Genomic DNA, 144,179 nt, shown 5'->3' with positions numbered 1-144,179 from the left:
ATACTTTATAACGCAATTCGATACGGAATTTTCTACAGAGTATACAATCTGAAAAAGGTTTAATGATATAGGATTGTAAGGATGCTATTTTTATTTCACTATCTGTTGAAAAATTAAAAAAAAACAAATTATGTAACACATGATATACTTTAAAATGAGTTGAATCTAATAGCGATTCAGTCAGTAAAGAGATCATCAAAATCTTATAAATCACAATTAAAGAAGGTGGGAATACAGAATATCAAAATGTATTCGATTGCTGGTTGATAACCGAACGTGCTTCTAATTATCTTCTTTCAACTCTTCATTGTTTCTTCCAACAATCAAACAAATTTAAATGTTTCCCATACCAGGCTTCTTCATTTTTGATTTGTCAAATTTCGATAGCTATTTTTTTATTTACTATAAAAATTTGTTATCCCAATGTTTCTCTTCATTTTTGATAAGATTTCTAAAAATATCAGTTAGGTTTGGTCTTTAAGAAACGCTCTAAATAAAAATCATTTTCACTTACATCCATTTATTCTACGTAATACTCAACAAATCTTCCTATATCAATCTTCATACAAGAGTAGAGTTGTACAGTTGTTAATATTTACGCAATCAAATGTTGCCTCCAGTTTTTTTTTACCTTTACGGCCAGCAGCGGAAGATGACATTTCTGGCATGGGTTTATATGCAATTTCAATCTGGATGATGTGCCCCAACTCTCCTGTAATTTTTCGTAACATTTACTCAATATCTTGTTACATATACCAGCTTTAAACTGTATTATAGTACATCTATTTCATCAAAAAAGTACTATATATGTCTTTAAAAAATTTAGCTTTAGGAGTAAAACTGAATTCAGATTTAAAATTCTCGTTCTCGAGCTAGGCAAGATCAAGTATTTGTATAAATGCAAACAAAAAATTGCTTCCTACAATATTATCTTTCTAAATAGTTACATACAAACGCAACGAAATTATTTACAAAAGTGAAAGATGTATATCAACACATATCTAAATTCTTTTCAATTTTTTTTAAAGTATTATATTTTGCAGCTATTTTTTTTTACAAATGTATTATGTTTTGCCTACATTCTATTATAATGAAATCACGATTTTTGTCGTCCATCCCATCAAAATAATGATAAACAGTATCCAATATTATTTTTCATTATGCGATTGCTCGAGGACAACTCATGATAGATAAAATTTATCACAATCCAACAATTTTCTTCGGTATTTATTGGGGCGCTCTAAAAACATTTTTCTTTTTGACTATATAAAAACTGCCCTGTATTGGATCAGTTTTAATACGCATCAAATACACTAACATATAATACTTTTTATTTATACAAGTATATAATACTGATTAAAACTACGCCGATTGCAGGTAAACAGTAGTGCCTATTACTAAAATTAATTATGCATCAGAGTATGGCAATAAGAGTATGACTATTTTTTACGCTTCTCCAAAACGAATTACTGGCATTTTTCCTTTAATTTTATCCTTTTAATAAATAGCTTTTTATTTTAATTTTCATCTACTATTAAAAAAAATCGAGTATCATTGGCGTCAATGACAATATTGCTATTTGAATATAATAGTTCCTCTAAACTTTCTTTATATTTTAACAGTTAATTTTACTCTTCCGGGCTTAACTTTTTTTTATTTCTACTAAAATTGGTTTTAAATTATTTAATTTTATCGAAACAATAAAAACATGAAATCTTTAACTACTGGTTTAAAGATATACTAAGATATACTAATTTGTATATACTAATTTGGCATTGCAGTCTGCCTATGCCACCAATTTCAAGCTAATCATTGATACATATCGAGAAAAAAAATCATTTTATGTTAAAGCTCATGCAACAAGCACCTTTTTCGATTATTGAAAGCGACTCGCTGAAGTTTTGTTTAAAATATTTTGTAAGACAGAATCAGTTTATAGTTTAACTGAAGAATCAGTTATAAAAATAAAGCAATGTCTATTTTTAAACCAATGACAAAATCCCCTTTTTCAATCTTCTCTCAAGAATGAATCAATATAAATTTTTGAACGAATTTTAGGATTGAGGGTTAGAATTGCATCCGTTAGCTGCTGTCCAAATTTCAAGACGGTTCACACAGGTTCAGGCATGACATGTCACAGACGGTTCTGGATTTATAAGAGATACACTAAAAAGCTAAACTCAGCGGCGCGACAGCCCATAGAGGGCCAAGGCCTACTGTGCCGATCTCAGTTTTCTTGACCATTGGGCTCTGAGGTGCAGGAGCAGATGTTCCGGTTAGGTGGTCATCTACTCGCGAAACCCCCAGTGTTTAGTTCCCAAGCATGCTTGGTACTCATTTATCGATCCACTGAAAGGATGAAAGGCTGAGTCAACCTTGCTCGGCCCGAGGATCGAACCCAGGACCTGTGGCACGGGAGCGATAAGAGATACACACAGACGCATAAAAAAATCTTTTCATTTTATTATTATAAGATATAGCATAGATTGTTTATCATTCATGAAGATTATTATTGCAAATTTCTATAAATATATTTAAAGTCAAAAACAGCAATCACTTTATAACAAATGAAGAAATTTAAATTTGTCAGAAAATAAATAAACCACTAAAATGCTAAAATATAGTTGCAAGTGCATCTGTTACTTCTTTTGTGCTCTTTGATCAATCGATATACATTATGGAAATGAAACAATACGTTTTCTGAAAGAAAAAGAAGAAAAAAGAAAAGTACTTGCATGCAAGTTCATGAACAAAGCGCAGATCCTCCCCTGCTACATTAAGAGAAGACCACACCCAAAAGAATAGAAACGATAGGACTTTCATACTTGTTTCAAAAATAAATATCAAGAATAATTTCCTTTAAAACTTTTGTCACGTGTAGATCATTAGACTTTAATTAACATTCAGTCAGTTTTAATATTTCCGATTGAAAAAAAGGAGGATGTAATGTTGTATTAAATATTTTTGTCAGAATATTTTAACTTATTGTAAAATTACTTTATAGTAAATTAAAGGATATTAAAAAAAGGGTTACATGCTTTATATCAAAAAATTATATGCTCTTAATGTTGAAAATGTGCTTTTTTCCTTCAGAATAAATTATTGTTTTTCTAGGAATAAGTAAAAGCAAAATTTTTATTTCAATACAAGTTAAAACACTGATTAAAGATACTATGGCAGAGATTGTTTCTCCGTCATTAGCCGCCAATATTCGTATAGTGGATTTTTACTTAGCCGTACAGAAATACATTTTTGATTATAAAAATAGTAAAAATGGATAATGTCCAGGAAACAACATATAACTCGTTAAAATGAAAATTTACTTTATTAAGCATAATAGGTGATAGAGAATGGCCATTTCTTCATCCAAAATAGAAATCCCTTAAAGGGATGAAATCAGAATACCCTCCTATTGAGAGATCATACAGCCAGAATATCATTTCTGACCGTTAGAAATTGAAACTGGGGAGGCCCCTAAGGGCTCTCCCAGTCTCCACAAATTTGAAATTAAAAGTGAATATAATTATTCCCAATGGACATAGAAAGTATGGGTAGGAGATCCAAAATTGGTGATTTATCAAAATATACCATAGCCAAAACAAAGCGAACCAGCATATCAATATTGGGTTTAAAAGAACACCTTGCCGATCACGAGTTGCCAACAAATTTATGAGAATTATTACAACCATGCAACCGAAACATTTAGCTGTTGGAAATTTAGAATAAAAAGTTATAATTAGATTTTTGTTTTCGATTAGAGGCGACAGTGAATTATTAAGTCTGCATAGTAATGAAATAAAAAGTGTCCGTTACATTGATCTAGAAGAGAAGAAATAAATATTTTATGTTTGTTTTAAAAGATTAAGTTTTTGATTTATTTTAAATGTAATTCTATTAATAGAAAAAAAACTTAAGTAATGAAAGATATTTTAAAAGGATAGAAAATAAATATGCAATGCCAATTGTGTCATCACAGATACTTTTGTTGTAATATTTTACATATTTATTAAAATTATTTAAAGGGCAAAATTATTAATGCATTTTTATTAAAATTAATGTAAAATATAGCATGACGCACATTTTTATACGCATATTGTGTACTTTAATGCTCATTTTCAGCTCTATAAGAAAACAGGAAAGTAATAAGTTGCTAATGTGACTAATTCCTAGAACTGACATGTCTTGCTACAAACATGGAAATAAAAAATTTAGAAACTCTCTCTCGATTATCTGGATCACGTTTCATTAACTTTCTCAACAGCAAATATTAGCAGATGCTGAGTTTCGTTTCTTCAAAACATATATAACGATAGAATGAAGCTTAGTTAGTTGGTCTAGAGGAGATATCTATCGTGAAATATGGATATTACATAAATTTGCCACCAAGACAGTCAGATGAGCAGATCTGTTGTATATGTTTTTGAAAATTGTTTAATGCAGATTTTAGGAATGAAGATAGTGCATGGTGGCAGCGTTGAAAGACGAATACTCAATCAATAAGGTCGTAAAATTGCTGCCTTTATCTCTAGGATAAAGAATGAACTCAGAATCATGGAGCTTGTCTTCAGAGGTCAGCGGATTGTTTAGTCTTTTAGAAATGTAACTATGAGCGATGTTAGGAATTTCACGAAGGAAGTTAACAAATTATAAATAATGCTAGCATTGAGTTCACATTTAAACGCCATATTTTTCTGATTTGTTATCAAAGATATATTTACATTTTAAGTACAACTTACATTTTTAATTAAAGAAATTATGTTATTAAAATTGTTCTTCTTTAAAAAAAAGAAAGCTTTTTAACCATGGATAGAAAATACTGTTCAATACACTATACGCTTTTAACTTAAAACTTCACGAGGATCATCATTTGGATTTAAAATTTTGCATTTGAACCTGCAGCTTTCTTAATCTCATTCTGAACCGTCGATCTATTCCTCAACTGCATTTCGTAAGAATAGGAGGAATTTTATTGCTTGAGAAAATTGCTTTGTTTACTTTTCCCCTCACTTTTGACACTTTTGTTAAAAGAGTTTTGAACGTAATTAAGTTAATTTTTTCTCTTTTGTCAAATGGCTCAAAAGTATCGGATAACTTAATAATTCTTTTCATTAATTTATAAGTCAAATATAACTATCTTATTTGATTAGGAAATTTGCTTCACTCAAATAAGCTGTGCTAAATTAGCAGATAATGAACCTGATTACGTACACAAAGGGCATCACTTACTTCAAATTTTTAAATAATGTATGAGAATTATGATATTTAATTTCAAATGCGAATATGATATTTTAAACTAATTTTCATAACATGTGCAGTGAGCCAAAAAGTAACGGATCATTCTGAATAACTATTGATCTAATGATCGGATCTTCAAGTTCTGGGACTTATTTTTAATGGTTTAAGATGGAAACCTCAAGTGTGCAAATTAGTGCAGAATATATTTTAAGTTACGAATTCAGACGAATGAAACGTACTTTCTCTGAATAAACATACCTTTTTTTCAACGTATTCGAATTTTTCACCCCCAAAATATAGAGGGTAGCCTCAATCTTGGAAATATAGTCCCAATAGTTTGGTCAGAAGAACGATCGAAAGCTTGGACCTCTTAATGTTAATTTTAATTCGTATATATTTCCCCATATCTCGAGAACGTTTAAAGCGAATTAGAAAACTTTTGAACACAATCAAAAATTTCGTTTATCTAAAGATAACCCTTTGCAAAAAATAAATTTTAACCAAAATTTTTTAAAATATTTTATTTAGTGATAGATAGAAAAAAAATTGAATTTTAATAACGTATAAAATTTTTTATGTCATTTTAAAGTAAGTAATTTTGATCAAAATTCAAAATTTGAGTGAATTTTGTTGAATAGTTCCTAAGAAATCAAGTTTTAAATACACAAATTCTTTAAAATTCGATTCCTTAGTAACCTTTCAACTGATTTCGTTTGAAATTTTGTATTTCGCCATGTAAAACCACATACTTTAAAACTGCATAAAAATTGTATAGCTTACAATTTAAATTATTTAATAAAATAATAAAAAATAATAAATATTTACTCAAATTAAATTTTTTGAATAGAATTATTTTAGAATAAACGAATTTTATTGTTGTGTTCAAAAAATTTTCAATTTTGTTTAAAAGCTCTCTAGATATGGCGAAAAGTGCGCAAAAATTAACATTAACATTAAGGGGTCAAAACTTTGGATCACTCTCCTGACCAAACTATTGGAACCCTATTCCCATGATTGTGGCTACCCTCAATATTTTGGATGTCAAAAATCTTACTCCGTTGAAGAAAAAAAAATTATGTTTATTCAGAAAAGTACGTTTTTGTGTTTGTGTCTCATTTCGTCGCTTAAAATATCGTCAGCACTAATTAATTAGCATATTTGAGGCCACCCCCTCGATCCGGTCATTAGATCAAAGGCCATTCAGAGTGGTATTTTTATTTGGCTCACTGTATATATTTACATAACTTTCTTTCTAGGGCGAGTCTATCATCAAAATTGAGTATGGTTGTAAAAGTGTATTATAACAAAAATTCATGTAATTAAATATATTTATATATTATGTATATTTAAAATGGAACAAAGTTTATTATATACTTATTATGGATTTTTATGTTATTTTTATGTTATTATTACTATATACTAAATTTATTATATATAATGAAGCAAAAATATTTAAAATATTATTATTTTTTTACAATATAGGATGCAAAATTTTCTGATTTTTGGAGAAGATCTAAGAAAGAAAGATATAGACATAGTGCAATAAATTTACTGTGTCACTCAATATGCTAACCAGTTAGTTTTAAAGTCATTTAATTCTTTGCTACAGATGAGGCCTTGGGCCCATTTTTTTAATTTTTTATGACTCTCTAATTAAAAGTAAAAATATATATTATGATATTCTTTAATTATAAAAAACAGTCTAATAGTTCCGAAACAAAACTGTTAGGATCTTAGAATTGTATTTGTTCCAAAATATAAAATACAAAAAAGGAGCATGAACTTTTTGTTATTCGTATTCAAAAATTTATCAATTATTAATTTTGTAAAGAAAAGAAATTTTAATTATGAATTACTGTTTCTAGATTTAAATAACTGTAAATAAATAAAAATTCAAAAAATTAGTGTTGGGAAGAGATCCATGTATGGAAAAGTTTACCTTTAACGCAGAATGGGCACTGATGGTCATTGTTACATTTCATAACAATTAATTATTAAAATGGCAAATATGATAGTTTTCACTTATTTTGACTTAAATTAATACAAATAGTGAAACAATTATGAAAAATATATTTAATGGAAATTCTCTGTCGAAGGGTTGATACAAAGAATAGCAAGAATAAATGTAAAAATACAGAGAATAAATGAATTTGATTTAAAAAGAGAGAGCGAAATATAATCTGCTCTTCAAGATTTAAGCTTCTCTAAAAAAATGAGAAATATTTAAGGGGATTGAATTTGTTCAATTCTGCAAACATTGTCAAATATGAAAATTTTTTATTCTTCATGCATTTAAGTAGTTTCGAGATTGTTTTCCAACATATTTGTTTTCCATTTTTCTAAGACGATAGATGCAAAAAAAGCAGGAGGAAATAAAAGAAAATTTCTATTTTTTAGAAAAAATGTATAAGAACAAAACTCTAGTATTTTTAGAGCAAGGAAAAATATTTTTTTAAAGATATCCTTTTACAGCTTTTTTATTTCTAAGCGATCAATGTTTTCTGTTTGTTTAAAAAGAAGTTGACGCTGGTCTTCAGAAAAAACTTCGAAACTTGCACGAAGAGTATTTCTTTTAAAATTTTTGATAGTGTTATTTTAAATCAATACGCTTATAAAGGGAAAAATACAAAAAGTCAATAGAATTTAATATTTAATTAATAGGTTTATTGGTATCAAAAATAGGGGATGTTCCTAGGAGATACTTGTTAATTTTATTTTTGATTTAAAGATACTAACAATTTCTACATATATGAAGTGTAAATCACATAGATTAAAATTGATTGCATGGAAGTTGATTAATAGATATATTGATTTATTGTTCACCTACATCTTCAACGTTTGAGGGAGGAATTGTATTAGAGGACAAAGTTTCAATAGAGAAACTCCATAGTGGGAAATTTATAAAAATATTTTTTTTATTTTTAATTTTGGCATGTTTAGACAGTGAAAGGATTTTAAAAAGTATCGCTGTTTTAAAAGTATGAGTTTAAATAAGCATAAAGGAGTAAAACATGCAAATCTTCGTGCTTTGCAGCAATGAAAATAGCCTCTAAAATCTGAATAGAGAATTAACTAGAATAGAGAGTTATTAACCCTTTGGTTCAGAAATTTTATTAAGCATATTTTCATACTTTCCTCTTTATTTTGTATTTAGGTCAAAATAATTGAAAAATATTATATTTGGCATTTTAATTATTTATGGTTACGAAATACAGCATTGAACAACGGTGTTTAATGCATGAAAGATAAAATCTTACAAACACAGCTCACTTTAAAACATAACTTTTAAAATTTACGCTTATTTGCAGCTATTTAGTTCTAAGAGAAACAGTTATTCCTTACTGATTTTTTTTTTTAGTTTTTCAATTGAATTTGAATGTAAAAAAAAATCATTCATACTTTTTTTAATATTGTATTTTAGCATAAATATATTTCCGAAAATCTATCAGAATTGGTTAAGTAACTATTAAACTGTATTTTATAAATAAAAAAATACAAAAATATACCTGTGCTCGCAATAGTTAGAGTGCCAGAAAAAAAATACAATGGTTTATCCCCCCCCCCATCTGCGTCAACTGATAATCGAATTACAACTCTTAGTAATAACATCAACTATTATTAATAATATCCAGCTGGTCTTATGAAGTTATTTTACAAAGAAAAATTGAACTTAATTGTTTTCTTTAACTGTTTAACTTTTATAAACAGATTTCATTAAACTAATTTGTTGATTCTGCTATGCAAAGATTTCAAAACAATACTTGGGGCTCTTTTGTTTAGTTTGACTCTTTTTAAGAGTAAAGTGGAATAATTATCTAAGCTTGAGTAAATTGATTAAGACGTTTCATTCAAATACATTGACAGCGTAAAATAAATATTTTCTCAAAATGGGGTACGGGATTTAATAATATTAGCATTTAATTATTTCCTTTCAATCATTTGCATTTATTTTATGAGCTTCCATAAAGTAGATAATTTTATGCGAATGAGTAGAAGGATAATAATATGGAAAGAATGATAATACAAGAGGTTGTTTTGTCTGTAAACAGATTAAATTAAATGTAATCAACAAAAATATATTTTAGAATTTGTTCTTATTGGTTCAACTAATCGAGTAAAGAAAAATAAATATATAATTAGTACTGAGGGACTTACTTATATTTCTCTTCTAAGTACGCTTTATTACTTTATTTATTTATTTGCGCATAAATTTTTAATCGTAAATATGCCTGGGCCTTCATATTTATTCGGAAGGCTACTCTGGAATATTTTTTCTCTTTGCAAATTGCTTTTAAATAGTATCTAGTTTTTTTTGTCATGACATCAGCGAAGCAAATTTATTTTGAGAATCTTGTAGAGGCAAAGAAATTGAAGACTTCTAATTTAGGGGAATTAGCCGACCGGCCTGTGTAGGGGGCAGGGAACTGTCCTTGCATCAGAAAGGTTCTGGGTTCGAATCCCGGGCAAGGCATGGACGTTTCTTTATTTCTATCTTCGTTCTATGTCCTTTCTCTTTTGTGTGTGAAAGTGTGAAGGTGACCCGCCCAATAAACGGGTTGTGGTAGTGTGACGTGGGCGACGCTGCTCCACCGCCGTAGCTCCGCCACAGGTGCCCACTGGGTAACGAAAAGAGAGTTAGCAGTTCTGGCACTTTCTGTGGCCAATGAACAATAGTTCCAAGTGCCCACCATTAAAAAAAAATTAGGGGAATTACACATTTCTCTTTACTGGTGCTATTATTTCCTATAGTCTGTAAACTTGAAACTAGCTGCATTTTCTTGCAGAACAAAAAAAAATGGAAAATGCACTATATATTTTTAATTTGAATATTTTACGTGACAATGCGCATTTTTGCTGTGAGAATGATTTTTTTCTTTACTTTGTAATTTTTTTTAAAAATCTTGTTTTTACTATATTATTGTCGGAAATAGCTTAGGCTACGATATTCAACTATTTCTCTAATTTCTCTAAAGACCTCTGTAAATTGATATCCATCATAAATAAAAGATAAATTCTTATAAATTAAATAATGTAGATCTAAGAAAAGCGAACTAACATTATTTCTTCAATTACATTATTTCTTTTCACTAATTTCTCTAACCATTGTTTAAATTTGACTTACTCATTATTTAAGACTTATTTCAAGCCAAAAACCTTTTTTAAGTCTGAATCAATTATTTAAAATAAGGTTGGAATAAAAGGAGAATATATTTGTTATTGACATTATTTCAAATTAGCTTAATTTTACACTCGATTAATGTTGTATTTATAAATCTTATAATATTTTATGAATTATTTTTTTTTTTTTAAAACTTATTGAAAAATTTTCAAAAAATAAAAGATTATTGCTCAATATAACTCATTAGTCCTAATTTATAAATTTAAATTCATTATATTGCCAGTTGATTTCTTCAGCATCATCATTGCACATAAACTAATATTCTTTTTGTATTTTCTTTGAAGAAATAATTTTTATTAAAAAAAGAAATTCTAATTGATAATATTTTTTATTCCTTTTCAATTTTTGAAATGGGGAAAAATTTACTGTAGAAGAAAAAATAGTTGGAGAATAATAATTTCTCCGATTATAATTTACTGGCATTTACTGCCATTTATTACGATTGATTAATTTAATGACATTTTTGAATTATTTAAAGATATATTTCTCTAGATCTTGTTAAATTGGGGAAATTTACATCGGAAACATAGAATGCGACATTCATCATAAAAGTTCCAAATTATCTTATTAATTTATACCATTTTGGATACATTATATAATAGTTGTAGTGATTATAAGGAAAAAAACATAAATTCATTGAATTCATTTCTTTGGTTTTATTTTGCAAGTGACCTCTAAATATCTTAAAACTTGATTTTGCATTCATTAAGAAAATAAATATTTATCATTAATAAAGCACTGCTAAACATATATTTTTTAATCACTACGAGGAGCTGTTTTGCTGATTGGTCCAATGAAGAATGGTTCTATGAATAATAAGGCAATATTTAATGACAAACAAGTTCAAAAACGAAAAGAATAAAAAACAAACAAGTATGATGCCGTGATATTTGTTAGTCTTCCCAATAGGCTTTTTATTTCAATATATTTCCAGCCACAACAGTGATGAATAATCATAATTATTAAGCATCATTCCAGATCCCTCTGTTGGTGAGGCAAAAATTCATAACAAAACTAACAGAATTGAAAAAGTACTAATTATGAACTGAGAATTCTATGTTACATACTAGAATTTTATATTCTATTTCTTTTTCGATGTTATATACTAGGATTTTATGTTTTTAGATTCGTGTTTTCCAAATAATTTTGAGCTTAGCCCTGCAAAAAGATTTAGAAACTACAAATTCTGTTAGTAAAAATTCTGTTAGATATGACTTGAATTGAATTTCATTCAAATTTAAGTAAAATCTAGCTATGCTAGTTATACGCTATTCTACTTCTTTCTCATTTTACTTTACTTTTCTCTCATTTTTTAGATCGCATTTTAAAATTTCTTTAATGATAATTTCTTTTGAACAACTTTTTTATACGAGTTAGCTATTTTAATTATTAATGTCATGTCAAATATGAAAGAAAGCTCAGAAAAACATAACGATGCAAGTCATCTAAGTCTTTGCTTAAGACTGGCTCAAGTAAAAAATATTGGATATTTTTCAAGAATTTAATTTTTGTAACATAATTTCTTTAAGCAAGAAAAAAGTCGAATAAATAACTAAACAATAAGGTCTTCTCTAACGCTCGAAAAGACATCCGCAAAGAAATTCTAATCTGCAATTAATTTTGAAAACCAAATTAGTAAGACATTTTTCTATTTAAATTTATTTTCATTCCTAGACAAACAATAACTAATAATTTAACTTTTTTTTTCTCGTAATTAATGCATTTAATTTTTTATCCTTTTTTAAGCAACGGATTTGTTTTTTTTTCAAATAATAAAATAAAAGTCATGGTATCAAAAACAGAAATGAATTATTTTATGATTATTAATATCCATAACACAAGAATTACTCTTCAATTACTGGAGCTACAAAACTGCCAATTTAATATGTCCATATGTCAAGCTTTGTTAAAAAACGGAGGCGTTAAGCAATTACAAGTTTTACAAAATTGCTATCATTTGTCATTCTTAACATAGCTGGAACGTTATATTTTCAATCCCCTTTATTTGCAATTAATTTAAAAACACTAAAAGTGAAAGCATACATAATTCTTTTTCATTGCATATTTCCATGATTATATGTTTACTAAGACAGTTACCATTTTTTGCCAAATAGCAAGATCATTTTTCAAAGGAAATGACAAATTGCAATCGTTTTTCTTCAAATGTGAGTTGGATGTTACTAAATATTTTAAATGTTTTCTGAACGTAAAAATTGTGAATGTGAATTGAATGTGAATTGAAAATCTTTATAGTTGATAGAACAAAGATTATCAAAAATGCATTACTAAAATTTTATATTTTTCATATTTATATATTTTTGCATTATTAATTATGTCTATGGCTCCTCTATAGTGTGAGCTGAACTGTCCGCCATTATGGAGCAAACAAGTTCACTATTTACGTAGTGTTGAGAATTTGAATCCCATTTAGATAATTAAAACTATTGATATGGGTAATTGTGCAGTGATGCAATGGACAAACAGTTAAAAAATAAGGTTTCTTAATGTTTAGATATGTGAAAGATATCTCCAAAGAAAGAAGATATCGGTTGTAAATTGAAAAAGATATAACTAGCAGTATGGAAGCTAATCTCGCTTATGTGAAGTAAATACTCATTTATTTATAATGTATTTACTATGTATATAGTATATAAATGTCAGAAATTGTTTCTACATGCATGGTTTTGTCTGTATTTTTAAATAAATAATCGAATGATTTTCAGGTTAACTTGAATTGTACAGTTCTAACTGCGTATCAATTATAAAAATTTTCTTTGAAAACTGCATTTATTAAGTAAATATTTATTTAACATATGACCTTCAAACAATATTTAATAGTTTATTTAAAGATTTTGAGTGTTTGCGTAGTTTAAAACCAGTAAATTAAAGTAAGAGAACGGCTGAATAAGTAATCACTAAACTTATCTTAGAATCGCCAGGTTTTGCACTCACTTTGAAGTATTTCCTTTTGTTTTGTTAAAAATAAATATTTACCTGATTCTTATTGTATTCCATTTTGATTCACTAATATGTCAGATAATTAGTTTTTAAATCCTGGCTCATTTAAGTCTTTTTAGTTACTCATGGTAATTGCTTAAAGTTCAAACGGTTTGTTTACATTTATGACAAGAAATCTATTTAATATTCAAACTATCTATTTAATATTCATACGTTTATTGGGTCCATCAATATTATTTTTTTCTTTAAAATACTTGTGTTAAATTGCTGAAATAATTAGTTTCTGTTGTAAAAAAATTAATGGGAGTGTGTTTACAAGATTCAAACTTTGAATCTGTTAATTGGTTTTAATGGATAATGGATTTAAATTACGTATGAAGATATAAAAAAAGTGCTTCAAATTTTCTTTGTGGCTCATTTTGAAGAATCCCAACTCAAGGTATATAGGAAAGATGGTAACAAAAAATTAAGGGCTGATGCTATTCAAAATCTCTTAAATATTCTTCCAAAAAGACTGAAAGGAAAATGTTGTGAAAAACCAGTATTAACTTTAGATAAGCTTAAATTTAACGCAATTTCAAATTTACTGATTATTTTCCTTTTTCTTGATTTTTATATTTTATTATTATTAAAGTACTAAAAAATGTGTATAAACTGTTTCTACCTAATAATGAATAATATTTTTATTTTAAATAACAATAATGTAATGCATTTGCGCAGGTATTAAAGAAACGTTGCGCAAAACAATGTAAATTAATGTACGGAACCATGCTTTTCTTTACGGATTATCCTATTTGAGGATATTGTCGTTAGCATTTATAACTTGCCAAACCTTGTATCTCTTCCACATCGGAGAAAAGGATATGCTCCGAAATGGCAGACGAGTCGGGCTCTCTTATTCAAGGGCTCAAATTTTGCCTAGTATAACACAAATTTCGTGTGTTAGAAAAAAATTATAGATTTAAATCATGAAACTTTTATTAATTCATACGTTAAAAGTTAAATCAAATTTCTAAACATTATGGTATCAAAACAACGTCATAATTAGTTCGAAAAAGTTTGTTTAACAAAATTTGGTTAGCTTATTAATTGGTTAGCTTATTAACAAAATTATTTTTGTGACAATCTGGGTCGAGTAAATTTCGTTTATAAACTCGAGACTTAAATTTTTTTTTAGAAAAAAATTAAACTGTTTTTACATTTAAATATATTATAAATATGAGTATAAAAATTGCTTCAGAGAGTTACTTTTGGTGTGAAAAGTAAGAAACATATTTTTAAATTTTAAAACTTATGACCGAAACCTTGTTTTTTTTGCTGTATATTTATCGTTGCTATGAAGCATATTTAAGAATATTTTATTTAAATTTTATCATTAAAATGTATCATTTGTTGTTACGTTTCAGTAAAATGACTGCGTTCAGGAATTTTTTTGAATGTACTCGTAATTAAAATATATCGTACATAAATATTACGCAATATTAAAAAAATTTATAAATTTTAAAGGGAGTCAGTAGGGCATATACCAATAATGCTAAAACCGACCTTTTTCGATGTATCTTTTCTCAGAATCTAAACAAGATATTGCTTCGGTTTTTTTTTCACAGAAGATTCACATATAAGCGTTTGCACTGTGATAAATGTTAATACATTTCGCTGGCAGGATTTTTTTAAGAAATTATGAACTAAAAACTTTAATTTTTTTAAAATGCTTCATCAATAATTTTGCATAACTCAAAATATATTCCTGTAAACGCTAAAACGTTATCGCAGCATTTAACTGATATAATCTCAATCATTCCCTAAAACTTTCAAAGCGATATCATAGGTAGTTTCCTTAAGAAGGTAAATCAAAAAAGGTCAGTTTTACCATTATTGATATATGCCCTACCGACTACTATAAATGCATTCAGAGATAATTATTTCAATTATATGAATCCTAGGCTTCTGTTTTTATGCAAAATTTGATGTTGTTGGAAAATTTCTTTTTTATCAAACATCATACATCAATATTTTTTCAAACTGTGAAGTATAATATAAAAGAATAAAAAAGAAGATAGAAAAGAAGAATAAAAAATAATAAAAATAAAAAGAATGTGAGGAATAAGGAAGAAGATATATAAGAAAAATAAGCTCTATATTTTTAATAAAAAATATCATTATTTACTATAAAACAGTGTTTCCCAAAGTGTGGTACGCGTACACCTAGGGGTTCGGGAACAGTTCAGAGGGGGTACGCGTTCTTATGCGAATATCTTACAACAAAAGAACATTTCAAGAAAAAATTGTTTAAAAACGAAACTCTTCATGAAAATTTACAATTAAGTATTTTTCTATGGGTTATTTTTTGCTGAGTTAACAGTTAATAAAGTTAATAATTAGTATTGTCGAAAGCCAGTTATAATTTTTAACTCTTGTGCAATTTTTTTGCTAGTAAAAAATATATAAATTTTTTTATTAGGGTACGCAGCATTACGAAAAATTTAGAAAAGGTGCAGAAAAGTCATAAGTTTGGGAAACACTGCTATAAAACTCTAAATTAAACTTTAGCCCTAAAATATCGAACAAGATCATATTGTACAAATAGTAATTGTAATTGTAAATCCTAAAAACTCATACACCTGTTCAAAATTGCTGTGAGATAATGCTTTTATTTTCACTTTGTACATTATTTTATTTATTTTTTCGTATCGATTCATTATGAAAAATTATCTTGGAAAGAAAGATTTCTTTCTTGAAAGAAAACGTGTCTTTGTTAAGAAACCGTTATAATTTCGTTTGCCTGTCATCATCACTGCATAGCGTGATTTGTTGACAGAAACAAATTAACCCATTAATCTTAATCCATGTAAATCATTTTCTCAATTATGAACGGATACAATACATGATTAGGTAACGCCTTTCTCAAAACGGTCGTATTAATAGAAAATTTTGTTAAAGATTGTCAAAAGTTTCTTACGTAAGCTGGTTGTATGATTCTTTAATATGGCAAATGAATGTTTCCTTTCCAAAAAATTGCTTCCTTAAAAGCTTATTTTTGCCTTTACATTATCAATAGAATCACAGCTTTTCGCTTTTTTCATATTGAATAACATTTATTGTATTTAGAATAGTCCTAAATTTTAGTTATTTATTTAATTCGTAAACACTTTCAGAATTCAGTGTAATGCTTTCCTGGGACTTTTCTTTGCCTTTTGACATTCCGAAGTAATAAATTATGGACATTAAAACTAATCACCTTTTCCTCTAAGTTGGAAAATAAAGTTTTGTTTGATCATTCTAAATAGAATTTCTCAATTAGAGAAAGTTTTTCCCGAAAAAAAATTTCCAATCTTTGAGCAAGCTCTTCTGTGGGATAAACTTTGAATATTCCTTGTCAACGCTTCAATTTCTTTTCAATTAAAGAAACAAGGAATAGTAAATTATAGTCACTTTTCTTTTTTAGTTTGGTATTTGAAGGTTTTTTTGGAACATAATAAACGTAATTTCGTTGCAAAGTGATTAATACGTTGGCACCTCATTTTGTTTGCTATTTTATTAAATTAAAATGTTTTACTAGAAACGTACTAATTCATTATATTATTATTATTTTTTTCGTTGAAAGACGCAATCCTACTTAGCAATTGTAATTCATTTTATTCACTATTTTATTACATTAAAATATTTTACTCCAAATAAACTGTTTCAGTTAATTGTTATTTTACTTTTCTTTGAGATAAATAACCCGAATCAGCAATTGCAGTTCGTTTAATTTAATATTTTATAAAATTAAAATGTTGCACTCCAAATGACCTGTTTCAGTTAATTATTATTTTATTTTTTCTTAGAAATACACAGCCCATTTTAGTAATTGTAATTTACTGTAGCGAAGTCCATTCTAAGTCATTATAGTGAACAAAGCATTTAATGGTTTTTGTTCAGAACCGGAAAAAGACATTCAGTAAAGGAAATCAATTAAATAACTCGACTTAACGTTTTCGATTTATTGATTCCGGATAACCGAAAACATAAGTGGAAAAAGAAAGAAACATATTTTTTCAATGTATTTTGTAATCTTGAGGAATGACGGATATGACCGCAGCATTTTGCTTCTTATTATATTGATATTTTAAGAATTGTTTTCAATCAGATGTAAATATTTTCTGCCTTGAGCAAATCGCGTGCATTATTTATGCCTTATTTACTTTGTTATTAAAATAGCGTTTTTTTTGTAAAATGGAAACATTATAAAAATATGTATAATGTATTCGTGTTAAGCAATATTGTGTATGACGGCAATTCATTTAATGGTGGAAATGTTTGAGATATTTTTTGATTAAAAATGCTTATTTATTGTAAAAATAAACAACAATTATTAGCATTCTCTTAAATATCACCACACAACGTAATTTCGGGGAAACAATTCTGTCAAAGTTACCGTACTGTATGGTAATGACACTTCTTAATTAATTTCTATATCTATATCTATCTATCTTTCTACATATATATACTTTTATATATAAGAAGAGAGTAGAATGATAAGACATAGCCAATCACAGAAGACTTCTGTTCAGTAACGCACAAAACAGTCAATCAAAATTGAGAACGCATGTGTGTGTAAAAGTAATAATTTTTAATAATGCTGTCTACAGAAATGTTACAACTAAACTTACCAGCTAAATCTTGTTGCTATTTTTATTTTGTATTGAATGTGTGAAATATATTGAACAGAGTTTGCTTTGAAATACTTATATCTTTTATAAAAAATGGATCGCCGTGAATATCTTAGGCATTATCAACATCGACATAATTTTTTAATTAATTTGAGCATAATTTAGCAGTACAAGATAATCACAGTACTATCAATAAGCGACAGCGAAATGCTCAGCGAAGAAGCGTTGAAGAGTTAAGACGTTTAGATGAAAACGAAAAATATGGAAAAGAAATTGATAAAAAAATGTTGTATATAAGGAGGTTTTGTAAATAATTTTTAATTTTGTCGTTGTTTTTTCTTATTTGTAATTGTTTTTTAGTTACTTTCAAAAATTCGTGCAGCCAGAAATATTAATTAACAGTTCATATTAGTTTGAGATATTTCTTAAATAACGCATAAAAGCGCAAATCATTGATACACAAAAAGATGTGAAAAGAAAAATCAATGAAAAATGTTCATAGCTAGGTTTTGTGAATATTCAGAGATCTATTGTAAATAATTTTTAATTTTATTGTTTCACCTTATTTTTTTAAAATAATTCATCAAAAATGTTTATTGATCATTGATAACATAATTATTTCATTTTACATTTGTTTTTTATTAGTATTCAATATGACAAAAAAATTAAATTGCTTAATTTAATTTGTCGAATTTCAGTTACATATGTTTTTATTATATAATTTGCTTTTTGTCTGATTGAAACTAAAATATTTTGTCAGTTGACAGTATTGTAGTTAATTGGGCAATTATTTGCAATAGGTTTTGGTTTTGAAATATTACTCAGCATCAACTTATTAATATTACATGTTTTAATTTGTTTGCCATATATTAAAGTTTTTTTTTCATTAGGTTTTAATTGTTTATCAGTTTAAAATTTAAATTACTGGGAGGGGATGAAGCATCATTTAGGGAGCGTCCGGCATCCTATAAGATCAACAATGGCTTGAGTTAGTAGGGGTAAAAATGTACTTGAGGGTGCCCCTTGGCGAAATTGGTGACTTATGTTTGGCGCCATTCCTGTTAGCGTGGAACACCGTGGTAACAGGAATGGCTGCCAAATATAATGATGTTTCAATAAAACATTAGAAAATTTCAACGAAACATCAGACAAAACTTTACAAAATTGCAATGAACCCGATATGAGCAAAATTAATAAACCCAAGAAAATGCATTTTGAATCGAAACAAAAATTAATGGAGTAAGCACAGAAAGAAAAGGAAAAAAAGAACTCACATCTTCTTCAGGCTTGAATAACCTCAGATTTAGGTGAACCGAATTCTCTAATAGCAGTTAGATGCTTTCTAAATTTATCATGAATAATATCTGTGTACCTCCATCGCCACATAAATTCGGTGAAATACGAATCGAAAATGTCGTCTGTGGTACCGGACTGGCGATGACATTTTTTTCTAAAGTCCCTTTTTATGACTGCCCACATACCTTCGATTTTATTGACCAGAAGAAAAAGTAACCTTACCAGCCGGTATCCAACTTAGAACTAACTGACCTCTGAAATCACATATACCGTTGAAATAACGCTAAAAATAACGTTAAAATCTAAACCAATCAGAATCACGATTGGGTTTCAACATCGCCCAGCTTGGTGATTAACCGGCACCCTCAAATATAGTCAGCCCGAATTAGGCTCTGCCACGTGTGCTTCGAATACGGAGATTAATCTCCGGCTAATACCCTATTGTAATTTGTTAAATAATATTGCTTCCTCGCTTTATAAAAGTTTATATTATTGCTTGTGTTAAAATTGTTTTATATAAGTTCATAATGCTGATAACAAGGACCTCTCACATATTACAATCCTATCATATTCTCTCTACGTGATGTTGGTGCAGAAAAATGGCCAGCTAATCTCCTGGAAAACGATTTCAATTATGTAATTGCGTAGCAGTTATCAAGAGTTAGTTAACTGTAGCGAGCAGGGGCGGAGCCCTCCAGTACATATATATATATATATCTATATATATAAAAATCTCTTGTCACAGTTTTAGTGGTTAAACTCCTACTAAACGGCTCGACCGATTTTGGCGAAATTTTATATGTATATTCAGTAGGTCTGAGAATAGGTTTATAACTAATTTTTTTTTCATTTTTTGGACAAATTTAACGTATATTTTAAATATATCTTTATTCAATCTTATTCGGATCCAAAAGAGACATAGAGACATGATAAATCAAAAGTAATATTCACGCACTTTGCAACAAGTCATATTAAACTTTAATACTTATGCTCGCCCTTAAAAGAAGAGCATCAAGCATATTTGCAAGTATGTGAATGAAGGCAGTGATATGGCAGTATTTCGAGTCGAAAATACTGCTCTTCCAGTGAATAACAACGACGAAATAACGCTGTACCAAATTGGCCGGTACATCAGCTCCAATGAAGCTGTTTGGCGTAACTTTGGATTCCCAATTCATGATCCAACCGTAAGTCATTTAGCCGCCCATCTTGAAAACGGTCAGAGCGTATATTTCACGAACGGGACTGCGATTGACCGAGCTAGAAATCCACCAAAAACTACACTAACCGAATTTTTTTGAATTGTGTAATCGTGCGGATGCTTTTGGTGCCTTTGCACGAACATTACTCTACTCAGAAATACCACACTATTTCACATGGGCTCAAACGAAAAAATGGACACCCTGCAAGCAAGGCACACCCGTTGATGCATGTCCAGGTTTATTCAAATCAAACACCGTAGGGGAGAGTATTTACAGTCAATCCAAGGCAGACTGAGTGCTTTTATTTTCGACTGTTGTTGGCTAATGTCACCGGCTCATTGTCATTTCAAGATATACGTAAAGTCGATGGACATCAGCATCCAAAGTATAAAGATACATGCCTTGCACTCGGCTTGATGGAAGACGACAACCCGTGGAAATGTATGCTTGCTGAAGCAGCACTGAACTGTACTGCAAAGCAAATTCGTCTACTATTTGCTATAGTATTAACTACATGTTTCCCGGCCCGTATAGGAACGTTATGGGATAATCACAAAGATTCGATGACTGATGACATACGGTATCAACATCGCACACGTTGCAACGATCTAACGATAGCATTCAGTGATGCTATGTGCAATGAAGCACTGATTGCTATTGAGGATCTCTGCATTATTATTGCGAACTTGCAACTCAGTCACTTCGGTATGCCTTCGCCAAATCGAAGTGCATCTGATTTATTAACCACTGACATGAATCGTGAACTTCAATACAATACGATAGAAATGGCAGCGATTGTTACTCGCAATGCTCCACTAATGAATGAGGAACAAAGGAACATTTATGACCGCATTATGCTCGCAGTTTTGGCAGGACAAGGTGGATTTCTTTTTGGATGCACTAGGTGGAACTGGCAAAACATTTATTATTTCGTTAATTCTCGCTGAAATGCGATCAAATAATGGCCTCACGTTGGTCGTTGCATCATCTGGCATTGCGGCAACTTTATTGGATGGAGGCAGAACAGCTCAGTCAGTATTTAAGCTGCCACTAAATATTCAAAACAACCTAGATGCAGTGTGCAACATAAAAAAAGCAATCGTCTATGGCCACAGTATTGAAACACTGTAAAATTATCACCTGGGATGAATGCACTATGGCGCACAAACATTCGCTTTAAGCGTTGAACAGAACATTGAAAGATATAAAAAACAATGACAAATTATTTGGCGGCACTCTGTTAGTCCTTTCAGGTGATTTCAGACAAACACTTCCATTAGATTGGCATTTGCAATGACAAGGCCAAACAATGTCTGTTTTTGTCTTAGATTTGAGCACACCATGTTTTTCATACGGTGTGCTCAAATCTAAGCATTCATACGTGGATAATAAGCATTCATACGTGGCATGCTCTCGAGTGGGCAAACCATCCAATTTATTTGTGTTAGCTTAAGATGGAAAGACAATAAATATTGTACACTCCATTGCACTAAGAGATTAATATTGTTGACTAATACTTTCAGAATTCGTTGTATATATAATTTATAAAAAAAAAAGTTACAATAAATTAAAAAAACTATTATTTGGTGTGCTGTTATTTTCACATTTTGTCACCGTTCACAGCGCTCCATGCCTCTTCCACTCATATACCACATACGCACACACTTACTATAAATAAGATGTATATTCATACTCTAGAAATAATTCATATGGCAAAACAACGTTTGCCGGGTCAGCTAGTATATATATATATATATATATATATGTAGCTGGTTATATAAGCATATATAACCATATATAGCTTTTTTGTGTTCACGATAAATTTTGACTAAACTTTTTTTCACGGTGCATTAACCATTGAGTATATGTACCAAAGGAATAATTTGGGGGTATTTTAGTGCCTTGCTAAAGCGTTTGGAGTGTTATAACCCTTAATAACGTCTAATTTTGCTGCAATCTTTATATGATGAAGGTTAACCAAAATTATCAAACAAATTAAATCGGCATTTTAAAGTTAGTTTGACTCAACCGAATAGTAAAATGTTCAATTTAACATATTATTAAGCACTATATGTGCAACAGCAAGTTCTTAATTTTACAACTATTTCCCAAACTTAACCAGAATGACTTGTCTTGCTACCTAAGTAGAATAAACCATATCGTGAATTTTTGCCTCTTTACTTTTTTTTCTTTAATTATTTCTTCAAATATTTATTATTTATGTCACCTATCAGCTTCAGGACACTTGTTATTTTTAAATTTGAAAACATTTGGTTATTTTTAATTCTACTTTAACTATTTTTCACTTTATGCATCATTAATTTTCCATCTATCATTTTCCTCGTTTTTTAAATTTCCTTCAAATGATTTTTCCAGTTGAAGTCAAAGTCGTTATTTTTGGACTTTCTAGATCAATACTGAAAACTTTAACTGGAAGAATAAAGTTTCCCGCACTTTTTGTCAATGAGAAATATCATTAGACAACACTTTTCTTATAAAAAAATAATCCAATAAGTCTTAAAGCAAATAATGTTTTGCAGATTTAAAGATTCCTTCCCATCAAAAAAGGAAACAATTTATTTATATTTTAAAAGAAATACGGTTGTTACATTTAAATAAGAAAAACGATTGTGATGTGTTTAGATAGTTTGTCCGTGAGCGTTTTGTAATACTTAGAAATCTTAAATACTTAGCGAGTATGTAAGTAATAAAATATAGTAAACTTTAAACAAATAATAACAAAACATAGTGTTTTAGTTGTACAATATATTTCTTTAACCTTGTCTATTTCTCGTACGGTTTCTTCTTTACTTCTACAACGTTTTCTTTTCTTTTTGTCTTTTTTTTTTTAATTTTTTATGAATGATCACCGCATTTATGAAAGTTTGCATACGTACATACGTTGATAATAAAAAATTTCGAGATGTCACAGAATTAAAATTTCGTTGATTATATATATATATATATATATACATATATATATATATATATATATATATATATATATATATATATATATATATATATATATATATATATATATATATATATATATATATATATATATATATATATATATATATATATATATATATACATATATATATATATATATTATAAATATATATATATATATATATATATATATTAAATAGTTATAAATTGCTATAAATTGATTTTTGCATTATAATTTATAATACATTATATTAAAATATCAAAACAATTAGCATATATAATTTTTCGAAAATGAGTGTTCGCCTTTTTGTTCCAGATATAAAAACAATCCCAAAAGTAAAGCTACCAATTTTTCCCGATATAAGTTGTATCTGTTTTTTAATATTTGCAATATTTTTAAATCTTTATCTTTGTCTTCTTATTCATCTGCAGCAATGACTATGAACACCTAAATATACTACGAGAAATAGAGCTTTATTTTAAGAGTAAAATATCTACCTAAATGAAACATATCACTTTAATAAAAAAAGAAAATAGTGTAAAAAAGTCGTTAATTATTGAAAGTTCAAGCAAGATAAAAATTAAGTTATAAATATTCAGATATAAATTAGTTTCGATGTTTTTTCTTGGATAAAATATTTATCTATTTAAACAATGAAGAGAAATATTCCCTTGACTCACACGATTATGTCCTGGAAAAGGGATTGGAATGCCTATCAAGAAACACCCTTTACGAGCATCAAAATCTCAATAAACCAGCAATATCCAGGTTAGAATGGTCATTATTTCCTGTCCATGATTGGTTCGTCCCTCATGAACCGAACTTCATCTCCTGTTGCCACCATCTAACAACTTTGATGGATGCCATTTGTTACATAAGTCTTTGATTGATTCCACATATTCAGTTTATAGATCTTTTTTACTGTACTTTTACGATATCGCAATTTGCAGTTATATCGAAGAGTTCTAGTTAATAGTTTTACTTTAAATACATGTAAAATACGTCGAGACACGATTCATTGTTATTCTCAAAATTATATTTAATATAATTATGCGTGATGTCAAGAAATTATTGTTTGAATTTATTGGAAAATTAAACACTTGCATTATTTTCGAAAAAACCTCTTCTTAATTCGTTGATGGATCTCCCGATGAGTGAGTAGTAATGCACCCTATGTAAAACCTTTAGTTGTTCAGTTTTAAATTAAATTAAAACCCAACTGTGTTTGTTTAAAGAAAGAAGTACTTTTTTTCTATGAAAATTTGGATTTAATAAGTTTCATTAAATAAAAAACCTATATTTATTTAAACAAGAACATTGACATATTCATTACTAATTTGGTTAGGCAATTAAAATTTCAAACATTAGGAAACTACCTGATTAAGTATTAAGTTATATGTACTTTCTGTGATAATTTACAATAAATAAGCCTTTTATATTGTGATGAGTAGAGAAGCATTCATTTCATTCAAAACATTCATTCAAACAGGAGAGTTATTGAATTATTTCCATTACTTGGATTAGCAAGCATTTTTATTGAAGTGTTTCTATCTTTCAGACCACGTGAGTGATGCGAAGCTAACTATGAATTATACATGTGGTTTGGAAATCGAAAATCTCAGTTGTACCACAAAAGAGCATGACAAAGCAAACTCATGCAATATTTAAAATGTAACAAGACAAACTTTGTTACATTTTATAGATTGCATTTTTATACTACATAGACTAAACAAAAATATGGAGGAGACAGAACTGAAATTGAGTTTATTTAAAAAAATCTACATATTTTTGGTACAATATAATTAATAAATTCAAAATAATGCATAATTTTACGGAATACATTTTTCTCATATCTATGTTTGTGCTAGAACAAATACATGGTGCTAATAAGGTTTATACAATGTATTTATACAATATCATTCAAATCTAACTATACTCCATAGATAAAGCAAGGGTACAATACATATTTAGGTTATATGCCACGATGGTATTCCATTTGAAAAAACAAATTTCAAATTGAGGCTTTTTCTAAGTCTGAAATACGATCTAATATTTCCCAAAAAGTAATTTAAATTTATGCTAGTCTAAAGAATACGGAGCCCCATATGTTTCTATAGCTAGGCTAACGCTTATTTTATACTTACTTAGCCTGCAATATAAACTTTTTTTTACATATTCTTTTCTAACATAAGCTCAGATTGCTTTTTATTTATACAAATTATGCATTTATGTATATTTATAAGTATCAACAACAACAGACAGAAAAAAACAAATATATTTTATTGGAATGTGCAACAATATGTGTTCGTTATTGAGTTAGTAGATTTTATTGTTAATTGTTTTTTTTCTGTATAAACCATGTTTCTGAGAATAAAAATGCATTGATATATTTTATTTATTTAAATGGGTATTGAATTCATCAAAGAAATATCAATACTTTAAAGCATCATGTTACTTCTAAACTAAGTTTAATGATGCCAAAATTAATCAACACACTTAAAGTCATATTTATATTAGGCCGGGTGCACACAATGAGCGATGATTTAAAAACAATCAGTTTGCTTAAAGTAAAAGAAAATAAGAAACCAGAAGCAGTAATCATACAGGTTTTGTTGTGCTAAACTGAGAAAACTAGATTTTGATTGTCACCAAACTTAAAAACTAATTACTAAGATCATCCATAGAGGGCGCTACTGATTAAGATAAACTATAAAACAATGCTTTTAAAATAATCTCCAATTTGCATTCCCAATATTACTCATTAATTCCAATTGAATTAGTTCATTTTATATAATTGTGATGGCATATCTTAGGATCATCCTCAGGGATGTTTCCCAGACCATCGCCAATAGCCCATCGTGCAGCTCTAGTGCGACGTAAATGAACTACAACAACAACAACATTTTATATAATTCAGTGGAATGTTATTTAATTCAGTTGAATTTTGTTCATTTTATCATTTCAGTTAAAAGGATCTGAAATGCAGCAGAAATGCCAAAATTAATCAACACACTTAAAGTCATATTTATATTAGGCCGGGTGCACACAATGAGCGATGATTTAAAAACAATCAGTTTGCTTAAAGTAAAAGAAAATAAGAAAACAGAAGCAGTAATCATACAGGTTTTGTTGTGCTAAACTGAGAAAACTAGATTTTGATTGTCACCAAACTTAAAAATTAATTACTAAGATCATCCATAGAGGGCGCTACTGATTAAGATAAACTATAAAACAATGCTTTTAAAATAATCTCCAATTTGCATTCCCAATATTACTCATTAATTCCAATTGAATTAGTTCATTTTATATAATTGTGATGGCATATCTTAGGATCATCCTCAGGGATGTTTCCCAGACCATCGCCAATAGCCCATCGTGCAGCTCTAGTGCGACGTAAATGAACTACAACAACAACAACATTTTATATAATTCAGTGGAATGTTATTTAATTCAGTTGAATTTTGTTCATTTTATCATTTCAGTTAAAAGGATCTGAAATGCAGCAGAAAATTTGTTTTATAGTTTTTCCAATCTTAAACGCCATCTGCAGCGAAAATATGTAATTAGTTTAAAAATTTATGCAGGATTTGGAGAGAGTTCTAAGCAAAAGGCAGAAAACCGCATGCTTCGCTTAAATTCTGTTTTTAATTTATTTTAAACACAATCAGTCATTTATAGAATACCTGGTTTGTAAAGATTCCAACTAGGCCATTTAAATAGTGAATGTTATTTTAAAACATTTTCTCCAAGAAAACTAAGTTAATTGTTTCAAAATAGTAAAATTTCAATTTTATAATAAAATAATAAAAATTTAAATATTTCAAAATATTAAAAAATCGAAATATTTTTATCTTCAGTAAAAGTATAATTTTTTCTCTTAGTCATGTAACAATAGCTCTATAGAAATGAAGAAACATGCATTACAAAAACATTCAACATATATTTTCTTCATTAAAGTTATGTACACACAAACAATTATAATTACATTTACTTCATTACACGTGGTTTCAAGAATCGATGAGGGTATAACAAATTTTAAATAAATTCATTGAAGGAAAAAAAAAACGAATTCACTTTGAAAATCGTAAATTTGTGAGATGAAAAGGAAATAAAATAATAATAATAATATTGCGTAAGTAATATTGTAACATAATATTAAGTCTTTTTTAGGTTCAGTTACAAAAATTCAAATAAATGAGCTAAATTTCATAAAATTGAAAAGGTCCATATTTGTTTTATCAGTTTAATCTATGAATGAAGTGCTTTTGCTTTATTTTTAATGACTAATAAATTAAATTAAAAGCACCTGAATGATGCTTCTGATAATTTTTTAATTTCCTATTCAGCAAAAAAAAGAAGAAAAAAAATATGGTAACTTCTTTCTCTAAGTGAGATCAGATTTTTAGATTCAAAATTTATTTATTTTGCCTTTTACAGAAAAAAACCCTTATTATGAAAAAGTTAAAGTTCGTATCCAATCATTCTTTCCAGAGCTTACGTGATAGACATATATGAAGTAAAATAATTTTGGTAATATAAATAATGTCGTAGTTAGTGAAGATAGTAAATAAAAAGATTTTATCATAAATTTCAATAATATAAAAAAAACAGACTTTTATTTCATTTTAAAAATAAGTACTAACTATAATTAGTATTACTTGATTAAAGACTTCAATCACTTCAAAAACATATAGATTGAAAACAACCGTCAACATGTTCCAAGCACTCACAAAAATAGACGTCCATTTTCAACACTTACGAGACAAGAATGAGAAAAAACAAAGTGACCTGGAACACCGAAAAGCCATTACATTACTACCACCCTGCTACTAAGATGTAGGACCATCTTTAGCCCTCAAAACTGCTAGCACCCGCCGTGGCGTTGATTCCACAAGGCACTGATAGGTAGTCTGAGATATCTGGTACCAAGCGCTCACCAACTGGTCCTGCAATTCCCTCACATTGCGCGGAGGTAGCGTGGCAGCACGAATTTGGTTTTCCAAGTAGGGCCACAAATGCTCTATTGGATTAAGGTCAGGTGAATTTGGGGGTCAAGACATGACTTGAAAGTCACTGGATTGTTCCTTGAACCAATCCATGACGATTCGACCCTTATGACATGGTGCATTATCCTGTTGGTAAACACCATCCTCCGCTGGAAAAACTGTTGCCATGAATAGGTGAACCTAGTCTACAACTATGTTCAAGTAACTTACAAACGTCAGGGATTGTTCTATGAGGATTATGGGTCCCAATGTGTCCCATGAAAACATTGTTCCTGGGCGAGAAACCATAAAAACCTGGGCGAGCCCATTGTTATAGATGGAGGGTGGTCATAATGTAATGGCTCTTCGGTGTAAAACGTTAAGTGGATATCGAAGAATGGAAAATAAAGGTGAGAAAAACTAGGAAAATATCAGATGGTAAGGAACTAATGTCGTTAACAAGGGAATTAGCATTCCTATGAATGAAGCTAGATTTCAGGACATCAAGATAAGCTGATGTATGTGCTCGCTTGAAACATGTCAATTGTTATATCCAATACAATATTCATTTCTCCAATATGTATATTTTTGAAGCTGATGAAGTTTTTCTTTAAAGCAAATCATATAATATCGTACCGTTTCAGTTCCATGAGATTTATTCATTTAAAACTAATTAGTGTCTCTAAAACTAGCAATTACATATTTTATGTTAAAGTAATTTAGTGAGTATTAATTAAAGTATAAAGATGATAAAAAATGCAAAATTTATAAACAGCTGGTATTTCTTTTTGTAATGCTGTCTAATACTATACTTCTTTAATGCGAATTTATATCACATGGACTTGAAATTTATAAATAAGAATAATACATAGTATGAAACAGAATAATAAATTAATTCTCACTAGCGTGTTTCGCTTTTTGTAGAATCAGCTGCTTTAAATAGGTTCCAAATCATTGCTCGTAACATTTATTCTTACTGTGTCGGTAACCGAGGTGCTATTTTTTGTTGCAGCAACTCGGTCCTTCTGAATTTTTCTGTCTTTATTTTGGATCTCTTTCATTGGAAGAAGTGTTACATTTTCGTGGCCATCATGTCCGTTGCAAGATTTATCAGCCTTGCCGCTTACAACCCTCTTTGACATCGTATTTGGAGCTTGAACAGCCGAATTAAAGCAAGGTAAAACAATCATAAACTCTTTTCTAAAATTTTCATTGAGCCAAGCATAGAGGAATGGGTTGTAACAGGTTGAGCTCATTGCAGCCGCATGAGACATGAAGAAAATTACGTTTAAAAATTTCCATGAAGCAGCTGGTATGTAAAAGTCTATAATAAGGTTGTAAATATTGATTGGCAACCAAGAAGCACCGAATATAACCACCATAGTGATAAGCATTCTGTTTGTGCGGCGTGTTCTTTCCCTCTCCATCTCTTCTTTCTTCACAGATTTGGTTCCTGGTTTTGATTTGGCGCGGTTTTTCAACTTGATGCACACTTTCATGTAGCAAAATGTAATAATGATAAATGGTACAACAAACTGTAAAATTGATGTAGAAAATCCAAACGCTCTTCGACTGGATTCATGGGGCCACACCTCATCACAATATATACCATTTTCAGTAGGAACCAACGCCATGAATATACCATACGGAAGGGTAAGCAATCCAGCTAGCACCCATACTGCTACAATTATCAAGTAACAATAAGTAACTTGAAGCCTTGGTTTAAATGGGTATATAATGACAAAAAATCTGTCGATGGCTATTGACATCAAAGTAAATGCTGATATATAGACGCTGACACCTTGAGCATAGGGTACTAGATGACAAAGTACCCTTCCAAATACCCACTGGCTCATGAACATGTAGAGCGGTGTAAATGGTACTGCAAACGTGCATAAAAGTATATCAGATAACGCTAGGTTAGTTATGAAGAAATTGGTTACAGTCTGCATTGATTTATTTCGGAATACAACATAGCAAACGAGAACGTTGCCACAAATTCCTATTGAAAATATAGTGATGTATATAGCGTAAAATATAGCTTTTAGTCCAGGTAAGTGACTAAATATATCAATTTGAGGATCATAATATTCTTCACTCTCATAAAATGGAGTATTATTGGTATTGTTTGGCCAGTCAAGTGTGAAATTTGCGTTCTGCATTAATACAGCATAGGCTGCATAGTTGCTGACATGAAAACCATTCGCTATATGAATAGACATTGTGTATTACTGTCAATATCAGTATGGAAAAAATAAATAGTCAAGTCTGTTTATTTTGCAGGGAAGTTTATTTACGATTTCTCACATTCTCTCTACTGTTTGAAGTCTTATTGAAACCATCATTGCTTCTATGACAAAATGCGTCACTGAAATAAAAAAAATACAATTGATTACCAGGTCATATCATAATTTTTATTTCATGAAAAGCTGTTCATTTTGATTTTTTTCCCTATACCTTTTATTTTAACATTATATTTACACAAATTAAATATTAATGTTACATATCTCCATTGATGATGCGTACCATAACTTCCCACTCAAAAATCATTGGGCAGTTTGTGATTTGAATATGCTTTTTGATTTTATTTATTTAAGCGAAGGTATTATGCACAATTGACACAAGGGAAAATAAATCATATTCCCGGAGTATTATTTAGTATCCAGGAATTTTAGGAGCAGCGAATTAGAAACGGATCAATTCAAATAAAGGAGAACTGCTACTTTTAATAAGTTTAGATATAATCGTTACATTTTTAATTTAAAAATTATAATATTTTGTGAATTAAGTAATGCACTTCCTAATTATCTATTATCTCTGAACAATTTTGATTTATTTTCGCCACATTTTTTCAGTCATCCTCGAATATGGCTGATTCAATATCTCTCTATATCTCAATATAACGTAAAAACATAATGATCTAACACAGTTTTCCATTGTGGTCGTTGCATTTTTGTCGGGCGGAAAATCACGTGGTAGGATTCAGTTTCCCCTCATTCATTTCCATATTGCTTTAGTTGTCATCAGCATAAAAATAATAAAAGTTTTAAAGGTATTCGTGATCGCAACGCTTAAGTACGCCCTCTAGCGGTAGCCTGAGAAGATTAGGCATTTATATATTAAGCTTTCATTTAGTTCCATCTGAATCATTGGTGGAGTCAGACGCCATTTTCTAAGCAGCAAATAAGAAGTAAATATTCCCTAAGGAAAAGGCCGAAGAACTTGAAAAAACTCTCCTGAACATCGGTAAATCTTTCAGAAACAGAACACACCTGCCATTTGAAGAAAAATTCCTCATTACTTTTTAACTTCTATTATCCACAAATTTGCAACTGATAACTTTCGATTTCGGGATCGCATACTGTTACAGATGTGTGTATTACTGTAAAATAAATTTTTTCTGTCTTCAATTCATTACATATTAAAGTGAAATCAACATCACTTTCTTCATTCCAATGAATAAATGTGAATTCAGAACGTAAAATACTGTAATAGTTATATTAGAATATTTTTTTTCTTTATAGAATAGTATATATTTCTGTTTCCACATGATTCGGAAATCAACAATAAAGAATCTTTCGAGTTTCTTGAAATGGTATCATTTGTACTGATTATTAACGAATTTTTATCGTTTTCTTGACAAGTACTTTTCAGTTTGGAAAGAATAATTTCAACTAGAATTCAGCTATTTTGTTTCTAAGCTACATATTAAAATTCATATCGAGATCTTACAATTATAAAATTTTGCTATGTGGTATGTTATCAAAAAATAATGAAGGGATAATCTAGGTATATATAATTTGAAAATAAAATTTTCAAACGAAGAACATTTCATTTGGAATTATCCGGATTTATAAAGCAGGTGAGTGTTATGATTTCTATAATAAAAAATTTGCTTGTAAATAATTTTTTTCTTGTTTGATAATAGTTCTCTTCAGAATGGTTTTTTACGTCTGATTAAGAATATAAGAATAAAAGAATTAAGAATATAAGAATAAAAAAAAGAAACATTATGAGGGTTTCTTATTTCAACATGAGGAATTTTTAAAATCGTTTTTTTTATCCTAAGAATTCCATATTTTACGCTTTTTAGTTTATAATTTTTTTGATAAAAATTGTTGTCAAAAACTTTTTTTGAAAAATTAAATGGTATAACATTTTGTGTTTATGCATACTTCCTGCATATTCTAATATTTGAAGTAATATGATTCAGAAAAGTATGGAATGAAATTTCGAAATTTACGTATTGACGCCACCGCGGCTACAGATTTGGCGGTTTCTAAGTGCCGCCTATCTGCACCAAAAATTTTTGCTTCAAATCATTAAATAGAACACTTTATTAAAAATCAAAACACTTTCAAAATTCAAAACACTTTATTTAGAAAGGAAGTAGTATCGGATTTTGGTGGAAAATGGGCCGATATAGAGTTTAATATAGATTCAAAACAATCTCTATTTTCTTTCACCAAATTCTGTCGCCATATGAACACTAATAAATAAGATTCCAAATGAAATAACGCTTCCAAAACGTGTGTTTACCAAGATAAAGTTTCATGTGATGGGAATTGGTACATTTTCGTTTTTTTAGTAAAATATTTCGCACCAGAAAAAATAAAATTGCATCCTGTTCTACTTTTGACAAATGCCAAAGACGCATTTTTGTAGCACTAAAAATGGCGTCAAAAAACAGCAAACAACAAGGTAACAAGGAATCCAAAAGATACATGTGTGCGAACAACAGTATTGTTCTTTATTGGCTCATTAGAGCAACTTCTGTTGGGGTGGCGTTAGTACGTAAGTACCAAGAATTTAGCTATTCTGTTTTTAAGTTTCATATTGAAATTCATATCAAGATCTTGCAATTATAAAATTTTACTGCGTTTTATGACATCTTAAAGTAAGGAAGGGATAATATGGGTATATATTATTTGAGAATAAAGTGTTCAAAAGAAGATTATATCATTTTGTAATTCTCTGGATTTATAAAGCAGGTAAGTGTTATAATTTATAAAATAAAAAATTTTACTTGAAAATAATTATTTTTCTTGTTTGATGATATCTTTCTATAGAATGGTTTTCTACGTCACATTATAAGTAAAAAAAAACATGAAAGTGTTTTATTTCAATCAGAGGAATTTTTAGATTTTTTTTTTGTTTCGTAAGCATTCATTATTTTCCGTTTTCTAGTTTCTAAATACTGATTTTTATTGAAACTTAAAATTTTTTTATTAAAATTGTTGTCAAAAAACTTTTTTTACAAAATTAAATTATGTAAAATTATGAGGCTTATGCATACTTTTTGATTATTTTAATGTTTAAAGTAATATGATTCCTAAAACTACGGAATGCAAAGTTTAAATAGGCCTTTCATGCTATATCATTAAATTCAGTAAAACTTTTTTTCAGGCAATAGGTTTTAACTTTAATAAGAAGATACAAATTTGTTTCTGTTTGTTTACAAATATTTTTCCGATGTGTTTTGAATGTTCCTTCTCTAAAAAGAAAAGAGATACCATTTTGTTTTCGTTTGCATAAAAAAAATATCAAGCATATTTCTTTTTTCAATTTAATAAGCCACAATAAAGAAGGAACGTTACAATGCTACACGCTACACTTAAGACGTCTCCAGCGTAACTGAATAAATGTTCATATAGCAGTCGCAGGTATTCGTCTCATACAACAGCGCCCCCTATAGTTCGTTGCGATCGCGAATTGTTTTTCTATAAGCATGTTTGTATCCCTACTTTAAAGGTATTTATCTGTAATTTTTATCTATAATAAAAATTGTAAAAGGAATCTATTATAAAAATACACTTCCCTTACATTTTAGTCGAACCATTTTATGACGTTATCAATAAATTTAATTAAATAGTTACATGCAGTTTTCCACTGTTAATGGTGTGTTTTTATTGGCTGAAAGCTACGTGGTAGGATCCAGTTTTCTCTCATTAACACCCAAATACACCCATATTTTTCGGGATGATATCAGCTTAAAATTAATTTTATTCATTATTTTAGTATTGTCCTATAAAATATTTGCGCCCCTAATTTAAAGGCATTTATCTGCAATTTTTATTTTTTTTACTCTATTCTGCTATTATTACGTTTTTGATTCCTTTCTAATCTAAGAGTTTAAAATTAAAATAGTTGTTTATTTATTATAACATAATACTATGATATTGCCTTATTACTATACACTTTGAAATATACTTATGTGAGTCGGTGTCTAAACTTATTAACCATTTTACAATAATTATTATTTTTCGATGCAAATTACTACAATATACTATTATAAATTACAGTTAAATAGATTTATTTTATATAATTAAGAATTTAATGATCAGTGTCATGCACAGTGAGGCGTATGTACGAATTGTATGTAATATAGTAGCCTTTTCGGTAAGTAAAAGTATTAACTTACGATTGATCACAAAAAATTGTTATTGAAATAAACCTTTAGTTTTAAGTGTTATTTTAAGAAATAATTGCTAAACAAAACTATTTATGTTCACTAATAGACTAAGGGTAAGACTTTAATGTAATCCAAAGGAAAATGTTTTAAAGTTAGAGGAGTAAGCAAACACAATTTTTGGTACATATATTAGTGAGTAATTTAAACTTTCGTTGAAAAAACTGTTTCTGGTTAGCACTGTAAGAAATTCTGAATAAAAATATGGTAAAAATTACTGACTGTGTGCCGATACCTTTTACCATAAAATTTAACGGAGCAAAAATCTGATAATGAGTAATTTTTATGTATATACATAGTAATATTTACTGTAAAATCACGGAATTACTATAATGAAATAAACATTACTGTAAAATGTTATGGTTTTATCTATTATCTATTTTACGGTATACTATTTTAATGTAAAATTTATTTTTATCATACAATTCGCTGTAAATTGTTACGTTTAAAATAAATTTTACACTAAAATGGATTTTACGGATGCTGCATTCAAGGTGTCCATAATGCTTACCGGAATTTCCTACAGTGAAAAAACAACAAATATTGCAAAGTTATCATCGAGAATGATAAGCGGCAGTGAACATGAAGCTGAGCCCCTTAGTACTGTTATAAAGATTGATGAAACCCAAATTCCGTGATCTCCGTATTATTCTTGTTAAATTAATTAAAATTCTAAAACTTAGTGCTCTGACTGAGTGACTGTAAATAAAAATAGTTATTTTTTACAAAAATATTTAGTAAGTGGGTCCCATTACTTTTGCTTTAGATCGGACATTTTCTTAGATTTCGGAATTAGAGCTTACACAAATGGGGACAACCCTACATACCTTAAACACGGTCAATGCCCGCAAGTGATAAAATATTAACTCTAGATTGCCCAAAGAAGTCATTTTAATTGCTTTTCAACTGATTTTCATTTGAAAAAAATGTACAAATAATGAAGCATAAATTACTTTTTTTTCCAAGTGAAGTAATTTTTTTATTGTTAATATTTACTAATAATTTGCTATGTAACAGTAAATAATATAAAAAATATTAAAATTTAATTTAAAACAATTCTTTACACATTAGTTTTTCTTTCACAATGCAGTTATTTTGACTGCTTTTGGGCAATATAGGTATATACTAAGTTTCAGTCTTTCAACAATGTCACTCTAATGTTTCTGAATTCCTAGAAAAAAATAATTATTTTTCTTTCATTTTATAAGGTATGATGTTAAATTATATATTACCTGAAATAGAGGATCACTCTTTCATTCTGAGGCAGATGATGTCTGTGTTAATGCGCTACATTTTTTGTTGCAGACAAATATCGAAGGAAGTGTTCTTGAAGATGAAATGCAAAACAGCATGAAAATCGTTCCTCCGAGTTAATTGCAGCGAAAAGGAATCATTCGATGAACCTTTGAAATCTGAAAAGAAAAGAAAAATGTCGTTAGATCTATTTTACAATGTAATGTAATTATGAATAGATATTTTACATAAATAATACCCATCTATATCACTTTAAGCTTTTCTTACTTTCGTTCTCTTCAGGACAAAGTTTTGCACTCTTAAAGAATTTTATAAATTTTATTAAAGAGTTTAAATATTTTACTTTAAATTAAATTTCAAATTTTAGAATTTATAATTAGATGGTTTGTATCACGGCAAGCAATTGTATCATATACAATACAAGTATTAATTTGTTATAGGTAAATAACAAAATAATTAATATTTATGAGAAAAGTATTTCTTACCTGCAACAAATAACTTAATAGTTATTAATTTTATAATTTAACAGAAAATTAAATATTTTCAGATTGAATAAAAATGTACTTGATTTGTGTAACAAGTTCTAGAGAAATTGTGGAAAAAATTAACATTAAGGGGTTCACTTGATTAAATTATTAAACAGTAAATAATTCCGTTTAAAATTACGGTAAAAAGTAAAAGCTACAGTAAAATCTGTGTAACAGTAAAACTTTACGGTGCAAAAATCTGATTTATCGAGCTTTTTACAGTAACATTTGCTGTAAAATCACTGTAAATAAATAAATATTACTGTAAACATTACGGTATAACATTTTACGGTAAACATGGATTTTGCGAATGCTATACTCAAGATGCTAAAAATCTAACTCTATCAAAAAATGTCTATTTTTGCAGAAATTGCAAAAGCACTTCAATATGAACGGAAAAATTACTAAATGAGTGGTTTAAATACAGCGTCTTTTGTTTTCATTTATCAGAATTATGTGTCTTTTAAAAAGAAATGTCATTACCACAGAGCACTGTAATTGTAACATGTTTTTTTTTCGTGCATATTAACAATTAACAAGGAAAGTGCTATGGGGGGGTGCTCAAGGTAGGTGTTGTTAATTAAATGCAATGAATTAAAATTTAAGATTTAATGTTTGAAATCCGTTTTAATTTGCATAGACTGCGTTATTTTTTAAATAAATCAATTTTAAAACTAGCATGCACTTGTTAAAAAAGAAAACTTTAACAAGTAATGAGCTAAACTTGAAATCAAATACCTCGATATTTTATAACGAAATTTAAAGACGTTATTGCTGTTAACACAAAGAACAAATTTTACTATAAAAAGAATAGCTAAGCTGAAGAATCGAAAAAGAATAGCTAAAAAGAATAGCTAAAAAGAATAGCTAAAAGAATAGCTAAGCTATGATTCACAGGAACGTTCTAGTGATCACAAATGAAAATATGTAAAACATACAATAAGAAGATATTTATTCCTGAAAGAAAATTGCGGAAATGGAATAAGATCTTATGGTACAGAAAACGTGTATCAAATTAGAGGAGAAAGTTTTAGAACATCTGAAGACCATAAATTTATGACTAAAAGAATTAACATTAACGGTGCGAAACTTGCAGGGTGCTTTTAAAGTGGTGATACTAAATGATGCAGCTGGTGTAACTAAGTACGTAAAACAAGCATTTGGTAAGTTCATAAATTTATTTAATGTCTGTACTTGTTTTGAGCCTCTTCTCATCATTTTAAATCACCATGTTGGCTAGATAATGAATGCATTAAAGAAGGAAAATATGACGCACTCTTAGAAAGTTATAATAACGAAAAAAACAATGGCTGGATTTATTGACAAAAGAAATTGTTAATTTGATTTACTGACAAAAGAAATTGTTAATTTGATTTATTGACAGAAGAATTTAAAGTAATTCAATAAATAATTAAAATGAAAGTAATAAAGTAAAATAATTAATAAAAGTAAAGAAGAAATAATTAGTTTAGTCATAGAAGTAAAATAAGAAATAAGAATAAGTAAAGTAATTAATAAAAGTAAAAAAAGTAATAAAAGTAAAATAAGCAATAAGAATAACTAAAATAATTAAAATAAGTAATATAAAATAACTGAAATAAGTAAACTAAATCATTTTTTCTTTCATTAATGTTTTCACATAAGAAAAACCATATTGTAAATCCTTTATATAAGAAGAAAGTCGAAAGTCGTAATTTGACTATTATTTCATTATCTAATCAACCTTAAAAATATCTTCTATTTCAATGCAGTCTAAACCATATTAATTTAAAATGTTTATTTTATTTTTTTCGCAACTGTATTATTTCATGTCATTTGAAAAAAATAGATGCTTAAATAAAATTATTTGAAAATATTTAGTTGACTAATATATTTTTTCTCTCTTTTCCTTTTCTTCAAATATTCATACTGAAAGGAAATGAGAAGCAATTTATTATTTATTTTTTTAGTTTTATTTTTCAAATTTTATTTTTAATGTTAGAAGTTTAATGCCAAATATTTTGTGAACAGTTTGCACCATTAAGATACTTCAATTTCATGTTTTATTAATTCTTAAGATTTTTAACATGTGGTTCAATATTTAAAATTTGAATTTTAAGTTTAGTAATTATCTCTTTAATATTTATATACATATTTTTTAATTGCTTTTGAAATAATTAGAGTTTTTTTTCATTGTTTTAAAATGTTGCTATGTGTCCTGTAAGAAACTATACGTCCTTATACGAAGCTAAGTTAAGAAAAATCAATGCCAATGTTGAAAAGAAAGGTTAGTAAATCATATAATTTACAATAAAAATAAAACTGAATTCTTTTTTAATTCTTTAAAATCGTTTTCCTAAAAATGAGCTTTTTTTGCTATTTCTATCAATGTTTCTTGTATCCATGATTCTTTTTGCCAACCAATTACCAACTATGATGCTAACAAGAGTTGTCTTCTGAATGTCCTCATGTTTCAGTCGTAACTGTAATTTACTATTACAGCTGAGACTGTCTCAATCAAAGCAAATTAGACTTTATATTGAAGGAAGAAAGAAACATGATAACCATGATAACACTTCTTATTACCATTTATTTTGTCCCATTACAGTACAAATATATATATATATATATATATATATATATATATATATATATATATATATATATATATATATATATATATATATATATATATATATATATATATAAATATATAATGACAAAATATAAAATTTGAAAAAAATTAGTCGAAGGCTTTCAACGTAATTAAATAATTAAAATTGAAATTTTTAAATTTTTGATTTAGTAAATTTATCTGTCTGCTTTTGTTCAAAAACTGTATTTTGTCTTTTTAAAACACCTAGTTTAAAATGGTTTAAAATTAGTACATTACAGTTCAAAAGTTTATAAATTGAATAACAAGAAATGATAACTAATTATGGAATGATGCTTAATCTTGGTATTATATCTTTATAAACAATTAATAGAATTGTATGCAAAGTATTTTTTGTTAATTTTCTTAAAAAAATTACAGATTTATTTTGCAAAAAACAAACAAATCAAAAAATAAATAAGTAAATAAAAAATTAAATTTAACATTAAACGAACGTACTTTTAAAAACCTCTATCGAATAAACTATTAAGACCATAATATTCCTGATTGGGGCGACAAACTCCTTATTTTGTGGGTCACGAATTTCAATTTGTTGAAAAATACTTTTTATTCAGAGAAAGTCTACTTCTTATATTTGATTTAGTATAGAAATATCGTCTGCGAAATTGATTAGAATAGTTAAAGTCAATTTATAATTGAAATTTAGAAAGAGAAAATCTGATTATAAAATGACGAATTTATTATGGTGTCCCTTTCTTCTTCAGTTCTTACGATAGACAAAATTTAAATTACTTTTTTATGCTATAACTGATAAAAAAATTACTTTTCCTTTGTTTAAACACTATTTTCTAAGATACCTGTTCCTAATAAACTCTTATTGGAAGTGAATAACAAAATACAGGTACTAGAGAAAGTTTTAAAAAAAATAGTCAAACAGGGTTTAGAAATTGTTTTTCTTTTTTCTCTGGTTTTTATGAAAAAACTAGCGCTAATTGATTACATTAGTTCATTAAATTTTCTATTGATTCTTTTCTAAACAAGTTTTTTAAAAAAACTGAAACTTTTACTAAAGATCTTTTTAAGAAGCTGCCAAACATAAATGATTAAAAACATTCTTTCAAAAAAGAGGTATAATCAAGCCTAAATTATATGACCTGCATCAGCTTTTGTTAATCAGTCTTCTGTGTCTGAAAAATACTCTTTAAAGAAAAAGAAACATTTTTTATTGTTTTGTCTTAGAATTTATACATCATAGAAAAAATCTATTAAGTTAAGAGTGTATTGATTTCCAGTTTAAACATTCAATGCAAAAATAAATTAATCTTTCAAACTCTTGAATTTCATATAAATTTTATCATCTTAAAGCAGTAGTGATGTTCTACATTTAATTAGATTTTAAAAACTATTTAGACACGACTGAATACATATCAGTTTCAATTGCTTATTTTCTCGTCGATGATATCCAGATTGCTCAATAGAAAATTTAATTTGAAACATTACATGAGAAAAAAATAGTAAAGTTATGTGCGTGAGGAATTACGAAAAATTATGCTTTTAATCTGGATTCTGGATAAGATATATCCATGGATGTGTTAAACAATATCCCACAGTATTTGTGAAAATGATAAAGAAAGTTTTTATTTTGTTTTTTAAAGAAGAAAAAAGATGTGTATAAAAGCGTCCTCAAAAATGATATGAGCGGGATGTTATGGATTTAAGTATAGACAATTAAGAAAAACCTATTTCAAATAAGACAAATGTATGAGATAGTTATTTAGATTCGAAAACATTGGAATATAGATTGGAACTAGTAAAATAATTGTTCCTGAAATTGAACTGTTGAAATATGTACATCAAACAATTATGTGAGCCTAAGCTGATTTGGATCTGATTTAAACCTACTCATTTGGATCGATTTTTTCCAACAATTTACAAATTTCATTGTGTAATTTGAAACCAGCCACGACTTCCCGACGCTATGTAGTTAGGGCGTAAGGTTGAAAAAGTGAAATTTCAATGTTGAAACCCATTGTAACACATGAAACTTTCTTCAATATAGTAATAAATAATAAAGACTTCAAAGGTAGGCACGACATACTGGATCACGTTGCAATATTTTCCTCTTCGTTGAGTTGTTCTCATGCAATATCGTAAAAACGCGTTTTTTCATTGTTTCAAAGTGCGCTGCCGTGGAAACAGCATCGTTATAAAATCTTGAAAATACAAAAGCAGACGAGATCTCGTGAAAAATTAAATACCTCATTGAAGCTCGCTAAACTCATAGTTTAAATGCTGAAGTAAAAATACGGGCTGGAAAAGTAATAAAAAATTTACGAAATACTGTTCATCTTATTTCAAACCGAGTTTCATGCTCTCTACGGTAAAGGATAGAATTTGTAGAGACTGTTTCAACTTCCGGTAGAAAATTCAGGTAGAAGAATTTCTGCTAGTGTAAACTAAATTGCGTAAATCCACATCTCAACGATCAGGCAATTTCACATCAATGTAGGATAATTTCGCAAAGTACTTTTTTTTTTCATCTCATATTTTAAATTATGAAGAACACAATTTTTCGCAAAAATACAGCACAAAATTTAAATTTAGAATAACTAAGTATTCCGAGTATGTACAATAAAACCAGGGACGTCAAAAAAATAATACTATGACATCAAAAGAGGAGCTCAAAACTTCAAGTAGGTTTTTTTAAATTTTTTTTATTATAGATGGTGAATATTAAACCGTCACAGGTAATTTTAAATACGAAATATGCCTATTATTATACATACAAACCGTATTTCAACTTCAAGACTTTTAATTTTATCAAACTGTAAAACTTTTGCTGCAAAACATAAATAATAATTAGCATTTTAAAACATCTTTTTACGATACAAATTTTTAATTAATAAAGTCTATATTGTTATCTTTTAAGTAAACATTTCATAGTTTCTAAAAAAGAAAATCAGAATTATACAGACGAGAGGCTGAGTGCCAACAGCTGCAAGATGCACTAACTATATAAATAAGCAAATTTTTGAGTGTTAATATTTTAAACTCAAATTAGTTAACTCTCACATACTGGGTCAAAATATAAAGAAAAAAATTAACAGCAAAAAATCTTTTATCTAGGCTTAAAAATTAAAAAAAAAGAAATAAGTCTATTTTAATTACCAATCTAGCGTGTTCTATGAATGTAAAGACTGATTTTAACTATTTTACGTAAAAAATAATTTACTTGGTTAATCTGCTGTTTAGTTCCTCTAAAACGCAATTAATATATTTTTTTTTTAAAATTTAAAATATGCTTTCAGACATAGTATTTACTGTTATAGATCAATCTATTCTTTTAACGTAACAGTAAAAGTTCGTTTCTGTTTAGCAATAAAAAATGGAAGAAAAAAGGGACTTGCAAACAAAATTCACTGGGTCGTAATAGAACGTTTAAATTCTCTAGCCCATCAATTACAGTGAATAAGTGCACAGTTAAATTTCATCAAATTTTCAAATTTTTAATATCCGTAAAACACCATAAGTCAGTTATTTTTCAATATCAACATTTGCTGTATGGAGCATTTTAAAAAAAAGATTTAAAGTGATAATTCGTCTTGTCGAATCTGAAAAATGTCCATAAGAGCAAATTTGCAAGATGCAAGAATTAAATTCACTCTCATAATGCAAGTTTATGTTTACATAGTGTTGATTTTTGACTTAGCGATTTTAAATCCAGAATTACTTGAAATTCTACGACTGGTGGACCAGCTGTTTGCTGGGGTCACCTTGTTTATTATAATTCAGTGAGCATGTACAAGTAACATATATAGGAACACATTTAATAAGGAAATTTAAAAGGACCATTAGTATTCCAGGTACATGCTTTTATCAATTATCTGCTATAATTTAGTTTATCTAAACAATTCCTTAAATATGCTAACGAGTTTAATACCATCAAGAATCTATCAAATTATTTGCTCAAACATAATGGAATCAACAAAAGTAAGAAATCAGGAGTAAAAGGTACCAGAATTAAAACTCCAGGATGTATTATTACCCTTTTCTAAACCAGTAAGTATGCAAATTAAATTTCCAATTCTTAGTGCTCAACTACATTTCTAATTAAGAGCGTTCGTGTTCATTTCAGTTTGAATAAGCTTCAAGATGACAAAGAAAATAAAAAGAAACAGCCCGCATCTGTTGAAAAAGAGAGTCGAGATCATGAGGGCAGTTTTTCTTTTGTGATATCCTAACCCAAAAGTAAGTAAATAATCTCTTTTGAAGTTCCCTTTGCATGGACGAACAGTTTTGATCTTTTGAAAGGATATTTTATTTGAAATACGAAATTAACGCTCTAATTCTTATTACGGTTGAAAAAAAGTATCTGATGAAGCAAAATAATTTTATTGACATGGTATAGCCTTTTATTGCTTAATCCTAGCTCCAGCACTGTAAAAAATAGATACTCAAATATCACAAAAATTTCTTCGTTTTTGACAAAACCATTTTCTGGTATATGCTTTAAACGAATTTTTCGTCAAAGTGACTGCCATGCTGAAATATGCATAACATATTTCCTAACATTTAAAAACAAAATAATTATCAAATCGCAAAACAATTAAAAAACGTTTTTATTTATCACGCTTTCTTTTCCGCCAATACATTTGAATGCATATACATTGCCAATACATGCCAATACATTTGAGAAGAAAAAGAACCATGGCTATAGATTAAATCAATTAATTACCAATACACGGATTCCTTAACTTTCTTTGGCGAAAACTATGCTAACGTACTCATAACACTAACAAATTAGATTTTTTGGTGGACTCCTGTGGGGCTTAGTCTTGTAGTCACGCTATTTTCTAGATTTGTTAATTTATATACACACAAAAATGAATCATTTTTTAAAATGAAATAAATTAAAAGGAATCACAATTGAATTAAATTAAATACTGAAATGACCTTAAAATGAATCATTTCCATATTTTTTAAATAAAATATTTTTATTACTTATCGAATTTAATTCTTCATTAGAGCGATTTCTATTCTTCAATATCTACATCACTCTGGAATAATGTATGGACAAATGGAATTACATCAATAAACAACCTCCTCAACTTATGTCAATACATCAAATCTTTCAACAAATCAAATTATTACTATATAGTGACAAAATAACTATCGTCTCTTCGTTAGATTATTCTCTTATGGTTAATACATCAACTCTTTCAACAAATCAAATTATTCCTATATAGTGGCAAAATAACTATCGTCTCTTCTTTAGATTATTCTCTTATGGTTAATACATCGACTCTTTCAACAAATCAAATTATTCCTATATAGTGACAAAATAACTATCGTCTCTTCTTTAGATTATTCTCTTATGGTTAATACATCAACTCTTTCAACAAATCAAATTATTCCTATATAGTGACAAAATAACTATCGTCTCTTCGTTAGATTATTCCCTTATGGTTAATACATCAACTCTTTCAACAAATCAAATTATTCCTATATAGTGGCAAAATAACTATCGTCTCTTCTTTAGATTATTCTCTTATGGTTAATACATCAACTCTTTCAACAAATCAAATTATTCCTATATAGTGACAAAATAACTATCGTCTCTTCTTTAGATTATTCTTTTATGGTTAATACATCAACTCTTTCAACAAATCAAATTATTCCTATATAGTGACAAAATAACTATCGTCTCTTCTTTAGCGAAGCGATATTTGTCAAAATTAATGAAATATTTCTTCATTTTATTTTTACCAGAAAATAAAACTCGTACTGCTTTAAGTATCCAACTTTCTGATTATTATTTTATCATTTGCACCATATATATGGAGCAATGACGAAGGACAGCTAGAAGGACAGGTGGAACGGAGAGATAAATTGCATCCATGCAGCAATCATGGGATCTTTCTTTTATGAGGCCAACTCCTAGACCACATTGGGATTCGATCATTCTGAAAAGAAGTCAACTTTTTGAACACCATACAATCGGTCTGATTACTTCGTCATTTTATTTTACATCATCTAGTCTTCACTCCAGTTTCGTCATTCTAGTTAGCAATCTAACTCAATGCATTACAACGAGGTTTCAAGTGGAGGAAACATTTTCGCTATATATTCGAGAGATCACGTTTTGTCATAAACCAAGTGATTTCGCAACGAAATTATTCTCAAAATTAACGAAATATAACTCAAGGATTTCTGAATTTAAAGTGAGAGTTTTATTGCGTTAAAGTGCGTTAAAATGGTCAGATTTTATGCATCTTTTCTTTTTAGGATTTCTGAATCAATTGGCAACTATTTGTTACTGATTTAATTATTTATCTGTTGTTTCTGTTTTGATTTTCTTGTTATAGTTCATATTTTATAAGTTCATATTTTATAAGTTCATTTTGAAATAAGCCGTTGTAACGATGCTAGGAAGAAAATAGGGTTGAAGCGGGCAAGTTTAGGCTAATTTTTTACTTTTGTCATTTTAGTTACTTGAATAAGCATCAACTTAAAATTAGATCATTTCGCAACAAGAAATTTTAAGTTTCAGCCATTCTTGAATTCAAGTTCGAATGTGTTACAAGCTTAGATAAAATGCAGCTTCAGTAAATTTCGGTTCGGTTTTTTATTAATTTACAGTATCAATTTTAAAAAAATATATTCGATTTGTATCTGTTTCTCTTGTTATGGATTATATTTGAACTCAAAGTTTAATATCAGGATATGTTTAGTTTATAATTTGCATTTATAATTTTTATTTAAATTCAATTTCCAAACAAGAAATTTTAATTTTCTCTTATTCTTAAATTCAAGTTCAAATAAGTCCCAAGCTTAGATGAAGTGCAGCTTCAGTGAATTTTGGTTCGGAAATTAAATTCCAGGTATACTAAGCTTTTCGTCATTTGACAGCTAACTTCTTAAAATCCTATTTTTTTTTAAAAAAAAAAGCTTAACATCTATACATGTACTAAAAATTTTATATCTATGCATATACTACGACTTTAATATCTATACACATTCAGTTTTTTCTTTTTATTTACATATTTGAAGGAAATCTTAAGTTTCAATTTTCCAACAAGACATTTTAATTTTCTCTGATTCTTAAATTCAAGTTCAAATAAGTCCCAAGCTTAGATGAAGTGCAGCTTCAGTGAATTTTGGTTCGGAAATTAAATTCCAGGTATACTAAGCTTTTCGTCATTTGACAGCTAACTTCTTAAAATCCTATTTTTTTTTTAAAAAAAAAGCTTAACATCTATACATGTACTAAAAATTTTATATCTATGCATATACTACGACTTTAATATCTATACACATTCAGTTTTTTCTTTTTATTTACATATTTGAAGGAAATCTTAAGTTTCAATTTTCCAACAAGACATTTTAATTTTCTCTGATTCTTAAATTCAAGTTCAAATAAGTCCCAAGCTTAGATGAAGTGCAGCTTCAGTGAATTTTGGTTCGGAAATTAAATTCCAGGTATACTAAGCTTTTCGTCATTTGACAGCTAACTTCTTAAAATCCTATTTTTTTTTTAAAAAAAAAGCTTAACATCTATACATGTACTAAAAATTTTATTTCTGTGCATATACTACGACTTTAATATCTATACACATTCAGTTTTTTCTTTTTATTTACATATTTGAAAGAAATCTTAAGTTTCAATTTTCCAACAAGACATTTTAATTTTCTCTGATTCTTAAATTTACGTTCGAACAAGTCCCAAGCTTAGATGAAGTGCAGCTTCAGTGAATTCTGGTTCGGAAATTAAATTCCAGGCATACTAAGCTTTTCGTCATTTGGCAACTAACTTTTTAAAATCCTACTTCAAGAAAAGCTTAACATCTACGCACGAATTAAAATTTTAACATCTATACAAATACTAAGACTTTAATATCTATACACATTAAGTTTTTACTTTTTATTTACGTTTTTAAAAGAAATCTTGAGTTTCAATTTCCCAATAAGAAATTTTAATTTTCTCTTATTCTTAAATTCAAGTTCAAGTAAAGTCCCAAGCTTAGATGAAGTGCAGCTTCAGTGAATTCTGGTTCGGAAATTAAATTCCAGGCATACTAAGCTTTTCGTCATTTGACAGCTAACCTTTTAAAATCCTACTTCCTTCTAGAAATTCACCGAAGGAGAAACTTTCATTTGATAAATTATGCTTAATTTAGTTTCCACTCCATAAAGTCCTAATCTTGGCACCTGCATAGGTTTTCAGTAATCGAGTTAGCTCTTAACCTCTTCATTGACGGCTGGAGTAATTGCTTTCGACTCAAGGAAACATAGTTATCAAGCAGTTATCTCTGTATTACTACACCTTAGCTCCTTCCATCGTTCAAGATAAGAGGAAAAAAAATGAACAGGTTGTTAAATTCAAGGAGAAATTGGATAAAATCTGCAATAAAGTGGAGTTATTAGGCCACTTAAATAAAAAGATCTATTTTATAGAAACACTTAGTTGTGTGTCTTATTTATTTGCTATGATATTCTTTATCGCTTCCTTTTAAGAGACTTTCTAAGTAGGATGTGATAATTGGTTGTGTGCTAAATAAAAGTTGTTGACAAAAAGAGGCATAATAAATCTATAAATCATAAATGAAATTAAGTTTTATAGTATTTATTTATTAAGGAAAGTAAAAAATTTGGTTTCCGAAAGTTTAGCTTATATTAATTAGACATATTTATGCGAAGCAGGTATTTTTCTATACTCTCATCTGTTTGCTAATTTTGTTCTTAATTTAATTTTGCCATCTAACTATTTCAGGAACTACGGGGAACCATACTGTACTTAAAAAAGATAAATTTCTATTCCAATAATAAATCAAAATAAAAAGATACAGTTCAATGTTAGAGACTTATATTTTAAAATAAAATAAAACTCAGAATATTTGTTAGGCATTTTAATTAAAAATATTTAAATTACACTATTTTAGAAAATTTTTTTTACAATAAAATCGCATTAATGTGTCCAAAAAGTCTTTTTTTTTTCAATGAAATAAAATTCGGATTTAAAACTTTTATTTACTAAAGAAAAGTAACAATTATGGTTTTTTAAATCTTAGCCTACACTAATTAGAAATTTTCGTGAGGAACGTATTTTTTTTCCTAAGCTCTAACCGGTTTTCAATTTAACTTTACTTTTTTATTATATTATTTACCACGAGCAACACTAATGTGTTACATTAAAACGAGAAATTGTGATACCAATAAATAATTTTTAATAAAAAGATATAGTTCAATATCATAAATTTATTATATTTAAAAACAATAACGTAGAGTATATTTCATAAGCATTTCCATAAAAAAGGGGAAGAAAATATTCTATTTTATGAGATATATTTCTTCAATATAAGCATATTAACATGTCTAAAAAGCATTTGTTTTAAAATAAAAGAAATAATGAACAAAAAGCTTGTTCAAGATATATATCATTATGCAATATTAGATATCAATCAACGTGCTTCAGTATATATTTACATATTATATATATATATATATATATATATATATATATATATATATATATATATATATATATATATATATATATATATATATATATATATATATATATATATATATATATATATATATAACAGCTAAACAGCGTTAGAATTTTCAATATATAATTATCGTGAAATAACCAGCAGCTCTGTCTGGTCTGTCCTATTAACAATCCTATTAAAAAAAATTTAAAAACAACCAGCTTGCAAATTAAATTAATTGTTAATTCATAAATTAATTGATGTTAAAAACAAAGATTTTAATGCATTTTATCATGGTAACTATAGTGTAATTTATACTGTTACCTGTCTAACTTATTTTAAGGAAAAAGAATATTGAAATTACATTATATCCTTATGAAAATAAATAAAAGTTCAATCTAAGCGATTGATAACAATAGAAAAAATCAAAACATTTTACAAAATCTTTTAAAAATAATTAATTTGACAAATTAAATTTTTTTAATTAAACATTCCAAAATTAAAAAAGAATCATCAAATATCATCATGCATTCATCAGATAAACTCCCTCTCTGTCAATGATAAAGATTCAATATGTATTCAACACCTGTCAATTTAGAATGATATAAATAATCTCTGACTGTCAGAATGCGATGAATTATATGATAGAAATGAAAGCCAGACACGAAAGTTGTCGATATAAATGAGACTATCTTGTACCAAAGATTCCTTCTGATAACCCAATAATTACGAGCCATTTATTTATTCGCGATGTAGTTGTGATCTTGATTTCTTTGATACAAAGAGCTTTAGTTGCTTAAAATGAAAAGAAGCAAAATTAGTTTCTCATGTATCCTTGCCAAACACGTGATATAAGTTATAAAACGTGATTATTAATCATAAACTGTTAGAATTTTCATTTTAAAATTATGTAGAATAACCAACAGCAATCTGCGCAAAAGAACGCTTTGAAACTGTTTGCAATTAGTATGGTTAAGAAACCATGAATACAAAACGATGCATTTTTTTCCAATTACAGATAGCATGGTTTCAAAAACGCAAAAAAGAAATTTAACTTGATATTGCAGATAATTTAGCAACTTTATGGTGCTGCCATCTATGTGTAAATAAGGTATCGTATTCGAATAGCCCAGGGTCAAAAGGTTGGAAGTGCAGGACACTGGAAACTCTTCACACGTTGAAGGGAATGGAGGAAAAACTGTTGTGTCACCTCTGGGAATAGATTCCCCGTGTTCTCTCAGTCACAAGATTAACAGATTAGCCCGCTTGGACTATAATATCTATGGTGGGATAAAATTATAGTTACTTAACCATATTAGGAGAAAGCAGTTAAAGAGCGGGAATTTACTTTACGGTTAACAGTTAAAAGACCATTCGTATATGGTTATTTGACTGTTATGTTTGAATATCGTAAAATAGCAATTAAATAAATTATTACATAACTATTTTGTAAAAGAAATTTCTAACAGTGAACAACAAACAAAAACTACAAAAATCTTCGATTAATATTGCTCTGCGGCGCAAATATCGAATACTGCATACATATACATATAATAATGAACTGCAAGTTTACGGAGTTTCAATATGACAGATTTGACAGATTGCGACGAACTCTGTCAAAGACAAAGAAGCAAGATACAGTAGCAAAAAGAGTTGATATTGATGAGGCTCTCTGGTTAATGAAACACAAATTTCTTTTACTAATTCTGACAACTAATTCCCTATAATAACATGTTTTTGTTGTTGGTGATAGAAAAATCTTTCAAACAGTTCACAATCTTTCAAAACATAAATATGTTTGTATTTAAATATGTTAGAAAAATGAATTCAATAACATGAAAGTTTCATGAAGAGTTGTAGTGGCTTTGGGGAAAAAATGCTCGCCTCCCAGTGAGTTTGCCAGGGCTCGAATCCCAGCGATGATTGGTTGATACGTTATTCCGCACCCGGTTCACACTGACCACAATGCTGACGTAAAATATACTCAGTGATAAACGGACCATGAGTTAGAGTCCGTTTGCCGTGAGGTTATTTGAGAGAGATTTTCGTGGTTTTCCTCTCCAAGTAACGTAAATGCAGGCTATTCCCATAAAAAAAATCATCAACTCAGGCTCATTTCTTCTGCTCAAGACAAAGTCTTCGTTCAGAAGATAATGGTATTTGATCTAGGAATTTCCTTGTCTTCTGAATTGCTTTGGGTTCTAAATGACAATGCTATGGAGTTGAACTTTGGTAGTCGGAAACTCAAAATTGGATCGGTTGTTCAACTACGGTTATAAAATAAAAAATAAAAATATTTCTTGTAAGATACTAATAAACATTTTCATTATTTTATTTTAGTGCTTCTATATTGAAAAAAAATTAAGACATACATATATCAATGCCTTTTTTGAGGTGAAACGAAATAAATAAATTTTTATTGTATTAGTTAAATATATTTCTTGCTGTTACAGTTTAGCTGATTGTTAATGTTAATGCTTTATAACTTCTCTCTGAAGTAACTGAAGTTCTCTGTGTAACAAAAATGTGTTTTTTTTTACTCTAGATCGAAATTACGGAAAAGAATTTGATCGAAGTTTTTGATTTTAGTCCCTCTTTATGTAGTTTTTTCTTCATTACTTTGAATGCAATATTATTTTTTTATAAAAAAATATCAGATATTATTTTTTTTTAATATCGGCTTAAATACGAAATCTTCATTCTAAAATTAACGTAAAATAACCGGCAACAGTCTGTCCCTCTATTTAACCGTAAAGTTTACGGTAAAGAACATTTTTTAACTCTATTATTTTGAAACCGTTTACAACTTGCATGATTATTTTTTAACCATTTACCACTACTATGGTTTCAAAACGGGAAAAAATAAATTTAACTTGATCGTGAAGCTAAGCTTTTCGTTAAGTAATGAGCATAGGTTAGTATAGGATACTGTAAACTATTCATGCATTGAAGGGAATGTAGGGAATATTGCGGTTTCAACAGTGGGACTCGAATTCCCACTCCGTCGGTCACGAGATTGACAGATTAGTCCTCTCAGCTATAACATGTATGCAACTGCCGGGAAGTGATTTTATTCGGTTAACCTAGTTGGTGCGATAAAATTCTGGTTGTTTAACCGTATTTGGTGAAAGCCGTTTATAAACGGTTTTTCTCGCAGTTAACAGTTTGAATACCATCTTATTTATGGTTATTTGGCTATTTTGCTTGAATATGATAAAATAGTAACTAAATAAAGTGTTATTTAACAATTTTTCTGTTATGTTTTGGCGGCTAATTTGTAAGAATTACAACATTTTAATAAATTTTAAGAATTTATATACGTTTTAAATAGTCTGATTGTTATACTTACTGATTCATTTTACAATTTTGCATTATCATTTAATAAGACTATCACTGCAATACTCGAATTCAAGTTACAATTTTCAATCCAATATTTCAGCTTCTTTTGAAAAGAAGCTGAAATGTTGGATTAAAAATTGTAACTTGAATTCGAGTATTGCAGTGATTACTACATACTCGTTCGACGAATATAAAACTTTACAAATAATACATTTTGATAGGCATCATAAATATTTTGAGCTAAATAAAAGATATTATTATATTATTATTTTCCTACTATTAAAAGATTGAGGTTACATATCCCATTTTAAAATATTCCAACTTTTGAGAATAATAAAATACTTTTAATTTCATTGACGTTAATTGAATGAAATACTACATTCGTAAATTATAAACATAGTTTAGTTTCACTTAACAAATATTTTTAAGAAACATTTTTAAAAAATATATATATATGACTATATAAAAATATAATGAAAATGTGTTAATTAATGAATCAACCTTAAAATATCTATGATATTTCAATACACTAGGAATATTTCCATTTTCTATTTCATTTTCTACGTCAGAAGTCTCTTAATTTGTTTACAAAACCATTTAATCTACTTATATTTATTTATCTATAGTGAGTGATGCAATTTGCATTTAAGTCGTACAGCTGATTTGTACGTTTAAACTTTAGTTTAGCTTACAATATCATTTTATCCACTTAAGCTTATAAAAGGTAAGTAATGTTCATACGTAGTGTGTGCATTTAAATTCTTCATCCAATTCTGTTACATGTCTTGATTCTTTAATGTTCAGTTCTAAATGCGTTGAAATTAATTTTAAAGCAGGATACTGTCATCACACTCATAAATCTAACTCAAAATATTTAGATTAATTTTAATTATTAGAGTAAAATGACAGAAACAATTCCATTAAATTAAAGATGGATTGAAATGTATAATAAATCTGATTAACTTAATAAAATCTTTCCACAGATTGCATAATTCAATTACATATTTCATACATTATTCATCAATGCTAATCATTTAATTCCATGGCAATCACAAGATTTCAATTATAACAGATTGCAAATAATAGAAACTATTGATCAAAGAAATCTCGAACAATCTATAATTTTATAACAAGACAGATCAGAAATCTAATGAGATTTTAGAAAGGTTATCAGATTATGAAAAATATAAACTTTGACTTTAGCTTTTAATTTGCATACATATGAAAAGAATAGTTTATAAGTAACTTAATTGTACTTTCAACTTAAGTTTATCTGCTTTAAAATATCAGATAGAATATACTTCAACCAGATTGAATAAAATATAATAAGCAAAACAAAATGTTTTTTTACTTATTCGGAACTACTGGTTATCATTTCAACTGAATTAACCGATTAATAATTCTAGCAATTTTTATTTTTTTAGTATTTTTTGCGATCTTTTACTTGCAATATGCTTGAATTTTATTTTTAGTCTTGAAAGGTCATAATATGATCCGCATTAAATCGACCACTCCGACAACAAAAAGCAGAAAATATGTTATCTCATTATTTAAATGCATCGAAAAACCTGAACTTATACTTCAAGATGTTTACCACTGTCATTTTCTATTTCTTCTCCATGAAAGATTAACTTACATTGATCAGTTACGAATTTTATCAAGCTATTTTACATAATTTTATACAGACAAGACATTTAAGTCGCGTCATTAGCTTAAAACAATAATATTCCTTCTAGAACGACCATCAAACAGAAAATCTATTTTAAATTTTCTTTGTGAATGTTTTTGTAGGGAAACCAATCACACATTGAATATTTAATGTTCAAACAAATTAATAATAATGTATAACCTTAATTATAGTTTAAAATGAGTATAAATCAGTAAAATGAGTAATTCAAGCAATAACTAGTGTAGACAATTATTTAAAAGAACATTAACAGCTATCATTGAGGTTGACTACAGTCAACTTGTTTTTCAGGGATTTATGAAGTTCAAAACATAAGAGTTTCAAGACCATTGGCATGATGTTAAAAATAATAAAAAATGTGCAGTGTGCTAATCATTTAGCATTGTCCATCCTTCGCCCTTATTTTCCAGAGTAACTGGGACCCATAGATCATAGATCTCAAATCAATACATGGGTTCCTTGAACCGACATCAGGTTTTGAACCCAGGTTCTACAAAATGACATCTCAGTGTCCGAACCACTGTATTATCATGACTCATCATTTAATCAAAATAAATGTAGTTTCCCTGGTAGGTTTTTACGAATTTTTTAAAATAATAAGGAATTTGTCATGATATAAAAAGAGCCTGAAATAAATTTTTCAGTGTCATGGTGAAATCTGTACAGCAAATTTCTTAACATTTAAAAACCATAATTATTATCTTACTTAATTCTTTTCTCAGTAAACAAAAATCTTTAATGCAGTATACTCTCGATATGACAAAATTGAAGGGACGCTAAAGAAATTTCAAATTAGCAAGCTCAGAACAAAAAGTTCCATAAAGAAGAAAATACATTCGAAAATATTACTCTAAAAAGTTAGAGCCATGAAACATAAGAATAACTACTTATAAATATGTTTATAATGACAGTTGACTATAAGTCTACACACAACAACTATAACTTTACTTTTAAAAGTAGGGAAAAAATAATTTTGCCCTAAATAGCAAATGATTGATTTACAATAAACTTACATTGTGATTTTTACACAAAAAAAATCAACGTAACAAGGTTTTGAGAAGAAACCATTCGATATAGAAATTCAAATTAGCATTAGGTGGATATTTATTGCCAAGGGAAAATATTTTTTGACATAAAATGGTCTTCGAAGATATCGAAGTTCGAGATATCAAGAGTATATTGTGTAATCTTTATATACTACAGCATTGAAATAAGTCATAATAAAATCTATTTATAGAGATTTCATAGATATCTGCCTAACACATTTGCATAGAATTCAAAAACCAAGGTTGCTTATTGTTTTGATTTCATTATTTATTTCATTTAATTATTTCATTATTTTGATATAATTTTGATTTCATTTCGTTGTTGTTTCTGACACTTTCTTTCCCCCAAACACATTTAAATGTGTTAGGCTGAGAGAAAAAAAAGCCACGGCAATAAATTGAACCGATTAGTTATCCAAATATGGATTACTTCACTTTCCTTGGCGAAAACTATTCTAACGTATATTTGGAGCCGTGATAGATCAGGAGATAGAGCGTTCGCTTTCCAATGAGGTGAAGCGGGTTCGAATCCCTGCAATGGCTGGTCGATACGGAGTCCACATCCGACGAATAACGAGTTAGAGTCCCCTAGCGTTCAGGCTAACCATGGGAGATTTTCGTGGTTCTCTTCTACATGTAACGCAAATGCGGGTTAGTTCTCTCAAAAAGTCCTTAACGAAAGCAATTTTTCTCCTATACTTGATCCAGGAAATTCCTTGTCTTTTGGAGTGGGTTCAAAATTTAAAGGTAACAGATTTGAGCATTGGTAGTCGTAAACTCTAAAAAATTGGGTCATTGCACAATGGCGGTTATAAAATAAAATAAATAATAGTAAACATGACACTCGCACTTTTGATTTCTTGATAGCCGTAGGTGTCTTGTGGGTCATAGCAGTGCAAACTCACCATTGGGTCATTTTGAAAATTTTTATCTTTAATAATTCATATGTACTTAAAAAAGGAAGATTCCACTCTACTTCGGAGCTCCACATATTTTCAAATATAAAGCATTTTTTTATTATTATATAATTTATCAAAATTTGATGCGTTACCTTGTACCAATCATCATCTTCTGGATAATATTCTACTACTACTACTTCAATTACCAAATTTCCATCAAACATATGTTTTTATCTTCAAAATCATTTTATTCATATTTATCAAACTAAGTATTTCTGTGGGAATATTTAGCTAATTCATGAAAAAAAAATTTTAAATTTTTCTCAATTAACATTGCTTTTCTAAATAGAAGCCAATGTATTTTTAAACACTCAAAGTCAGTGCGGCGTTTCTTTCTAGAATTTCATACCTCTTAAACTTATTTTTAAAAATCATGAAAAAAAGTTAAACTTGTGATCCTTTTCTTGCCTTAATTAGCAATATGATGTATTCAAGGGTTAAAAATCAGAAGCAAAGGATTTCAAAAATCAACCGAACATTTCAATTTGAGCGATTATTTTAGCGCGGAGAACAATCAATCACTTCTTTACAAGTTAATGACAAGTTCAAAGTTTATTCTTCGCCAATGTTATATGTTCCTTAAAATGACGAGAAAGTTAATGCTTATTAGAGTATATTTCTTTTATTTCTTAACTTATAAAAAGAATGAATATTATTTTAATATAATAAAAATAAAAACCTACACACATGGGTAGACTTTACGAGGTGAAAATGAAACCAAAATAAATTAAGGAAAGTTTTTTTCCCTTGAACTTTTTGCACGGTTTGTAATATTAAATAATACAAAATATTTTGAATAATAATATAACAAACTAAACAATAGTGGCTTACTTCGTTATGCGTGTGACAAACTATCCGAAATCTTGCCTACGATTGTGAATTTTAATGCAATAAACCATGTTCAAATATTTTTCAAGACTTTTCGGTAATGATTTAAAACCAAATACTGATCGATGAAAACGAATGCTTGGCGAGCATAAGAGAATAAAACTTGAAAGGTCAAACATAAAATAGCTTACCTTGTTCAATTTATATTCAAGAATATTTTAAAGCATATATATGATTCTTTTTTCAGTTTAAGACAGAAAAAAAAATTAAATCACATGGCCTTCGATACAGAACCATTTTTTATGAATATAAAACTACATATGTATACAAAAGACTACCATAATATATGTACACTTTTATTTGAGTCTTTCCAATTCAAATCGTTCTAAATATTGTATTCAGAAGAAGAGGAGAATCTGAATTTTTAACGAAGTACAATCCTAAACGTATAAGGGTACTAAGCACCCTTTGACAGCAGTAAATGAGCATCTCTTTTCTGTTCTATGTATAAAATGCAGTTTAATTAAAAAGTATGAAAGCACTGTCTGCTAAAACTGGATAATTAAAATATTCAATTTTTAAGACTTGTAAAATTAAACACTATTTATTCTTCTTTTTGACCCATGTATAATCCTTAACCCTGGATTCGTAACATTGATCTATTCATATGATGTATATGATAACCCTTTGGTAAAAAGAAATCTTACAATTGACAATGACAATAATGCAATTTATCATACTGAAATTCACAAGTTGTATTAAGGAAGGTAAGTTTTATCACAATTTCTCTTCATGTAGTTAGTGTTCCAATTAGTTTCTTCTATCGGGTTCAAGTTTAAAATGTATACTTGTGAAGTTCAATGAAGTTATTTGAAAATAAATATATAGTAAAATATTTTTATTTTCATATTGGGAAAATGTATGGTAAAAATGACCAGAATACGGTACAATTTAACATGTTTTTGGCTCTAAAGGAACACCAAAAGGCTAAGTAATTTTTATCGAAAGGCCTTGATAATGATTGAGGGAAAATTTACAATAAAATATGGTTTTATTTAAGTGATAAAATTTGGTAATTTTATCAAACCCTTATCATGGCATAAAAACCATTTATTTGGTTAAGTTATTTATCAGTCTTGTAATTTTTAATAAATATGCAGAAACAAAAAATATAATTTTTAAAACCAAAATTTCCAGTATACCGTTAACATAAAAACAAAAAAATTACCAAACTAATGTTTCAAGCAACATATATTTCGGTTTTATTAACCAGAGTTACGGTTGTTTTTGTTTACCAGAATTTCCGTACAATATGGTAATTTCACCAGGGTTTTCCTTTTCCCCCTCCCATATACTGAAATGTTTGTACCTGTTTTGGTAATTTAAAAGAATAATTCTTTCCTGTTGTCAAGCACATTTAATATTTTCTCTTACAGTGAAGCATTTTAACTACCTCATTGAAAAAAATATTCGAAACTAACTATTTTTTACATTTTTTAGTAGTCTCTTTCACAAGTGTGAAAGGTCACATTGTAAACTTTAACTGTACTTACCGAAGTAACTTTTTTTCCTCTGGCCAGAGTATTAAGATAAGCGGCTAATTAGCCCTATACGTTCTCCAAAATTTTTAGTTATGATTTTTCACCTAACCATGAGTCCAACGTAAACACTCACGTCTCTCCTATGAGAAAAATGTCAACAAACATAGCACAGCTTCTTTAATCCTCTTCAAACATATCGTAGTTTCAGTGATAAATTTAATCAAAATCAATCCTATCCTTGAAGAAAACTTGCTTACAAAATTATTATTTTTTAGAGTGATAATTAGTTTTAAAGAGTTGGGCAATTGAAAACTTTTATGAATGACGAAGAGCTGTATGAATCGAAAAACTACTCATGATCGGATGTAGGACAATTAAAATTTAAGCATATATTTTGTATAATATAAAAGAAGCCTTACATAAGATTTTAATTAAGCACTAACTATTTTTTATTACATTTCAAACAACCATAATCGAAGCTACATCATAAGTAAAAACTCTAATCCCAAGAAGATAAAAATGTTTGATTTTTTAAGACAACCGGCGAACAGACTGTACGTCATCAAATATTTCAGTTCGATTAACATAATAATTTCCTCTAAGAACTGTTTTATTTATTGGGCTCAGATATCGTTTGTAATAAATTGTGCAATTATGCATTTCGAATAAATCATTTTCCCTGAACAGTTTCAGCATTCGACATTCGGTGAGCATAAATCACTGTCCTTCAACCGTTACTTCGTTGAGCAATATACGTGATAAACGATTCTTATGACAAAGCTATAAGAGAAAATGCGGCAATATCTTATCCGCAATAACTTATTCTCAACATGATTGATGCGATTTTCAGAGAAATGTGACTTTCCTCGAACATTTCAATGTACGTATAGTTACAGACAAACCGATAAATAATTGCTTTGAAATTAGCATGTCCTTTGAGATGTGACAATAACACAGTTGTAATTGACATAGACAGCATATAAACTGGAATATTATTCAAATTTATAAGTTATTTGGTATTTAACTGTCTCTGTCATTGAACAAGAAACTTCTTCTGTCAAATATGCATGCCATAATACGAATTAATAATCATCGTTAAAGGTTTGCTATTTGGATGTTCAACCAAGAAATAAGAACACTGAGAAAAAAATATGGTCAAAACTACCGGAATATGATATAATTTACAGCTTTTCTGGCTCTAGAAGAACACTAAAAGACACGGTAATTTTTTCCGAAGAGCTTTTGTAATGATTTAGGCAAAATAAACAATAAAATATAGTTTTATAATCTGTGATAAAATTTGGTAAATTTTTAAATTTTGTAATGGTGTCTTACAGCATGACATAACCTTTTATTCCCTTAAATTTAGCATTCAGTTTTGTATTTTTTACTAAAGATATCGTAATAAGAACCATAATTTTGAAAAACTGAATTTCATGCAAATCATTACTATGTGAACGGAAAAATTACCAAATAAATGATTTAAAAACGGTATTATTTTGGTTTTATTGACCAGATATTTTTTTCCAGAACTGTCATTTATGCACTAGAGTAATTTTACTAGAACTGTTTTTTCTTTCAAGTAATCACATGCTATTACATGATGAGTTAAAAAAAATTTCTGCTAAAAATATGTTTCTTTATTTAACAAGGGGAATTCATATTCCTTCAATATTCATGGAATCGTTTCTACAAAATATAGTGCTCTTCTAAACTACCTGGGTTTTTGTTATTAAGTCAAACGAAGACCCTATCTGGATTGCAAATTATATAAGCAAAAAATAAAATATTAAAAACATATTTTAATAGTTAGACAGGAAGATTTGGATGGTTGTTTCAAGTTGGCGCTAAATCGAATAATTTGGTTGATTAGTTTCAGGCCAAACATTTTTGCTTATTTGTGGAACCATTAACAACATTAATGGCATTTGGGTTGCTAGCAAATGCTTTCTTAAAATGCGCAGTGCTCAAAAATTATGTGACAGTTTAAAGTATGTAATATAGTGTAAGTAATTTATTTATCGCATAGTTGAAAAGCTTGAACTTATTCTTCAATGGCTTCTTCGTCATATGAATTAATCCTTTTTAGCAAGAAATAAGCGAATTTGATTTGTTGTGAATATCTAATAGTTATTTAGAACTGTTAAAACTTATCTATTTACAGCTAAGGTGTTTCTGCAAATTTTGGCATGAACACGATGTGGGAATTATTTATTATTAATATCCAAGTTTTTGTAGGACATCAGCACATGAAATCCATATTCTCTACTCCCTTATGGCAGTGATTTTAAACTTGTGGCCCATGGGTCACATCAAGTTCTGAAGCATCTTTGCACGTTCCAAGAATGCATAGGAAGCTTAGAGAAATGGTTGGTAAAAGCAAAGGAAGAGAACATTTATTCTCTGTTTATTCTTAATTCTCTAATGTTTCATAGTAAAGTTTCGATTAATAATTCCTTTCAGACTTATTTATTATTTGTTTAAGTTAAAATAAAGTTCAGTGACTTATTTTATTAGTTAGAAATTTTTAAGCTGTTGTTAGAAAATTTATTACGTAGGAATTGGTACAAGCATATTTTTCTAGAAACCAGCTAAAGCTTTTATGGATATCACTTTTTAAATTTTGAAAATAAGATAAATATAAATTTCATGTCATTGATTATTTCTTACTAACTTGTTATGATTATTTCTGTACATTGTTTGAATATTTATTGATTATTAAATATTATTGATTATTACATGTCTATTGGTTACTAAATTATTGATTATTATTGATTATTTATTGATTATAAATGTATAAATTTATTCTTTGTTTAGCTAAAACAGAATTTTGCTACTTATTTTATGTTAGAAAAAATTGTTTCAACTACCTTTTGAAATTTTAAGAAGTTACGCATTTTACTTATTTTTTTCATGAAAGTAGCTAATTTTCTTTTCAGATTTTGAAAAAAAAAATACATAAATATTTTTTTTCTTTTAAGTACAATTAAGTTTATTTCCTATTGACTAAATTTCCTTAGACATTTCAAAATTAACTGAGTCATTTACATTTTTAATATATTTGGATAAATATTAAACAAACTAACGAGTAAACCAAAAATATTGCTTTCAGCTAATAATATATATAGTTTAACATAGGAGAACAGATAAGCTAAACTGTTTAGCATGTAATGTTTGAGAATATAAGTCAGAAGAATAATACGTTTCTTAAGGTAAAAATAATTGTTTGTGTATGCAATGTATGCTAATTTCAAAGCAAGAAATTTTGTGAAATTTTTGTTTAAAAGTGGTTTTGACTTTTTACGAAAATATTTCATATTTATAAAATTGAAAAAAAAGTTGTTTTTTCATTTATAACTCTAGAAGTACATTACTTAAATACTATTTTTTTCAACCGGTCTATCCCATGCATTTTTAAGCTAGAAGCTGATAATTAAAATTTGCGTTTAAGAGTAAGTAAAATGTTGCTCTGAAAATAAAATATATTTTCTTAAGAACTCTAAATACAAAATTTTTTAAAACAAATTTTCATCTATTGCTGCTTAATTTAAATCAACACTTTGCTGTGAACAAAGACTTTATTGGAGCACAAGATATGACGAGAATATTGTAGTTAATACATCTAAATGTATTTTGAATTTATTTATTTCAAAAGATTGATAAGCAAGAGGGTCCATTCATCTTAAATAGAAACTTATAATTATTTTTGGAAAGCACTTTATGCGATATCAATCGTTAGAAAGCGTTTCAATCTGTCCACCTGTCAAATTGTGCAAAACTGCATGGGTATTTAAGTATGGCCTGTAAGGTTAAAACATACGTATTATACACCTTAAAAGTATTAAAAAAATAATAATTATTGTTCTTAATAGTCTAATAGTAAAACGCAGGGAGTTGATGACTCAGTATTTACTTATCTATATCGGCGAATTAATTGTATGAAAAATCAAGGAATTTAAGACCATAGCTCAGTACAAACTTCAAAAGTTCAAATTGATTGTTGTATGTAGTTACTCGCCGTATTTTCAACTGCTGCTTAAAAACTACACTGTATCTATTTACGGATACTTTTGTTTTATTGTGATATGATATCTATCTTTGTATTATATCTGTTCCATAAAGTAAGCGCAGATTTCTTTTTTTTTAATTTTGAACCTCGATATTACTAACAACCCTATTTAATGAGCTAAAATTTCGACTCATATTCACTAATTCATTAAAAAATCTAACTCTACTTGAATATTTTTAATATAATATGATTTTATATTGTAAAAATAAATGTATGACTAGTATCAATCCAATATTACAAATCGAAAGAAACATTAATCCAATTTAACAGAATGCCATAAAAAACCTGACTCAAAACTATCTTCTTAAAGTTCTTCCTTAAAAACATTGCAATTTTGTATCGACATATTTTAAAGCTGACAATAATTATTATGTTGACAGGCTACAAGTATACACATGAACAAACTTTTTATATGTTTGACATTAAATTTTATCTGGCAGAAAAAAAACTAATTGTCTTATCCATCATTTATCCTTTTTTGTCATTTTTTGTAACAAAAATACTGTAAAGACATTACGAATTTTAATAACAATCATTCCATGACAGACTTTAAATAAAATCAATTTCTTTTTATCAAAGCTTACAATACATTAAAACATTTAGAAAAAAATGATGCAGTTTGTAGAAGTAACATACTTTATCCCTTTTGACGGCCATGCTTTGTTCGATAGAGTCAAGTTAAATACCAAGCTGTCGATCCAATTAAAGTAAAATTGAAACATGTCCTTTAGCTTATACAGTAACAACATGCTCCCGAAATAAACAAAAATAAAAAAGAAATGAAATTCAATTACCGAGAAACGTAATCCTATCTGCCGTCTTCTCTTGGTTAACAAAAAAAGAAGTTGATAAGAAAGGATTAAACTTCTTTCCCAAGGCTCTTATAATAGAGACAAGAGTTAAAAAAATGTTCTAAACTAACATCACTTTTGAGGAATTGGATCGCAAATAAAATTTTTTTATGAATCGTTGAAGAAAGTTACTGCTCAATTTGATGCGATAATGTCTGAAGTGTTATATATGAAAAAGTATAGATGCAAAAAAAATAATGTTGAATAATATGGAAAAATATAAAAAAATAACTCAATATAAAAAAAGGATTAAACATTATTCCGATGGCTGTTGTAATAGAGTCAAGAGTTAAAAAAATGTTCCACGCTAAAATTACAGTTGAAGATTTGTATCGTACATAAAATTTCTTTATGAATGGTTTAGGAAGGTTTCAGCTCAATTTGATGCGATAATGTATGAAGTGTTATACATGAAAAAGAGCGAAATCAAATCGAAGTAATGTAGAAAAATGTGGAAAATAGTTTAAAAACTATGCAATTAAAAAAAATATTTCCCCAAGGCTATTGTAATAGAGTGGAGTGTAAAAAATTGTTCCAAGGTAACACAACTTTTGATGATTTAGATTGTAAATATTAAAAAAAATATGTAATTGGTTTAGGAAAACTTCTGCTCCGTTTGATGCGATAATGTCTGAAATGTCATACATGGAGAAGTAGGTGTGAAACTTTGTTGAATAATATGCAGAAAAAAAATCTGAAAACTTCGCAATATAAAAAAAAAAGATTAAACTTTTCATCCAATGATGTTATAATAGAGACAAGAGTAAAAAAATGTTCTAAACTAATAATATATAGTTTTTTAAAATTTTGATAGCAAATAAGATGTCTTTGTGAATGGTTTAGGAAAACTTCTGATCATAATAGGTGAACAAACAACAAAAACTCCCTTATAGAAGAGAGGATTAAATTTCTTTCATTTGGCTGTGACAAGAATAAAACAAAAATGTTCCAAAATAAGATCCCTTTTGAGGAATTGAATCATAAATAAAATTTCTTTATGAATCATTTAGGAAATCTACTGCTTAATGGGGTGTGCTAATGCTTAATGGATCTCGATCTAGTTATAGAACTGGTGTCTAGTTACAATGAATTGATAATGCGACTCTCTTTCATAGCCCAAAGACCTAATCGCGAAGTGAAAAAATGTACTGTAGCACAGTTTAACAAGGACCAATAACACACACTCTCAGTTCCCACACGGACGGCTAAAGTTATCAATCCGCTTACAAACTATCCACTTACAAACATCACATCAAGCCAGTGATGATGCCTGACTGTGATGTACAACTAGGAACCGTGTCTTTACCATCAGCCCAAAGTTGGACAAAGATGGTTTTGATCAGAGCCAACAGATAGCTGAGAATTGCAACAATTACGCCATTTTCCGAATAAATGTTTCAATTATTACGCAACATAAATTTTTAAAAAAATTTATGAAAATTGATTTAATACTATTCAGATATATAGAAAAGCGAATCAAAAACCTGAATAAATAAAATAAGCAAAAGCATTCTTGATATTAGGATGCTTGCACAAATGGCTGTAAAGTTATAAGGAAAGACACACAAGCACACAGACAAATAGAACTCTTCTATATCTTATTAGATTAAGGCTCAACTTATCTTGCATAACTAAATTATACTTCACTTAACATAAAACTATTTTGAATGACTGCTGACTTTGTCTGCTTGCATTAACTAAACTCATGTTGGGAAATATTCCTTAAAATTTCTAATTCTGATTACTCTTGTTAGTTACGAATATTTACCCAGTGAAGTATTCAATCTAACTTGAAAACGTTTTGGAAGATTTCCATGCCCTTTGTAAATACACATAAATATTTACAGTTATCAATATCCCAACTCGCCATACAAATACCGTTGCAAATACACCAGTTCTGCTAATGTGAAATTTAAATATTAAAAAAAAACCCAATTAAATCTTTTCGGGTTAGCATTTGTATATTTATAAAATATAATTCTAATTCTTTTAAGTTCTGCTATTTATTATTGCATTTGAAGTCTTACAAAGATTGTCCTTCATGCTTTGCAGGTTATTTACAGGTTACTTAGCAGGTAATAGATTTCTTCAATATCCAACCCACAAACAATGTTACTAACATCAAATAACTAAAAAAAAACGATTTTCTTTTATTTAAACATTCAATATTTCCATACCTAAGCAGCTCTCTCGGTGACAAATGTTAAAGCATTAAATGATTTGTGTTTTTATTCGTTTTTAACAAGCAAATCATGTAAGTCATACACAATAAGCATGAAAGAATAAGTTACCTAATACAGCACAAATTAATAAAAAGTAGCTTTTCATTTTTTTGTAGTGAAGATCATAAATTTATCCTAAAATAGTTTTTTTTTAATGTGTTCTATAAATTTGTCGAGTAATAAATCAGCCGTCTTAATCTTTTAAGAACTTTATTTGCAAGATTTTGTTCATACATAATGCGAAAATTAAGGCATGATAAATCTGATCATGATCAATTCTGGGGTTGTACTATTTTGCATAATTTCTTTCGGTGATAACATTAAACGCGTTTTATAATAATAGAAAAATACATTACCATTTGATGTTATAAAATTCCATTTCCATACAGACGGCTGTTTGATAAACGAAAATATTATGACATAACTGAATTATTGAACTATATATTACTATATTTATACTACATTCGACTCTATACAATCTTGAAATTGAATACTATATACTATATTAAACTGAATTGTTATTTGTATGCATGTTATCAAGACTAAACCAGTTTCAACTTTTGCTTTAAAACAATAGCTCTAATACTGACCTAACCATTAACTGTATTAAAATATTTAATGTGGCTGCCAGTTGAACTAATTAAGAAAATATGGATGGTCGGTCAGCATATGTATCGCTTAACCATAACACGCCCCCCTCTGAGGACATTCAGGTATTACCAGTTACCCAGTGTAGCATATGAGCTTCTCTAAATCAGTACGGTAGACCAAGCGGCACATGATTCCAAACCACGCATGACAAATAGCAACACAAATCACATCAGCAGGCAGAGACCAGAGGCGACCGATACGGTTAAAGTTCCGGATCCAAAGCCACAGGGCAGCAGTGCCACGCCCGCTGTAGGCCAGTAGGCACTCAACATATTAATGACGGTCAACATATGCAATAATGCGCGGTCAGCATATTAATGACGAAAAGTTTGAAAAGAATAGTGAAGATATGTAACGTTTGAAGCAGTTTAGTGAAAAGTAAAATAACAGTGCAGTTGTGGTAACTTAGTGGGTAGATAATCCGGACACCTACTCCGGAAACACTTACCGAAAACATCAGGTATTCGAGCTCGAAAAATCCGTAGAATCCATAAAGTCCTGAGAACAGTCACTGAGCAGTACTGTTAATACAGGGATTCAGAGAAAATTCCCTTCCCTTTCAGATCTATTGTGTCTATATTGAGGAGGTCGCCTCACAAATGAGTGATGTCGCCATCTATAAACAGGGCTCTGAGATAAGAAGTACTTCGGAAGGTGTAAAAGTTGCATCTTCCTGTTTTAGTTTACAAAGACCACTGGCTGTCGAGCTTTGCTTATCCAAGTGTCATTAGAAGCAACAACAACGAGATAACAGTGAAGGGGAGTCTGGTATCAAAGCATTACGCTATTTATTTTTAAGTAAAACTATTAAAGTACTTTTAAACCTGATTACCATAAAAGCACGAGAAATAAATTTATCTCCCAACGTTTTGTGTGCAATATGATTAATGCCTCTGAAAAGATAATAAATTATATAATCGACGAATTTAGTGAGCATTAAAGGTATTTAATATAAAAGGATTTTAAAGAATTTAATTTCTCAGTCTTTATTAAATGTCTAAATTTGTCACGGCTACAATCGCATTATATAACAGCTCTCATAGATAAAAAACCATTCGAAAAGTTAAAATAGAAATTATTTTTACTACACAATTAGTGATGCCACTTATAATTGCTAAATAATGTTCACTTGTAATAACTTAATAGCATTTTGTACTTGTTCTGCTTAAGAGCTGTAACGGTAACTTTGATCGCTCTACTAATAGCATGTAATTAGCTTTCCCCAACCATTCTAACTTGTTTTGACTACGTATTGAGTAGTTAATAAAGAAACTTATTCATTGTATTAAATATCTCCCTTCCCTAAGAGAATAATTTACCAAATACTTTTCTTTTCTTTTCATTTCTTTTAAGAAAGAATCCGCAAATTCAAATAAATAGTTATAACCTTCAATTTCACCTTTACGATATAACAATATAATAAATATATGAATCTTTCAAGACGATGATTTTTAAATTTAAAAACAGCAAGAAACGTGATTTTGTACACATCTTTGAATTCTATGTATTTATTGTTTATAAAAGTAAATGAAAGCAAGAATGTTTATATCTGCATTGAGAAAAAGAAGTATAGTTGAAACAGCCAGAATATAGTACAATTTACTGTTTTTTCTTTATAAGAACATCAAAAGGCTCGGCAATTTTTACCGAAACACTTGGGTGAAATTAGCAACATAATATGGTTTGAGAATGTGTGATGAAATCTGATAAATGTAACAAAATTCTGTAATTCTTCCGTGATATTTTAGAACATGGCAAAAAAACAGTCGTTTAAATTTACTTTTCAATTTCGTATTTTTTACTAAATGTGTGGTTATAAGAACTATAATTTTAAAAAGCAGAATATCCGGTAAATCGATGTCGTATGAATGGAAAAATTACTAAATGAAAAGTTTAAATACCGTATGATTCAGTTTTAATGACCAGAATTATGTTTTTGTTACCGGAAGTCTCATTGCCATACAATACTGTAATTTTAAGAAAATTTTATTGATATTGATAAACTAGGAAGTGATATGACTGATACACAACTGAATGAAATACAGAAGAGTTCGAAAAAAAATAATTTTTTGGCACTGCAAATTTTCTTACTACAAAGATATCCCTTTACTTCTAAACTTAGATCAGTATTAAAATGAACTTCTTTACTTCTTAAATTACAAAGATACTTCACAAATATTGTCGATTCATGCTTAAAGTTAATTGCTTCTTTTTTTTCTAAGCAGAAAAATAATTTAATTCTCAAAGATTAGTTTGGGTTTTAATCCGAATTCCGAAAATAAGCTATCATAGTTTTAAGACCAATTTAAACTTAGCAATAAGTAAAAAAAATTTTAACTAGATTATTAAGTGAAATTGCAGATCAGCTTACATTAATTCTTCGCATTCAGTTTTAAGTTTTATTTACTATCTTCCCACGCCATCTAACATTGAGATTAAGTTAATATTTAATTTATTTTCGCAAAATATAGATAAAAGAAATTTTAATCTTCTTTCACTAATCTTCTTCCGATATAAACTTTAATATTTTGAATAGCATTTTATTGTGCAAGATTTTCGTATAAGCAATGTATTACAATAAAATAATAAAAAAGTCTACTAATATTCTAGTTTTGCCAGCTCATAAATCATTTTAAACTTCACGTTATATTTTATAATTATAAGTTTTGACGCTTAAATAGTGTATCCCAGCAGACCATGTTAATATCATTTTACATAATCGAGTTATTTAATTTTAAAATATTCCAGGATATTTTCTGGAGAATAAGAAATTTTACAGAACACCTGTTTTTTTTTGTGTAGATTTATTTTATTTTTTTATAGAAGTTTTTTTTATGATAGCCATGAAAGTTTCAAGAGTGGATCAAATTTTTGCAAAATTTATGTAACTTTCAATATCTGCACATTTTTAAACTCTTAAGCTTTCATTTCACTCTGTGTAGGCTCAAAATATATGAAAAAAGTTAATTATTATATTTTTAACGTTATTTAAGGGAAAAATTTGTTCTCATAAATAAATAATAAAAATTATATGAAAAATTAATTGCAAATAATTTTAATTGAAATAATTTAATTATAAAACTAAATTATATATACACACACACACACACATATACATATATATATATATATATATATATATATATATATATATATATATATATATATATATATATATATATATATATATATATATATATATATATATATATATATATATATATATATATATATATATATATATATTATATGATATATTCAAAAAAAGTTGTAATGAAAAAATAAATGCTGGGCTTTAATCTACTGCTTGAGCATATCATTAATTTTAGTTATGCAAGGAAAAAAAAAGAAGTCAAAAGGATAATGGATTTGTCTTGAATTAGTAATCAAATAGAATTTCCAACAATTTAAATGACAGATTGATCTTTCATTTCCATATTAGAAGATAATTTATTACTGCATTTTCTTTTTTTGCCAAAAAAATAACTTTATTTCTCTGCCGCACGAAGACGCGTTTTTTTTTTTGCTGCTTAAAATAAGTAAACGTAACATTTCCAATTTAAAGTTGCATCTTTTTTCCGTGGATCTTTCCCCCTACTTTTCAGTCGCAGTGTTGACCTTTTAGAATAGTCACCTAAATCACCAGACTTCACCATAATCGAAAATAAATGGATTCCTAGGATATAGAAGTTTACAGATATGGCCAATAATTTTTGACTAGTAGCGATCAGAAAAAGGTGAATAAAATATTTGGGATAAAGTAAACTAGAATTACTTCCAAAATTTATTCCAAACCATGCCTTACGGAATATTAGAATCTACTTAAAATAAGGGTCGCTTTACACTTTACTAATTAAACATTTTTTTGCTTTTTTTTTCAATTAATAAATTCAATGAATTTCGATAATATTTAATTTTCAGTCAATATTTATAAATATTTGAATTCTATCACTATTGATATACTAGTAATAAATAATATTGTATTAACATATCATATATAATATTTTATTAATATATCATATAAAATATCATATTAATATATCATATATAATATGTTATTGATAATATGATATATTAAAACAAAACTCAGAGGCGCGACAGTAGCTAGAGAGCCAAGGCCTCAGTTTTCTTGACCTTGGGCTCTGAGGTGCAAAAACAGGTTTTCCGGTTGGGTGGTCAGCCATACGCGGAAAATCCAGTATTTATTCCAAAACACGCTTGGTTGTCATTTTATCGACCAACTTAAGGAATGAAAGGCTGGGTCAACCTTGCTAGGCCCGTAGATCGAACCCTCGACCTGCGGCACGAGAGCTCGAAACACTACCACTTTACCACCGAGAGTCATATGCAATAAATATTACTGTATTAACGTATCATACTAACATGATGTTATAAATAATAATATAATTAATAAATTCAATTAGCTTTCAATGAAGAATGAAAAAGTTCCTTTCACTTTAATGCTATAAGGTACTAAAAAAAGTCCGTTAAACATTACATATTTCAAAATAAATTACTTTTACTAATTTTAATTTAAAACATCACATTATACATTTGAAAAAATTCAGCACGAATTATCTAATGATAAAATTTTTTAGATATTCTAAAATAGTATATTCTTTATATTTGTGTAGCACAGTGTGAATTATATAAATTTACACCTTCTCAACAAAATCGAAAACTTCACTTTCGGTATTAGGTTCACTTCATTTACTTTTCTTTAGGTTTTAGCACATGTACCTTGAAGGCATTAGATGAGAAAGCTCCCATTTAAAGGGTTCTTCGATAACGGACCATTAATCGGATCCTTTTCCTTTCTCTTTACTTCTTGCTTTATTTCTTCACTTTCTTGCACCCGACGTTATCCTTTTCTCTTTCAGCGGGAAAACATCACAAGACTTTTCCCTCTGTCCAGACAGAAGCAGCAAAAGGAGTTATCCTGTAGGCGCCAGATGCTCTCCCAGACGGGGATAATCCACAAAGTGAGGAAGTCACATAAACAGCTTAACTTTTAATTAAACTAACACACATTTATAAATGGTTTCAAAAAGGGATTGTTTGTGTTTACGTTTCATGTGCGCCCTTTAAACACTGTTTCTTTTCGAAAACCATTTTATTAAATGGTGTAAAATCATATGAAGTTTTTGGAATTCAGCAATTTGTTAATGCTTAGACTATAAACTTAATGTAATGATTTCTCAAATCAAAAATGTCAAATTAAAACATCTCGTTGGTAGGTATTGTTCCTTTTAAAAAGCTAAGATGTTTAAGAGGTTATTTTGAAGTGCTATTGTTGATTTTAGGTTTATTTGAAATTGAGTTAAAAAAATAACCTTAAAAATTCAACCTCATTAAAATTATAATCAATGTGTACGATATTATTTTATTGACACTTGAGGTTGCTTTGAGGTTCATAAGAGTCTACCGTAAAGCAATCTGCTTATATGTTGCGATATTTTTCTTACACTTTAAGCAAATAAGTATATTTGAGGTGTGAGTGATTTTCCTCGATTCCTATTGTTGAAGTTGATTTTATGTGGTATAAATGAGGTCAAAATTGAGGTTCATTGATAATAAGGAAAACTTAGTCTTATTCCTCATTTACCTATCGGCCCTCATCCACCTCCATCATCTACATCTACACTCATCTTAAACATTTGGTGCTAAACACAGCCTCAAGTTTATTTTTATACCCATGTCAACCACAAAACAAACTCAAAAACAAATGATTTTTTGTAAAAGATATATCGATAATTCCAAAATCCATTTAAATAATGTTTGTTGTATTGAAACATTTAAGCCTATTTTACGTTAATATTCTTATATCTTTAAAATATTCTCAAATCTTAAAATCATGACAGTCGAAAGTTCTGTGCCAAAGCCAAAGATTTTTAGCCAAAGATTTAAGGAAATATAAATTTACTATTCATATTTCTCGTTTTTATTCCGTCTATCTACATTTTTGAAATTTATTAGAGAATAATTTGAAACTAACTGTAGCCATACAATACATAACACAAGTTTAGTCTAAATTAATCATGTAGTCTTAAAGAATGTAAATTTTCTTGTATATGACGTACAGAGACTATGTACAAACCTGAAAAATATATACAATCATCAAGCTACATCAAGTCATGAAGTTCGTGATAGAAATGTTCAATTATTGCTCCCGTTTACCCGACTCACATTCAATTGGTTATCAAGATAAAACCATACGTTTGATGGCATGTATCTCACAATATCCGTTCCAGCAGTTGGAATATAATTTTTGCAGTTGTAGGCATTGGGAGTACAAATACGTCACAAATACGTAACACAAGTTTAGCTTAAATTGATTATCTTGTTTGAAGATATTGTGCATGACGTACAAAGAATGAATATATACATGAGAAATATATACAATGATCAAACTTCTGGTACATGATAAAACTGTTTAATGGATGTCCCCAAGATCCCATTCTATTGGTAAATAACATAAAACCATACATTCAACATGTATTAAACAATAACATGTATCTAACAATATCCGTCACAGCAAATGGAATATAATACATATTGTTGTTTGCATCGGGAGTACATAAACATATAAAACATAAAGTTTATGCATTCCTAGCCTATGTTGTTGTTTCTAATGCGAGTTACTAAAATCAGCAAATCTGCTAGGTGAAACTAAGCGAATTTAAAGCAGAGGGTGCGTTTCTTGTTTTTCAGTGGCGCCATCGATGGCCAAAAATACGACTTCGACCAAACACTCGTCACAGCCCTTTCATAGGGCGGACCCATTCATTCATCCAGTGATCGTAATTTTAACCTAAACCAGAAAACGATCAATGTCCAATTCAGTACACATATAGACATAATTTGCGATAAGAACCAATGTTTTTGTGACCCGACAAATTTAACGTGCATCACTTACCATTTACTACACGGGGAGTCTTCGGCTGGCGGGAATCAAACTCATGACCTTTTGCACATGGACCGACGCCCTATTAAAACTCTATCGCGGTCCTTTCCTAACATATTAAGGACTACATTTATTACTGTAGAAACACATAAATACAAATATAAATTTGAGTAAGTGGAAAGAATTGGATTAACATTGAGAAGTGTGTTGCGTGATTATAGGGGCTTTGTCCGAACATTTATTTACCAGAAGCTGATGAATTTATATATCTCTAATGTATATCTTTAATATTTGTACGTCATATAGGGGAGAGTCGGGTAGCACCGCCCACTTAAGGAGTATTGCTTATATTTCTGTATAATATAGAGTAATAATCAATATTTTTGTATATTTCTATTGTTTTATCATCTAATTAAATAATGCAAAAAGAATAAACCAAAAAAAGAATAGTTTAACTTAAAAAAATAGAAATTAAAAAAAACAAACATGTTTTTCAGCTCTTTTCAAAATTTCACAAAAATTATGTTTTTAGACTGTTTTTTCAGGTGTAAATGAAAATGACCAATGTATTGACAATAGATAAACCTCATTTATCATTTTCATCACAAATACTTGAGTATTACTTGAGTATATCAAATACTTGAGTATATCACAAATATTTTATCATAAATACTTGAAACTTTGAAAATAATCTTTTTTTAATATAACAATTAGTGTCCGATGACCCGCATTGACTTGAAAAAAATATTCTATACATATGAAATTGACAGTGGGCGGGGGTACCCGACACTCCCCAACTAGTAAATAAATAGCCCGATGTATCTAGAGGAAACATTTAGGCCAAACTTGGATAATAAATAAAATAATTGTTAATTTTTTTAAAATTATATTTAAGATCATTTTAAATATTTATTATATACAAGAGTAAAAATATTAAAATAAGATCTTTATATTGTCATAAATTATTTTACTTTGTTGTAAATACTTAGATCACGGGGAAATGTTTTAATAATGCACCAGGTTATCAAGCAAGAAAAACATACGCGAAAAAAAATGTTCCGATTTAATTACAGTACTGCTTGGTAATGATATTTCTGGTAAGGAAAAAGACATAATTCTGGTATTAAGAATTAAAATATAACTATTTACCACTTCATGTGCTAATGATTTACGAGAAATTCTGGTTTTCGAAATTAAAGTTCGTATTAAGACGCATTTAGTAAAAAATGAAAAAACGAAAAATAAATAATCAAAAAAAAAAAAAAAAGGTTTGCATGCCATACTTGACAACATCATGATGAAATTACCAAACATTATCATATTTACGAGATTTCATCATATATTTTTAAACCATATTTTACTGTGAATTTTGCCAAAATGATTACCAAAGCGCTTCGGAAATTAGTTTACGTTATTCTGCTAGTTTAAACCACATATATTTACTAAATGCATCTTTTTCGAAAAATGTTATAACATTTTCTACACTAAATATTTATGACTTGAAACTATTGAAACTGCTGAAAACTATTATAGACTCATAAAAAAATTAAATGTAATTACCTAACACTCATTTCTCAAATTAATCAATTTCATGTTTATTTTGATAATTTGATAAATTCTGCCAAAGACTTGAGAAAGGGAAATAAAAGTATTAAGAAAATTAGTTTTAATTAGTTGACAATGAATTAATTGAATTAAAATAATTCCTTTCGCTTCCATTGTGTTATCAAGTTGTCATTAAAAAACTTAAGAAGTAATGCACTTTACAAAATAATCCAACCACAGAATAATTGATTTATTAATTTATGTTAATAATGAATTTGGAAGTATGAAACATAAACAAATTTCGGAGAGCTTGTTATGTTCTTTTGAGATAATTGAATCGAAATATTTTCCCTTTATTTCATTCTTTTTCAAAAGTATACAGTCAGTTTTAGCAAAATTGAATTAATGTCTTAGTAATTCAATAAGGTTGTCAGGTAAAGGGTACAACTATGAAAAAGACAATTAATTTACAAATATTAGCAAAAGCATATAATTAATATCTTGACTTTCCAATAACCAGAATTTTAATTAAATTTTATTTTAGGGTAACATTTTTAAAATATAATCCGTTATTGTTATTTTTTTTCTTTGAAGGAAAAATAAGTACATTAAAATAGGCAGTTTTACTTTTTTCGACTTAACAACTTGCAAACAACTTTTTTTTCCCAATGAAATATAAATATGTGAAGCATACCAAGATGTATGATAATTAAATCATTCATTTGGTATTTTTCCGTTAGTGGGGTAACGGTTTACCAAAAATTCAGGTTTCGAAATTATAATTATTACCATATATTTAGTAAAAAATTCCATACTGAAGGGTGAATTTAATCGAGTAAATAGTTTTTATGCCTAGCTCAAAGGTTTCATTGTAAAATTACTAAATTTTAACATTTTTATCAAATTTTATCACATCATATAAAAATTATATTTTATTATCCGTTTTACCAAATTGTTTATCAAAGTGCTTCTTTGAAAATCACCGAGCTTTTTGGTATGTCCATAAAGCCAGAAGCACAGTAAATGTTACCGTTTTCTGGTACTTTCGACCAGTGTTCCACAACCCCCGGTCTGCGGTCCGGTACCTGTCCGTGAATCAAATGGTACCGGGCCACACATTTTATTGAAACTGAATTTAAATTCCTAGGTTTATAACCAAAATTAAAAATATTTGAGTCCCATTAAAATTTTATTAATTTAAATAAAGGGCCCCCGAAGGTAGTGACGCAAATTTTTTAATGTTTTAAAAAGTAAAAAAAAAAAGAACGAAAACCACCGCAACTGTTTTCTCTTTCAATTAGTTTTAATAAACAAAATCAATCATCATAACTGTAAATATCATAAATAAAAGACGAAAGCACGGCCCGAAATTTACATTGGAACTAATGAAGAACTTTGTCTTCTCTGTCTATCGTAATTCATTGATTTAACGTTCCAGTAAAGTTAAAATGTTAAATCATTTTATATTTATTTTTTTGTGTAACTGTATTGCAATTTTAAATACAATTAAATTAAAATTAATGAATCAAAATAATGTTAAGGTATCCGACTACCTTAAAAAAGAGGATTTTCACAAAAAATCACTTTTTTATTTTATTGCTTTATAATAATGCCCGATTTTTCTAGTTTTAAAAACTATTTTGTTTTTGAATGCACGTCAAGCAGAACTTTAGTTATAGCTATTTTAGTTAGTAGGTAGTAGATAATAGTAGTAGGTAATAGTTTCGGTTCCATTTCTATTTGTGTGTTTATTTTTCTTAGATATTTAATTTTTAAAAGCTCTTAAACTCACGGCTAATAATCTGAATTATATTTTAATTAGATTTTACGTTTCGTGGTTACTGTTTGTGGGTAACATGAAAAGTTAGCATATTTTCTGATAGTTTGTTTACATTTGAAGCGTACTTTCTATATCTTGATTTTGATTTGTTTTGAAGAAATTTATTGATTTCTTTCAAAAAAATTTGTTATTTATTTTGATGAATTTATTGAAATGGGTAAAGGACATACTTCTCGATCTAAGAAACGTAAATATTACGGTAATCAACATGCCACCAAAAGCGATGATTTGAGTAAAGTTGATTATACCATTTATTCAAAATTGTGTAAAGCAGATGAATCTATTACTTCAAACTCTTCAAAATTATCGATTTCTATGGATGTCAATAAAGAACTGATGCCTTTGGATAAAAACAATCTGTGTAGCAATCGAATAATTGATATTGAGATCCTAATGGTGATATTAGCTTCATTATGTTGTCCGGTTTGCTATGATAACAAATTGCATTTAGAAGAAAATTCTAGATTTGAGCTATTATAAATATTATAAAAAATATTTTTTACTTCTAATTATTAATAAAAACTATATTTAGACATATATATTAAAGTGTGAAAATACAGTAAGATGGTTGTTTAATAAAAAATTGTTCCTGTGTTAAATGCTTTATAAGTAGTAGACTTTTGATGTTATTCACTAAATACTTTAAAATATCGCTAAATAATACGTTAAAATATCGCTACGTTAAATAAAACTAAGAAAATGTGTGAAGGAATGTGCCCCCTATAAAATATAATAACTTCCTACTGACAAACATTCATAGTTTTTAGAAAAAATGTAATTATAAACTTTAATTGTTTTTCTCAAAATGACAATTTTGCTGTTTTTTGTCTACGGAAAACAAGATAACTCAACTAATTATAATAAATTTTTCTTCAAACTTTCAGAGATTGTTTCTTGTATTGGTGGTTATGTAACAGACCTCCAGAATTCAGATAACTGTATTATTTTTTGTTTTATGAGATATTTTGCAGTAGATAATGTGAAGAAAATGTGAAAAAAAATGGAAAAATATGCTTAACACTCCATAAATTTTTTTAATTTCATGCTATCATTTAAGTTGAGGTTCATAACACTTCAGAGGGTTATACGAAACGGCTCAAAAAGTTTGATAGCTGCATGTACAATAGTTTTTTGTGTAGAGTGTTTTCCGTTATTGAGTTATTTTCATTAAAATTATCTAAAAAATACTCTTTAAACAAAAAATTTCCTGTATATTAAAATTTTCTCTATTAAATATGTTTATTTAAATTAATATACAATATAAATTGCAATAATGTTGTGAAAAATATTTATTTTTCAAAAATTTTGTCCCGAAGGTAGTCGGATACCTTAAATAAAAACAATCAACGTCCCCCTCCCCAGTGGGCAGCCGTAAAATTATCGAACGTTGACATGTCCGCGGTGATAAAAAGATTGGGTAACTGCTTTAGACTATGCTTTTTTTTTCCTCAGTATAGATCAAAAGTTATTAAGGAACTTTTTTTTGTTATTTTACTCTACTATTGTTATTTTTGTTATTGTACCTACAATTGAGTACTACATAACTTTACTTACTTCCCCTTATCAAATATGAAGTTAACCCTGTCAGAAAAATAGTATCAAAATATTTTCCCTGAAAAAGCGGATTCTATTGAAACTTAATCTGGTATGTCAGAAAAAGTTTCGTCTTTCCGTTCCGTAAGAAGAAATCTTTTGACGGATGTTGGGAATCATCGGACACACGCTTTGTTTAGTTTCGTCTTTTAAGATTACAAATACAGACCAGTCTAACTGAAATATTTGTTTTCTAAATAGAAAAAGAGAATTTTATTTACGTAAAAAGAATCCTATTTTTTATATAAATTCCATTTAAAGTGCAAAGAAATATTTTATCTAAATATGTGTAGCATAAAATATTCCTTTTTTTTTGCCTGTAACAAAACAACGTAACTATTTTTCAAACATATTTTGAGATCTCTTTAATCTTAACACACTACTGAATGTATCGCCTTACCTAACTTTAAGAAACGTAAATATTTTCTCTTTCACTCAAAAGAGAAAATACTTCTGCAAACAGTAATAAGAACAGATTTGTGATTGAAAAGTAATAATATTCTTCTTTTTAGAAATTAACAACAAATTAAAAATCGTTAGAAAGCTTTTATTATTGACATGGCCCATGACAACTTACGTAAATTCATAGTGAAAATTTTATACCACTATCTTTGAATAATAGTAGGTTGCGCAAGTTTTAAATAAAAGAATATTTAAAAATTTACAAGGTGATTTATACATATAAACGATATCATATAAAGAACTTATTTGGATAATTTATTCTTTAAAAAAATTTTGCTAGATAGAAGTTGGAAAACTGGATTCAAAAACTATATCCATTTTCTATGTAGTATCAATTTTGAGCTGGGTCCATTTTTTGAAATACGCCTTTTGAGCCATGTTCATTTTCATAAACATGTTTTTTAAGCTGTTTTTGGAATAAAAACCCACCACTGTAACATTAAATGATACCTTTGAATCTAATGTAATATCACTTTTTTGTTACCGTAATCAGGAATAGCTAGCTTTGCTGATTTGAGATATTTTCACTATGTCAACACCACTTTTATTGCAGTCCGTATGTCAGTTATTTTTTTATTTTGAATACCATTGATTAATTAATAACATTGTCCCGTTATTACCATTTAATAAAATAAAATTTTCATTAATTTGAAATTTGCCTGACTTCTTCGTTTTGTTAGATGATTTTCACATAGTTTGACCAAAAATAGCAAAATCATACAAATTCATTTAAATCTTATGACAGGGTTGATATTTAGCTGCATGTAAACATTGGAATAGATAGAAGTCATTGCTTATTTTGATTGATATCCTTTTAAAAATATATTCTATAATTTTTAAATTTTCACGAATGCACTCTTAAGCAACTTAAGAAGACATTATAGAACTCTTGAAAAATAAATTCAACAAAGATCGTGCTTTATTTCGTCCGAATTATTCAATCAGTTCTTAGCTGCATCTACTGAAACTATTATTGGCGAGCATTAATGCGGCTTCAGTAAAAGAATATCAATAACGAAAAATATGTTTAACCTGTAACAAATAACGGAAAAGACTAGAGAAGTTGACATTATGACACGCTATTGTTTATAGACTTCAAAACAGCTTATGACTCAATAAATAGAGAGTTACTCATACGGGCAATATACCTGAGAAGCTTATTAAGCTGGTCGCAATCACTTTAAATGAAACTAAACTTAGAGTCAAGGTACAGAACAGCCTTTCAGAATCTGCCGTCCTCAGACAGGGAGGGCACTGGCTTGTCTATTCTTAAACCTTATTCTTCAAAAGATTTATAAAGATTCTTCAATTAACACCAATTTTCTATTAAACTGAGAAAATGTGTGCATTGACAGATGAAAATGCTATTAACAGGGTGCACCCCAGGGGGGTTAATTTCACCTATTTCGGCTCGGAATTGATAGCAATTAATGACGCAACGCTAGAAGAACAGCTGGTAACAGATGATTTAATGGAATACACAAATATTTAAAATCTAGTTTTATCAGCAGGAAAAGGAAATTGCTGCTCTATGGAAGTTTTGATCAGCCCCTTAGTTACATACGCTACTGAAGCGAGGGCAATGACTGAAAGTGATAAGAAGGTCTTAGCTTAGTTTAAGCCTAGAAGTTTTATTTAGTGTTTTCCAAAGAGATATACAGTGAAGTATTTAGGGAGGTGTAAAGTGTAATGATTGTTGGAGAAAAGAACAAATTCAGAACTTTTTAGGATCTTCAAAGAATTATCTAATAGTAAAATTTATATCGATTCAAAGACTAAAATGGGCTGGACACCTACCTAGAATGAATGATGACCGGGCCGCCAAAAAGATCTTCGACTCAAAACGATCTAGAGCCCGAAAAAGGTGAAAATCGAGGATCTGATGGATCGACTGCCCAGAAACAGATTTAATAATTCTCAAAGTTAAGTTCGAAATAAGATCGAAGTGATTGTAATGTAATTCTGAGGGAAATCCTGGGTTGGCGCGTTATTGAAGAGGAAGATTCTATCAGTTCTTTCTGTAACAATCTATGAGTTTAAAACTACTATCACTCAAACTACTCCTAACAACTAATCATCAATTGAGAACTACTTCAAACTACTACTTTCAAACAAAAAGGGTTTGAAAATATTCAACCAAAACCTACATATAACTTATTTATATGGGATTACAAAAGTAATTTCGTTGATTTGACTTTGTAATAAAAACCTTTGGTTCATTTGTGATTAGAAATCGGGAGGGATGGCCTACACCTTTCCTTTCTTTTATTAGAGACGTAAAATGAGCTAGTTATGTAGACGGAAGAAAAATTTGCATCTTGAAACTCGTTCATCTGTACATCTTGAAGAATTTGCTTGAAGCAATAATCTAAGATGCATAGAAATACTTTCAGAAGTTGTTTCCGGCTCAGAAGTTTATCTATTGTAAAGCATAGAACTTCCTTCTCTGTTAAAACCAGAGTTACATGTCCAATTCTAATCTAATATAAGTCCCGCAGTGGACTGATCGTTAAGACACGGTTCCCAGCAGATCACCGAAGTCAAGCATCACTGGCTGCGGTCAGTGTGCGGGTGGGTGACTGTGCTACCGTAAAGTGCTCGACTTCGCGCGCAGGTCGTCGGCTTACCGAAGCGGGGGTGCCATCCCCTCAGCAGAGGATCAAAATTGTGATGGCATGTCTTCGGATCATCCTCCGGGATGTTTCCCAGACCGTCGCCAATAGCCCATTGTGCAGCTCTAGTGCGACGTAAATTAACAACAACAACAAATCTAATATAAAGGCGATGTATGAATAGCAATTGTTTCTAGGAAATAATTCCTAAGAAGTACAGAATTATATATGGGAATAATTCATTTATTGAAATTAAAATTAAAAAAAAATAATAATGAAATAATTATTTAATTACAATAAAAATTATGAAAAAATTCACTCTAAAGAAGTGAAAATGGTACTTCAAATTCATTATATGTGTCACATAAGGCAATGTAGTGTTAAGTGAGTCATCTCACATGTGAAATTCTTATGGTCAAAAAATATTGGAGAAATTATTCATTAATATGTAATAATACACTTAAAATTGAAATATTTTTTCTGACCTAAATATTATTTTTTTATTACTTCGAGAGCTTCTTTTTTTTTTGGAAAAAACCTGACTAGAATATTTTTCTATTATTCGAAAACTTATGAATAGCTTCATACTAAAATAACATCGAAATTACATTGATAACTGTTTTTAAATAAATACATAGGTAAAAAATGTTTCTTTTTAAGTAATCTACGTTATATTGGTAATGTATCATCCAAAATTATGATTGATGGGAGTGGTTTAGTTAGAGAAAATATTTTAATGTTGAAATTTGTAGTCTTTGCAAAGTGCCACTTGCAGACAATTATGTTGAGAAGTGGCAAAAAGAAGTTTTTGAAAAAGTATAGAACACTTCTAATTCAGCTGAAACAGAATGCAAATTATTTGAATCTAAACTTTATTAGAAGGGAAAATGGGAAAGTGGGATTTTTTAGACAAATAATGCAAAGATTAAATAAATTTTTGTGAAATATTTTTCGTGTTTTTTTAAATAAAAAATAAAATATGACCTTCCTCAAAAATAATAAATATAAGTTTCTTAATTGATTTAAAACGTAATCATTTATATAGCATTTTGATTGATCAACCACTATCGGTTTTGCAAATAAATTATTTCAAGGAAATATTACAAACCGGTTATTAAAATGTAATACTTTCATGCTTTTAAAGCAGAAATAAACAATATATATCTATAAAAATAAGAACAAAATTATAACTCAGCGATTAATTAAAAATTTTTTTAATGATTTTGCATTTGTCTTTAGATTTATTCGAATTAAAATATGGAAAAACGTTAATTAAAATATTATTTTTTTTTAAATTTTTTTCCTTAATATTCTAAAAACGATTTAATGTTCTAAAAAAGAAAAATCTGAATATTTCTTTTTCTTTCCATTTAAAAACATGTAAACAAAAGTTTGAATGTAGTTTTTCTCTGAGCTAAAGAAAGCATGAATCTTAAAGTATTCTCTCTATATTTTCTCGGGAGACATCAAAAATTCCGTGCAAGAAAACTTTATCATACCGTCTGTCCCATGAATAAAACTGGTAAGAAAAACTGAGCCCATTCCTCATAGGAAAGGCGATTGCTGAGGGTCGACATCCGTGAAGAGTGGAATTTCCGCCCCTGCACTCTTTCATTTTCACTAGGAAGACGTCTCTGCCATACTGCCCCCATCTCGAATCTGACAGCCCTATCGTGTACCCCCTTAAGATTGATCACCAGAAGCTGAAGAAGAAATATCTGGATCTTGAGAGGCGCGATACTATTATAAAGGGATCAATGGCGGGAACATTTACTCTTTGCTGAACAAGCTGCTTCTGCATTTCTTGAACAAATATTGAAAAGTGTTTTGTATCTTCTGGAGTGGCAGTACCAATAAAGTATTCTTACTAATCATAACTTGTATAAACGAATAAAGCTTTAGATTTATTTTTTACATAGTTATATCTCATTCCTTTAAGGAAAAATTTACTTGTCAATTGAAAATTCGAAAACAGTTTTGGGAAAATTGTAAATTGAAAATTAAAATTAAATCATCCACTTTTTTTTCTTAGTGCTGGCGATTTACAAGAGATTTAAGCAATAATTTAATTTTTAGTAAGGCTTCATTAAAAAATTAAATTTGTAAAAAAAACAAAAAAAAACAATTGAATTAAATGATATTTAATAAAATTTGGAATTCGAGCTAAATTAAGATTAGATTATGGTTACATATGTGGCAAAAAAATAAAGTGCATTCTTTTCAGAAAAACGCTCTACTGTGCTTTAAAATTATTCTTATTAATGCTTCAAACATAAGTTATTTTTCTACAGCAATAATGATTTCAGAATAGATCTAAAAATAATAGTAAATTAAAGAGATTATTAAGGATGTTTTATTGGTTGGGGACCGCTAAAATTTGTCTCGAACCATCTTATAAAGTAATTATTAGTGATTGCCTGGACCAGCAATCAACGAAAAAATATGATTTGCTGCTTTCGTTTTTAGATTTTCAGTTTCATGTTTCTGTATGTGTTTTTGTCATGAAGTAGCATATTCCATTACTATTGAGACATTAAACACACTGTGTAATGTAATTTTTCCTTAAAAATAAGTTTTTGTAACTTTCTTTTTAAAAAAAAGGTAGAACTGACTTGTAACAGACCGGTGAAAAAATGAGCGAACTATTAGTAACTCTTAGATACTGATTCGCCTGACCAGTGAATTGTTTTGATTTTCACTCCTAATTAAACAAAATATAATCCTTAAATAAATAGTCCCAAGAAACTGAAGCTTAAAAATATTATCTAATTAAAACTTTCATTCAGTTAAAAAAATACACCTTGAAATATTCACTTAAAAAATATATAGGAAATAACAGTCGATAAGCGCCCAAAAATCAATGCCCATTTTCAAGATTTGTTACACACGAAAGAGAAGAAACAAAACTAATTTCAAATATTAAACATACATTTGCAACATTATTTTTTTTAAAAAGGGAGAAATGAAACTTAAAAAACACCATATTCGAGAGAATACAGGAAGTTGAATAACAGAACAAAACAAAAAAGAAAACCACAGTACCCAAGAAGTGCTATTGTGATGGTTCATCTCAGTACAAGTGCACTCGGCACAAGTACACTGTGGTGGCCCCAGTCTCGATGCGATATAATAATCTTTTTTTTCCCTCTCCGTAATTTTGGTTTTTCTAGTTTTGTTTTTGACCTTTGTTTTACTATTTTTTGTTTACATTTCATATATCTGTTTCTCCCCTGTCACGTCCTGTATGTCTTAACATTTAGAGTTTGAGCGCATGAAACAGGTTGACTGTAAGTGTATTTAATCAGGTAACGTGTAATCCTGTTTAGTTTCCGTTTTACTTTAAAAAAAACAAGTAATTCGTTATTGAAATAAATAAAAAATCATTTTGGAAAATGAAAATTGGGAATATAAATAACTTTATTGTCAATTAATCCCTCTTCTTTCCTTATTTAAAATACCTTGATTTTACAGCTAGCATTTTTTTTTGTTGCTGGAAATGAATATTTTTTTTTCATTATTATTTTTGATAAAAAACAAAAATAATAAGCAATAACAATATTTAAATAATGAGATTGGTTTAGAAATCTTATTAAGTCTGCTGGAGTGAGATTTACATTCGCACAAGTTTGTAAGTTTTGTAAGTACCTTATAAAAACGCAAGTGATTAAATATTTTCTGTTACAAGGGCAACAGTTTTATTAACATTATTTTATGCTAGTTTATTATTTAGACTTTTCTAACAGTTAATTAAGCTCTTAAAAAATAAGCGAGAGCTCTTAATTTTTAAAGAAAAGTATTTTAGGTTACCATGCTGTAACAACTGCTATTTTAAATATTTAATGATTGAATAAATGAGTATGATAAGAAGGAAAGTTAATTATTAAGCTAAAAATATAAAAAATCAGTTAATCTATCAATTTGTGTATTAGAATCATGCAAGATATGAATGAGTATGAAGATTTGAAGATTTGAAGTTGAAATAAGTACATTAGATAGAAAAGATAAAAAAAATAGAATAAATTAAAAGATAGTTATAGATAGTTATAATATGCATTAGATAGTATAAAAATTAATAAATTAATTAGTTAACAGACATTTCTGAAAACAAGAAAATCATAGTATTATCGATTCAGTAAATAGGTGTATATGCAACTAGAAAAACCAGGTAATAAACTAATTAGTGTGTATGTGAATGACAATGTCAGAAGTTGAAAGAATTAAATTCAATCAAATTAAATTATTTTACAAATCATTTTTAAAATCTTACATTGGTTGATGTTTAACTGGTGCTTTCTGCTTGATTTATATATATATATATATATATATATATATATATATATATATATATATATATATATATATATATATATATATATATATATATATATATATATATATATATATATATATATATATATATATATATATATATATATATATATATATATATATATATCATTAACATGTCACATTTTTTTTAAAACAAATAATTTAATTTCCAGTAAATGAAAATATAATGTGGTGGAAATTAGTATTCATAACTTCTAGAATTATCGTTTTGACTACGACAGACACACATGTGCGGCACATAATTATTGTATAAAAAGCTTCATGCATTCTTAAATGCAATTTCTTTTCACAAAAAGTGTCCAAACTATTTTATTCTGACATGTTTAATTAATTAAACCCTTAAAAAATATTTTTCTAAAAGAATTTAACGTAAATATCGATAAAAAAATTTTGTTTTTTTGTATGACAAAAAAATTTGACTTAGTTATAATTACGAAAGATAAAATATTTTTTTGTTAAATTACATTTTTATTTTCGAACATAATCTCTTTACGTCCTGCTAGATTTCCTCAAAGTATAAAAATCATATTAATGAGATTAAAGTTTTCATTAGACACTTTCTATAAGCTTTCATTAATTTGTAAATATTTTTCAGGAATTTTGTATAATGTTCTTAAGCATTTTTACACGTTTTTCTAATAGCTGAGATTAATGAAAGTTAATTAAATTATAACTTTTAAACTCACAGCAACGAGTGTTGTTTAAACCATAAGCTCTAATAGATAAACTAACAAACGCCTTGAAATTGTCTCTTTTTTCTACGGTAATGTATTCTTGAATTTATTTATTCTACTCAAATAATTTTAGATTTTTTAAACTAAACTTAAATATTAATCGTATATTTAAATTATTGTATCGTATTAATCATGCTACGAATAGAAAAACTTTCTGGTAAAAATATCATTCTGTATTCTATTAACATTCCTGGCAAAAAAATCCTATTTCTGGTTAACAAAACCAATATATACGGAATATAAATCATATAGTTAATTTTACCAAAATATGTAACTGTTCCAGTAAAATTGCTAAGCTTTCTGATGTTCTCCCGATATCTGGAACACGGTAAATTTTTCCATATTCTGGCAGTTTGGGCTATAAATTTTTTCATTAATACACACTGAAGCACTGGCTATAATGCGAAACATTTACAGTATTATCGTTACAAGAAATGTACTGCTGAGTGCAAAAAACAAATCCAGGACTATATCCTTTGTAGAATTGAAAATTTTAACAAAAATCATAAGGAAGTAGATTAGTCAAAATACTCTAATATTTTTGTTAAGTTGTTAACAGTCATCAACTGAGAAATTTTTTTTCTCAGAAACATATATATATATATATATATATATATATATATATATATATATATATATATATATATATATATATATATATATATATATATATATATATATATATATATATATATATATATATATATATATATATATATATATATATATATATATATATATATATATATATATATATATATATACATTTCTTCTTTTTTTAAAGTAGTAAAAAATTTTACCTATTTGGTCGCTGCAATTTATACTTTGTATTTGATAAAAGTAAAAGGCAGTATTTTCAATATGTGTATTAATAGTCTAATTGATTGCTATTTAATATGTAATGAGCTGTATGATTAATACTCAAAATGTTTCGTTATGCATGTTAACATTTCTCAAGAAAAATTTCATAATTTCTTTTCGAAGAGTGAATTTTATTACCGAAATGTTAAAACTGTTCCTTTAAAAAAAATTGTAATGAAACTTAATTGGTTTTTGTTCTTTTTAAGCATTACTGTAAACAAAAATATTAAAAAAAAAACGAAAGAAGGAATAATAATTTATAGTTCTTTTAAATAAATGCAATTAATCTTCTTATTTTAATACACAGATACCCAAATCTTTCTTTTGTGTTTTCACTAATTATAAATATAGCATAATAATTTTATTGAAATGAATGAAAAATTGAAACTGAAACATTTTCAAAAAGCATTGTATGGCGGAAAGCAGATTTCTTTCACAATATTTTAAAATTAAGAATATTCTGCCTAACCACTGTTCGTTTTTCAAATTTTGACGATTTTATTTATGTACAGTGACCAAAATAAAAAAAAACCGGACCATTCTTAATAACTTTTGATCAAATGATCGGATCTTCACGTTCAAGGACTCATTCTTATACATATGAAAAGGTAGCCTTAAATATGCTAATTAATTAGTGCAGACGATATTTGAAGTTACGAAACTAGACACAAAAACGTACTTCTAGACACGAAAACGTACTTTTGTGTACTTTTCTAAAACGAAAACAAAAACGTACCTAGACACAAAAACGTACATTGAAAAAACATAACGTTTTTTCAATGGATTCGGATTTTTAACCCTCAAAATATAGGGGGTAGCTGCAGTCTGGGATGTATGGTCCCAATAGTTTGCTCAGGAGAGCAGTCCAAAAATTGCACTCCTAAATGTTAATTCCACTTTTTGCGTACTTCGCCATATCTCGATAAATTTTTAAGGGTATTGAAAAGCTTTAGAGCACAATTATAAAATTTATTCATCACAAGATATTTTCCTTGCAAAATATGAATTTAAATAAATATTTAATATTTTGCATTACTTGATTAAATATTAGTAGAAACAATTTTGAACTGTAAAATATAAAGTTGTATGCATCATTTGAAAGTAAATAATTTTAGGTCAAAATACAAAAATTTGAGCAAAATCGGTTAAATAGTTCCTGAGAAATCAAATATTACAAAAATCGTTTTTTTTTAAACACGATTTCCCAATCAATCTCGCACAAATTTTGTGTTTTGCCATGTAAAATTACAGATACAGAAATTTTTCAATTCGCTTAAAAAGTTCTCGAGATATGGTGAAATACGCATAAATGGGTCCAAATTTTGGACAAGCCCTCCTGATCAAACTATGGGGACCATATTTCCCAAATCGCGGATACCCCCTAAATTTTGGATGTCAGAAATCTGAATACATCGAAAAACAGGAATGTTTATTCAGAGAAAGTACGTTTTTGTGTCTGATTTTGTAATTTAAATTATCGTCTGCACTTATTAATTAGCATATTGAGGGTCACCCTCTCAATTGAGTTTTGAATTGAATTTAATATTGAGTTTTAGAACGTGAAGATCCAATCATTAGATTAAAAATTATTTAGGATAGTCCGCTTTTTTATTTTGTGCACTGTACGTCAAAAATCAGTTTAAAATAAACTTTAATCTTATATTTTTGAACTTTGTTAATTAAAACACAAAGTAAATATTTTTTACATCTTTAAAAACATGAATTATCAGTTATTTCATAAAAAGTATTCTTTTTTTACCACTACTACAAAAAAGTATTGTTATGACTCTCAAAAAAAATTATCTTTACACGTTGTAACTTTTTTTATAAACACTGATTTTTTTAAAAAAGAATGTTTATGAGCTTTATGTCAGTGTATTGTGTATTTTATATTTATTTTGAAAAAAACGAGGAGATTAAAACTAATATCAATTTTCTTAAGCAACTAATTTTTTGTTTGAAATGCTTAGATAAATATTTAAAAATAGACCTAATAAAGTTTAAGTATCTTATATAAAAAAACAGTAACTATTACAATTATTATATCTAAATAAGCGCAACAAATTTAGGTTTAATTTTAAAAAAAATAAAACTGTATTTAATGTCTTTATATGAAGCTTGTTTTTGGGAATACAAAAATTCTGAGAAATATTTAGTGGCATTAATTATTGACACTGAATAATTTTCTTTGTGCTGAAAGAGGAAAAAGAAATAGTTATTTTGGGTGGAGCCAGGGGATCATACTTCTCAAGTAATTAAATCTCTTTTTATTTCACTTAAGAGTAGCGCTATTTTATAAATTAGATTGAAAATTCTATTAGAGTTTAATTCTTTTTTTCCTGAATTTAATCTTCGAAATTCAAATAAAAAATTTACTTAAAAATATTTTACTAACAAAGTTACATTTACGAAGAAGAATGTCTTTGTTAGAATTATTGTTAAGAAATAATTTATTCGGTGTTGAGCGCAAAAAAAAGAAAAAAAAAAGATATATATGGGTCATTCTCACAAAAACAGTCATTTTCATGTCCCCAGTATATTTTAAGTTTGTTTTACAGCTTACGAAGAAAAAAAATTCAGGGAAAATGTCCTTCAGAATGCAAGCTAACAAAAGAATAAAAATAAAATTATCAATTTTTATTTTTTATTTATTTTAGGTAATTAAAATATACCAATATGTCATTCCCTCACTTGTCCCCACTGCTGATTTAAAAAAAGAAAAAAATTGTTTCTGAAATACAAAAATTTTTTTTACAAATTCGTGTTTTTTATTTCAGAATACTGAAATATAGAATTCAGAAAATCAATTTTAAATTGAATTTCTCATAAAAATATTAACACAGCACCATTTTAAACTTTGTCCCCAGTGTTTCCCGTCATTCCCTCACAACAATGTTCTTATCACCTGCAATCTTCTTAGAATAAAAATATTTTAATAAAAACTTCAGAAGTTAACAACTGGCATCATAGAACAAAATTGCAGTATGTTTCCATCTTCAACTTAAAGAAGCTTTGCTGTGGAATAAATTTGAATGAATCAAACCAGGTAAAATTTTTTACATTTGTCATTCCCTCATGTCATTTTTTAGAGTAAAATAAAATACAACTTCACCGAGAAAGTGGATAATTATATGTTGCTTTCTTGTATGAATATAATTGTATGTGATTGACTTCAGAAATTCATTAAGCCTAACTGTTATTTTGAAATTTTATTGAATTCATCATTCCCTCACTTGTGTATAAAGTGAGGGAATGATTCAAGAAGAGTATATTATTAAATTTTTTTTTGTTCAATCGTGCCAACCAATTTTATTTCCCAAACCTGTAAAAACTATTAAATATATCAGACTAAATTATAATAAATATTAGATATACTTAGTATGTTATCATTTTCAAACTATAGGTAGATGTAACTTAGATAAAAACATGTATTAAAATAAAATATCATTCCCTCACTATTAGTGTCATTCCCTCACTTTTTTAAATAGGGAAAATAATTAATTTACTTATTAATTAATTTGAAAAATAAATTAAAAAATTAATTTATTAAATTAATTAATTTATTTATTAATGTAATTAATTAATTATTAAATTAATTAATTAATTATTAATTACTATAAATTAATTAATTATAAATTAATTATTTAAAAAATTAATTAATTTAAATATTAAGTATAATTTATAGGATATATACTTTCTTTATAATGTCATTACATATTTCTATTAATATAAAAAGTTTCAGAGCTTTTTATTCACTTTACTTTTTTGGGATTTTATGAACTGAAAAATGACAGTTTTCGTGAGAATGACCCATATATATATATATATATATATATATATATATATATATATATATATATATATATATACACAGTCCAGTCACATTAATGTGACCACCACTTACCTTCGACATCAACGTGAAATAACCAATCACAAAAGGCAGGTGGCAGCATATTACAGTAGAGTGTATATAAAGGATGTCCTAGGGCATCTGAAAGCATTTCAAGCGTTGGCGTAATGCAAAAACGTAGCGATTTATCCGACGTCCAAAAGGGCATGATTATTGGCTTTCGGGCCAAGTGTGGAATCATTTCGGAAACGGCTAATTTTGTGAACTGTTTTCGTGCCACCGTGTTGAAAGTATACTGTGCATGGTAAAATGGCACTATCCAAAATCAGCGGCGTGCCACATGCGGTGCACCACGGGCTATAGATGGCAGAGGCGAAGGAAAGCTACGGAGACGCGTTCGGATGAATAGACGTTCAACTGTTGAGCAACTGACCGCCCAGATGAACCTAGGGGCTACCAAGTGTGTATCCTCAACAACGGTTCAGCGAATGTTGCTGCGCTTGGGCCACCGTAGCAGAAACCTGGTTAATGCATCTATGCTGACTGCTCTTCATCGGCGACGAAGGCTGGAATTTGCATGCCAGTACCGCAACTGGACGTCCACAGAGTGGCGACAGGTGGCTTTATTCGATGAATCACTTTTTATGCTCCATCGGACGGATGAACGCTGGCCTTATACAGCATGAAACGTCTGAAAGCAAACACCCTGCAACAATTGCCGGAAGGATCCAGGCTGGAGGAGGGAGCATTATGGTTTGGGGAATGTTTTACTGGCATTCACTGGGTGCACTCATCATTGTGGAAGGAGCGATGGATCAGCAGAAGTGCGCATCTGCCCTTGCGGACCATGTCCACCCCTGCATGCGAATGATTTTTCCTTAGAAGGATGGCATCTACCAGTGGGATAATGCGAGGTATCATACAGCTCACAGTGTATGTGCGTGGTACGAAGAGCACAAGGATGAGTTTACCGTACTTCCTTGGACCACAAACTCTCCGGATTTAAACCCAATCGAGAATCTGTGGGACCACCTCTATCGGGTTGCTCGCGCCACATATCCTCAGCAGCGTAATCTAGCTCAGCTGGCTATGGCACTGGAGTCGGCATGGCTCAACATCCCAGTGAACACCTTCAGAAACCTAGCTGACTCTCTTCCTGCACGTCTCATAGCGGTCCACTCTGCCAAAGGTGGTTATTCTGGTTTTTGACGGGTGGTCACATTAATGTGACTGGACTGTGTATATATATATATATATATATATATATATAATATAATATTTCTATGTAAATGCAAGGTAAACGAAGGTAAATGCCTTCAGGAAGCTAATCCGAAATTTCAAATATAAGAAAATGGCAAAATATCATCATCTGAGGATTTTGAATCGAGAAATTTTCAATATTCTGAAGAAAAATCTGAATAAATCCATTTTTGCTACAAGACCTACCTACCAATAGCTACCCTTCTCTAAAAAATAATGACATTCTGTTTTATTTTCAAGTTACTAAAAAAATAGAGCATGTGTTTGCTACGTACTGTTTCTAGAAAATACCCTGCAAAGGTGCTATTAGGGTGCATCACCCGTAAAGTTCACTTTCCGAATAAAACCATTTTTGAAATTAAATATTATTTCGTAATTTTTGTATTAACATTTATTTAATTAGATTGATTATGTGATTTTAAAGTAACCATTACTGAAAAAAATATATCAGATTCTTTGTTCCTTTACATGTTTCGGTGAAAATGAATTTTACTGTAAGAAAGAGCTGAGACCCTGAGTTTCAGTACTTTTTAAAGCAATTTGATTCATAATTTCAGAGTAAATGTGTTAGTTATGACTTTTTTTTACCCAAGACATCTGAAAAATGTTCACAAAAAACTAAAATAATTTCTATGTATCAAGATCACTGAATTGTCAAGATACAAAATGTTTTTTTTTTCGTCAGTTTTTTCCCTTTTGTTGCAAAGTCTTATAAGCATCCCTATTATCACTATATTGAATCCCTAAAGCCTAAACATGATAAAGAAATTTTAATTGAGATCCATTTAATTAATAAATTTACGTTTCATATTGTGATAGAAATAATTTAGATAACGTCAAGACAAAGAAATTACAAAAATTTACTGGTTCATTAAATTTTGCGAAAAATCTTTATCCCTCATACTAAAGATACGATTTAATAATTTTGATTGTATAATTTTTAAATTATTTCAGTATTTTTTAAATTAAATATTAGTCTCAATACAATATTTTCTAAAATTATATTGAATAATTTTTAAATACATTGCTCGTTTAGATTATATTATTTAAGCAATTTTATTACTGCGAAATTTTTCAAAAATATACTTCGCACGTTATTATATATTTTTCAAAACGAATTTTAAAATATATTATTTAGTTTAAGATTCCTAATTTTTATATCATGAAAATTTAAGTAGATACGAGCAAATGAAATTATTTCTCTCCTTTAATGGAAACAAATTCAATATTTTTGCCTTATTGTTCTCTTTTTAAGGTTTAAAGAAAATTTCTACAATTCGTATGACAATTGAATATCGTACATCATATTTTTTTTAAATATATTTTAATGGTATTAAACACAAAATTTATATCTGTCCAAAATATCTTTTGTTCTGCTTTTTTTGATAATCAAGCATAAATCGTGCTCTTTAGGGTAAAAAAATAGAAGCAGAAACTACCTGGAATTAAAAGAGTAAATGATAATTCTTCAAAGAGAAATATACAATTAACTTATCTCGTATTCATCTCGAACGCAGAGTTAAATAGTTTTTTTTCACTTTCAAAAGTTGTTAGATTATGAGTAAATAGCTATTTGCTGAGATAAATTAAATGTCTCATCTGAATTACACAGAATATGTTTTTGATATAATAAATAGTCAGTAAATAAGGGTTTCTGTCTGTTAGTCGGTACAGATTACAAGTTGAAGAAGCTGGATTATAGCTTCAGCTGAGACTGATAAGGCACGTTTCTGCAAAGGCAGCAAATTGAACTACCCAGAGTGTGGAAGACTGTTGCATATTTCTCATCTTCACTATGAAGCAATAACTTGCAAAAAGTAATAAGTTTTAATAAAGCTAATAGATGGTAAAAATCCAATGTAAAGAATGTGTTTTTTAAAAAGTATTTATTAAGTGTTTTTCCCCCTGATTTCCGTTTCTAATTTCAAAAATCAGTAATTTAACCGTTAATCTGAATAAAAAATAGTTTGCGATGTAAGTTTAAAAAAAAAACAGGGAAGCATTCAATAAATTCCTAAGGATCTTATTATTTTTTTAATGACACATAAAAAATTTTCAAGACTTATTGACGAGAGTTAAAAAGCTAATGATTTATTTAGTAGAAAAAAATCAATAAAAATTAATTTTTTTTAAATTTAATTTTCCTTAAGCAATACAGTTTAATTTATTAGGGCCTTTTCCTTATCATAAAATACTTCGAATTATATTTTCATTAAAGTTTTCATTATATTTCTCCTTTATTTCCTCTTACAAAAATGCTTGACATCGATTCGCTTGAATGATTTAAAATGTTTAAAATATTGTTAATGTCATTCTTAAACTCGAACAATGCAGCATTGTTTTAATGTATTTGTAATATTCTTTTGGACAAGATAAATACTGTTCTCTAAAATATGACACTCTTATAACTTTTAAAGTTTAATGCTGGCTAACCATAAAAATTTTATAGCCATTTTTAACTGTTAAAGAATACAAAGAAAATACATTTATTTTTATGATTTGATACACCAAGGAAGAATTTTATGAGCCATTTCAGAGTTTAACAGTGAGGGAAACAGCAAATAGCAGTTCTATTTATAATTTAACATGCCTGAAAGATTTATTGCATACATTTATTAGACTTAAATATAATTGAAAAAGTATAGTTATTCCTTTCCAATATCGTGTACGTTATTATTATCTCAGCATTTGACTTATAAAGCTTATTAACTGCTTTTTTGTCAAAAGGTGCGAAATAAGGAAAATGTAATAATACAACGTGCTGCAAAGCTTGTTAGTTTAACAAGATTTGCTTTTTGGAAAAACTTAACTACGCAAGATTCTTAAAGATTTACAAAATTGAATGCTTCGTTTTTCTTTCAGAAAATTGTATTTTTCGTTTATAAAATTGAAGTATCAAGCTTACGAAAATTGAAAAGTTAAATGCACTGAAGATTATAGAAGCTTTATATGTTGTAGATTTGAAATCATTTTTCTTCTTAAATTGCAGTTTCTCATATAGACTGCTCATACACACATAATATGTGTAAGCAATCTAAGGCCAGATCAAATATTTTATTTTAGAGCTATTATAAAGTGTTTTGAAATGCTTTATAATTTTTAGAAAGGAAGTGAAAGGTTTTTAATATATTGCTTATTGGATAAAGCCTGTACAAATCATAATAATAGACAAAAGTAAATAAAGAATTAAACTTGAAAGAGAGTGTCTCCCACTCATATTCTCCCACTCGTCAAGCGAAAAATTATTTAATCCATTCAACCAAAACTTAATTCATAAATGTAAATTTATGTCGAAATATCTTGTCAAATATAAACACATACAATTATTTTGCTAATATTTATAAAAAAAAAATTATCATCCTGAATTCCGCTGAGTACTTTTATTATTCGATCTTCACGAATAAAAACTCGAAATACGTACATTAAATGAAATCTACCCTTCAAAATTTGCATTTGATAACGAGTTTCTTCTTTAATACATTTATATCATGATAAAAAAAAAGTGCTAGACGTGTATTTTGGAGTAAATTAACAAATTTGATAAAAGTTGTAATGGATGATTCTTTCAGAAATTTCCGATGTTTCTTACAAAACGACGTTCGCACGAGTTTTGATTAAAAAAATCCATAAATTGTTATAAGTTCATTATTCATGTATGTCTTACCTCAAGTGAATTTAATAACTGTCATTAAACATTGGTTTGTTAAAATTTTCACTGGTTTGGACGCTAAGATTTAAACTAATTTGTATAACATTATCCCCATCATTTTAACAAAGCAGAAAAGTGAAATGTAAAACAATAGATAAATTAATGCCCACAATCGTTGCAAACTCTGAGACTGTAAAAAAAATCGTTTAAAAGAATAAACACATTTTAAAACGTGGCAGGTATCTAGGTATCCAACCTATTTTCTAAGACAACTGAAATATACTAAATTAAAATATTTAAACCTTTTTCTCTATCGCCGACCACTTTTTAGACATTCATTTCAACCATTTATATTCCACTAGATCTATTTACTGCTACAGGGAGTAGCCAGGAGCATGTTTGTAGCCTAAGTAAATGGTCTAGTACATTGTCAGAATTTCCATTTTGAAATTATAGTAAGAATACCGGCAGCAGTCTGTCCATCTGTATAACTGTAAAGCTTACGATAAAGAAAATTTTTTACTTTTACGATTTTGAAACCGTTTACAACTAGTATGGTTATAAGACCATGAATAAAAAAAACTAGCCGTTTTTTTAACCATTTACAACTAGCAAGGTTTTAAATTTGTAAAAAAAATTTATCTGTATATTGGAGCTAAGCTTTTCGTCAAGTAATATGTATTAAAGAATTCATGACTCTGTAAAATCTTCAATTGCTGAAGGGAACAGGGGAAATATTGTGGTAGCAACGCTGAGACTCGGACCTCCGTTCTATTGGTCATGAGACTAACAGATTAGCTATAATATGTACGCTATAATATACAGTGTATATAAATGGAGCTTCTAGGCTATAATATGTACGCAGCTGCAAAGAACTTCATTTGGTGGTCAGGTATTAGATCTTAGATTCTAGTTGTTTAACCAATTTAGGTACAAGCAGTTAATAAACGGTTTTTCTCATAGTTAACAGTTTGAATATCACCTTATTTATGGTTATTTAACTGTTTTGTTTGAATACGATAAAAAATAATTAAAAAAAATTGTTATTTGACAAATTTTTCCGAAGCATTTTTAGCAGTGTATAGTTATATTCCTCATTTTTTTTTCTATTTTAAGATAGCCTAATATATTTAAAATATGTAGTTTTTAAAGAAAAATTAAGGAATATATAGTTAGAAGAGAAAATATTAGTAAAATAAAAATGATTATCTGATTATTTTCTTTTCCTTTAATTTTTAAAAGAGTTACTAGCTCCATGTGATATAAAAAAAAAAGTTCGAAATAAATATTATTAATTAAATGCATTTAAAAATTTTATCACATGAGATTAATGTACAGAATAACACAGAGTTCAACTAAAACTTGCCTTTTTAATCAAATGAGTTTACTTTTAAATATTTCAGAACATTTTAATTAAAGTAACAAGGCAACAGCTTTATTTTTCAGCCATTATTTCTTTACAGAGCAGAAAATTTAAGGTTTGTAAGCCGCTGTCTTTATATCGTGACCTAAAAAATTTTAAATTCTTCTCTTTTGTCTTCATCAATTACATAAAATGCTCTTTCAGCGCATTAAAGTAACAAAAAATTTCGGATTATAAAGACAACCAATTTCCTGGGAAAATAATGAAAGAAGTGGTGTAGAATGTTAACTAGGTTAATGAAGTTAGCTCTTGATCCATTTTTGTTTTGTATTTTTATTTTTTGATTTTGAAACACGTATCCTTTCTTTGAGGTTGCAAGGATTAACTATAAGGTTATTAATCTTCCACACAGATGTCTTTCATCGAGGTAAAGTGATAAGAATTTTTATTTTGCTAAAGGGTTTAACCTTATAAACTTAACCAAACCAAATGAGATTCTGTATTCATTTTTTAAAATATACAGATTTATTTTGGGGTAAGACATAATAGATTTAAAAAAAGAAGCTCTATTATTACACTTTATTCCAGAGCATTAGAGATTAAGTAGTTTAAAACAGTTAATTTTTGAAGTAAAGAATAAAAGTATTTAGTTATTACATATTATTATATATTATTCTTGTAAAAATATTCAAAAACATTCTGTTTTAAGAAATATCAAACGCTCTGCATCCTGTTACAGGTGCTTTAAGGAAACTTTTTTGCAAATAGAGGAAAGCGACGCTTTCAGTGCCTTATATTCCGACAAAGAATCAATTTTAAACAGTACATACTATTAAATGAATAATCCCAAGAAATTGAAGTGGATAGACTATAGATAATATGTAAACTTCATGTGTTTCATCAGTGAAAATTTCCTTGAAATTTCACCTTGAAAATCACCTTGAAAATTTCACTTGTAAAAAATATTGAAATATTTCGCCTAAAAATTTCTTTAATAATCAAAAACAAAAGCATTTTGGAGTACCTACAACCTGAAAAGTATTTTAAAAAAACATGCATGGAAATATACATTTTATATTACATTATCATTACATTATTTCTTTATATTACATTATTTCTTAATCATTACATTATTAATTACATTATTTTCATTACATTAAATGAAAACCTGGCCAAAACAAAAAACACCCTCTTAATTGAATTTTTTTAATTGAAAAATATGACATTTAACATTACAAAAAAAAAAATTGAGATAAAAAAACTTTGCTTTGGAGCTATAACTGAATCTCCCAAAGGATTTTATTGTGCCTAAAGATCTTAAATTTTCCCTAAAGATCTTAAAGGTTGAGTTTATTTTTACATTTTAATTTTATTTACTCAATATATCATTGTCTTAATGAAAATCAATGATTTAATATAATTATATAATTCAATTTCTTAGAAAAAATAAAGTCCCGTAGTGGACTGATCGTTAAGACACGGTTCCCAGCAGATCCCCGAAGTCAAGCATCACCGGCTGCGGTCAGTGTGCGGGTGGGTGACCACTCTGATCAGTCTACGTAGGGGCCGAGGGTGTGTGGTATTGGTCCTCGTTAAACTGTTCTACCGTAAAGTGCTCGACTTCACGTGCAGGTCGTCGGGCTACCGAAGCGGGGGTGCCATCCTTTCTGCAGAGGATCAAAATTTTAATGGCATGTCTTCGTATCATCCTCAGGGTTGTTCCCCAGACCGTCAAAAATAGCTCATTGTGCAGTTCTAGTGCAACGTAAATGAACTACAACAACAGATAGGCGAGTCTTGAGTCACTAGAGTAACACAATAACTATCATTACTTCTCCGAAGCAACAACGAGTTTCGTCTTAACTATAGAAATATTTCGTCATTCTATTTTTTTTCAGAAGAAAACAATCTTGTAGTGCCTAATGAACTAACTTATCTTATGACCACTTTATCGTTAGCCCCATATAAGTGAATCAATGCACCCCAACAACACAAAAAGGACAGATACAACAAAGAGATAAATTACACTCATCCCCAAAGCGGGTTCCGAACCAGGGATCTACTTGGTACGAGGCCAACTCCTTAACCATTATATAGCCCGGACGGGTCATTCCTTCACTTTATTTTGATCGTCTAGTTTCGACATTTTAATTTACGATCTCTTACATTGCTCTAAGAATTGTTGGTATGTTTCGAGTAGAGGAAACATTTTCGTCTTATATTTGAGACTTCATATTTCATCACAAATCATGTGATTTTGTGACGAAATGATTTTCAAAATTAACAAACAATTGATGAATCGTCAAAATTGAGAGATATATTTTTGGGAGTGAAGCATTTTGTTGAAAATAATTAAGTGTAATTTAAGTGGATAATTATTTAAATATTTAAAACAAATTTTTTTTTCTTATAAAATCGTGATTCTTAAGAGAATTTTCAATCTTCAGAAAAAATATTAATGCTGGTTTTTCCCTTCTTTAGGAGCATGAAAAATGCAGTGTTCGAGCAAATTTTCAAATGATTAAAAATAAGTAAAATTGGTTTTATTTTCAAAAAACCTATGACTTTTCCTTATTTTCATAAGTTACTTGACATTTCTTTATATTAATCAAGAGGTCATTGCTTCAATCTGATGAAAGAAATTTAGAGAGTAATGAAAAAAAAATGAAGAAAAAGAGCTTACTAGTTTCTGAGCAATAACAATTAAAAATATCAACTCTTTCATTAAAAATAAAACTATTTGTCAAATTTCTAATTCAAAATCTATAAATTTAGAAATTTTTAGTACACCCTAAACTATTCTTTCACATCACAAAATATTAAGTTGGTACTGGTATTTTATTCAATGTTTCTTATTTTAAGATAGAGAAGCACATCACTGTTATTTTTTATTGCATCAACATCAATCAAAATATCAATATAAATTAAAAGTCATTCGTATTGTAGTATTTTACAGTTTTGCATGGTATAAAAAAAGGAAGATTTTTGCTTTATCATACAGTTCACAAAATATTAAAATACAAGTATAAAATAATTAAATTATACTTTATTGCAATTAAAAAGATGAAAAAAAATTACCAAAAGCAATGATGAAATTTTTTTCCTGCAATGTATTTATTTGCGTTTAGTAGAAGGAAGAAAGTTTCGCAACATAGAACTTTCCAGACACTTTCAAGTGCATGCGTAAATCAAAGGCGACGTTACGCTCAAATTAAATAATAAGCTTAATTAAATTTGATATTGAGGGAATTTATGCTATGCCATGTAGAAAATTTGAGTAACGAAGAATTTATGTAAAATTGAAACAAAAAAGGTTCAAATTCATTCAATTATTTGTAACACTCCTGCAATTTCCATTCGTAGGTCTCGATTTAACAGCGTTACTATTATTATAACTAAAACTATTCTTAAAACGCGCAGATAAATTACAAAGTGTCCGAATCACGCCATTGGTCGAAAATGACATCACTATGTGTGGGAAGGGAGATGATATATCTTTGCTGACGTTTATTTAACTTCAGCTACTAATTTCATTTTCACGTGTGCTCTGAACTTAGTTCATTCTTGTAAATGTTTACATAATATTGGTGTTAAGTTTCATTCCTGACTTAAACTATCACAAAACTGTGAGAACAATAAATAGTACTTCTTTTGCGTAATTTTAATAATTAAAACAAATATTCCTTTAGTCGTATGCATTATACATTTTAAACATCCGTACAAGATAATATATGTTTTCTACAGCCAAATGCCTTATGAAAACTCAACCCCAGTATTACTGTTACTACTTTTCTTGTCATCAGTGCATTTTCAAAATTCAGTAAATTGCATTATTGTTTTCTATTGAACCACTATTTCTTTCATTTTAATTTTTTATTTTTTAAGTATTAGCCTAAAATAGACAATTGAAAATCAATGTAGTTATATATTTTGAGGCAATAATAATATCAATACTAAATTTATTAAATTGAAATAAAGAAAATCAAAAATGAATTTACTGAGGCAAAGTTTTCTAGAATTTTCCAAAATCACGTCAGCACCAGCCAATACATACTATCTCCCGTCAAACAGGTAATGATGTCATTCCAGCTGCATTCCAACAGTATTTCAACGAAACTATTTGAAACAATTTGATTTTTTTCCCTACAATTTACTGTGCCAATGAAAAATACTGAAAATAGAACTAAATTTTTTTTTCTATAGTACTTACCTTAAAAGTTTCAAGAATTTTTATAGTATACAAACGGAAATGTTTTGAGCAATATTAGTACCGCGCACTACTTGCACTCCTAATTTCTGAAAAAAAAATTTTGAATAATAATTTATTAAATTTTCCCTTTACTGGATTTAAATAAAACAGCCCACAAAAATATGGTATTCAAACTGGGAGAAAAAATCATTTATTAACTATAAACTTGACCTAATTCCAATATCTAATGAAATTTTATTTTTCATATTTTTTGTAAATGGTTACAAGACAGCATAGTTTTGTGATCACGGATATTTAACGATATCAATGTAAAAAGTTTCAAACTCATAAAGGTATAGAACTGCTGCGAACAGTAAACTTTGTGGTTAATTGAGTGTACAGATTGCCGCAATTACAAATACCATGGTTTCTAAACCGTAAAAATTAAGTTCTAAACTTTGGTGTTCAGTTATTTTACATTTTTTTGGGGTAATGGACAATCGAATTAGGTTGTGGTTGATTTGTGTTTGTCAAGTAAACCATGGGGTTTGACTTAATTTATCAAGTGGTGCCATCTATTGTGACAGCGATCGGAAATAGTAGGCTTTTCTTATGTTCAGCAGCTCTCAAGTGCTTCCATCCATGCGTGAATGAAAGTTTTTTAAACCTCGTTCAACCAGTCATGAGATTTTTATATTAACCCTGCACTAAAGTATGTGCCCAGCTGCATGGAAACATATAGCTTCATAAGGACATACTTTTCCTTAATAGATATATACTCGTAACTATAAGACACATTAGGCATCCGTTGTTGCGTTAAGTATCGGATGATGGAAAGTAGAAATATGAATAGGTAAATCAATCCTTATTATGTAATGGTTTATATTCCTGCTTTCGAAAAACATTCCTTCGATTCTTATTGGTTGTAAGCAGGTTTGACGCTGATAAAATTTTGGCTCTTTAACCGTAAAAGGTAATAACAGTCAATAAGCGATTTTCTTACAGTTTATTGTTTGAATAGCAAGCTTTTTTGGGGTCATTTGTCTGCTTTGGTTGAATATGATTAATTAACAATTAAATAAATTGTTATTTAACTATTTTCTCTGAATGAATTTCAGTTTACAAAAGACAGAAGGAAATTGTAAAAAATTTTTTTTAACTATTTATCGACATTTTACCTACATATCTCAAACTAAACATGGAATTAATACATAGTTATATTTTCAAACCTAAAATTTCTTTTTTTTTAAAAATAAATAAAAAAAAAACACAGTTGAGAGTAAAATATTTGCATATGTATGCTTTGTCTCTCAACAGTTAATTATTTCGAATTGTAAAAACACATAGAAAAACATCAGCAAGTTCCTCTTTTTTTATTTTAAGCAAAGCAATGGCTTGACCATACTATACAAGTTCACATCATTAGGCATAATTAATCGCATTCATTATCATTAACATTGGCATGAAGTTTTACAGAAAAGGTCTATACGCATTATACATATTTTTATTATTCCATCGATGCTGTGCAAAGTTATTTTTACTCAAAGAGTTTTAAAGCATTTAAAGTAATTAATGGATCAAGAGATATGACATGCTTAAAAGCGTTAATGCATTTTTCACTTTTTAGATATTCGAGTGGTCTACTCACTTTTTCAAAGAAAAATTAATTATATATAAATACTACGGTCATAATTTTTATTTTTAAGCATTTCTAGCGATAATATTCTTTTGTATTAAATTTATTTGTTATCTTTTAGTTAGAGCGCTATCTACCTAGATAATTACGTTACGATTTTTGCTTTAATCTGCAAGCATTAACAAAGAGTAAAGCGGGGAAAAGCTTAAAAGATGAGCGTTTAACATAATTTGAATTTTTGATGAAGGAGGCTGCTTTTGAAGGAAAAAAACGTTTAAAACTCCGAATAGTTGTTGATTAGACAAAAAGGATGAAGAATATTAATGAATACGATCAATATTTGAGCTGTCATAAATGATGCCAAGAACTTTAATGAAAGCTACCCAGAATATTTAAAAAAAACGCTATGAAGATCTTTACTAATCATGCCATCAAATTTAAGAAAGAAAGGATGTTATTGCATTATATTTAAGAAAAAAACGCCATGAAAGACGAAACTACAATCAAATTATCAAATTTTCAGTAGTAATATAATTCTGGCAAAAATTTTATTTTATCTAGTAATGCTACCAGAAATGCACTTTAAAAACAAAACAGATTTAAAAAAAAGTTTTTTTTTGAAAATCGTATCGTTTATTTTATTGATTTGTTAAAATAATATATTGTTCCATGCTTAATTTGCTTTTTTTGCTTGGTTGGTTACTCTCAGCTAAATAAAAAGTGCTAAATAAAAAGTGCCACTAAATCATAAAAATCGCTTATGATGAAAGTGTTACAGATAAATTAGTTTCATATTGATGTCATTACTCAAAAACAAACTTTCTCGTGATTTAAAGTAGCTGGAATAGCTTAAATAAGAGCAATTCAGAAATTTTATCTTGTTGCTGCGTGGTGTTAATATTAGTGGACACATTCAGTTAGTTTCCAATTGCTAAGAGAGAGCAATGCCATGCGCTAGAAAGCTATAACGTAAAAATTAAGTAACTATTGAAAACTTCGAAAAAAGCGAGGTGCGAAGAGTTAAAAAATAATATAACTGTAATATCCGTTTTCCACTAGCAGGTTTAAGTCAGCTTAAGATGCAATCTTTCTTAAAGAGGTGGCAACGCTCGTGATTAAGTTTTTAAGCTCATTATTCTCCCATGATAGCTGCCGTAGAAAACACGATCATGAATGGAAATAGAATAAATCGGAAAAATAATTGGACTGGAACCGAAATTCAAGCTTTAATACATAATTGGAGGGAACATAAAAATGATTTACGTAGCCAAAAAAGTAAAATACTTTATGAGCAATTGAACATGATTTTAAATTTTATGGTGCACGAAAACAATAAAAAAACTAGCAAGCGTGATATTTTTGTGTACAAAACAAACAACAAAGCTTGTAATATGTAACCCAATTTTAATATATCATAAACACCCAAAAAATCTTTAGTTAAACTGGCTCAAATATCTGTAAATAGAAACGGATTTAAGCTCGCTCGACTTAAAGTTAAGTTTTCTTTGCCTTATGCTGGCTTAAGCCTGCTAGTGGAAACAGAGTATAAGACGTTGATGAAACTGCAAAAAAAGCTATCAAAATCTGGGGTTCTGTTGCTATGCGATAGTTCTCGAATTTACTGTCATCAGTAATCACAAAATCTTTTGCTCCAATTTAAGTGGCTCGCGTTAAATCATCGCCATTGCTATCCGCATTCGATTTTTTTCTGATTACCATGGAGAAGTTCCTTACACGGAGAAAAAAACTCTGCTAAAATTATCGTACTGTATAAAAATGACATATAAATTTATGATAAATTTATAATCATAAATAAATAAATATGATAAATTTGTCAAAAAAAACATAATTCCAGTAATAAAATAAAAACAAACGGTATTTAAACAATTAATTTGGAAGTTTTTCTGCTAATTTGGTAACGGTTTAACGAAAATTACGGTTTTTAAAATTATAGATGTTATCACTAAATATTTAGTGAAAAATACTAAACTGAAAAGTAAATTTAACTGAATAAATGATTTTGATGTCACTCTCTAAAGGCGTTATGAAAAAATTTACCAAAATTCATCAACTACAAAGCTATTGCACTTCAGTAAAAATTGCTAAGCTTTTTGGTGTTCCCATAGAGCTAGGGCTAATTTTACTTTATTCTGGCATCTTTGACAATATTTTTTTCGCAATTTGTAGTTAAGCATTTTATTCGGATTTAAACTTCAAACTACTGTGATAAGTTGGATGAAGAAACATCCAGTTCAGTTTAATGCAGTATAGATTGGTTAGTCATTAATGCATATGAGAACTGTTTAAATGTATATGTTGACTATATTTGGAAATAGAAGGGAGATGTACCTTTCAGGTTGATTCACAGTTTAAAGTTATGGTGATATTTTAACTGAGAATGAGAGAAATTACAGTTTTCAAATTATCCTCGTACTCAACGCCTAATTTTTTTAACGGATTTCATAATTCAAAACGCTCCTGGAACATTTCTATCTGAATTAGTAAACTAAAGTTAAAGCTAAAGGGAAATATTATCTACGTAAGTTTTGGGGGATCAGATTTTACAAAATGTGATGAAGAAAAGCTATTGTTCTAACTATTAAGCTTACATACACTGTAAAAAGTTCCATATGTAATTACGGTATAAATCACGGGAACTTTGGGTGCATCATCCCAGAAATCAATTTTTATTATAAAATATTATATTGTAATTTTTGCATTAATATTTACGTACTATTATTTACAGTATTTTAATGGTATTTATGTAATTTTACGGTAATTATTACTGTAAAATTGCAGTAAATAAGATTTTTTTGTTTCGAAGCATGCTTCGGTAAAATTGGATATTACAATAAAAGGTACCGGCATCCTGAGTACCAGTACTTTTTACCATAAATGTATCCGGAATTTTTTACAGTATAGATTCAAATTCCTGATTAATTCATGTTTTTAAATAGATTTAAATTTTACAATTTACGATAATAAATTGTAAATTTTTGTCAGTAATTTTTTTATTCAAATTCATCTTTTCCGTATACTTAAAAGATTAAATAGTTCTTATTGATAAGATTTTTTTCCAAATTAAGGTGGATTTCTATCCTCATTCAATAAAATTTTGATCACACGCAGAGGTAAGTTACACTTGCACTTAAAAAATATACTAAACTCATATAAGATAATGGAATATAAAATGATTCGAAAATAATGTAAAAGGAAAATATTGAGAATAACTCAACACTGTTAAAATTTTCCTTCTAAAATTACGGTAATATAACTGGCAGCTGTATGTCCATCCGATTAACCATAAAGTTTACGGAAAAGAATTTTTTTTCCCTTTATGGTATTATAACCATTTACAAAATTATCGTTATGAAACCATCAGTGCAAAACTATACGGTTTTCTAACCATTTACAACTAGCATTTTTTTAAAAACGTAATAATTTTTTAACTAGACATAGAAGCTCGGCTTTTCGTAAGTTAATGGTCATTGGAGAGTGCCGGACACTGGGAATTCTTCACGTGTTGAACGGAATGGCGAAAACATTGTAGTGTCAACACTAGGACTTGAACTCCAGTTCTGATGGTCATCAGATTGACAGATAAGACCGCTCGGCTATGATATGTACGCAGTAGCAAAGAACTAAGTCGCTTCATTAGGTGGTTCTAGTTGGTGCAATAAACTTCCGGTTGTTTAACCGTATTAGGTAAAAGCAGTTAATAAAAAGTTTTTCTTGAACTTAGCAGTTTGATTACCATTTCATTTATGGCTATTTGACTGTGTTAATTAAATATGGTAAAATAACCATTCAATCAATTGTTATTTAACAATTTCTTCCGAGAAATTTCTAACAGTGAATAGCAATAGTATTCAAAAGAAAATGTTGAGAATAACGATTTACTAATAAATTAATGCGATGGAATTATTGTATCAAGTTACTATTCATCATTATCAAATAAATAAATTATTGACTTAGTTGAAAAGCTACCATAGCTACATGTCTCAGCGTTTATGCAATGATCAGAATAAAAACATATTTTAGCATTATTATTTACATCTTACATAAAGTTAATTTTTTTTATTTTTAACTTATTATTTTTACTTTTGCATCGTTTATTTTTTTCTAACTGAGCACATATAACTTTCAAAATTCTTAATTCAATTTTGAATTATTTTAATAGCTTTCCAACTGACAGATTACAACAAAATATAAAAATAATTAGCTCACATTTAAAAACATTAACTTTCAAAATATTTTCATTTAACAATTTATTTCTACGCATTTATTTCTATTATATTTAAAAAGAAAATTAAAAAAAAAACATCTTTAAAATCTTTACAAGAAAAACCTTTGGGTAAGAAACTAACTTTATTTTTCAATAAATTCTTATACGTATAAGTTTAAAATTTTTATTCCTTAAAGCACTCACTAGTTTCAGTGTCTATATAACAGTAGTAATGCGGTAAAATGTTATCAAATGAGATTTTTCAAGTCAGGCCGCAGGGATTCAAACTTGACCCATATACAGTGAATGGTGGATTTAAAGATCTACTTTTCAAATACACTAACAGTTTTCTTATTCTTCCTTCGATATTCTACAAAGAAATGCAATTTACCAGTAAACTCTTTAAGTTTCTCTTTTTTTATATATAAAAAAAGGAAAACTTTATTTTCTTAGAGCTAAGAACTTCTTAAAGGAAAGAGTGATAATCTATCTTAATTTAGCCAGCTCCTTTCTTCCGCTTTTAAAAGAAATTACTGCTCAGGCTCTGTCCATTAAGAAAGCTTTTCTATGTTTTAATAGGAACAATTTTCGTTATCTCTGCAGACCTCAGCACACAATTCTTAGAGAATTATTAAAAAAATTTACTTGGAAAATAAATCATATTTTCTAAGAGAGGTTATGAAAAAATATATTTTTCTTAGTTTTACATAACACTTTTTGCTAAAACTTGCAACGATATTTGAAACAATTACCATGATTTATGTGGTACAAACTACCTTAAAAATTGTTAAAATGTCTTATAAGGGAAACAAACTATACGTTAATAATTTATAAATGCAAAAAGTATCATTACAAAACAAAATTTTAAGATCAGTTTGAAAATTAAACTGTGAATTAAAATTATTGTGATTAGTATTAAACATTCGTTGGCTTTCAAAGGCAATTTTTATTTTTCTTCTTAATAGTTCATTGATGAAATATACAACGTTTTTGTAAAAAATAGAAAAATAAAGAAGTTTGAGTAAAAATTGTTTTATTTTTAAAACCTTATCATCGATAAAAGTTAGTTTAAGATAAGCTTAAAAAATTTTAGTTAATTGAAAGAAACTAACTAAAAATATAATAAAGACCTTTAGTATTAAACATTCGTTGACTTTTAAAATCGTTTCTTCATTCCACTGATTAAAAAGTTATTGAAGAAATATACCATATTTTTGTAAAAATTGGAAATTTAATATTTTTTATTAAAAATTGCTTCATTATTAAAACATTATCCTTAATCAAACGTATTTTAAGATTTTAAAAAACTAAGTAATTAAAAAAACTAAGAATTATAATAATTACGTTTGAAATTCATCGGCTTTTTAAAGCTTCCTTGATAAAGCAAACCTTGCGTTGTTTTTAATATATTATCCCGAATAAATCGAACTTTAAAATTAGTTTACAAAACTAAGTTAATTTAAAATAATTTATAATTTTAATAATTATGTCTAATAATTGATCTAAAAATTACATGTTCTATTTTTTACAGTAAAATGCGAAAGTAATTAATCATGTATATTAATTTGTAAAAAAATGCTGTTGTTTCTCATTATTGTTGCTTTACTTGCTGAAATTTAGTACATTGCTTTTATAAGGTTCTGTTTTCATTAAATTAATTATGTGTAAGCAATTATGTGAACACTAACACTACCCATTTATGTGACTTTTATTAACAAAAATTAAAAACTAAAGGAGCTTTTTCTCATTAGTGTTTTTTCACAAATTAATTCTTAATTTATTTGTCATTAACCAGCTAAAAATGCGTGAAAGAAGCTTTCGGAAAAAGTTGTTTTTTGAAACATAAGCCACTTCTACTGCAATTATGACATTAATAGTTTGATTTCTGAATTGCTGTTCTCGTAAATTGTTTTACCTAGAAAAAAACAGAGATGATAATTCATCGGATCGATATTCGGGATATGAAAGATGGGTTAGAGTTTTCGGAGAAAGAGCTCAATTTTTATTTATTATCACATAAAACTTATATTAAATAAGCAATTGCTCATAAGTTTTAATACACTCATATTTTTTTCTGAAATGTCACTCCAATGCACTGTTCGCGCAACTGTGAGGCAAGAGATCACAATCAGGTGCCCGTCTTATCTTAAGAGAATTAGTTTAAACAATGTACATGAAAGTAAACTAAGAACCAATAGCGTAATTTTGAAAAGTAGGAAATGCAATTTCAACTTCAAAATAAAATTATTTTATTTTTTTTCCCAATGTCCACCTGAAGATTAACCTAGAGTCATTCAGGCATCTGAAGAGCAGATTGGTTAACCACTTTTTCAGGGGCACCATATTAAGTAGGACGACGTTGATCCCACATTTAGGACAGATAATACAGAGAATGAAAGAGCATCCATGCCTTGACAGAGATTTGAACCCAGAACCTTTCTGACGCAAGGCTAGTTCCCTGATCTCTACACAGGTCGGTCGGCAATCATTTTAAAATAGTTAATGTCATGAAATAGAATTTTTTTATAAGAACAACCTAGCTGAAATTCAAAAAAAGCAACCTAAGTTAAATAAAAAAACTACCTTATTAAAATACAATAACAATCTAACAAAACTGCAGGAACAGTGTAACTAAATTATAAGAGTAACCCAAACATAATATAATATAAACCTTACTATAACATTTAAAATTACAAATCATTAAGACGAACATGCCCAGTTCCCAAACTTATTCCTTGTTACCATTTATCATAGTTATTTTCTTAAATAACTATTTTCAAATTTACTCAGTAAAAAAGTAATTTTACAAAAATAAGCTATTCATTTTAAATAAAAATATACGCGATTTTTTACAAACTTATTGCTTTCAAACGTTAAAAAGTTCCGTGACAATATGTCAGTCTATAAATAGGCTATGTCATATCTCATAAATATTGATTAAATCTTTTTTACTGCATCATTAACATAATTTCGAGCTGCTTGTACTTCTAATCATGCAATTTTGCTAAAGCCTCTTAATCATTTCCCCCCATTATATCCTTCTTAATATCTTCGATCTAATTTATCATTTCGATTAAATTTTCGCTATAAATCGTCTGTTATATCTAGCCGTGTGTAGTTAGATAGGCTTAGAAAGCTGCTATGCTCTTTAAACAGCGAAATAAATGAAAAAGAACATATTTGTAATGAATGTTGTAATATTACGCTGTTGCATAAAGCAAATTGATGTATTTTTCTGTTTTATTTTTGCATTAGAAGATAAATTGCCGTAATTATCCATCTGCAAAAATAATAAAGTATCAAACATATAATAAGAGTCAATGTACTTTTTAATATGATAGTTGCATGTTTCTTTAAACTGCAATAAATACAAATTAATTAGTTCAATATGAAGCAGTTTAAGGTACTTACTATTCTTTACCGCCATCGTTGCATAATTTTTAAATATTTCTAGTTTTAAATAAACACGAGTGATTATTTTTATTTTATTTTATCCACTTAGTTAATCTAAACTACTGCATAAAATTATGTTAAAACGCTTAAAGTTCGCTATTCAAACATAAACCTTCTGTAAATTAAAACGCAATGCTTATTTAAAGAAACAAATTAAATTCTAACTTAAACAAATCAAATATAATTTCATTTTATCCACTTAATTAATCTAAACCATAGCACAAAGCTATGATTAGACGCCTAAGGGCTGCTATGAAAACATCAATCTTCTGTAAATTAAAATAAATTTTTAAAATTAAAAAAAATAAAGGCTTGTCATAAAATTCTGAAATATAAATAACTCAATAAAATGATTCATTTTTGTTATAGTTTTATTTTAGAATTGTGACAAAAGTTATAGTTAATAACATTTTACAATCTCGTCCAAGTCCTAGGTGAACAGATAGAAAGAGAAAAGTATAGGGAAACTTTTGAATAAAGGCCATTTCATGCTTGCACCTGTGTGTAATCTATATTAATCTAATGTTATTCTAACAAAGATATTTTAGATGATGAAAATTTTAATTGAACAAAATTGATTTCGTAATATATATATTTAAATTTCACGAGCAGGGATTAGTCAAATGCAGTTACGAGATCTAATAAAATGTGATTTTTTTAAAGAACACCGTCACAGATCTAAAATATATCCCTAAGAATTTATTTTTTTTTCAGCTGTAAAATAAAATGATAATTTATTTTTTTATTTAGTATATTGCAAATTATAAGGCTTTATTTTATTTTACAGATAGTTTATATTGGAAAAACATGTTTTAAAAATTAATTATTAATTAAATTTGATACATACTTATATTAATTAAATTAATTCATGTACGTAAATTAACGTATTAATAATTTTCTTATTATTACCTTTTACTAATCTGGTAATTACTTCCAATTAAGATTTTTCTCTTAGATCTAACCCTCTTATTTCAGTGGCTATTGGTAGTGTTTAATGACAAGATTTGCTTGTAAACTAACGCTATAACATTTAAATTAACTTTGACTTAGATTGATAAGATTTTCAATTAACCAGTTCAGACTCAATAACATCAGATTAAAGCGTCCTTTTTTTGACAAAAAAATCATTTTTAAATTGATTTAGAATCTCCGGCATAAATATAGGACTTTGGACAAACGTAATAGTCTCAATATATTAGTAAAAAGTTTGATCAAATTTAGTACAAAGTAAAAATATTGTCAAATTGTTTTAAATTTTATATCCTATCACTGGACAAATTGCTTGAATTTTAGTATTTTCTCGAGCAACATTTGCAAAAGCATAATTCATGCATAAAACATAATTTCCTTTAAAATTAATATTTATTGAGTATCATAACTTTTGATAACGATCACATAAATATTTAATTGTAACTCTTAAAAAGCTTACTACTTTTTTTTCGAATTACAGTTTTTCTTGACGAAGAAATAAATTCGTTTAAATTTTGTATTATCTACGTAAAATAGTTTGAGTCCAACTGTTTATCAAGAAAAGTAATTAAAAATATTAGTGCAATAAGACTAAGTATAAAAGTAATGAAATATTTTAGCAGAAAGTCAAAAATTGTTTATATTTTTTCTCACATTGACAGATTTTATCTTGTTTTTCTATATATTTTTTCTTAATTTTATTTCCAATGAGCTGCACAATCAGTCTTCCCGATGAGCAGACCTAGTGCGTTCTCCAGAAGTGGTATCCACTTTTCAGGACAACCACAATGGGTGAGATACCATTGGCCATGTTAATTTGGACGTCTAGTTTCTGCCACACTAGATGGCAACACCGAGACTCTATTTGGATGCTAAAGTGCATCCAAATAGTTCTTCTATATAAATGGATCTATTTTACCGTATCTAAGTTTCTCCTTTTTTACTAAAAAACAAACCTTATATCATCTTTTAATTCCCAGCAAGAAGTTATTCTATATTAATCATATGTTGTATTATCTTTAATTAAAGCAATAATGTAGATAAAACTTGAGAAACTCACAAAATGAAATATTTCAAGGAAAATACTTGAAATGTCACTGGATTCTGGAAAAATAGCTTCTCACATATCTGAACAATTTTCGAACTCATAAAAAATTAATTTTGTGCTTTTAGGAGAATAAAACTAATGAGAGTTTTTTTACCGAATAATATACAAACTTCTGCAAGTGTCAGCTGTGTAAATAGGCAAACTAAAAATCTTAATAAATCTTAAGACTTCTCAATTAAATATGATTATTTTACGCAAATTTCTCCTTGCAGGATATGTAGAAATATATTTCATTGAGTGTTAATTGTACCAAAGGAAATAACTATTATTTTGTACTTTTATAAACTATAATTTAATATTTTTGCCCTGGGTATTTTAAATTTACGAGTTTCACCAAAACTCTGAGTAGAGTACGTTGCATAATAAAATATCCCTTGAAATATGACCTGAATTTCCCATTCAATGCCTTATTCAGAAAGGAGATTAGGAGGAAATGAAACATATATAACTTCCTGTCAACCAAGTATTCTCTAGGATTGTAGTAAACAATGGTGATTCGCCAGAGTACAATGGAAATAAATCATAAAATATGGTTATTAAAAGACAGTACGGTTTTCCAATACTGACAGAATTACAAAATATTTATGTAATATATTTAAAAGGGCTGATATATTTTGCTTTAATGTGACATAGTATCATTGTAACACGCATTTATTATGATTTATTATCTTTCAGGTTTACTTCCCCGATTGAATGTGTTTAGTATTTGCATTTTATCATAATTTCAAATACACTATAAAATGAATCGTTTTTATTTTTAGTTTCTTTCATATGTATTTAGTTTTAATCGTTTAATAACTGGATAAACATTTTTTATTTATGAAATATTTTTGAAGCAATTGAATAAATAGAGCAAAACTAATCCTATAATAAATGTTTATAAGCAATGAAAAAAATTGTATCCACTGCAACAAACAGTTTTTGCGGATTGTAAGGTTGGAGGTTCCAGCCCCGATAAAGATAAAATTTCTGTTTAAGTTATCAATTTAATTGTTATTAATCAAAGAAAGATATTTGTTAATTGGAACAAATCTTGATATTTTTTTAATGATTGTTCTTTATTGGACTAGTAATAATCTTAATAAAAATATGGCAGCATAATTACTTTTATTTATTTGCACCTTAAATTCATTGAAAGTATTTTGCAATTTTTGTTAAATACATAAAAAGTGAGAGTGAAATATCTTTAAGTAATTATGACAGAAAAAAAATGCATTTCTCAATATGATTACTAAACAAAAGCGTGAATAAACAAAATAACGTTTTATACAATATGAAATAAGAATACACATTTTATTTGAGATACGTAAATGGATCAAATATAAATTATACTTATTTAATAACAGGAGACGATTTTTATTCTAACTTTTTCGGCACCAACAACATCTACAGTCCAAATAATTGCTTGGCAGTGTTTAGTTCTTTGTAAGTTTTTTTTGTAGTAACTTGTTTCATAAGGGAATGTGACATTCCTAATGCAGTAAAATGCATTCTTAATGCATTTCAAATGACGCAGAATAATTACATTTTTAAGAGAAAATTTCAAACGCTTTGAAATTTTGCTCAGATTACAGGCATAGTTTGGTAATGATAACCTGTCCAGGGCTCAAATATTCAAATTACACAAGCTGCTTAAACAAAGCCATAGAAAAGCTCAAAATTTGTCGCAATTTCTTCGACCATGAACGATTCTTATGACAGAGAAAATTGACCAAGTTTGTGATCTCATTCCTCGTGACTGACGAAGAAAAGTTCGTGTAATTCGTGTTAATTATGAAAGTATGGAGAGGAGTTACGAAAGTATGCAGAGCATTATTCATAACAATTTGATATATTGAAAAATATCAGCTTGTTGGATGTCTGGAACACAAATCAAAAGAATTCAAGAAAAGACATATGTCGAAAGCCATATAAAGCCTTAGTAACACAACAAAAGTTGCAACAATTACACAGGAAAACAGTTGAACAATATACATAGAGCCTGTTCTTTGGAACTCAGGATAGCCATTTGTTTGGACCCTTTAAAGAAACATTGGGGGGGATTTTCATACAATGAAGAGGTAAAAAAATTTGCGCGCAATTGCTTCAAAACACGGTGGCCCTCTTCTTTCTATGCCTTCGAAGCTAAAAATACTCAAAACGTTGGGAAAGGGGTGTAGAATATCACGGGAATTATGTAAAAAAATAACATCTTTATATTTTTTTAAAGTAAAATTTTAGCAATTATTTAATTTCATCATTTACTTAAGAAGTCTCATTTATTTATTCAACCTCGATCAAAGAATTTAATACGTAGCTAGTATCGTTTCTAATATCGCTAGTATCGAAAGCGGATGTACAGAGTAATATGAAATTGAATGCACTATTGAAAAGCTAGATTTAAAATTATTAGACATAAAAAAATCTGAAGAATTGTATTAAGTATGTTTTTTTAAACAAGTAAATCCTTATCGTTGCTACCCATGTCAATTTTAATGCAAATCATGTGTTCAGTTACAAATTTTAAATTAAAATAATCTTAGGAAATTACATTTTTATTTTTAGTTTAGAGATAATTTGAAACATATCCGTTCCTCAGTTATAATAATAATCCTATCTTTTGAAATACCTATTTTTAGATATAAATATCTGAAGGTGTGAGCAGTGCAGTTTATTATTTAGCAACAGGAAATTTATTTAAAGCAATTTTAGATTATTTTGACGAGTCTAAGTAGTTACCTGATAAATATTTTTGCAAATGCTGTTTTGCAAATTATTATGATTGCTGTTTTGCAAATTATTATGAAACGAAAATGTGCACTGTAAAAAAGTGTCGGTTGAAATTATGATATAAAGTGTCTGCAACTTGAATGCATCATCCGTAAAGACCTCTTTACCGTGAAATCAGTTTTACATTTTTACCGTAAAAAATTATACCATAATTTTTACGGTAATATTTATTTAGTTAGAGGTATTCAGGGATTTTACTGTAATTACTATCTCAAAAATTACGATATATTGAATCTTTCTTAAAATTTTGCTCCATTCTTTTCCAATAAAAAGGACCGGCACTCTGACTACCAATACATTTTACTATAATTTGATCCGGATTTTTTACAACGTATAAAATCAGATAATTTTAAAATGTTATCTAAAAAAATATTTTAACTCTTATTTTAATTTAAATTAAGTGTATTTCAGAATAGCAGATTAGATAAACAAACTAATTAAATTGAATAGAAATATTTTATTTTAAATTTAATTTTAAAACTCCAACATTCGAAATAAATTTATTCTCTAATTTCCGTAAATTACCAACATTCTGCTTTGCCACTCATTAAGAAAAACATAATTTTTAAAATGTGAGAAAAAACAATTAGTATCTTAAATAGCTTGTAAAATATGAAGAGAAAGCCATTTTATCTCAAAATATAAAATGCTTTCAAGAGATCATCCAACCATAATATTTTTGAAAATTCTTTTAAGATGTCATTTCATTTGACGTATACAACAGATATTTTCCTAAAGTGTCATTTTTGTGGTTCGCTTTATTCATTTTTATTTTACTTCCCCAAATTTGTGTTGGTTTATATGACGTATAAAATGGATATTTCTAGCTTTATTATGTCACGGCAGAAGTTATCTCGCATCTTAAAATATTAGAGGCAACATGTGTCAAATTTTCAGTTTTGTTTTATTTGAGATGAAACTGTATTTGTTTCTAAAGGGAGCCATTAACTTTTCATTCACTATTAGAACATTGTTTTATTTAAAGCGTTACACAGTAAAGTTTAAATTTGTTTCTTAGAGAAATGCCTATTTTTTTCAAATAACGTTATATAAACTAAGACTTATTTCATTATAATTCTTTTTACTTGAAAAATTAGTATTTTCTATTAAATTTAGCATAAAGTATAATTGTATAATCATTTTAATCCTGATACAATGAACATATGAACAATGAACATATGAACAATGAACACATGTATTAATTTGATTTATTAAAAATATACTAGTGATTTTCAGTTTATTTTATATTTTTATTTGTAAATATTTGAATCCATGTATCTTAAATTTGTCATTTTAAATGTAATTTTTAATTTTAACGCTTCAAAATGATGCCACTTTAAATATAAAAAAACAATTAAGAAAATGCACGAGAAATGTAGTCATCTTGTGCATATCCACAAAAAAGTGATTTGCATTATCTTTATGTTTTTCAAAATAACAAGTGGGTGATTAAAAACGGCATTTCTTGAAAGCTAAAATTTTTTAAATTTCAATGATATATGTTATTAGTCATGAATAAGTAGTACAGTTTTTACCAAATAATCCCTAGAAATGTTAATGTGAATTTAATTGTGCATTTTTCGTTACGGAAGCAGAATGATAAGTACTTATTGGAATTCCAGACGTACGATATTAAATAAATTTCAATTTCTATGTCTAGTCTGCTTATTTAAAGTCTTGCTGATTGCAGAAATTTGTTGTTTCTTTAGGAGTGACAAAATTGAGAAAAAATCTCTCTTATTTGTGGTTAAATAGTTTTTATCATATTAATCTATAATTTATTATTAATTGAATATATATTTTTTTCAGAGTCAAATAGTAGAAAAATAGTATTTTTGTATAGAAATCAGTATTTTAGTCTATGTTGGCTACTGTGATTCAAATATAACAAGTATAGTTTTTACTTATTTTTTTATTTACATTTGCTTGGATTTGCGTTTGTTTGAAAAAGTCTGTTGTAGATAGAAAAAAAATATTTGTATAAAGATCAAATTAACAATATATATGAAAGGCTTATATGAATAATGGAATAACTTCATCTTTATTCATTTTTAAATTTTTAATCTTGGACTCGAATCATAATCTTCTCGGATTCCTATTTTGGCTGCATCTTCTCGGATTCCTATTTTGTACCCTCTGTTTGAACGAAGTTGTTAGTGTCGTTAATAGAAACAACTTTTTTTGAAAAAAAAAACTGTGTAAAAATGCACTATTTAAAAAACAAGAATTACTTATCTAAACACAAAAATATATTAATTTCTCATTTCTTTTCAACAACAAAAATCCATTTAAACGCATCAGTATGCATTCGGTGCACTTTTATAGTTAGGCAATCGCAAGAAAAAAGATTTTGGAGTTTTGAAACACGTATAAAAAGGTAATTTGTTTATTTTATTGTTAAAAAGACACCAATTATTATCAGTTTAGATTATGCAATATCATATCTTTGAACAGCTGAGTGGGTGAAATGTATAAGTTAAATTTTGGAAAACATTTAAATTTATCTTACTTAACTCTTATTTTAGTCTTATTTAACAATACAGCATTATTTATTTTGCTAAGATCATTAATACCTAAGATAACAGTAAATGAAAGACCTAAATGTTAAGGTCTGAGTTTTTTGTGGGGCGTAAGAACGACGAAATGTATTTGGCATTGCTCTTTAGAAAACCAGCGTATTGTCAGCATTATAATTGCCAATAATGTAAAGAGGCTAAATTGCTCAAATGAGTGATAGAGATTTATAAATATCACCAGTTAAGTATGTATTAAATACTAATCCAACCAGTAATTCTCTACGGCAGAGAAAACTGGACATAGAATAAACATATCCAAGGCAGGCTACTAATTTTTGAAAGAAAAATATTGTGCAAAATTTTCGGTGATAGCAGCTGACGATTTCGTTTCAGTCATGAAATCCTTTATTCATATAAGTAACCAGGTACAATAAAAATAATATTTAAACAGAATAAGTTATTTTGGTCCCTTATTTCTATCACAGGATTACAACCCACGGAAGCTTTTAGCCATCAACAAGCCAGATGACATTAGAAAATGAGGAAGACCTCCACTCCAGAAGATGGCTTAATGACTTCAAAAAGTTATGAAAACATTGAAAATGACTAATTGCAAAAAACAAGCATGTGGCAGATTCAGATGAAAAAAACCGACCTTCCTGGCTGCTATGGGCTGTAGTGGTAAGAGGAAGAAAAAAAAGCTAATGAACAAGAGATAATGACTAGAATAAGATTCATTTCTTTCTGTCAATATACACATTTCGGGCCGCGATGGTTCAGGGGATAGAGCTTTCGCCTTCCAATGATGTGAACTGGGTTCAAATCCCACCGATGGCTGGTCGATACGAATTCCGCATCCGGCTTACACAGTCCACAGCTCTGACGTAAAATATCCTCAGTGGTAGACGGATAACAGGTTCGAAACCCTTTGCCATAAGGCTAACTGTGGAAGGTTTTCATGGTTTTCCTATCCAGTAACGCAAGTGCGTTTTAGTTTCATCATAATGTCCACCACTACGGGAAGTTCTCCCAATACATGATCCAGGAGTTCCTTTGTCTTCTGGATTGGGTTCAAAGTTACAAGGCTACGGCAAAGTTACAAGGCTTCATGAAGCATATTATTTACAGATTCATATTATTTAATGAGATGCAATAATGCGTATAATTCACAAAACAGCATTACGAAAGTTGGGAATCTCATATGAACAACGTAGTGTTATGCCTCGATCAAAACTTTTAAACACACTTCCTCTTAATGATGATTACATCAAATAAATGTTGATTGGTTTGATGCCTTGGTAAACCAAGTGTAAAAAAACATTGATCACGAAAATACTTCACTTTCTTGTCAATAAATATGCAGTCTTCTCCAATTCTTGCATAAGATAGTTCACACGAAACTATTAAGATAGCTAAATTGAAGAAAAAAAAAGAAACTAAGATACGAATAGAAGAATTTAAAGGCAAAATCATTGATAAATTTTTGATTATTTCAAAAATTCAAAATTCAAACTAAATTTCAAATTATTCAATTTTTTCAGCTTACTTAATCGTTTGAAATAAAAATGGTATTTTTAAACCAGAATGCAAACTTAATAGAAAAGTACCTAAAATATCTAGAGGTAATAGTCTATCTAGAGGATTTAATCTAGAGGTAATATCTAGAGGATTTAATCTAGAGGTAATATCTAGAGGATTCTTTTGGAGTAGTTTTAAATATATGAGTTATATGAAGCTATTCTTTTTTCCATCCAAGTTTTTCCGTTTTTTGTAAGTAAAATATTTATGATCTTAAAAGGATCTTATTTTTCTATAATGCATACATATGCATTTTTGTAATAAAATTCATAAATTATTTCTATATATATTAAATCGTAATCTCTATTTTTATCTTTTGAATCGTTGAAGGAAAATTTTAGAGTAAAAAAAATCATTTGTTTATAAGCTCCCCCGACACATAATAAACCATTCACTAGCCTCGAAGAATAATAAGAATACATTGATATATACATGATATTTATGAAATATTTTGAAATTTTTAATTTAAAGGATTCAACTTTTAAACTTTCATTTTTAACTATTATTTTTTACTATTTACTTTGTAGGGGACCAATAAACTAGTTATGGTATTAAGTTAACTACAATTAATTACATTTTGATGAAGTTTATATAATTTTTTAAATCATTTTCATTTGCATTTAAATATAAGTTATAAAATTCATTCAAAGCCCTTGTTTTAACAATATAAAAATTTTGCTAATTACAAATGTAAGTCATAAAATTGCAAAATTAGATTTAAAATTTAAAATAAAAGTACACTATATTTCAAAAATTACATTTTAAAAAAGTATTAAAAAAGTATTAAAAGTAATCAAGTATTTCTTTTATATTTAAATACCATTATTTTGATAAAGCACTTTCGCTTCACTGATCAAAACAAGATTTTAAACAAATTATTAATTAACTACTTTCTCTTAGATATTAAAACTTGTTTTTTTAAGAATAGGAAAATACATTTACCACCAAGACTTGATTAACAGAGCGTGACCTATGATTAAAAAAACACCGAAAATAACCTGAAATAGTGTGATAAAAAGTAATAAAAAAGTCTAATATTGTATTACATTGAATAACTCAATGCAACACTTTTCGTCAAAAATGAAGCTACACTTAAAAGAGTTTTATGAAAGAGTAATAAATTGAATTTTATGTACCTCTGACAAAAATTATCATCTTTTAAAAAGCTTCTTTCTTTTTATTTCTTTTAAAATGATTCTTTTACTCGCTTCGAGAATTCAAGACAAAACAAAATGGATTGTATGCAGCAAAATTGTTCGAAACTTAATTACTTGCATCTTTGAAAGCATTTCCTTTTTTGCAGAATTCTTTCCCACTTTTAGATAATTTTAAGATCTTTAGATGCAAAGGAATATTTTGTACCCTTTAAGAAAATTTTTACGTTTTAACAATAAGAAGTTATTGCATTGCATTTGAGATAATAGATAAATTTTTAGTTTGACTGTGATTGTAATTAACTCCTTTTAATTTCCTCTATTTATGATAGATAATCTTCGTAACTCAAATTTAAATAATTCAAACACTTACTTAATTAGGTTGAAAACATGAAAATGAGCTCAGAATGGCCAAATTCAATAACGTTTAACTAATTAATATTAATCGGTTAACCAGTATCAATTTTTAAAAAAGTATTTTACTTGATTAACTTAAACTAATAAGTTATAACCTTTAAAAATAAATTAAAAATCCTTAAAAACCTTATCGCGAAAACAAAAATAACTCTTACGACTCCCAATATTAATTAAACTCTAAAATTTTATAAGAAAACATCAATATTGCTTCTCTGAAATAAAAATTTCATATCTGAACCACAATATGAATACTTCGAAACACAATAATTCGAAACGGTGTTGAACTCTTATGTAATACAATTGCGTCTGTTCTGAACACATATTGAACAAAATTGACACATTTTTAAATGTAATAGTACTAGTAGTACGTTATATACTTCGCACTAGATCTGCACAATGAGCAGCTTTAGTGCGACAGCATGAAGTTGGCGACAGTATGGGAAACATCCTTGAGGATGATCCGAAAATATAAAAAAACAATTTTCATCCGCTGCAAATGACATGGCTCCCACCCCCCCCATTTCGGTAGCCCAACGACCAGCTTCAGAAGTCGAGTACTTTACGATAGAAGAGTTCAAGAAAGACCGAAATCGTGGATCTTCGTTCATTTTACGGGCTCATCAATGTGGCCCACCCACACTCTGAGCGCAACTAGAGATGCTCGACTTCGTTGATCAACTGGGAGTAGTGTCTATACGATTAGTCTACAACGAAATTAAATTATATAATAATATAGCTCAGCTTCACATATTATTAAAGTTTCACAAAATTTTTACCAGAAGATATAATAACTCAATACAAATAGTCTAAATGTGTAATATATATATATATATATATATATATATATATATATATATATATATATATATATATATATATATATATATATATATATATATATATATATATATATATATATATATATATATATATATATATATATTCATTTATATCTGCCCAAAACTTTAAAAAATGTCTTTAATCATTGAAATAACATCATCTATAGACAGAAGCATTCATATTGCGCAAAAACATATCCGCTTTTCTTTTAGAAGAACAATAATAGTAATTAACAAAGTAAGGAGTTCAAATAACAAAATGTGTAGTATTACAAAATGGCGTTCTTTGTTAAATATCTCCCCAATTAAAAGAATCATTGTAGCATATTTCTGAAAATTTTTATGCTAAATATGCTCGAAAATTCTTTCGAACTCTTTCTCCGAAGTTCTAAAAAAGTCAACTTGTCCCCATTTATTGATTTACATTACATTATTATAAATAACATAAACGACATAATGTTTTAAAACATCTAAATCATGCCACTAGCTCCAAAAAATTTACGATACAAATAGATAAATTAACATTTTATCGACAGCATAAAAACGCGTTTTTGACGTTTTTATTAAATTAAGTTTAATGTTTATTTGTCTTACTTTTTTGATCAAAAGCACGAGAATCATTAACAGAATATACAAGAATTTCTGAATTAAAATAAAGTTAATACCAATATAATTTTTATTGAATAAATGCACTTCTTTTTGTTTACCAAACAATTCTTCTCATTGTTTCTATAAAACATAGTTGACACTAGAATTTCAGGCTATCACTCTTGCAGGTTATTTGGACAATTTTCCCGTTTAAAACCTCCGACAATTTAAGATCATTTATTTTAAATATTAATTGTTGTAAATCTTGGGTTTACAGTTTCTCTTTATGTTTACTTTACAAGCATGAAAGTTTCTAAAACATATGTGTTAAAGATTAATTAGTAATATAACTTAGTTGCTCTTCCTATCCCATAATATATAGGGTAGCTTAAGCAAGCAGTAAAAATAAAATATTTGGCTTATGTCAATTCGTGTAAGATTAATAAAGAGGATTAAATTCCTGTACACTTACAGCTCAATACATTATTTACTAAAACCAAAAAAAAAGTAAAAAATATATAGATTTATTTTTACATTTTTTATTTCTTGAATTTTAAGTATTAAAATAAAATTTAAGCACCCAATGACACTTTTTCTCCTTCTGATTTATAAAATTAAAGTATTTTAAGCTAAGACTAACATTTTCTCGAACATAAAAAGTAAAAAAATAAGAATCAGTCTTTTTTAGATACAGAAGAAAGCATGCTTAATGTTATGTATTTTATTGAAAAGAATGTTATGGACTCAGAAAAAGAATACTATTATTTGTCACAATAAATATGAAGTTTCTAAGAATAAGTCATTTACTAGGTCAAGTAAAAATAGAAATAGTTTAAAATTTAAACATAATGCAATCAGTTTCTTAAAGGATATTTAAAACTTCCAAATATGTGTAAATCAAGTTTCGTTACAATGAAACCAATAACAGATTTTGAACAATTTCGTGAAACTGAAAATAATTCACTCTTTTAAATATATTTTACACATACCTTTGGGTTTGAAGTCTAGGTTTGGTTCTAGATGTAATCATCGCACTAGACTTGACAGAAAATATTTGTTAAAATATTTAGTTGTTAGTTTTATATAATAGTTGTTAGTTACTCAGTTTATAATAGTTGTTAGTTTTGTGGGGAAAAATTGATGGCTTCTGTTACCCTGTACAAGTAACAGCTATGATTTTAAAACTATAGAAGAAATTAAAATGGAAAACTTTCAGAGAATGGAACCAACTTTGTTTATTAAAAATACAACTTAAAATTACAAAATTGTAGATTAAATTTATAAAATTTTAAATTTTTTATTAAATTATCTACAAAATAACTAAAAATTTATAAACTTTTTTTTTCTTCAAAAAACACGTCTAATACTAATATGGAATCCAAACTATACTAAAATAAAATAAAAATCAGGGCAATGTTAGAATATTAAAATCAAAGTAAAATTTAACATTCTAACTCATAATGTTGCTGATAAAATTACCGTTTAAAACTTTTCAGCATTATTGCTTTACGCTACCATGATTTAATACTTAACCGTTGATGATGGTGTACAAATATAACCAATTTAACTTTTTCTCCTATTCTGATTACAAATTTGACTTGAAAGGCCCAAACAGTATTAATATTAGTACCAAAAGAAATTTAGCAAATTGTCACTCATCAGTTACTGGAAAATGTTTGATACATGTTTTAAAGTTTGAAAAGAATTTTCAACTTCTGAACAATAATATAGCTAATGAATATTTTACATAGCAATTTCGGACCCATATAGAATGTATTATTCCGTATTCAGCAAGTATTATTGGCCGCAAATTGTTCATTTGTATTAAGGTGGCTTAGGTATACCATCGAGATTATGTTCAATTCTTTATAAGTCAAACGTTGAGTTACATATTTAATATAGTTCAACGTTGAGTTACGTATTTAATATAGTTCATCTTCAAAACTTAAAGCAAAACTTAACAAATCCAATATGAATCCTTCGAATCTATGCATTTTTGAACTGTGGCGTCAGTTTCGCCCGATAACTAGTCATCGAAAAGTTTTAAAACTTATAAACTATAATTATAAAAAAATTTTGGTATTGTGATAGTTATTAAAAAAATATTATCATTTTAAATAATTGAAAGAAAATTAAAAATACTTATGGTATCCCTATTTTAAGATTATACTGACAAATGATTTTTTTAACGTTTTTAAGGCGGAATTTTGTTGATAAAGATTCTCAAAAAAATTATTTCTATAACATAAGGATATTGACCAAAATTAACTTATTGAATTTTTTTAATATCCTTCCATATAAAAAGTTACAAGGAATAACAAGATACAATTTAAGAAAACTTTTTATAAAAACTTCGTTCTGGACAATGCTGTCCCCTATTAAAAACGCTTTATTTTTTACGAATGCAACATAATCCCACTTCTAAATAAATTTCAAATTGGCATTTAAAATATGACTGGCAATTAATAACTAAAATAAAATTATGAATATTTGTAAATTTCGCATTTTATCGAAATCGTTAGTCGAATTTCAAATCTAGGCAGTACAATGTGCATTACCTCATATTCTTTGGCAATCAATGAACTTTAACAATTATATTAATTAATATTATTGAATTAAACTACATTCCTATATTTAAAATTAAAATTTAACTTCTTAATCGATTTCGACCCCAATTAGCGTGAAGTCGGTAGCTAAAAATACAATATAATTATTTCAAAATTTCGTATTTTATTAACATTGAATCTAGGCAATACACTGCTGATTACCTTAAAATCAATGAACTTTAACTATCAAATGCTAACTATTACTCAACTAAACTATATCTAAAATTAAAAATTTATTTTTATCACGTAAAACTAACTAATAAAGTAAGATTTTAGCGTAATCAATATCAAGAAAATATCTTATTATACTACTCTTATTTGTACAACTCGATTTTTATTAAAATACAACTATAATAACATTATTCCCTAATAACATTATTCACTAACATTAATCATGTTTTTACTGCCTGTCAAAACAGTTAGTTTTTAAATATAATGTAATACAATATAAATGAAATATTATGAATAAGAACCCGGTTATTTATTACATGGGGAAAATCAACCTGTAATATATTTTACTTTATATAGTTTAATTCACTTTGTCACAAGTTTAACCTAACTCATCAATGCCATGTATCAATTACAATGAAATTAGATATCATATAGCCAGTTATTTTGAGAGCGAGAGTATTAAATATCATCTCTATATATTTGAGTTGATAGAAACGTGAAAGATTAGACTGGAAATGAATTTTTCTGAATAAAAGTAATATGCATGCGCTGTTTGTACCATTAGGCGTAATATTACAATTTTTTTAGCGTTTTCCTTTTGTTCGGAGAAAGAGTCTTATTTGAATGCAAAATATAAATGCATTCAGGATATTTGTTCTTAGTTTTCTTATTAAAAATTATGTTTAGAAATTCAGAATATGCATTACAGAAATGAAGAAGTAAATAAATCAAACTAAAAATATTGTAGGAAATAAATATTTATATGATATAGATATGAATACCTAAATAATCAGGTAAAATAATAAGATGCACAATCTTGAAAAAATTATTTTGTGTAACTGATTAAAAATATCTCTGTGTTCATACTTGCACAAATTAGTTCAATAAAATTAATTCAAGATTTATACTTTAATGAACTTAAATTTATGTTTAATGTTTATGCATAAATTAAGAATTTATTTTTTTTCCGTTTTTGTCTCTCTCTATTCTTTAAATTAAGAATCAAACTGGAATTGATAAAGCTGAAAACCTAACATATAATAGTAAGATATATATATATATATATATATATATATATATATATATATATATATATATATATATATATATATATATATATATATATATATATATATATATATATATATATATTTATGGAAAAAAACTCGCTCTCGGAAAATTTGATAAAAACAGAGAATCATATCACGTGAAATCACGGTAAAATATGTCAAACTATCGCAAGTTAAATAAAACAAGATACTTGTTCGAGGTTTTTTTGTTGTTGCTGTTCCTGATAAATTTTTAATTTGCTCTAGTTATTGAATTTAACTTGCGTGCGACTTAATGGTGTGCAACTTGCCGTTAACTTAAATGTGCAATATTTTAGAATAATTACTCTGCCCCTACAATAATTTAGAATAATTACCTCCCTTTTTCGTAAATGTTTCGAATTTTACAGCAAGTAAGTTCATTTAATTAACCTTATATCCACTATCTTATTAAGTAAAACATAATGACAATAATAAATTTTTATTTTCTGAAATCTTAAACACATTTAAAAATAATTTCTTAAAAAATTATTAAATTTGAAAATTCTTAATTTCAATTATAAATTATTAAAATAAATTAATAGATTTTATCTTATAAATGTTTGAATAAAAATTAGTAACACTAAAAAAGTTTATTTTTCGTACCTTAAATATTTTACAGCATACTAAGCTTTCTTCGACATGCACCTGTTCGCCAATGAAGTGCGCCAACGTGGAGAGAACAGAATTGAGGGGAGATAGTTGGGGGTGGTAATGCCCGATGAAGTCTAGACACCGTTATGCTCTTGAACAGCCTTGTCGCCAGGTGAGATCGAAGAAAACTGAAGAGTAGTTTTAGAGGAGACACGAGCGCCCCCAATCACAAATTTTTAGAAGTTATGGGGTGGGTGGAAGGAATTTATCGTTTGGAAAGTCTCGTTTTGGAAAGAATTTACTTACTGCGCATCTGAATATACATAAATTTTTAAAAACAAAATAGAGCTATGGGATATCGATTTAAATCAATGAATTTGACCGCTAATATATCGAATATATGCCGAAAGAATTAATGATCTTAATGCCAAATGATGGTATAATTAATATCAGTAATTATCCCATGCTTTAAATTAAACCCGTTAATAAAACTGAAAGTATTTTCGTCTTTGTTTATGAATAATGCAAGTCGTTGTGGGTTGGTGCATTTAGGAACACTTTGATTTCCTTACAACGCAAAAATAGTTGCTACAAAATATACTGAAGCAAAAATCCTTAACATGCTTTTAAAACTAAACTAAAACTAAATTTCTAAAATGGCAGAATTTATTCCTCAGTAGCAGAAACAAATAAAATAAGTTTCTCTTTCTAAAATCATTAAATAATACTCAAGAAAATTATAAATCGTTTCTTACGTTATTTTGAAATAACTCAAATTAAGATGGTTCATTTCAATTCTAGGATTACGAGGGTTAACTGAGTTAATAGTTGAAATTCTAGTTTAAGTGATGGAGTAAATTTATTTTACAGGCTTCTAAAGTTCGAATAATCACTTTTAACTTGGTTGCTTTACATGGTCATTTTTTATTTACGTCTTCAACGAAAAGCTGATAGAAACTTTTAAAGGTTTAAGGAAAGTACCACACTGTAAAAAATTCCAGAAATGAACATTTCAACGTACAAGTGCGAAATACTATCAAAGTGTATTTTATAAAAAAAATTTTTATGGAAACCATTGAATAATTGTTTCATGATTTATTCGTGCGTTTTATTAAAATAATGTAGACTATATTACATGAATTGTTGCTCATGTAAATAATTGCTCTGAATAACAATTTAGGAGTAGTTATTTATCAGTTTTATTTTTTCACTGTTGCGAAATCTTGCAAAATTTGCAATTTTACCTTTATATAAAATTTTGACGATTTTACTTAAGTTGAGATTTTTTGTAACGATTATGTTTGTATTAATATTTCATAATAATCATTTTGTATTTATATACATTTGAAAAGTGCTCAATTATCGTCTTTTCTAGGATATTTTCCAAGTATTTTTCTTACTGTATCGTCAACTTTTAAAGTTTTATTTCTAAAGGGAAGGCCAAACTTTAGAAGCTAAACCGCTTCAACTACTGTTTTGTATTCCACAAAAGATAGGTATAATAAATGAAGCAAAATGTAGAATAATGTCAATAGTTTTTCAAACACAAATTTTTTTTCTGAGAAATACTAATGACTAAAAGTATGAGAAAATGTTTTTAGGAAAGTTTGTTTTCTTAAGCGAGTTCTAACGAAAAGTTAATTATTATTTCATGCATTATTTTATTTATTATTATGTTATTATTTTATTTATTATTATGTTATTATTTTATTTATTATTATGTTATTATTTTATTTGTATTATTATTTTATTTATATTTACATTACTACAAAGCGTTACTTGAGGGAAAACACTACATTATACATTAAGTGATCTGCAAAAAGTGTATGCAGTTCCTATAAATAAGCAGTTCTGATTTGGCAATTTTCATTTGCTTTTGGATAACAAAGCAAAAAGATACTACAGATTCCAGTTTATAATAATTGCTACGAACTTTCTCAATGAATTGTAACATATTACTCTGCTGTAGTTTTATTTTTTTTTATTTCTCAAATCGAAAACATTTACAAATTTACTGCAATCTATCTAATTGCATTAATACTTTCCGAATCATTTTCACCATTTTTTTCTCTATTAACTTAGATTTGTTCACCAAATTTCAACCTACAAATACATTAAAAGCCTTGCTACTAATTCATTTTTTTTTCAGATAATTAATGTAGATAAAACAAGACACGTTGAAAAACTTTTTTCTGATTAAATGTACCATGTCTTGATTTTATCAATAAAACCTTTTTAAATTTATTTAACTCAAAATAAGGCAGTTCAAATTAGAAATAAACACATTCAAAAAACATTTATTTTTATTTGTATATATAAAATACTGGACTGCGACTTTATTGTGACTTATATTAAATGTATAAAAAATACTTTTGTTTTATTTTCGATTTAATCTAGAAATTCAAAAGCTGCAAAACTAGAGCTTCAAATGGAAGGAATTATAAAGTTTTCCTTCTAAAGTTTTCCTTTTCTCAAATCATATTTAAAGGAAAGAATTTTTATTAAATTTCACTGAGAAAATATATTGAACGATCTTTGATTTTTTTCGTCAATATAGGCTTATTATTTTTCAATAAGGGTTATTCTACTGTAAATTTGCTTTAAAAAAATAAAAAAATATGCATTAGTTAGAATAAGTTTTCCTCTTTATAAATCAATTGCTACTTAATATACTAAAAAAATTGTTTATTAAATATTATTTTCAGGAATATTCTGGAAGAGTCATCATACATTCTGAAATAAAGGTAAGCCTAAACTCATTAAAGATAATCCTATAACCTTTTTAATTCTAAAAACATTTAAAACTTTTAAGTGCTCAAGAACAAGGGATATTCTACTACAAATCTATTTTTAAGCCATAAAAATTATATTTTAAATGGGATAAATAATCTCTCTTCCTTCTCAATTAGACTTATTACTTCACTGTTAAAATTTTCCTTCTAAAATTACGGTAATATAACTGGCAGCTGCCTGTCCATCCGATTAACCATAAAGTTTACGGAAAAGAAAATTTTTTCCTTTATGGTATTATAACCATTTACAAAAATATCGTTATAAAACCATGGATACAAAACTAAACGGTTTTTTAACCATTTACAACTAGCATTTTTTATAAACGTAATAATTTTTAACTAGACATAGAAGCTCGGTTTTTCGTAAGTTAATGGTCATTGGAGAGTGCCGGACACAGGGAATTCTTCACGTGTTGAACGGAAAGGAAAAAATATTGTAGTGTCAACACTAGGACTCGAACTCCAGTTCTGATGGTCATGAGATTAACAGATGAGCCCGCTCGGCTATGATATGTACGCAGTAGCGAAGAACTAAGTAGCTTCATTAGGTGGTTCTAGTTGGTGCGATAAAATTCTGGTTATTTAACCGTATTAGGTGAAAGCAGTTAATAAACAGTTTTTCTCAAACTTAACAGTTTGACTTAACAGTTCATTTACGGTAATTTGACTGTGTTGATTAAATATGGTAAAATAGCCATGCAATCAATTGTTATTTAACCATTTCTTCCGAGAAATTTCTAACAGTGTTTACTTATGTTGAAAATTTTTTATAAAAGTGAGTTTTCGAGAGCATTTTGGACGACTGTTACTCAAAGATCATTTAAAGCATTCTAAAGATATTGTATTTCTTAAAAATTATTTATAAAATTAATTGTGACACTCAGATCAGTTCCTTAGATTTTTCATATTAGTCCTATTGATGGGCATTAATAAGACAGCCAATAACTTTTTAATCCATAAGCAGATAATAAAATGAGTTAATTTTCTTCAAAAATTTTATTCCTAAGATTTCAGTCTCACATTAGCTTGAACTCTTCCTAATGTCACACACTTTAGTTCCGTAATTAAACTATTTCCAACAATAATGAGTCCGCAAATTTGAATACTCTAGAGGATTAGATAAATTTGGAACATTAATGTATCAATCCATCTTTTATCTCCATTAACTGAAGCATTAACGTGATTTGAAAATTCAGCATTCAAATACAAGCTATTTTAGAACGTAAATCATTTTAATGATGATATACAATTGTTGGTTTCGATTCCTATAAAAATGATTACTAGATTTATTTCAAATATTTTTAATTAAAAGCAAAAACTGTATTTTTACTGCGTATTTTGATTGAGTCTATGAAAGAAAAAGAGAATTCTTAGCTCATTCATTAAGTATATATCAGCTATCACTAATTATAATGATGGATAGCGAAACATTTTGTAGGTAGACGATGGATATCCTCTTACTACTATCTTTATATGCATAAAAGATATGTATATAGATTGAGAGAGCAAATATGACTCAACTTCTTACGATTTTGAGATATTTCTTTACATACTGGGCGTATTTTTACGTAAATTTTACCAGGTAAGGAACTTGCAAGTGATGAAAATGTCATGGTTCAACAATATCATAAATTGTTTTGTAACTCTTAACCAGAGCCGTGAAAGCTCAGGGCATAGAATGAGGTGATCCGGGTTCGAATCCTAGTGACGGCCGGTCGATACAATTTCCACACTCGGCTTGCACCGGCCACACTGCTGACGACGTAAAATATCCTCCGTAGAAGACATATCATGGGATATAATTCCCTTGCCATCAGGCTAACCGAGGGAGATTTCCATGGTTTTCCCCTCCGTGTAACGTAAATGATAATTAGTTCTATCAAAAAGCCCCGCATGAAGACAAATTTCACCAGCTACTTTATCAAGCAGGTCCCTTATCTTCTGGATTGAGTTCAAAATTACAAGACTACTGAGTTGAACATTGCTAGTCGTAAACTCAAATTTGGGTAAGATGTTCAACGACGGTTATAAAATAAAAAAATAACTCATAGTAACTCCGTACTCCAGTACGTAAACCAAACAAACCTGTGAGAGACTTTAATAATTGTTAAGTGGCTTAACTTTTGCAAGCATTCTTTCAAAGGTCAAGGAGAGGATGATTGTTACTCACCTTAACTGGCACAAACACTTTATTCAGCTAGCTTCAGAAAATGCTGCTGCACAACTCAACAGGTTATCTTTCCGAGTCAATCTGTTAAATACTCATTGGATAGTCGACATTATGCACTTGCAGTCTTTATCGATTTCGAGGCTGCACTCGATATAATCTGGAGACCTGTTCAGAAGTTACAGAACAAGGTATTGATGATATGATGTTAATGTAGATAATAGACTTATTAGAGCAGTGGTTTTGTGCAACCCTATTTGGAGGCTTTTATTTCTCAAATTTTAAAAAGAGCGCAACTGGGTTATCTCAGGGTCCTGTATTGAGTTCAATTTTGTTTAATGTCAATATAAATGATCTTATTGATATTTTACTATCTGATGACTTAGATAGGGTGTTCAAATTCCATGATTTAGTAATCTGGAAGGCCTTTGCTAAAGAAGAACAATCCGAACTTAACTTATTATAAATATTATTATTATAAAACAAGGCATTGATGATATGATGTTAATGTGGATAATAGACTTATAAGAGCAGGGTTTTTGTGCAACCCGATTTGGAGGCTTTTATTTTTCAAATTTTAAAAAGAGCGCAACTGGGTTATCTTAGGGTCCTAATTTGAGTTCAATTTTGTTTAATATCCATATAAATGATCTTATTGATATTTTACTATCTGATGGCTTAATTAGGGTGTTTAAATTCAACGATTTAGTAATCTGGACTGCATTTGTTAAAGAAGAACAATCCAAACTTAACTTACTCTAAAATTCTGCACTTTAGAGACTGAAACTGTGGTGTACTGAGAACAACAAGTCTGTAAAAAATAATAAGATCTCTGTCTGATACTTTACGCTTAATCATTAACAATTTACACCTGAACAGACTTATGGCGAAAGATTGTAACGTAGGGATTCTTTTCGTACTTGGGATGCATTATTAGCAAAACAACTAACTTGATTAAAACATGCTGAGCATGCAAAGCAGAAAAAAAACTCCCAATTCTTGAGTGATTTGCTGGAGTCAAATAGAGCAGAAGTATATTATTTTATTAAATTTTTTTGATAGGAGTGAGAAAATCCATTAATCAATTCTGCGCACAGGTCAACTTTTTCTTACATGTCAAAGCGCGTCCTGTGTCGCGCACTGCACTCGACTTATTATACAGTAAATTTAACATTTTTACGAAAATCAATTCAGTATTTTGGTACAGTAATTTTAAAAGGATAAACTATCGAAAAATTAAATATATTTTATTCATTTTTTGAAAATTTTATTCGGTTGTATTTTGACCTTAAATGTATATGATTGTTTTCTCAACCATTTTACAAATTCTCTTTATTCAAGCAAGATATAAATACAGCTGAAACGCTTGAGCTAAGAAGGCAATACCAAAAAAGATAGGATAAATTTAAGAAAACAGCAGAACTTTTAAGAAAAAACAGTCATACAAAAAAGTGTTACATTGTGTACAGTAAATTGCTTGCTAAATTAGGTCATCACCAGTAGACCAAAACACACTTAAAGCAAATCACCTCATTAATCACTACCCTTTCAATTTTTCTTTCAGCTAATGAACAGAAAAATCTTGTTTATCTCAAAAAAGTTTCTTTCCATGAATAAGATGAAATAATGCATAACTTCGATCATTTCTAATCTGGATCGTTAATTCTATTGGTGTTTACTTTAATTAACTGAATAAACAACATTTATACAAAGGAATAAAAAAATGACTTATGTGTGTTATTTTTCATTTTTCTTATAGACAGCCTAAGGCAGTTTCAAAAATAAATTTTATTTTCAAAAGTAACGTTTTTGAAAGCGAATTTCATAACTTATAAAAAAGTATTCCTCAAGAATGAATTTATCTTGACCAGATGTTGCTTTAAATCTGAAGGAAAACTTATTGTCGTATATTCTGTAAACAGTTTCTTTTTTCTTTGGAGGAAAGAAAAGTATTTTAGAAATATTTGGTTATTTAAAAATCATATAGCATTGTTTATTTATTTGACGTTAAGTATTAAAAGAATTTAAATGTTAAATTCTTGAACAGATAACTTTTTAGAGAATAGTGAATTTTTGGTTACCTTTTTTTTATATCTATTACTCGATTTCGCATTTTTTTTTTCCATAACCGTTTCCAACCTCTGTAGTACAATTTTGCAATACAATTTTGCAATAAAAATGACGCTACTACAGAAATTAGACGGCACTTATTTAGTCCAATATTTCATTATTTAATATTAATTTCCATCACTTTATTAAAATGATTTTTTATTTATTTTTAAAACTGATTGAAGATAGTATAAGAAACGATAAATCTATGATGATGCCATAAAATCATCCATATAATTGTCACTGATATTTTATTTGAATTATTTGTGTTTCAAACGCTGTTTTCTTTATTTAAATAGAATAACAATTAAAATAACACTTCAGTTTGACAATCATTTTAATGTCTTAGTTGATTTCTATAATCTGAACAAATTGAGGTTAAAAATTTATTGAGTTATTTTAAAAAGAGTTAGGGGTGAAATTATATTTTAATAAACTTTAACATGGTAAGTTCCTAAAAATGATAAGAACAACATAATGCTGACAGAAAAGAACAATTTGAAAAAAAGAACATTTTTCCCCTTTCGTTTTGTTTACATGCTTTGCATATTCTAATTCATCAAAAGCATACCTTTATGTTCATTTTCATTTTTCCTTTGCATTTCATTCATTTCATTTTTCATTCACATTTTTATGTTCATCTAAAGATGAACAAAAAAATTACATTTCCAAATCACAGTTTAATACGAAAACTACCATAAGGAGAAGAAGAGAAGGCAATCAGAAAAATTATTAAAATACGTATAAAAACTAAATACTTTCGATGACTAGAAATAGTTCATTTCGTTTATTTTTTCACACTTATGCGAAATTACTTGAAAATATACATAAAAAAGACATATTCTGATCAATTGGATCATACAAATAATGATTCAGTCTGAAAAAAAGTATGTATTTAAGCAAAATAAGCAAACGCAAGATGAAATAAAATTATTTCTTTTAATTAGTATAATTTAATGAGCAATAATAAATTATCTTTATTATCAATTCTGACAGTGAATGTCTTGAATACATAAAAACAATATCAAAATTGTATATATATATATTTTTTCATTTTTGATACTATGGTGACACACAAAATACTGATTATAAATAATGTATAATTTAGACATAATAAGTCTGATAAGCATGATCGTCATGTCCTGATGTATTCAATATAAGAAAGTAATAGAGAAGACATACAGATGATCTGTCAATAATGATGCAAAGCTAAATAAAATACAATCATGTCTGGTTTCTAGGATACACTTATTTCCATGATTCTATGAATTCAGCTCTTTTCGAGACAACAGAATAAATTAGTTATAGGAGGAAGAAAAGAGAATCGCGTTTCTTGTAAACGGCAATGGGGTATTCAGGCTAGAAAAAGACATACAAAGGAATATACTGAAGATATTTTGTTGCATTGAGAATTATTTTCATTGAGGATTATCATTAAAAAAACATCAGAAGATTCTTACCTATTTTTCAAGACTAATAACAATCGTTTTTTGTAATATAAGGGATTCCTATTATTTGTTTAATGATTCTTTATGCTTGAGTAGGCGATTTTTATTATATTTTCGCTATAATTAAAGAGAATATTTATTGTGGTCTAGAATAGTTTAAATATGATTAACATAAATAGGTTGAATAGTTAAGTCGCAAAATAAAATGTAGGGAAAGATAAAAAAATTTCAGTGGACATAATTTAATAATACTTGAATATTGCAAGGAAACAACTTATTAGATGGGAAGCACATAGTTGTGAAAAAAAGCACTTAAATGCCATGAATGTTTAGAAAAATGCTAGTGATATATCGAGTTTAATTTCTGATAGTTCAGATATGTAACCGAGCAACAATTAGTTTTCTAGGATTTATGAAGGTTATAAACAATAGATTTTATAATACCATTGTAAAAAGCTTTTGGTCAAAATAATACACATCTTTAATTTCAAAAATCAATACTTAAATATCAAATTCGAGGCTTTCTTTGGGTTTTTTAAAATTTTATTTTAAATTATATATATATATGTTATATCATATGTAGAAAAATATTAACAATTAACAATAATTTAAATTAAAGAATTTTATTAAACAATGTGTTTTTAAATATTGATTATTTGTAAAAGCAATCGCTTTGAGTCACTAAGAATTTTATGAACATTTAAGAGATAAATAATTTTTCACAGGATGGATTTTTTTATTTTTTTAAATTATTGTTTCTCTTTCAATAATTAAAAATATGAAAAGTCACAATTTTACTAACATAATGTGAATTACTGTTGATTTATTAATTCACGAAACTTTTGACACAAGCAGTTCTATTTTATATGTCTATTATGTGTTCAATATTGAGCTACGAAAAATACGTTGATATATCTTAAATTAAGTATGCCACGAAGGCAAGAAATCTATTTAAACGTCTTACCTGAAAATCAAAATCAGCAAAATCTAGGATGTTTGATTTTAAGCTAAAGCAATTTCCTTGAAATGACTCAAAATGTCTTAATAGGTCGTGCAGACAAAATAAAACTTATTTAAACGTCAAACCCCATTAGTTAAATGCGAATTAGACATCTAAAGACCTTAATTTTGCTCGACGGTTGTTTTCCAGCCTTCTTACTGCAACCAGCTTTGTTACTTCTCAACGACAAATTATGCACCCCGGAACAGGATTTGCGCTTTAATGATACCAATTATTAACTCCTAAGTAAAATAATAAATCACATTTAAAGAAAATACATTTACAGTCCCGCTATTCTGTACCAAAAGTCAAATGAGGGGAATAAAATTCACATTTGTGGTTCCGAGGTGAGAAAAATTACGATCCTTCTAAAATTGAGTATTAGAATAGTACTCAGCTTTTCAATATATTTTTATGCTGTGCATTTTTATGTGTTTTGCAGATTTATTTTTCTCTAAATTATAATAAGAAAATCTTATATCTAATAAATAATTTTGAACTATGATATTTGCCGAATTTCAATTAGAAATTTGAGATCTGTAATCTAGAAAGAGTCATAACTGTGAACGAAACAGACTTTCACAATGAACAGAAAAAAACTTACTTGCATGACTATAAATAACCAAATCTACTGTAGATTGATTAGACCATCTAGTTTTTATTATTTAGGAGGAAGTTACATCTACTTTGTGTTGTTGTTTTATAGATTTATGTTTTTTTCAAATAAGCACAGCTTAAATTTAATGGATAGTTTTGAGCAAAAATATTTGCTAAATTACTATTGGAAGTTTGAGATTTGCGATGTTGAAGGAGTCAAAACAGTGAAAAAACTGATTTATCCATTGAAGAAGATACTAATACTTACTTTCTTGATTCTGGATCCCTAAATCTACAGTAGATTGAATAAACCATTTAATTAATAATACTATTTAGTAAGTAGTCAAGTCGATACCGTGCTGTTGTTATTTATATAAATTTATTTTAACTATGAACAAGTTTTTTTTTCAATATAAATTATATTAAAAAAATAATGAAATACATTTCTGATATAAGAAACTACTTTTCTTTCAAAAATTATATTTTTTAATGAAAAGTAATGTTCTTTTCTTAATATATAGAGGTCATATGAAACTAATGCAAACATCATTAATTAATTTTACCGAAATTAACAGAAACATATTGGGTTTTATTTTAAAAGTCAGTTTATAGATTTTTTTCAATTGATCAACAATTTTAATATTTAAAATAAACACTTCCACATAAACATCCAATCACACTTATTATTTTTAAGACGTCCTAATATTATTAGTTAACATTTCTTAAGAAATCTTCTTTGAAATGTTAGTTATTTAAGTTTCTTATTTTACACAGAGAAGTTTTTTCTTATAGCTTTCCTCATAAGCAATAAAAATTATTTAAAAAGCAGAAAACTGAAGAAAAAAAAATTATATGCATTTTGTACTACACTTTATACTACAGCTTATTTAAAGCAGTTATTGTCTCTTCTTAGTCTTCTTTCAATTAACTTAATTATTGATGATTAACAACTTTATATTTGAAATAAACGTTTCCACATAAGCATTCAATTAGGTTTAACTTTTTTTTATGAAATTTTCAAAATAATAATTAACATTTCTAAGAAAGTTATTTTGAAATACTAAACTAAACTCTGTGGCGAGACAGGCCATAGAGGGTCAAGGCTACCTGTGCCTATCTCAGTTTTCTTGACCTTGGGGTCTGGCATGCAGGTGCAGATATTCCAGTTTGGTGATCGCCGGACGCGGAACACCTAGTGTTTAGCCCCAAATCCTTCTTGGTACTCATTTTATCGACCCACTCAAGGGATAAAAGGCTGAATCAACCATGCCCAGTCCGAGGATCGAACCCAAGACCTGCGGCACGAGATAGAGAAGCGCTACCACTCAGATAACAAAATAGGAAATTTAATGACCAATATTTTGAAATTCTAGTTATTTAAATTTCTTATTTTACCCAGCAATTTTTTTTATATTGTGCTTTATAAGCATTAAAATTATTTTAAAAACAAAAAAGGTGAAACAAAATTAAATTTCATATGCCTTTTATGCTATATTTTATACCTTACCACATTCAAATCAGTGTAAAAGGCCAAATTATTATCCTCCCTTTCATAAACTATAAAATATCGTACTTTATGACATTCAGCGTTTCATTCGAAACCTTGTGACTGATAATAGCCGTCAAAGCTTGTATACAGTGTGTGCGTCGTAGACCGAAGTTATTGGATGCCCTGCCTGAAGTGGAATATCAATAATTAATTAGCCAGAACTTTGCTGAGTCTACAAAAGCTCGAAGCCTGTTTAATTAAAGTATGGATTTCGCATGGCTGGCTATTAAATACTGTTCTGTGCTATCTCCAGCGAAGACTTTCAATCCTTTGAGATAAGAAGTTGCCTCGGGCTAGAGTTGAAGTTTAACCTGGAGCAAAAGATAAAATGATTGCTTTCCATTCAGCAGTTTATTGAAACAGATTTCGTACAGCAGTAATTTTTGTTAAGGATATCTCAAATAAAAATATGTTTACTTTTTGATAAAAACCTTAAAAGTAACTTTTATATTTTTTTGACTGCTGATGCCCCAAATAGGAGTTGCAATAATGATCGATTCAGTAAAACCCATACATAATTAAGAAATTAAGGCAAGAAATCAATTTTTTTTCAAAAAAATGTGTTATTTTATTAGTAAATCTAATTTTATGAGTCAAAATTGTATACTCTTAGACATACAATGAAAATATATTATTTTGCTTATAGTTGTTTGAGTATTTTGAAACTGCCGAAAAATAATTAGCTGTCTAAATCTAAAAATAATTAGCTGTTTAAATTTAAAAATAGTTCCCATGTTATATCATACTAGTAAATTTGCAAAACAATATAAAATTTATTTAAGTAAATAATTTTTATGTTAATTATAATTTGAATTTAATTAAAGATGCAGAAGCTTATAATGAAATATTTAAGATTTATTTCCTACAAAGCACTATTCAAGTTCAAAACTTTATGAAAGCAAAGTTCGAAAACTTTATGAAACTCAATTAAAATTTAATTAAATCTGAGGAATCCGAAATATTTATGATTAATCTGCTTAAAGGCATTAATTGTAAAAAGTCTGTAAATTTTGAGTGGCAAGAAATGAAACGACATACTACTTTTGCAGGATCAGTTACAATTAGAAAGTATCAAATTTACAAACATAATAAGATTTGCTTAATTAAATCTTTTTTTTTAACTACAATCGATTACTGGTTACACTCTTTTTCTTTTAAATGGTAAATTTTCAATTAAAAAAACAGAAATCATGAAGGAAACGCTATGATTCATTAATGAAAATGTACTTTATATGTAACAACTTTTAACTGTCAATAAAAAAAATACTTTTTGCAAATTCCAAGTTCCGATAAATAAACCGATACAGTTCAAAATATTTGTTTTCCTTTCACAGAATGTCTGAATGGATTATAAATATGAATAGAATTATTCAGAATATACCGAAGTTAAGTAGCAATTAATCTGCAGGAGAATTAAAGCTTCATACAACATTAAATAAATGGGTGATCTCTTTGTTGCGTATGTATTATATTACTAGTTTAAGAGCACAAAAAAATCAATGGAACTCATTTCTGTTTCTAAATTGTGGTTTTGCGTGCATAAAATTATTCAGTGAGCCACTTGTTTCTATGGACATTTCTTCTACGAAAAAGTTTTGTTTACTTCCAACTATTTATCAAAACTTTATCTATCCATCATCAAGCACAATGAAAATTATTTCCATTCACAATACTTAACTTCCTCTATTCAAAATTAAGCCTTAAGTATGCTGATAGTAAATTTCATGAGAATGTAAATTGTATAAAAAAAATAGCATGTTGAGCTGATTTTTTTTGCACTTTCTACTCTTTCATAAAAAATATTTAATAGTTTTGAATTTTTTAATTAATTTATTAAATATAACTGAATAGAAGCAATGCACCATCTATCTAGCTTAAAAATTCCTCTCGTCAGTTGTCTAGAACACTGTTCTTTATTATGGTTATGTTGCTGATATATTTCATATTAGGGTGTGAATCTACTTCCCTAAAGCGTGTTTTATATTATTTCCATAGCGAGGAAACCCTCAGAGTCAGTTGCAAAAGAAGTTCTTTTATCAGACGGACAGTATATGAACAATATCTAATCAAAATTCGGGAAATTTCTTTAATTAAATTTTTAATCTTTAATTAAAAAATTTACCTGCTGAGCTATTTATGAAGAAAATACAGCTGAAAAATACTGTTATTTAAAATCGGGGGCTTGATTTTAGGCATATAAGTATTGCTATTTTAACAAATAAATCTTGCTATTTAACAGAAAATCTCTATAAAATAACTATAACTGCAGTGTGGTCGATGCAAGGCAATCATCAGTAAATGCCGAGATACGAACTTAGGTCACCTCAATTAGAAGCTAGCGTTCTATCCCCTGAACCACGGCAGCTTTAGAGTTATGAAGATAATTCTTAAACTGTCTTTATCTTTAAAGTCTCACTTATTAAAATCATATTTAAGTGTAAAAACGTTTAAAATTATAGTAGCTCACCCTTATAAAAATGTGTGGTAAATTTAATTTACCGAAAAATTATGTAAAAAAGCAGATAATCGCATAGAGCATCAATTCGACAATGAAGTTGAATCGTAATTTTACTTATACGGTGAACAAAACTGTGTACAACAACGTTATACAAAACCATAAAAAGTTCATGAAAAGCAAGATCAAATATAGAAAACAATCGTGAAATGATTGGGAAAAAAAATTTAAAGTTATCTTACGGTAAAAAAAATTGCATAGCAAAATTTAGAATTTGAAGAGAATGTTGAAGAGTTTATTAATGAGGTTATTTTTGGTGCGAAACACAAAATCTTCTACCCAGTTCTATTTTTTACATATTTCAACCTCAAAAACACCTATTTTATATAAGGCAATTATTTGCTCCATTTAAGTATTTATTACACTAGAGAAAAGTTTTTTTCTGCATGTAACTTTTAACAGATCTTAGATACATTTGTATAGTTGATTTTATATCTGCCATTGTTTTTTTTCCTCCAAGCAAGTTTTTTTATGACAATTTTATAATTTTTCTTGGTTGAAATGTGCAAGTTTAATATCGTTATATATAGCAGAGGTTCACATAAATATTGCGATAAACTTTGAGTTAGGGCAAAGTTTTTAGTTGGGAGAGTTAAGCTAAATCATTTGGAGTATAATTGCATAAGAACCCATGCCTGTAAATGTCGCCATACGCCGCTAGAGACACTTCTGTCGTATGAACTGTTTCTTCGTGTGCTTTTGAACTGGCCAGAAATTTCCTAGAGGCATGCAATAATAATTCCGGGTATGAGTTCTTATGCAATTTTAATCTTGATGATCATCACTAACTGTTTTAGATGTTTACCGCTACTTTTACACGACCCCCTGTTATTTTATAACGTTTTTAAACTTGTACATTTGGACAAAAAATAGACTAAAAATATCATTTCAAAAATGCATTCTTAGAAGAAAAACTAATTTTAAATCTGAAATTCCCACACCCAGTTTAGTTAATTATTTTCATGAAAGCAACAAAAAATTTGTTCCCCAGTGTTATCTATACTGATTTGTGTAGACAATTGTCTGGTTAATTTTAATATCCAGCTAAATAGTATTCTATGTACATAGCTTGCCTGATAAAATTTGCAAATACGTTCCAAATATAATTGCCATGGCTGTTGAAAGAAAGTGCCCCAGAAAAATGAAAAATGCTTGATTATGGTTGGGTGATATTTCAAATATAGTGATTGTCTTTTTGGAAAGTGACGTGATTTTCTTTGTCTTTTTTCTTTCTTTCGTTCTTTTGTCTTTCAGAATAAGGCATATATATGTAGTTTAATTTTTTTTACTTGAATATTGAAAACTTTTGGCCTTACTGGAATTTTTAGCTTAAGTCTTTATTTAAATGAGAATCGAGCAGATTTAAGCAAAATCGGATTTAAATTATTTTAATGGTAAAATAAATTCCTTAAAAATTATTTATTCATTTATTCATGATAGGGATATTATAAAAATGTGCTTGATTAATAAAAATTTCGTTGCTAGGTATAACTAATAGAGTTCCAGAAAATAATTTTTAAAGGCTATGACGCTTGTTTATTTTGAAAGGTCCCAAAATGAGAGACTTGGCTTCTTTTAACTGTCAGAACAGAAGTATGATAATTCTAACACAGTCTGCCTACATTTTGCATTAATAAGCAAATCATCTTTATTTATTATTTTTTCTGATAGCCTAGAAAAAAGTGTTCTTAAATAAGTTAAATAGCCTTCAAAAAAAGTGATAACAAACACAAAACTATTTAGTTAAAGTCAAACTTCCTCTTGCACTAATAATAAACTTTTGATTTCGTGCCACCATAATCTGATTGGATAACTGATAAAGATTGCTGTTAAAAATTAGTGAATCAAATTACGATCGAAAGCACTGGCGTCCTGGGTACATCATCTGTAAAATCTGTTTTACTGTAAAAGTCGCTTTCACCATTAAATTTTGCATCGTAACTTGTACAGTAATATTTATTTATTTACGGTGATTTTACAGTAAATACTACTGCAAAAATCACAATCTACAAGATTTTTTGTTCCGTATAACTGGATTTTACGATGAAGTTTACAGGCACCCTGAGTGTACTTTTAAACTTAATGTGTTCCCTTATGACTCAATCTGGAGAGACACAAAGGAAAAAATTTCTAACAAAGTAAAGGAAGAAATTCAAAAAAAAAAAAAAATACAATGTACTTTATGATATTAATGAATAGAATTAACCTATGTGAATAAAACACAAATAATGAAAGCTTTCTGAAATGCATTTTGATGCATAGTTTTATTTATTGTTTAAAAACAATTTTAATCGTTAGAAAGTAAAATACAGTGAATAATAATAATAATTTGAAAATACCTTTTGAAATTGATTTTTTTATAATATCAAGTGCAAACATTCAAATCACCTCCAAATGCTGCAGGTAGCTTTGGTGTGAAAAACTCATAAAGTGCGAAGTTTCACCATTTAAGACTTTCATACCTCATAAATTAAAAAAAGGGATAAAACTGAAAGTATTTATTACTTATAAGCATGAAGTCATATTCATCTTTAAACATACAAAAACTATTTTTTTAGACTATGTAGTTCTTGTAGTGACATTAAATGGGTTAAAATATTCGGCACAAATATGAGAAAACTTTAAAAAAAAACTATTCCCTTTTTTCTCTTACTATGATAGCTCCATTAAAAGTGTCAGTCAATTTAAGCAGTTTGATAGGCAACGTTTTAAAATACTCGAAGGACTATTTGAAATTTACTAAATCATTAGTCTGAGATCTCGCATTGTTCTAATAGACCGGAAAATAGATGTCTGGAAATAGCAAGTTATTAGTGAGGCGTCTCTTAAACGACTATAGTAAGTCTAATCACAAAGTGTTTATAGCAAGATCGTATATAATGATGCACTGCCAAGCAATCAGAATATTCAGACGAAATACTTACTAAGTGTTAAATGATGTATTTGAAATACATATTATTTCCAGATAAACACTAATTGTTTACAATACTAGTTAGTTGTTTACAATTGTTTGCAATACTGTGCTGCTCACTCCGCTCACCAATTCCCGTAATTTATTTTCATTTATAATAGTTATTTCTTCTAACATT

The 144,179-nt window shown here is 28.0% G+C and overlaps 1 protein-coding gene across 2 annotated transcripts; it reads right to left on the bottom strand.

The window, feature by feature from the left end:
- Positions 1–25,222: 25,222 nt before the first annotated feature.
- Positions 25,223–127,112, bottom strand: LOC107450954 (prolactin-releasing peptide receptor-like). Of its 2 annotated transcripts, none has more exons than XM_016066898.4 (3): positions 126,926–127,112; positions 36,165–36,344; positions 25,223–30,831 (listed from the first exon to the last, which is right to left on the bottom strand). In XM_016066898.4, the coding sequence occupies exon 3, from the start codon at positions 30,683–30,685 to the stop codon at positions 29,399–29,401; it is 1,287 nt and encodes a 428-aa protein (XP_015922384.1). In that variant the 5' UTR covers positions 30,686–30,831; positions 36,165–36,344; positions 126,926–127,112; the 3' UTR covers positions 25,223–29,398. The 2 variants fall into 2 exon arrangements, with proteins under 2 accessions (XP_015922384.1, XP_071033666.1); XM_071177565.2 differs by lacking the exon at positions 126,926–127,112 and adding an exon at positions 58,210–61,055.
- Positions 127,113–144,179: the final 17,067 nt, after the last annotated feature.

This window comes from Parasteatoda tepidariorum, chromosome 2, assembly GCF_982258835.1.
Source record: "Parasteatoda tepidariorum strain Cologne lab strain chromosome 2, Ptep-v5.0, whole genome shotgun sequence".
NCBI lineage: Eukaryota > Metazoa > Arthropoda > Arachnida > Araneae > Theridiidae > Parasteatoda > Parasteatoda tepidariorum.
This window is presented reverse-complemented; position numbering and strand designations above follow the sequence as displayed.

What these genes read in the sequence shown, in the direction of transcription:
- LOC107450954 (XM_016066898.4), bottom strand. Translation starts at nt 30,685, where the DNA reads ATGTCTATTCATATAGCGAATGGTTTTCATGTCAGCAACTATGCAGCC.